At 41.9% G+C, this 129,223-nt stretch overlaps 1 protein-coding gene across 1 annotated transcript; it reads right to left on the bottom strand.

Moving 5' to 3' along the window:
- Window positions 1-16,268: 16,268 nt before the first annotated feature.
- Window positions 16,269-100,462, bottom strand: MED27 (mediator complex subunit 27). The gene is made up of 8 exons (XM_032708468.1): window positions 100,238-100,462; window positions 97,621-97,765; window positions 67,305-67,435; window positions 41,957-42,050; window positions 32,731-32,838; window positions 26,446-26,487; window positions 19,139-19,216; window positions 16,269-16,734 (listed from the first exon to the last, which is right to left on the bottom strand). Exons 1-8 carry the CDS (start codon window positions 100,441-100,443, stop codon window positions 16,600-16,602), a joined length of 939 nt encoding a protein of 312 aa, XP_032564359.1. The 5' UTR covers window positions 100,444-100,462; the 3' UTR covers window positions 16,269-16,599.
- Window positions 100,463-129,223: the final 28,761 nt, after the last annotated feature.

The following is a 129,223-nucleotide window of genomic DNA, read 5'->3' as shown; positions in this document are numbered from 1 at the left end:
TCCAACCTGAGTGACTTCTCTGTCGCTTTTCTCGCCAGCAAGACAAACCCAGGGCCTGCAGGAAGGTGCTGGGATGGCAGAGAGCGAGGCAGAAAAGCCCTTGTGTGCTTGGCATGTTGTCTAAGTACTTCTTAAACAACATGCCAAGCACACAACTTAACTTACTGTTGTTTAAGTATCTTCCTTCTCCTCTATGTAACAGCCCAAGAAATAAATAGTGAATATCACTTTACTGTCCCCAGGCACCTCCACCCACCCAGCAAAAGGTAGGGATGGAAAAACTGCTGTGGCCTTCAGGAAAAAAAAATTAAAAAAAAAAAAAAGAAAGACAAATCCCCCCAAGCTCCCTCTTTCCTTCCCTTGTCAAAATAAGCAAATGACAAAAAAAATACTGAAAATGTTTTGCCACCAAACCTTAATGCCTCACGCTGTGTAGGTGTTCTCCTTCTTTATGAAATTAGTGTTGGCCAAATTTAGTTATTTTCACATCATTTCAAAACAAAGAGTCAAGATACTCCATCTTTTAAGGATTATGAAGAAACATTTTGACACAAAACTCAAGCCCCCCATTCATCAACTCCTCATCTAATTCAGCACAAGTTCATGAATAATTTTCATCAGCCTGAAACTGCTTATGCCTGATGAGACTCAGCCTGAAGTGCCCATATCAGCGTGGAATCCTCTCCCCCCCTGGGAGCTGCAGCAGCAAGATGTCCATCAGTCCCCGGGAGCTGAGGACCCACAGGACTTGTTGGGAACAGTGACCCCAAAGTCCCTGAGGATCTTCTCCAAGGTCCAACGTGGAGCAGCTTCATCCTGTCTTCTTGCTCTACAGCAAAAAAATGAAAACCTGGATGAGTCGGGTGAAGTGGGGCAGAAGCTCCAACAGACCTTCCTCCCCTTCCAACACATTTCCTCCCCACGATGTGGCCATATCCTGATTCATGGCTTGCACCAGTTTTGCTGTTCTGGCAAACAAGAGCTGTTTGGAGCGACAAGGAAAAGCTCACCCTGGAGTGAAAGCCATGAAACAGGATTTTGTGGAGCCACCAAGAGACCAACCCCACCCCTGTCCCTTCCCGGTGCAGGGTGAGGGTCTGTCCCTGCAACCCTGGAGAAGATTTTGCTGTGTGGAGAACAAGGGGCTGAGATGGACACGTGCCCAGTCTCAGCTCTTCTCTCTCCAGGTGGTTGTAGAAGCCTCCCCAGCTCAGCCTGGCCCAGCTGCAAACCCTGGACCTCAGGAAGGGGCTTTCTGGGCTCAGACAGCACTGCTTGGGGTGTTCTGGGGGGCAGGAGGGCAAAGAACTCCTGCCTCATCTCCCTCCTGCCCTCCACGCAGGCTGATGGCAGCAGAGGTGCAGGCTGCCCTCAGGGGCTCTCAGGAGGCTTCACACATCCCTCAGCAGTGCAGGGGCTGCCTCTTACTCTCCTTTACCCAAATAAACTTCTCTTTGCAAAGATTTTTCCATGCTGATTTGTACTGGCATTAGTGGGTCCCCCCAGATGTGGCTGCAGCTGTGTGATGCCTCCCCTGCACCGCCTGCCTTCGCTGGGAACCCGGCTGGGAAACTTCTGGCTGACTTGCAACAGAATATTTTTATCATTAATTTTTCCTTAAGAAATCCTTTGAACCCTGTTTTACCTTCCTGGGATCTGGAGTGAGCCCATGGGTGTTCAGTGTGGTTTTCACACAGCCTTGCAGTGAGTGTGGATCGGGGGGTTAGGTCAAAATCTCTTCTTGTTCCCGTGTTCACATCTTTGCACAGTTGATTTTAAGCTGGTGGTAAAGATCTAGGCAGGGGTGCCAGCTAACAAATGCTACCAGGTAACCTGGAAAACTTTAAATGCCATGTAAACCACCCATCTGTTGTCACAGAGGTTTAACCCAGGGCCGGGGGCAGTTTTGGCAGCCCAGGCTGCCCTTGGAGCAGCTGTGCAGATGCTCCCATGGTTCTGCTCCCCAGCCTTTCTAGCCCTGTGCCCACACACACCCGGGGAAAGGTTCTCAACCCCTCTCCTCTCCATGCTGCCACGCACAGAGCTGCTCCCACCCTCATTTTCCCCGGGGATCCCTGTTCTGCCTGTTGGAAGCAGATTCCAGCAGAGAAGCTGTGCTGCAGCCGAGTTCCAGGGATGCTGAGGCGGGAATTGAGGTGTTATCCAACCCCGCTGAACTTCAGGGCTTGGAGCAGCACAGACTCCGTAGAGGGCAGAGGTGGATCTGAGGTGAATACCCTCGGGAAGCATCTCCCTCCAGGCAGAGGTTGTGGATCCAGAGCTGAGGTGTCAGTCAGACAGTGCCCCGGCACAGCTCAGCTGGTGGAGCCACATCCCCTCACGGTGGGATGCTGCCTCTGCCACAGCCGCCTGCTGAGAGCCTGAGGAACAAAACAGGCCCGTGTGGGGGAAAACAATGCACAAAAATATAAAGGAGGAGAAAAAGAAAAAGGAGATTAAAAATTATAAACGGCAACAGACAACAACAACAACAAAAATATGCAGCTTTCTCCTCAAACTGCTCTTTTAGTCCCAACAGCGTCTGCTGTGCAGAGCTCGCATCTCAGAATTCACAGCTGCTCAAAAAAACCCCAAAAAGCTCATGAATTATTTATCCCCGCTCAGATCAATCCTTCAGCATGCTGTCAGTGAGGAATCAAAGCCCCAACAAGGCAGGCAGGGGAGGAAGCAGCTTCCAAACTCCCCAAGTGACCAGCAGGTCCCTCAGCTTGAGTGCTGCATCTCACCTGTCTCCCTCCCCATCCTCATCCATGTCTGCATCCCCATCCCCTTCCCTGTCCCTGTCCCCACGAGCCTGTGGTGCCCATCACACACAGGCCCCCTTTCTGAGCTCCTTCCAAGACCCTGCATATTAATAATTGATGGCAAAGGCTTATTTTAAGGCATGTGAGTTACCTTCTTCCCAGGGAGGCTTCTCCTCCTCGTCCCCAAATCACAGCACTATTGTGGGCACTTTATCCCCAGCTTTGCCTTGCCCAGGGGGACTCCCTCTCCTGCCCACAGCCTCTGACACTCTTAAAATCCTGTACCTCTCCCCCACTGTCTCTTTCCCCCTCTAAACTGGCAAGGAAGTTAAAAAAGAGCAATTGAGAGCAGCTGAGGTAAGGAGCCTTCCCCATCCCTGTCCCCATCCTCTGTCCCATCTCTCTGCAGATGTTGGTCACAGAGCTACAGATGTGCAGAAGAGCAGAGGATAGGGACATGTGGAGCCTGGAAAAACATTGCTTGTCTCCCTTGTCTGGTATGGAACTGTGGTGAGGGTGGGATGGAGAGAGGGGAAACATTTCAACTTCTTTTCCTCTTTGCTTTTCAGGTGAAAAATCCAGCCATGCAAAGAAAGATGGGCAATGTCCCTGCACTCAGGGATGCTCCAGGCTTTGAATGGAGGCTGGGAGGGCTTCCAGGCTCTCCCTTTGTCACACCAATGAGAGCAGCTCCCACAGGAGGGGTGGCCCAGGGTCAGATCCCACAGGAGGGGCTGCAGGGGGAGCGGTGCAGGGGGATGCTGGTGCCAGGCAGTGGGGCAGGATGGCAGAGCCACTCACAAACCCACAGCAAAGCACCACCATGTGTTAACCCAGTGCCTATCCAGTTACTTTGGAGACAGGTGAAAGGAAAGCATCCCTCTCCACCATAATTTCTGAATTTCAGAATGTTTTACTTCATTACTGACAACGGCAAAGCATCTGCTCTCAGAACTGCTCCCTTTCCCACAAGCTCCCCTAACCAGCCCTACTTCACTTGGGGCCCTGAAACGCTGCCCCATTCCCAGGGTGAAGACCTCTCCTCCTGGAAGCACTGGGTTTGGTCTCTCTGTTTTCCCCACCTCGAGTTTTGTGCTGTCGGAGCTCTGGTTTCAACCTCCTTCCCATCTCATCTCTCCTTCTCGAGCAACTCCGTTTCCCCGGGGCTGATGCAATGCTGATTAATTAGTCCCTGCCAAGCGCTGGCTCCATCATTAACCTCCCTCCTGCTCTCAGTCCAGAGTGTGTTTTGTTGCAGTTCTGATTCTTCAAAGCCCAAGCACAGCTCAGCTGTCAGAGGGAAAGGCAGGAGCACTCACGGGACACCCAGCCCCTCTCCCTTGCCATGCCTGGGGTCCTGTCTGGGTTTGCCTTTGCTCAAACCTGCAGGTGGGCAACTTTCTGCCAAAAAACCAGAAAAACTGTGTTCCCCTCTGCCTTAACCTGCCTGCAAGGTGTGGTGGGCACACAGGGCTCAGCTCTTCTGCTGATGTTGCCCCCCACCACACTCCTTGCTGTCCCCATCCAACCCTCCGTGATGCTCCGGGAGAGCCTCCAGCGCAGCCCTGAATTCCTGCAGCACCTTCCCTGGTGCAAAGCCATTCATCACCACACCAGCAGCTCCCTGCTAAAGGCCACGCCGTGACAAAACGCCAATAGCTGTATTTACATTCAATATGTCCCGCTAATCTGGCCTTCAGGAAGCGTCTGCTGAACCTGCCTGTTCCTTCCTGGGCATCACCTCTTTAATCAGTCTCTTGTTACTGATCACAGATTGATTTCAGTTCCAGTAGCCAATAGGTTTTCCTTTTAATTTTCAGCATCATGTTTAATTAAAGCAGGGTGGATCTGACCCCATCAAATCATATCAAAGTCTGTCTAAACCCCCGGTGAGTGAAAACACCGGCATAAATTATTGATCAATCTTTGTTCAGATTAATCTATCACTGCCTCTCCCTGGGCAGTGCGAGGACAGAGCTCACGAGGTGTTTGTCTCGTGGCAGGTGTTCTGTGGCAGCTCAGGACACGGTGGTGTCCCAGCCAGGGAGATGAAAACCTGCTCCCCAAAAGCATCACATCCCTCACTCCTTCCTCCCAGCAAATCCCAGAGCAGGGACACAGCAGGTGCTGAGAGATGCTGCGAAACTTCCAGACCTTGTTATCCACTGGGAGGAGGATGCAAATCACAGTGAGAAGTAGGATTAAAAAAAATAATCCCCATTTCTGCACAAATCTCAGACTAAAGGCCCTTGGGCTGGAAGAACACGTGTTTTTCCCTAGTCTTAGTGGTCCTGGAGCTGCAGGGTTGGTGGGAGTGATGCTCAGGGTAGGGAAACCCTTCTCCCCTGCCCCGCTGCAGATTTCCAAGTGATCAATGGAAACCACCACAAAGTTCATACCTGGAGGCAGTTTTATGTCAGTGCACAGAGAAGATGAGGAGCAACAAGAAGTGGGTGTGATGGGGAGACAAAACCAAGCAGACATGATGGGAGGTGCTGCTGCTGCTCAGCCCAAGCCTTTACCCCCCGTGAGCTTCACCAGCACCAGAGCTGGGAGGGTTTTCTGCCCCTCCTGGGCTGGGCAAGAGCCTGAGCTCAGAAATGATCCAGAAATGCTGAAAACCAACAGAGCCTTGGAACACCTCAGAGGTCCTGTGGGGTTCAGCCAGAGCTGACTCCTGTGGCACTGCAGCAACCCAAACCCAGAGAGCAAACACGCCTTTGGGTTATGAATAAAGATGGGGCCGAGGCGTTCCTGCCTCTCCTGAGGCAGCAGCTCTCCTGCCTGAATACTAATCACTGCTTTGAGCTGAGGCCACTAAAAACCATGTTTGGGGCCAGGGTCTGGAAAAGACAGTGGTGTATTTGCACCATTTGGGGGTGGCTTTGCTGGATGCAGAAAACTTCTGTTCTTGGAATAAACTTTGGATGCTGCCAAAACTTGAGAGGGGTGAAGGGCTGGATGGAAATAGCTGGAGAGTGGGGAAGGATTGCCAAGAGCATCAGCTCAGCTTGTGAGTCAGCAGCATTAGCTCTCACCTCAACAAGCAATCTGCAAATTGTGCAAATCTGCTTTTCACAGTTCACCTAACCTGCGAAATGGCCTCAGATTTACTGCCCCGGTGTTCACGCTCAAAAACAACTGCGTTAATGAAGGAGCAGAGGGGAGGGGGGAATTACACAAACACAGGAGTTTGGGTTTCACTTGGAGCCATCCCACGTGAGGGTTTCTGCCACACGATGCTGGGTTTGCAGTTACATCCCCAGAAACACCTGAGGCTGGTTCCTGAGCCGGGCATCCCTTTGGCTTCCCTGTTTTTCTACCCGCTCGCTGCAGCTGCAGCCCCCGTCTGAAGCCTTCACCGTGCAGGGGGATTCTTTGATAAGTTAAAGATTTCCAATCCTTCTGGATTAAAACCCTCCCATCATCAGATGCAAAACGGACAAGGGGGTCAGACTCTGCAAGGAGAAGATGAAAGGGGCCATGTTTCCCCTCCCTTTGTAAAGTGGCGAGATCAATACCACGTTTCCACTGGGATAAAAGAGCCAGCTCGGCTGTGGGGAAATTGCTTGGGAAGGAGGAGGCAGGAGCAGAATGAATCGGTGGAATGAGCCACCCCAGGGTTTACCTTTAAAGTATTTTTAGCACGGAGCTTAGAAGAAAAGGCTGCAACCCAATAGTTCAGAGCAGGACGAGTAGAGGACATTGGCACGTGGAGGAGTTACCTTTGTGCACAAGTCCTCCAGCAGAGCTGGGAATGGAGAGGGAGCTGTGGAGAGGAGAGAAGGTTGTGACAAGTTCATCTGCTTCTCGTGTTGAGCTTCTGGAAAGCGTGTGAAAGGAGGATGGTGGCTTGGGAGCATCTCTTGGGATCTCACCTCTTGGCTTTTAGATCTTTAAAGGAAAATCCATCAGCTCTTCACGCAGGGCTCTGTGTGAGAAGGTACCTGTTAGTCCCATGTCTGTGAAATCCCAGTGTTCAAAACATCTCAGATGATGTGCTGGATAATCTCCAGCATTTCATGGAGCTGTGTCCCTTCATCCCCACCCCAGCCCCGAGGCTGAGCCACCTGAGCAAGACATAGGTGCCCACTCTTTGCTGCCAATCTGTGCACCAGGGGCTTTTCCAGGGGAACAAACAGTCACTCACCTTTTCCTGCAGAAACTGGGACTGTCAATCCCATTCCAGTCCCAACTTCAAATGGTATTTGCTCTCTTTCCAGATAATGTCATCTTAATGTTCTCCAACGGGCTGTTATTAATCTTGTGCCGCAGATGGACGGATCATTATGGATGGGGGGACTGGGGGGATCTGCAGCACAGATTGATCAAGCCCATGACAAAAAAGTGGTGTGATTTATGTCCATATTACACCACACATCTGGATATTTCCATAGGCCTTGTATTGCCTGAGCAAACATAAGTCCGTGTCCCCCCCCCAAAGGTGTTGCTCCTTTAAGAGGCTGTGTAATAAAATGTGGAGATATTTCATGGGGTGACACCAAATCCTGGTGGGAGAAACACCTTCCTACAAACCCTGCTTGGAGAAGAGGACAGGCCAGTGCTCCTCCAGCCTGTACTGGGGACCTGACACCTCCCCATCCCAGTGCTGCCCATGGGGCAATGTGAGGGACGTCAGGTCTCCCTGTGGATCACCCTGACTGTTCTTGAGGTCTGGACCCTTCTCTCTTTTTCTCCCCCAGAAAAAAGGCTTCATTTCCCCTTCCCATGCAATGCAACTGAGAAATGATCATCAAACAGTACATCCCTTCTCATCCAGCATCCCTGATCCCAGACCCCATGGACACCCCTCAGAGCACACCACCCCTCCCATGTCCCAGTGTTGCAGGTTCCAGACCCCCCTTGTCTGTGAGCCCCAGTGTCCAGCACACCCCATGCTCAGATAGAGGCCATAGGGACACCTTTGGAGGAGTTATTAAATCAACAGTGGGATCCAGGCAGTTTGCCCAGACCCATCTTCAACCTCTTACTACTTCAGGGGTTCACCTTGTGAGCTACCTGTATTTTATTCACCCAGGGATCCAACCTGTGAGCTACCTGTATTTTATTCAGCCTGATAAAGCACCTCCTCTTGTCCTCGAGCATCACCTCGTGAGGTTTAACAGCTGCTGCATCCCCTCCAGAGATCACTGCATTGCTGCACCCTGGGACCAGTCCAAGATCTGTCGAAGCCAGAGGAAAACTCCCATCGACGTCAATCAATCCAAGATTAAAAAGGGGTTGTAAAGCCTGTGATACCTCAGGGATGAAAGATATAAACATAACTATTTTTTCAAAATTTACATTTTAAAGGAAGTCAGCTTTCCATGACCAATAAAAAACCAGCATTGCCTCTTGTGATGAGAATCAAGAGATCGTTCTCCTGATTTCAGGAGACACTGAGCACAGGGGGAAAGCTGCTGAAGTCTCAGCACAAACTTGGAGGACAGAGAGGAGCACACGTGCCAAAACCCACCTCAGAACTCATGCTGAAGGATGCTACAAGTCAGGAGACTCTTCAGCCCCAAAGGCCTTTGAGTGCAGCAAAGAAAAGCCAAGAAAATCTATTTTTTGCAGCTTCCTCAAATAACAGAAGAGGACAATATCCCAAAGTTATTTCTTTGAACTAGGAGCCTAAAGAGGAGTAGCTTTATCTAAAGGTGGTAAAACAACAGAACTCAAATGGCATTCAAGCAGACCAAAAGCATGTTACTCTGTGCTAAGAGCCTTAGAGGAGAAAGCTCTGGCTGGCAGCACCAATTTAAAGTGCAGCTTAAAAACCAGCGACTTCAAGGTGGTCGGGGTTTTTTTTCTGGTTTGGTTTTTTTAAAAAATTAATTACTTTGCCTTTTGAATGCCCTTCAAAAGCTTTACTTTCTCTATCCAGCAATTCTCACACAGTGCTCGTGCAGAGCCCTGTCGGCACTAGACTTGGGAAAAAATAAAGTAAATCCACTTTTAATCTCAAGGGCTGAAGGTGTTAGGTTTTGTTTATATCACCACTATTTAACGTTGAATATTTTCAGCGCTTCTGATAACCCGGGTGAGGGTGTATCGATTTCTCCACCTCGTGCTATAAGGTGGCTTGTATTAAAAAAGAGATAACTCAGCTCTTTTCTAGCTCTGAGCCTGCCCATGTTTGACTGCTTTTTAAGTAGTGGTGAACCACCCCTCTTTCCCAAGAAAACCCTTTAAAAATGTTCATAGATGAAAATTAAATACTAACCTTTCTGCTGAGTTTTGTAACAGTCCATTAACAGCAAAACAAACAAAAGGATTATTGACAGCAGCAAGTAAACCAGTTTGGAAACTGAGATGTCAAATGTGGGACTTTACCCAGGGATTTGAGCTTTAAAGTACAGCTTTAAAGTCTCTTGAGCAAGTTTGGGAATTTCTGTCTTGCAGGGGGCACCAGCCACAGACAACCTTCAAACTCTTCATTTATCAGCTGTGATGATATCAGAGCTCACCTGATTTTCCCAGCACAATTAACACAGTTGACAGGTGAGTTTGGCAGGACTCCTCCTCCTTACTGATCCCACACTGCTGCTTTAAGGATGGCAGAATGTCCTGTCACAGCAATTTAAATGTCTCCAAGCCTGGCCTTTCCACTGTCTTACACCAGCAATTTGCAACTTTAATTTCATGGATGTCTGTAATTACAGCGAGGGGCACAGTGAAAACAAAAAGCAAATCTGAAGAGCTTATCAGCTTTGCTTCTTGGAGTGTTTTGCTGAATACTCTGGGTTTAATTTCCTCATGTTTTCCAGTAGGGGAAAAATATTTAATACACAGACTCTGATTTGACTGTAACCTTTCATGGGTGTTGCCTCAGCCCCAGGTGCAGTGGTGGAACCTGAACTGAGCAGGGGGGTGAGAGCAGGAGCACATTGTGCAGCAGCATCAGTCACTTCATCCCCAGGAACAGGGGGCACAGCCACCCAAAGCTCAGGGAATTCACCCAGTGCCTGAGCAGAGCAGACCTTGACGTGAAGGACTAGCACATTTTCTCTCCCTCCCCTTATGTGGGGGCACATCTCAGCTTTCTGTCAGAAAATCAAGGCTTGGAAAATTTAGGAAGAAGCATTTTGGAAGCACGTGAGCATTCCATCAGAGTCACCTCCTGGCTCAGGAGGAATTTATCACAAGAGCAGGATTTATAGAAGAGCTGGGTAAAACCTCAGAGAAAGAAAACAAAATGTAATTAAGTCTCCTGTTAAGGTCCTGTTTTAGAATTTTTGCTCAAATCCAGCATTTTGGGACATCACCTGCCCTTGCCTCACCCTGCCCCAGGGGCTGGGCTGCTCTGCCCTCCCCACCTTTATTCCCTCCGTGGGATGCAGCACCATCCGGTGCCTTGGCAGCACTGCCATTCTCATCTGACATTTCCATTCCCTTCAGGTCCCCCAGCAGGTTCCAGCTTCTTCAGCTCCAGGATCTGACGTCTGGCAGACTTTTTCATCCAGCAGAAAATGAGCAGTGGCCACAGGTCACCTCTTCCCGTGGCTGCTCTCCGGATTGTTCCGAACCGAGGGGAACCCACAGCCCACTGTCACCCCCGAGCCCCAGCTGGTGACACTTCAGTGCCTTTAAAGAGACACTCCTGCTTTCTTCTCAGCATTTTAAAGAGGGATTGTCAACAGTAGTGAGGCTGTGAGGAAAGACAAAGGGCTAAAAATACCTTAATAAACCCAAAATGCACGGAGGAAGTTCAGGTGGCGAGAGACAAGGGCACGGCAGCGCTGCACAAGCACAGGCTGCTTCTCCCCTCTCTCAGCTTTATTTTTATACCAAGGCTACACTGAAATTTCCTGCTCATAATTCTTCACCTGAGGATGCAGCTTGTTGTGAAAACTCAATAGCTGGAATGTTGCTACCAGGGGTTAATTGTAATTGGGTACATAAATCCCAGCCAGCGTTGCCGTCCGCGAGCGCAACTCTTATAATCACGTCCTCGGCGCAAATATTTGTTCTCATGAATTCAAAATGATCTCACTGTTAATATTTTCCACATATTTGTTGTCTTCTGGCAATATTCCTTGGGCTGATCTGCAGGAACTGCTGGAGATGTTGAAGACCAGAGCGTGGGGCACCGAGGCATCTTTCAACCAGTCTCGGCACCTGAGTAACAAAACTTCTCTGTCCTTGATCCCGGCCCTCTGGTTTTCAGAGCAACTTTTTGATCAGCACAACCCCCTCTGTTACCAACTACAAGGACTCTCATTTTAAATTAGCCTCCTTATTAACATAAAAAAGTAAATAAAATGAGAAATGCTCTGCTGTCCCCAGGTTCTCCCAACTCAACGGACAGTAAAAGCTAATTTACTTTCCTATGCCAAACTTCATTTTTTTTTAATCCTCCTTTCATTTTTACGACACAAACCCAGTAATCAGGTATTAGTGCTGCTGTTGAACTTTACAGAGGATAAAAAGCCAGATGATAAAAAACCTCAGCTGCTGCAGACACACCCCTGCCCTCCCAGAGAGTCACTGCTCTCCTCGTGTTAACAAGGGCACTTCTGGAGATGTCTCTTGTTTTGATCATTTGCTTTTAAGAGGGAAGGAAAAAGACAACCTCAAAAATTCTAAGGAGTTCATGACACACAAATGTCTTTATAGGAACTAATTATCTGATTTTGAAATCACTGTCCCTCAAAGGAAGAGAGGCAACACAAACCCCAGTGACTCGGAGCCAGCTTTGTTTTGGGGCTGCTGCTTAAAAACCAGTCAACTCCATCCATACCCCAGCTGCTTCCAGCCAGGGAATGGCCATGGGAAAAACAGCTGATACCTAATGTGAAGAAATCCAGCCAAATTGACAGTTCCCATGTTTACTTGCAGCAAATCTCCTCAGCTGAAGGACACCAAGCGAGTTTAGAGCAGAAGCCCTGCCTGGCAATGGTGCATTTGTGATAAACCAGGGGAATTGGAGACCTTGGCACAGGCTGTGGGATTCAGCCTTGATGAGGAGACAGTTCCCCTCTGGAGGGAGCCCAGGACATAGATTAAGGCCCTATTGCCTGTATGTGAACTAAATCCACCCATGGATCTGTGCTGGGCTCACACCTCTGGAGGTGTGGGCAGCAGGAAGGACATTTGAGGTTTCCCCAGTGTTGGGTAAGAGCTGGGACGGGACCTGGAGCCTCCTGCCTCACCCCTTCACTGCCAGCACCTGGAGCCACATCTCTCACCTCCAGGGGCTCAGCTCTGCGTGTCCTGTACAGAGCAAGGAGTGACTAATTCCCAGATAAATATTAGTACAAAGACCAGTCACAGGGGTGTGAAGGTGCCTGGTCCTGTCACTGCTCATATGCAAACTCTCCATGGGCAACAGCTGGTTCCTTTGGAAGGTTTTTGTACATCTTCATAATTCACACATCTGGAGACACCAGAAAAGCTCGAAATGGGGATCCTGCCACACCTACCACCCAGTGTTCATTCTCTGCCTAAAGGACCAGCACCTGAGACACGACTGCAGCACCACTGCACAGCACAGAGCTCAAGGGCTGCCAGTGAGAGACAAATATCCTCATATTTAAGCTGCATTTTTACCTTGAAAAGCAATTTGCAAACGCACGGAGCGATTCTGACAAGCCTCACTGAAACCACACGCACTGAGCTTGCAAGAAAGATGCTTTTACCCACCTGCCAGCCCTGGGCTTCGGGTTGGATGAATCTCCTTTCACTTTATCATCATCAGGGCTTAAAAGTGCTCTACAAGGCAAACTGGGTCTCAGGTTTGCAGAACTCCAGTGGGTTTCAGAGTGTGCAGGCAGCAGGGGGGTGTGTGAAACCTGTGAGCCTTCCATGGCTTTAGCCAAGGACGTCGATTTGTGATGGAAAAACCTGCAGGAGCCCAGCCAGGCACCCAGAGCCCAACTGCTGGATGGGCTTCCACTCTGCTCCGTGACATTTAAGGCAGCTGGGAAAGGCCAAAGAGAAAAGGCAGCACCCTATGAGTTCCTCAAGCCCTTCTCCAAAGGCTTGAATGAATTTGGTTTTGCAGGAATGAATTTGGTTTTGGAGTGGGACAGCACCTGGGCTTCCTGCTCTCCCTTACTGCATTTTTGGGTTAATATTTTCCTGTGGATTGTTCTCTGGGGTGCACAGCACTAATTAACCCAGGGACAAATTCAAAAAATGCATTTGTTTCCAAGGAGACATTAAAAACTTTGGAAGAAGGCAACAAATATACAAGAGAGGAAAGGAACTAAAAGGCTTCGGTTAGAAAATTAAAGTTGTTTGCCATGGCTTGATGGCTTAATCAGTCGATCAATATTGTTCACAGGGCAGGCAGGGAGGGAGCCATGAGCTGTGATGAAAAATGCATGAGGGGACAAGGGAGACCTGGGAGTAGAAAATTAAAAAGTCAGCCTGTTACATTTGTCCAATATTGGCAGAGAAATTAAAGTGGTTTGGGGAGGGGTGCGGGGAGGGAAAGGGGAGCGGCTGCAATGTGCTCTGCGAATCTGCTGCGGGTTCCCTTCACCAGAGAAACTTTCACATTAATTAAGTTGCTTTCTTAGCAAAAAGATGGATTTTGTAACCTTTAGCACTCGCAAGCACCACGAGCACAGCAGGAGGGGTTTGCACAGGGGAAAATAAAACGGGATTTCTTCCCACCAGGGATGTGATAGAGGAGCACGCTGGGCTCGGGGCAGGTGGCACCAAGGGCCAGTGCCCAGGGTGAGGGGCTGCACCTCTCCTGCAGCAGGAGGGGAGCTGGATGTATTCCTGCATGGAAAACAGCCACGCTGGGATGATGCAGCTCCACCACACACAGCCTGAGCCACTAAAGCAGCTTTTGTTTCTGCATCTGGATTAGTTTCCTCTCCTGTTAAATTTGGCCACTCCCAATTCCGCAGCAGCGCTCACCTTGCAGGAGGAATGCGGGTCTGGAAGATGCTCTGGAAGAGGTGAGAGCCAACCATTCCTTATGGATTACAGTCCTTGCTGTTTGCCTTGGAGATCAGAGCTGCTCTAAAAGCTGCAACAAACTCCAATGGTAAAAAAGAGCCAGGTCACCCATCCTGCAATTTAAATCACTTTTGGACACACACCCCTTCTAACTAAGGGTGAAAAATAACAATGCCCAGTATCCACGTGCCAAAGCTGAGGAAGAAGACTGGAATGCTGTACTGTGAGAATGGCTCTGCAAATAGAAGTAACCTCCCAGTTTCTACCCTTCACATTCCAATAGTGTAGAAGTGACCTCCTAATTTCTCTCTCCCACATTCAGAACTCAGAGCAGCTTCTGCTTGCCCTGGAAATCCACATCTCAGGGATAATCAGGCACTGCCACTGAGCTCATGGACTGCCAGGACAACAGGTGCAGACTGCATCCAAACTGCTGGAATTCCTAAGCTTTGCAAGAATTTAGACAGTTGAATTCCACTCCCCAAAAAGAAAATATTCCAACCTGTTGCCCTTAAAGGCCTAGAGGGACAGAAATCCCTGCTCCTCCCAGGGCCTCAAGAGAAGATTCCCCTCTGCTGCAGTTTCTGGGGGAAGGAACGTGATGAACAGGTTTGTGTTGCACTTCAGTAAGACAATTATTTTTGTACTGAGGTATCTACAGTGAATTGTGTGACTTTCCATCACTCCCCAATTCCAGGTTTAAAATTTCAGGCTCAATTAACACACAGACTTGGACGATCCTGTTTTCTGCAACTAATTATCTCCAAGTGCCAAGACACGATTCCACGTAAAATACTTCTGTGAACTTCAGGATTTGCTTTCTACACCATTATTTAAGCATAAACAGAGCAGAGCAGCCAGCAGTGCCTAAGGCAGGCTGGATACAGTACTATGACCTTTATATTAACAAAAAAAATTGCTTACACTATCAGAAACCCAGGCCTTCTAATTAGCACAGTAACAGGATGGAGAGAAGGGCTGTTTATTTCCAAGGCTCCGGCTCATCGAAGATGCAAAAGTCATTCTGTCTTGGGTGATCTTTGTACTGAGGGGGCTGCTTGGGTCAAGTAACAGCACAAAAAGTTTCCATTAAGTAATTCAACTGCAGCTGGATTTGAAATGGCCATTATCCCACTGCTATGGCAATTCGTGTTCCGTGATTGGGAGTATTATTATTCATAATAATAATATGGAAAAAAAAAAAAGAATTAGATCTCGTTACCAACGTCCTCAAACACACACACACTCATTCTCCACACACAGTGTTGTACCTCTGAAGTCATAAACATGTGTTTTCTTTCAATTCCTCTTTCATATGAGTCAGTCCTGCACAGATTTCTGGGCCTAGAAAGCTGAAATTCCCACTTCACACTCTGTCCCCACAGGAAGGAGCTGCTGGCTTTGGGAGCTCCATCTTTTATGTCACCAGCAAATACAGTTAATTTAGTACCACACAACTACATCGTGCTACCCCCCCAGATTTTACACTTTTTAGTTTCCACAGCTCTGAAATGGGCCGTTTCAAAATGTTGTGCATTCAAATTCATTTAAACAAGTGCTTTAAAATATCTTTCAATTGACTGCAACAAAAGGATCCCTCCCATCTCTGCCCTGGTTTTGTGTCCCCCTCATCCCCTTCTTGTTGTTAAATCTGATTCACTTCATTCAACACTCCTCACTGAAAACCAAACTCTGCAAAACCAAAGCCTGCAGGAGGGGCAGCAGAAGCTGGTCCACAGGCAGAAAGAAAATTAGTCTGCAGCACTGTACCTTTATGCCAATTAATTTAAAAATAAACACAGTGACAAAGGTTGTCCGGAGCTCCCCTTCCCAGCTCCAAAATCCAGATGATTAGTGAAGACTTTGTGGCTTGCAGAGGAAACAAGGGTGTGCTGGTGGGGATGACTGGAATTAATCAAACTTGCCTTCAGGAGAGGGCAGAGGAAACGTGGAGTCCTCAAACAATACCAGAGAAGGCACTTCATGTGATACAACCCCAGGGCTGGGACAGGACCAGGGACCTTCCCTGTCTCTGGGGGAAGGAAAAACATCCAAGGCTTGTAGGAGCAGAACTCTGACATCCATTCCAAGCAGAGCAATTGCTGGGAGGGATCCCACTCTTCTCCAGCGTGTTCCATGTACATTTTAAATCATTTAGGAAACACGCTGTATGTCTGCTCTGCAGAAACTGTGCTTTAGGGCTGAATTATTTCACTACTTTCAGTTCTAAAACACGACTGTCACTGCTCATCACACGTTTTCTAACCACTTAATACATGCAGATTTTGTTAACATTTCTCATTACAATTTTAGTAAAGGGAAACATCTGTTTCCCCCCGCCTTGGAAAGTACATTGCATCTTCCAAGCTGCCACGTGCCTTTGAAATTCCATGTTTCATCAACGCCATAACCTCTTCCACAAAAATACCCCCAGCACTCAGATAAGCAGCCATGCAACAACCACCAGCCCCCACCATTTCACCATAGTTAAATGTTTCCAGTTTTCCTAAAGAGTAGAGCAGTGCTGAAAAACCCACACCAAACCCAAGGGTTTTGTTGATCAAATGATGAAACAAACAGCACAAGTTTGGGAATACAAAATATATTTCAAGCTTATAAAAGTCTTCAACATTGCAAATGCTGTCTCAAAACACAAACTGTACATGGATATTTTCATTGGGGTGTAGATTATGATGATCAGATCTCCCCAGACAGACCATTTCACATCATACACAGATCTTCAAAACACCTCAGTCTCACATGTGCCCTGCAGACCAATGGCTTTTAAAGAGTCAAATGTATTCGTGCGACCTCAGTGCTCAGTACAGGTGAAAGGTTCAGAAATGGAACCACCTCTCAGACCACCAGTGCCCTCCCAAGAGCAGAGTGTTGACTCCTCATGGTCTCATCTGGGCTACTACTGCCTGCAAGTGTCATGAAAAGCTTCCAGTGTTCGGAAATCCCTCCATGTGGGTGGAAGGCCGTCCTGCAGAAACTTTCCGCAGCGCTGGCAGGGAGCCTGGAACAGCTTTATGTAACTTCTTAACCAGGTCTAAAAGGAAAAGAGAGAGAAATTAAAGAAAACTGGCTATGGATGTTCCCCTTTGTCATCATTCTTGTCAAACAGTAACAGCAAGGACAGAGGATGTACCTTGGCGAGGCCCCAGTGAGGTACACGGTGATTTTATAAACAGAAACACACCAAGGATTACAAGGTCAGTGTATAGCTGAATTCCCACTTTATTAATCATCTTTCGCTTTTTTAGTCACTTAAGCAAATTTGTTAATAGAAATTCCTGCCCTCTGAGTCTGCAGCTCGAGAATCACGAGGGAAGGCGGGTGTTGTAACGCGCCTCATATTTTTACTGGAATATAATTGTTCTTGATCAGTGCCTTCTGCAACCAAATATTGGTTTGTTTGTTCCTATGATCATCCCTCACTCCCCTGATGCAATCACACTGGAAAGGGCTGGACTCCTCAGAGCTGGAGACAGAAGGGCTCCCACATCCAGCTAATGAACTTCCTCTCTAATGTGATTTTAGGATCGATACTCACTGGTCATAAAAAGAATGAACCATTTTAAACCTGATTACACTGATGACTGTTATACATAAAGGCTGAACAACAGAGACTAAGTTCAGGTGTTCCCAGGTAAAGTTCCTGCCTCTAAGTGGGTTGTTCCCATTGTCATACACAGCAATGAGCGTTTACATAACCCAATTCCCAGCTCCAGGAGATACACAACTGAAAACCTCCTAGACCAGCAGATTTATACTGTGAAGGATGCACATGAATCTTGTCATTTAAAGTCCTATTGAATTACATCGATAAGAGAAAATTGCTCTCTGAAGAAGAGGTCAGCTGAGTTTATTGAAACAAATCCTTCCATCTTCATCAGAGCCTTCTCTATAGCAACCAAACCCTCGGCCGTCAATAACTCTCCTCCAAAAGAACTAGATCTTCTCTGGGTTTAGCAGTAAATACAGGGGCAAGGGCAACACAACTCTACAAGTAAATTGCTGTTATTTACTTCAGCTTGGATGGGCTTTGCTTGCGCTACAGAGAAATCGAATTTTCTGAACCATAACACAAAAATAGGTAAATGAAGTTAAATTGTGCGCTTGAGACATCTGTTGTCAGGAAAAAAAAGGATCGGGTTCTTCACTGCCATCAGAGAATTAGGGCTTCAGAACATCCTGTCATGTGGATTGCACAACTGACATGTGAAAGGCCCAACATATTGACACTTGTGCTGTGGGGCAGGTTTTGCTTTGTTAGAAGTTTTAGTGTTTTCCCCAATCAATGCAGCAGGTCCTCGGCTCACGCAGACGTGCGACTCGCTCTGTGAAACACTCATTTTCAGAAACATGTCGAACACGGATCTGACCACTAACAGTTGCTTCCACCTTTCAAAACCTATTATTTTAAGATGCTCTCCAAGAGAAAAAGGCCTTTGCAAATCTCTCATCTCAGTGGCCTTTTTATTAAATAACCAATGCAGCACAGCAGGGAGGAAAGTTGGATTGTTCTGCAATTACGCAGTGGAAATTAAGGATGTAAAAGAACCACTGCTAAACACACCTAAAGACTGTGAATGGAAAAATTAGATTGTTGTTTTCCAAAGTTTCAGTTGCACTGCTCCAAGTGAAGGAGTAACATAAGGGAAGGAAATGAAGGAAAAAGTCTGAATTGCAGAGAAAACCTCTCCCAAAAGCCTCCTGTGGAGACTGCAGCAAAAGTCTCCACTGCCAAAATTCATCTTGGTAGAAGGAATTCTGAATAATAAACTCTTCTCACCCTCTGATTAACAGGGCTGCTTATACACAAGTTTATTTCACAAATACTATTCTAAATACAAACAGAATTAAAGGTGATAAACTTAAATCCGCATGTCAAGCAGAATAGTACTGGATTCATTTTAGTCAGTAAGTAAAGACCTGAATTCTCCAGTGTTTCCTTGATTCTCCAAAACACCTGTTGCTGTGCTCGGTGAGTACATGCAATTCCTTAGGAACAGAGTTTTGGCTGGACATGGATGCAGCAAAATGGAACCTTCCCCATCCTGTTCCTGCCTCTCACCATTCCCTAAATAATGCCCATCACTTCCCATACTGGACAAGCTGCCTCAGCTGGAATACACCAACTGGGAATTTCCTCTTACCAGGGAACTTCCAGTGGAGCATTTTGTACATCCAGACCTTGACTCCTGGCACAGCAGGAACAGTGTGAAAGGGCTGGGCCATAAGGAAAGAGTTTGGTTGGGAGTTTTTCCCAACACTAACTACCCCAAGGTAATGAGAACAAGCCCTTCATCCCTGTCCTGGTATGAGAGACAAAGAATTACAGTCTCCACTGTCCAGCTTATTTAAACAGGGGGAATCACAATTCTATCAGAACTTCCTGATTTGAGCAAACTCAAATCTAGCTGGAAAAATGTCTTTTCCAACACACTCACCATGAAGGACCTGACCACCACATCTGGCATCTGAGGCAGCTGGTAGTGCAGCAGAGCAGTGGTTGCATGATCTGTCACCTGCATCAGACAAAAGCAGAAAATACTTTTATTAATTCTCTATTTCAGGCAAAGTAGTGTTAATCTGCAGGAAAATTGTATAAATTCCCTGGGGAAGCAGGATTACTCAGTTTCGTTTCCTCTGAAAGCAGGAATTTATAAACCATTATGATTATGGGTTTATAAATACTTGCAGTACTAAAACGTTTGTGATAGAAAGCTTTTCAATTTCCCAGACAGAACCATAACAAGATCACACATCCAGGAATTACAGCTAGATATATATAAAATAGGTATTATAAATATAAATACATATATATTTACAATACACAAGAATAATTACCAAAAAAATCAGGAAAACTAACCATTTCGTAAAAAAGACTTTAATTTTTAAATTATTCTGGAAGGGGCCTGTTTCTGACAGCTATGATACAATTCTCTAACAGTATTCAGCCTGGCAGCTTCCTCAGTTATCAGTACAGTCAACAGTTGCTGCTTCTTAGAAATTCTAGGCTGAATGGAAGAAATTATTAAAAAATTCCTTGGGCTGGACTATTAGAGAACTCAAACCAACAAACCACGAGAGCTCTTTCACATATTTTAACCTGTAAATCTCCTAATAGTCCTCATCAGTAATATCAAAGCATCCAACAGAATACATGATATAGAGAGTGATTAAATTGTTCTAGTTCTAACACGAAGGAGTAGTGCTCTTCTCAGGGCTTGTCTATATACTATAGCAAATTTTGAGTAAGACAAAGTGTGAACTGAAATTCCCATTGCTATTCCCAGCTAACTCCAGCTGTTCCCAACTTGTAGCTGGTCTAATTCAGCAACAGGAGTTGTGCTGGAACACTCCAACTTTCACTGGAGGAAAGAGAGGCTCGTGCTTGGAGCTATTTAGGGAGGTGACTCTGTCAGAGAGATATTTCTGAATAAATCCATCTATAGCCAGGCTCTAATTCACGCTGTACAAACTTCCTCCACAGAGCACCACATCACATCAGCCTGGCCCACGCTGACTCCAGCTCTGTGTTATCCTGCTATTTCAGAAACAGGATCTGCTCCCCGGCGTTCGCACAAACCGACTCCAAAAGCTGCTCCATTCAGCGTCAGCAAGGACATGTGATTCTGACATTTGGAAGGGAAAACTTTTGGGACTGTGCACATTCTGGTGAGTTTGAAAAAAAACTACTCACAAAATGGACCTCAGCCTGTTTTAGCCATTTATACGTTAGCGTAGAAAAAATAAATATCAGAAATAATGTGATTAGGAGTGGATTAATAGCATAGCACAACTCACACCAGCCATCTCCCTTAAACACATCTCATGTTGTATTCAGAAGCCAATCCAAGCCCTACCAGCTATCTGAATTTTCTTCTTTTAAGATGGTGTTTTTACAGGATAGTACCAGACATGTCAAAGAATAGAAAGTTCTGAAGATATTTATGAGCAGCCGCTCTCCTTCTGCTGTATTTTTACTTCTAACAAACTGTGGTTTGTTTTTGTTGGTTTGTTTTTTTTTTTCCTGAACGACAAATTGTTTTCTCTTGGCACTGAAGAAAGTTGCTTAAAAAAAAAACACACGCTATTAACAAATTTAAATTGACTGTCCACTTTGGCAAAGTTACCCATATGCTGTTCCTATTGTAATGTGGAGCTAATGAGATTCCTTGGGGAGATAAAAGCCATCCCAGCATTGCTGGAACACTAATAATGCTTCCTGAACAAAAAGAAAGCAATTTCTACCATAAGCAGCTGCTGGTATCCAAAAAAGATCAAAGTGGGTGTCAAATCTGAGGAAGAGGAGCAGGGGAATGACCCCTTCCCTCCCTCCCCCACCCAGAAAAGAGCTGGGCAATGGAGAAACTGGGAGGGCATGGGAGTGAAGAGAGAATTAACCCTCCAAGACAACAGAGATGATGAGAGAAAGTACAAACCAGCCATGATTAAAAAAAGAAGAGGAAAAAGGGAAAAAAAAGAGGAGGGGAAAAATAACCCAAAAAGATCAATATCCAGCTTTACTAATGGCAATAGGATTTCACACCAAAGCAAAGCAAAACAAACTGCATATGTGCCAGCTCACTTCAGGGACACACTTTTCTTCCAGCCAAGCTGGAATCAGAAACTAATTTATTCTGGGTGTAGGATGATATTTTGTACATTTCAGGGTTTTATTTTATTAACTTCACTTTTATGGTTCTGCCATACCCACTGCTATCTAAGTTATGGGTCACTTTCTAATTTCTCTACCTGTTTTTATAGGGGAACATATTCTGGAGAGCACACATCGATTGGGACTGAGCTGCTCCTCTGCACCCTGAAATAGATTTTCAAGAGATCTTGCAGAAAAGTTCAATATTTCACAATTCCTCTATTGAAAAGTACTTGCGTTTCTTGTCTGAGAAGAGGTAAAACAAGACAATCTCCTGCAGCACAATTCTGCTAAATAAAATAGCTACTGTTTAACTAAACACTTGGAGGCTGAGCAAAAGAGACTTCAGTTACATGGGAAAAAAAATTCTGGCAAAGAGACTCAGTTTTTCACAGAAAGGGTTATAATGCATTGGAACAGAACTGCTCTGCTGGAATATGCTTTCCAAAGGTGACACATCCAAAAAATGGCTTTATTGGGCTTTGATGACACTGGTTAGTCACACAGCATTCCCAAAGCTGGAAAATCCATTAAAAAAATACAACTGTACAATTCACAGGTGGACAAAGCTGAGCAAGTGCTTCCTGTAACTGGGATAAGCAACATAAACCCAAAGACCTAAGATACAGTTTTGCTGCACCACAGACCAGGTATGTTCCATGGATGCATTAAGCTATACCTGGCCTAAAAGCTAAACCATAAAAACACAAACATCACATGACTAAATTATAACACCTCTCTTTCTCTCCTAGTATTTTATCTCACTGCCAGGAAATATACTTTTCAAAAGTAGGTGCAAAGCTTCCTTTAAGAGTCACAACTTTCCTTGCCACTTATTACTGGTTTTTTCCCCTCAGTGGCACTGACAACTCCCTCTAATATAAAGGGATTCTCTAAATCCCCTGGAAGGTTTTTAATTTTTTTTTCTAAACCCTTGTAAGTTCGTGGCCTTAACAGCAGCCTGTAGCAATGAGATCTGGAGGCTGATCACAGCACTAAGAGAAAAAAAGAAAAAAGAGGAAGTTATTTTATTAGTGTTTAGACCTTTTACAGTGTGGAAAACTGCATGAGTGCCTTTGCTCATTTCCAAGGATTCCCATTACCTAATTTTCTCTCCAAGAACACATCTGAGTCTCTCTGGAGGAATGTGGTGCTTAGAGGTGCTGGGAAGGATGATGGATGGAACAGATGCTGATGAACCCACACAAATCCTTTACACACCCTTCCCCATTCCCAGGTCAGAAAACCACTACTAGACCTCTCTGAAACGTAGGATTTATCCTTTGTTTTCAGAGCTCAGAGAGTGTTTAAGTTATTATTTTGCTTGTTCTGCTGATTTGGACTGGGTCACAGAGGTTTTATTTCGCCCAAGGAGGTCTTTGAACAGAGCCAGGGACTGATCCTGCACGGGAACAGCCCATCTCCTCTCCTTGAACAGACAGCAGCAGCAGCCCAGAATTTCTCATGCATGCATTCATCCTGCATGTGATTTCACTCTGAGACTATTGACAAGAATACATCTTCATACATTACAATACCTATGCGCCCTTGTAGTGGTGAAAATTCCATCCCTGGGATCAAGCACGGATCACAAACAGCTGGACAGGTACAAACAGCTCCTCAAAGTTTTGGTTAAAACGTGCTTTGGGGAGAAGCACATCAAGCCAAAACAAAACCTGTTTGTGGCATGATAAAACTGGTAAGAGTATCTAGGTGAAAATAAGGGTGGGACTCTGAGATCAGAATGAAATATATGGGTTTAAAGCCTTTGCATATGACTTAAACAGCCAAATTGACCACAGGACCCAGCAACACCAGCTATGCTGCTCATAACTGAGCACCTTGATAAATGACAATTAATGTTTGACACCATCTCCCAGTTTGATCTACTCACAGCAGTTCCACTATTCAATGTTTTTCCCTCTTTTTTGAATGCAAAAGTATGAGCATTTCACCATTCTCTACAATATGTATTTTTTTAACTCTCTGCACAATGACCTGGAATTATGCAGCCCTCATATATCCTATTCTGCCCACCAACATTTAAGCCTCAAAATCATTCCTTATTTCCTGTTTCATTCCTCTTCTTCTGTTAGTGGATCAGGAGACACGAGGTGTTAAAATAAGGAGGTTTAAGATGAAAACAGTCGCCGCTCCTGCAGAGCTTAAATGCCACACCAACATGGAAGCCTGAAAAACCTTTTCTTTGCTCCTTGTGCTTCTGCCCTTTCAGCCTTCCCTCTCTTATTTCTCAGCTCCATTCTCTGAATCTAACCCTGCTGGTCTATTCAATGCCAATAAGGCTTATTCACCCCAGGACCAGCTTCAAGGAGTCTCCAGGGAACTGGGAAAATGACTGTACACTTTACCAGTAATGGGCCCTCCGGGAGCCAGCCCCCATCAGGTTATACACACTGCCTAATAAGAAGGGGAGAGAAAAGCCTTGCTGACACAGCCAATGTTTGCAAACAAAAAGTCAGGACAAATTTAGCTTCGTTTGACAGGGTTGGATTGAAGATCAGAGGTCTCTGGTCCTTAACCTAGAAAGTCGTGCTGCAACCCTGTGAGAATTTGACAGGCCTGCAGCTCCCCCAGGCAGGGATCTTGAGAGCTCCAGATGTTGTTTCTATTATCACTGAAAACAGAGCCTGAGAACTTGGTGCAGGTTTTAAAGAGAAATGGCCCTGCCCTTCAGAGGGGGGATGGATTTTACAGCAGAGTGAAAGGGCTGCCCAGCCTCCTCCTTGGGGGGGGGAAGCAGTTACTCATCCCTATTTTTCCTTCTCAGCACAGCACTTCCACATTGCCATACTGGTGAATGCCATGAGAAACACATTTCAGGAACATTCAGATGTGCTCTGACACGTTTACTGATGATTTTTTAACGGCATGAAAACATTTGTTCTGAAGATCCTGAAGTACAGATCCTACACCAGAAACAGAGTGTAATAGTTTCTGTAACACTATTTTATCTATTTCCTTCATTTTGCTACTGGTAAATCACTACTCCTGGGTATTATAAACAGACACAAGTGAAGCTTCAGCGAATAAAGAGAAAATCAAACCAAGCACAGCACCATGGAGAGAAAACTTACTATGCTGAACCACAGTACTTTTCATCACCTGGTTGAAAACCTGACATAGGTCCTGGACTTAACTTCTTCAACTATCAGCTCGACTGTACAGAATCTATTGATTAGGAAGTGCCATCCCCTTGCATTTTTATCACATTTCTCAGGCAAGAATCTGAGAGCACTGTGGAACCAATTCAGTGAGGGTTCCTGTGAAGTCAGCAAGTATTACCCCAACCCAAGGGATGCAAAACTGAGCCAAAGAGAGGTTAAGCTGTCCGAGGCAACACAGTGACAGAGCCAGGAACTAAATCTATAAAACTACTATAAAAAACCCCCACAGACAGCTGTTTAACTGGGTACAGGCCACCCTTCCCCTGAAGCCTTTCTGGATTGTGGGTTGTTGTTTTTTTTTTTTGGTAAATATTAATACATTTGGTATTGTTAATCAAGAGAGCACTGGAAAACAGGAACTTAATATTCAGGTCTTATCATATTTCAGAGAATTAGGAAGAGAACAAAGAGTCTTTTATCCACCCTGCAGCCACAGAGGCAGGAGTAAGAGGGGTATTTCATGTTTTCTCACTGACCTCTTTCACTCCTGATCTGAAGGCACCACCTGGACCTGAAGAGAAATTTCCTCTACTTATTTATGCTCCCCAAGTCCTTAATGTGGACTAAGCAAACTCTACATTTACTCTACTCTGTTACCTTGCTACAGACAATTAAAATTACATCATCCAAACCTCATGATTTATTATCAATTAGCATAAATTACAGCAATTCCATTTTACCCTTTCAAGTTGCTCTCAACAAAACATCCAGGAAGACAAACTTATGCCCAAAACGAGCATCCAACCGAATGCACACAGTGGGAAATTGAGATGATGCAAGTAATTACAGAACTTTCCACTGCAAAAATTACTTTAAAGCACACTGATAAACAAATGGTGGTTTACTTCCCACTGTATTACCCTCCTCGATGCTAAAAAAGAATATTTAATTAATTAATTAATTAATCTCTGGGGTAAAGAATCAATTGCAGCAAAGTTTTGCTTTAATGCTCCACAGAGAGGGAGAGCAACCAACCTCCCCAAAAGCTGTCCTTTGATCTCCAGCAGGTTAAAATCACAGGTCAAACACCTTCCCTCCTGACTGCAAGTGAAATCTTGGCAGGGAGACACACAAATACTGCCCATGTGCCCCATTTCTGACCCCTGTTTTTACGCCCTTTGGAGTCCCTGACTCCCATTGGTTTCACAAACCACAAACGCGGATGAAAGGAAGCTGGAGACTCCAGCTCCTTGAACTGTGGCTTGAAGGTAAGGAAACTGGAATTTAAACCAGGATCAATCTGAACTTACAGCACTTTGACAAGAGGCCTTCAAAGAGGAATCTTCTCTTCCTCAAAAATAGCGAGATATAGATCTTTCTAAAATACACTTTAACCTTCTTAGTGGTTTTATTTTTATTGCTCCCATTCTCTCATCGGTCTTTTCTTACTTTCTGTCATGGAATTTATTCCAGTAAGTCACTCTTTTTGCTTACACCATCACGGGAAGAGGAGCAGCCAAAATAACGTCACGGAAAATATTTCCAAACTCTGCTGAGTTATTAAACTCAGGCCCCGAGGAGAGGGGGGCAACTAACCCCTATGAAAACAACAAAACAAAATCCAAATAAACCTGAAACAGTCCTTCCTTCCCCACAAGGTTTAAACTAGAGAGAGAGTGCTTGAAGATTCCTCATGAAATTTTAAGGCTAATGTAGTATTATCTCCAGTTTCCTATTCCAAATCATGGACTGGAACTGCGATGGGAAATAAATCCAAATTAAACAACAGCAGAAGTGATCTTCTTTTCTACTCACAGTTTTCCATCATTGCAGATTATTGTTTGTCATTTGCAAGTTGTGATGACAGAGAACAAATTCTGAATTTTTTCACATAAGGGCCCAGATATTTAAAATAAACTCCACATATCTCCTATGTGCCTTAGGTAGAGAGAAATGATGTGAGACTTACCTTCTGAAAAACCTGATAGTTGGATTTAGACCATATGTCAAGCTATGGAAAAAAAAAAAAAGTTATATGTTACCACACATAAAGAAGCAGCTGTTCAAATTAAAAGAGCAAACAGATCAACAGAGATGTAGCTCTCAGTTCACTATTTTGACCCAAATGCCTTCACCTGCTGCAAACCAAGAAAGGGAATTAATAATGTAAGAGTTCCTTTGTATTGCAATGAGGAATGAACATGGTTCAGCACAGTTTCAATAGAAAAATTATATATACAAGACCTGTTGAATTAATGTGTTCTTTTTAAAAAGCAAAATCTTCATTTGTATGGGGTTGTGGCTGATCTATGCAAATATTCATCAGCTTCAGTCTGTTTCTGAAATGAGGGCATTTTTACTAAGTTTATGCTTGTCTTGTGTTGAATAAGTGATTCAGTTACAAACGACACAAAGAACATTTAGCTGAATTAAGCCAAAGCTCTGGTCTACTGGGGCTAAATAAAACATCCCTCAGGAAACTGCATTTACATTTGCAGACAAAAATCACACTAAAAGAGATTTAAGGTTGTAGATAACTGCACACATCCATGACTTAAATGTGTGCTCAACTATACCCAAACTAGAGGAACAAAACTGAAATATAAGTTTTATTAGCCCCCAAACCCAGAAGGTAAGGCTGGGTTAACAATCCTTGTTAAACAACCCAGTGGCTCAGTGTTAAACAATTACAACTGACCTGCCCATGGCTCGATTTGCCCTGTGCAATATCTTGTATTCTGACAAGGGAAAGCAGCAAGGAAAAACAAGAGGAATTTCCAGTCCCAGACTTGCAAATCCCAGATTTTTTCTACAGATCCCAGTATAGTCAAGAATTCTACGTGCATAAAATTTGCCACAGGAAAGGTGTTTGATACAGCATTAACCTCAGGAATCTCAGACTAGTCAGAAGAAGAAAAAATTCTGAGTGAATTTATGAAGCAGAATTTATCTAGTGCCTGATACCACGGTTGGACATGTTTTCCCAAAATGGGGGTTTATCTCCTTCACTGGTACAATTGATTACTTTATTTCTGACTTATGTACCCGTTAAGTTCTAACTGACATTACAAGTCTTTTAAAGGAGTCTGAAATCAAGGAAATCATGTAAAGTGAGTAAAACACATTATAGGGGGTGGGAGAGGGAACAGACGGGGAAGGATCTGAACCCACATGACTAATTCACAATGCTAAAAATGTTCAGAATGCTAAAAGCTCTCATTCTTTTAAGAGTAACACTATTAAGTGGCCCATGTCCATATGCTGGTACAGCTGAGACTCTTGTATCCCCAGTCCTCAGTCTGGACAGGAGGTGATGTTAAAGACTTCCCAAAAGCCTTCAGGATCGATGTTTCATGGCTCAGCGCTGCTGACCTTGCCGTGAGACAAAAGGCAGCTGAGGTCTCAATGCCTTTTCCAGGCTGGATGAAGACACAAGTACCCTGAGGCACGTCCCTTCAAACCTTTTTACATTTCTTGACTCTTGGGGTGGGATCAAGAACCTGTGTGAACACCAACACTCAGAAGATTCAGCCCAGACCTGGACCCAGCATTGATTCACATGGTATTATTTGACCTGTGCCTGCTGGGAAGGCAGCATTGCACTTCCACATTAGAAAAATCTACATTTGAAAATAAAAAATTAATGCATATTTTTAAAAAAAAAAAAGTTTTCATGTAATTTAAGGCTTTCTTTGACCACAGAGCTGCTGTAATTGGCATGTATATATGGTTTTGTTAATCTCTAGTGATCAAACCAAGTATGTGATCCTCTCTAGTTAGACTCAAAAAAAGTCCACTTCAGATGCTGCTTTAAGATGAGTCCAACAGGTTCTGAATGTTCATTAGCTGGCACGGAGATGGAAAAGCTGAAATAGTAATGAATGTCTGTCTTACAGACATGATGTTCCCCATGATAAAAAAAGGAAAGAAAGAAAAAAGAAGAAAAGAAAAAGCCACCAATCCCCCCCCTTCCAAGCATACATCCTAAATGAGTGCCTACCTTTCCCCCTGAAACTGAGGATTAAGGCAGAGGCAGATTAAAGAATGCATCGTTATGGGTCTATTATTCTTCAACTTTTCACTTTCAATCAAGACACACATTTGTAACTAAAAAAACTGCTGAAAGCACAATTTCAGGGCATCCTCTGCATGTGAATTAAACTGGGGCTTTTTTTCCCAGTGCCCCCTCTCCCCACCCACCCCCAGCAGCTGTAACAAGAGGCCACTTTCTGAAGGTCGTCTGAACGATTTCAAAGGCGATAACAAATCAGAATGTTCCTGCATCTGATATCAAACAGGTCCGGTGCCAACACTTATTAGAGAAATCGGATTCAACCCCCCCTTCACCCAAACACACACACATCCAGCTTTGAAGTGGTGAGAATGCAGGGATCAGAAATTACCCGAGAGACAGCTCTGCCTGTCTTTGAAGCTTTCCTTTGATAGGAATATTTCTTTTCCTCTCTTACGCTAGGAGGCTAAAAGCTGCCTTTTCTTATTGATATGGGGTAATTAATGAAGCCACAGCATTAACATAACCCAAGTTCCTTATCATGAGAATTCAACTGAGACACTTCTGTTTCTTTAGTTAAGTCTAAGGGATGCAAAAATGGGAATTTGGCAGCGATGTGAAGCACCCACTCCAAATATGCCCTGTCAAGGTGGTTCTTGGCCTCTACTTACAAAGACAAGCATGGAATTATTATACCCAAAATTCCCAATATGTTTTTACTTTTATTGGCAGACTAGGCCTTCTAATGGCTCAGCTGACCATCCACCTGCCCTGCAAGGGTGAGTGCATGGCTTCATTTACTCCAGAATCAGGACAACACCAGTAATGAATTGCTATCCATGGTTAAATTCCAGTGCACAATGAGTATGTCACAGTTTGAAATTAAGGGTGGCACTGTGCCATCACTAAAATCATGAGGCTAATTAAAATGCATCAGTCTGTGGTGGACATGATGGGTTAGGATGGTGAGCAAGAGACTGCAGAGCGAGCAGGTACAGCACCCAGATATGTCACACCTGCCAGTTCTCACCTATTGTTTTTGCAAAGTGTCACCAAAAATGTCAAAGTTATGCAGCTGGCAACTTGGCAAAGACATATTCTGCAGGGTCTGTGAATAATTCACGAGAGAAGTACATGAAGCACTTAAGAAATGCAATGATTCTGTCTGTATAAGCAAAGCTTGAAAATAAAACCCCAGAATGGAGTGTCTTGTTCTACTCACTGTAAGCTTGAAATTTCTATTTTTTCACCTTAATTCTGAAAGTATTTCAATCTATAAGAGGGAGGGCCCAATTTAACTAGACTTCACAGCAGAAACCACGTAAAGCTTTCCTGTAAGTACCTGTCAAACTACACAGCACAACACGTGAGGAAAGAGCAAGATAAAGCAACGTGGAAAATGCAATGTCAGCTTTCCTGGGTACCTGTGGTGTGTCCCTGTGCAGTTCCACAGCTATGAGAAACACCCATATTTGTGGACTTTTTCCCTAGATTTGCCTAGGAAAGGCAGAAGGGCCAGAAGACCATCAACACCTCCACTTTTGCATTCATCTCTTCCCTTTATCTTCCCAATAATGCAAAATTTGCTAAAACAGTGTATTTTCAGTAATAAATGATGAGTACCTTGTCAGTGAGGAGATCTTTGGCCTTTCTGTGCACAGTCCCTTTCTCTCTTATTGTCTGTGTGACCAGTGATTCCCAGTTCTTTGGTTGAGTACCACTGAATATATCCGGTTGCCCCAAACCCTGCTGTGCTTGGACAAAATCCTCCACTGAATTTCACTTTTTTTACTTAAAGGACCTTTCAACTTGTACAGTTTGGAGGGTGACTCAACAGACCTTCATCCAGGTATTTCACTTAAAAGCACAGCTACTTATCCAGTGTCACTTCTTCAACGTGGCTCACAGAAAAGACAGGCACTTCAGCATTGCCATATTGTTTGATAAGCACCTAGTTCATCTTCTCACTACTGTTTACAAATATTAAATGCTTCCTGGGAATACATAAGCTAACTCCCAAATCAACAGTAACTGTGTAAACTGCTCACTGGAAAAACCATCACCTCCTAGTGCGTTCCTGAGTGTTCTCCATATTTCTGATATTTAATAAAGATGATACTTTACTGATGTTTTTCTTACTCTTCCATGTCTCTCCTGAATGCCAGTGCATTTTTCATGCTATCAGGCTACAAACTGAGAAGTCAGACTCGTATGGTGAAACCTCACTGAAGTACTTTCCCAACAGCATCTGTTGTGACAGGGAAGGAATTGCAATGGACTGTGTTTGTAACTCACTGTAATCGCTCATTCCCAGCAGGCACAACGAGGAAAGCAAATCATTGCAAGAGCACAATCTTATTCTTATTCTCCAATTACCAGTGTAGTTAATTAGGGGAAAAAAAAAAAGGAGCTCACTGTTTGTCAATATGTGCTCCATTTGGCAAAACTAGCAAGCTACGCATTTATTTAATCTTCCAAGCCAAATTTACTCGTGATTTAAGCGGCTGCAACTCCAATTCTACCTAAGTCAAATGAAATGTTCCTATTTATACCTGAAGCACAGACCTTCAGGTTTGCAAAATCCCCAGGATGCCCGATGGAATAGCAAACTGCCACGTAAAGGTCACGGGAGGGACACTCCTGAGAGCAGCCTCACAGCCCAGGGTTGGACACAGAAAGCTAAATCTGTAGAAAACAGACTCCCCTGCAGACTGGCTTAAAGCAAGGAGATAAGCCAGGTGTTAACACTGATGCTCTGGAGGAGCTGAACTGCTCCCCACTGACAGCAGGCAAAGGTTAGTGCCCCGTGCCCAGAGCTGGCCTTGGCAGGTCCTGCTCTCCCCTCGCAGCAAACGACACCAGAGGAACAGTGTGGGGCTCTCGGGAGAGTTAACCTTGAGCTAAACAGAAGCCCAATGCCAGATGCTGAGTTTCAGAAAGGAACTCCTTACTTAGCTTTTCAGCACATATAGCATTATTGTATTTCAAGGGAGCTTCAAAGGAAACTGGATTCATCAGAGAAAACGAGAACACCCAAATGAAGTGTGACACAGGAATCCATCATGCACTGTCACTGCTCTTTTGGCAGACTATTATTTCACTTCCGTGCAGAACTTGGGGTGAAGAGGGGCTGGGGCTGTAACTCTGTATTTATATGCTAATATGTAGGGAGTATAGAGCAGCTGCTTCTGCAGCAAACTGGTATTTAAACCTGCACATTTGAATAATGCAAATCAAAACCAAGCAGGTTTTATTTTACTACATCTTAGGCCAGTTCCCCGCCCTTCGAGGGAGAATCTCTCACCTGGGAAATGCAGCTGCACTATTTCCATCAGCAGCTCAGCTCCTGGCCTTTTCCAGAGAACAGAGGCTCAGACTCAGAGCCACTGAACTCTGGGGTCAGTACACAACGTGCTTCTGTGTGCTAAAATACAGTTATCACTTCTGAAAGGAAAAGAAGTCTCACCTCATTATAACATGGCCTATGGGTGCCAAATACTCATCTTGATATAATGAACTTTTTATTTTAATAGGCTTTATAATCAGAAGGGAAAGCTCCAGAGAGACAATGTGAAACATGGAGGTATTTAGTGCTGTTACTGGCAACGGAGAGTCCCTGTAAGAGAGATCATTCCGCCCTGGAAAGAGAACCAAGAGGAGCTGAAGGGCCGTCAGGTCCCATTAACATCTCCTGATGCACTGAAGAGAACCATATGGAGCGTGTGCATGTACAAGGAATCTCAGGGTTCAAGCAGGGTGAACTGTGCACAACACAAATCACTTGTGGAAGCAGGTAACACTTGCTTTAGGAGTTGCAGTTATGCAAATTATTGGGGACTTACCTACACAAGATCCTCTCTGTTGTGTTTGTCAAGTCGAGCACAAAACCAGCCCAAGATTTCCCAGTGGCTCTCAGAAAAGAGAAAGCTGAACCTTGGGCTATTGATGTGCTGCTACACTGCAAAAAGGTTTTCTCAGCAGACACTACTAACGCAGCAACGGGGGTCTAAGGTGATAAATTAGAAATTCAAGCAAAGGCTTCGGAGCTTAGAAAGAAGTCAGAGATTTGGGTACGCAAAATTCAAGCAAAGCACGACAAATTTAAACCAGTGCATTCTGCAAACACCCACAGCCTTTGCCAGTTCTGTGTTTCCAGTGCACTTGTGAGGGGATCCCTGTTTTCTGTCACGTAAATACCAGGTACAAATGAAATGTGGTGTGGCTGGATATGCAATAACCCACCTTGCCATCTTCAGTGTAGACATTCTCGCTGTACCCTTTGACGATCGTCCGGTCAATGAAGAGGCTCCTCATCACCACTATCACTTTTAACACTTTTCCTAAGGTAACCTGTGAAGAACAGGAGAAGGACAAAAACAAGCTGAAGGCGAGTCGACGGTGTCTGAATCCATAAGACCATCAAGTTAACAGCTTAAGTTGATGCAATTTCGGTTTTCAATATTTTATAGAGAGACCAAAATAAAAGATCTAAAAGCAGTGTGTGTTATGAGGAGGAGAGAGACTATAAAGTGCAGAACAAACAAACATTCATTTGCAACTGAAAATGTATGAGTTCACAGAATTCCCTTGTGCAGACATGACACTGCCAAGCAATTCTCTCCATTTTATTAACACCACAACTCAATAACTTGTCAAAAACAATGGGCAAATGTGATTATTTTCGATGAATTTGATATTCTCCAATATAAGTCCACTTAGAGAAACACAATTGGAAAGAAGAATCGGACTCTCCTAATGCTGGCTTGTAAAAGCATGCCATGAGTTTAATGGAAAACATTTTCGGTCCAATAAAAATGTAAAATTATTTCAAAGGAAACTACAGCTTAAAGTAAAAATGTTACATTTTCAAAGGTTTAATTTTCTCCTGTCAAAGTGCTAAAGTGCAAAGAATAAAACTAGTATCATGGAAAACATATAAGGTCAGTCAGAATATAACAACAGAAATAAGCCTAAATTGTATTATTGACAAAAATGCAATAATGAAGGCATTTTAATCTAAAAATCAATTTACATTTCAAAGATGAACCTGCACTTCAATACGGTTAAGATGTGTGTCTAACAAGAATTCTGTCACTGTGTTTTGTTATGCAGAGATTATTAGAGAGTATTTCCTCACCCACAAAAGCATAAAACCGAGACAAAAAAGAAAGAATTAGTTCATTTTAATATTTCCCAACCAGCAACGGCTCATTTTCTGTCAGTGTCCCAACATTTCATCCTGTATAGATTAACACACACTAGAACAACTGTGGTTTAACTGCTGACCTCAGCAGACAAAGACATCAGTCAATATTCATCTTTAATGATCTGCTATATGTTTTTGCTTTCTAATTTCTGCAAATGTTTCCTTCCCACCACCTTGTTCCAACACAAGTAACCCCAGCCTGGTGCTGAATAACTTATAGACTAAAGGACAAACAACTCTGAAGTGCCAAGATGCTTTTCCCTCTAAGCAGGATGATGGAAAACGTGGCACAAAGGCTCCACTCAAAGTGGATGCAGGAAGTCCTGAAGGAGGGTTGGGAGGGGAAATGGGGGTAGGAATGGGGTGACCATACAGAGGTTTGCAGAAGTTACCCAAACTACTGTAAATACTGCATTTATACTCACAAAACAGCAGGGCAGAGCTACAAATCCTGATGAGAAATCTTTGGCCTGGGACGTGGAGAACTCCAGTACAGAGTCTGAACGACAGCTCGGGAACTAATCCTCAGAGTGAAGAGTGGAAGGTAACAAGCTGAAAAATGCCACGTGTGGCACTCCAGCTATTTTGTACCACTCTCACTCTGACACAGGACTCCCATAGATTTTACGCTGGCTGGGAGACAGATCAAGACTTTCAGATGATTTTGGTGAGGCTGCATCATTAGTTAAGTCTGACAGAAGCAGAAATTTTGTAAAACTAAGCGCAGCTCAGAGAAATTACAGTTCATCATTTTAACAGCACTGAAAGAATGAGGGTAGTAGTACAAAGAATGAACAACAGCCTGTCACTAGACTGGAGGATGCTGTTAAGATTTCAAAGCCAAAAGTATGTTCCACAGCTATTTTCAGGGTGAAGCCCATTCCATATTGTACACAGTAAATGCAATACCCTTTATTTTTTCCTCTAGTAATCAAGATTTGTAACTATTCTCAGGACTTGATGTTTTTGTTCAACTCAAAGATATTTTTCAAATCATGTTTTTCAGCAAACCATTTTCTTTCAATTCCTGCTCAACGTGGCTACTTGGAGTCTGTGTTCAGAACAGATCTATGTATGGAATAAAATAAAATTTACACTAGAGTCATACAACTGTGTCCCTACAGATCACCCAAAAGAAGGTAATAACAAACTAATGGCTTTGGTAAAACAGTAATTTGATAGTTCTACTCCAAGCTCCAACAGTGCAGGTTTCTCCTGGAGGTCAAGACTCATCCAGATGGTCCCTATTTAATGGGCACTGAAATGTCCCTGCATTTCCACAGGTACCAAATGAATGAAATTTCTTTGCTTACACAGAAAAGATACCTTTCAATTGTGACAAAAAGGCAACAATTTCCTTTCTAAGCCACCTTTTCCTATTAAATTTCAACTTCTCCTGTCGATATCCTGTTAAGACAGCACTTGGCTTTTTAATATTTTGCCTGAAGGATATATGCCAACTCGTCCTTGATGTAGAAAATTTTAATTCAAATCAATACATATACAAGGTCACTTTAAAATTCAATTAATATGAATGAAAAAATATGCCCCACAGTTCTGTGAGCTGAAAATGGAACAGTTGTAAGTTAAATACTTCTGTAGCTTCTGTTTTGGGCTGTGTAATAACAATGTATTTCTAACTTCCTTTTAACTAAAGTATACTAAATTCAGGCAGTTAAGTTATTCATAAATCCTCTGCTTCCTAAAATGGAAAGCTCCAGAAGAAGGTAGGACAGGCAGCTGATTGAAATCTGCAATATTATGCAGCTTTTCTGACAAAGATATATAAAATAAAAATCTTCTTGAAATATCCCAGTTTTAAAAATATTTTGTCTATCACCAAGATAAATCTCAAGGAGCATCTGACAGACACAGTATGCCAAGAAAGGGGGAAGGGGAAACAGAATAATCAGGGAGAATGACTGAGATAATTTCTTATAAGATTGCTAAAAAAAGTTCCCATTTAACACCACTTATAATCGGAAAAGAAATAAGTACCTTTCCAAGTAAGTCAGAACCAGGGTCCAAATGAGTTTACAGAATGAAAAGGATGAAAATCAATTTACTATGGCAGAATTCTGCCTGGAGGAAACAGCTTGAGCCCCCCTCTTTTAATTTTGCCTCCTCATTGAAACCAATATCAAGTGAAAAGCCCTTTCATGAACCATTTAAACAATGCATTAAGAAACGTTCGTTCTTAAAATTCATTTAAGTTTGATACCAGGAAAATGTATGCTGACAACACCAAGAGCTCCAACACTTTGCAAAAAATTCCCAAAGCTGCAGATTTTCCCTCAGCATTCCAGGGAATTTGCTGCTGATTTGAGCTGCAGATGCTCTGCAATGCAGAGCTAAAAGAAAGAAAACATTATTTTTGGTTAACATGGGCACCTCCCTGCTTCTATAAAAAGGAGCACAAGTTCGTGTGTGGTTTTTATTCACCTCAGAAATAAGGCAACATCCAACCAGAGACATAACCAAGCTACAGATTTCCAGCAAAAGGCCAGACACCTGCTCCTTGCCACAGAACCAGCCATAAGCTCATCCTCCCACTCGCAGATCTTTCTTACTAATCAGTACAATGTGTGGAAATCATATTTATACATGCTGAAAAATAAGGTTTTGTATTAAAAATAAAGTTAAAAAAAACCCCCAAACACCCAGACTTTCAACTAGTTATTTTTTCCCCTCATTTTTTATGTCTCATCTGCTGCTGGTGTGAAGGCTGAGCTTTCCCTCACATGCTCATTATTCTTTAATGATGCCTATTTGTAAATAGCAAGATAAGATGCAATTAAGCTATTAGAGTCTAAATAAACAAACATACTAATTAGGTTCTTTACAAGGACTTCTTTTTTTATGCAAGGGCTGGAATTTACCTTTCATTAGTCTAATCTAATTGCAATAGTGCCTGATAAAAAGTCAACATAAATGTAGGACTTTAAATGATTCCACCATATTAAGGATGAGCTGGTGCTCTTCTCCCTTGGTAACATTCCATATTCTCTTAATAAGGCAAAAAAACTGGCACAGGATTTTGTTCAAAGGTTCAAGGGCAGATTTTGCCAGTGGCCAGTCACACTCACCGAAGGGTCACACCAGTCCAACTGTGCTACGGGAGATGAAAAGTTTTTCCATTCTAAATTATAGCACACCAGGAATTTTACAGAGATGAAAACCATGTTTGATCTTGCACAGTGTAAATCTGTGGGAATATCAATACACACCTGTGAGGCTTTAGGCACAGTAACCCCGTGGAGGGAGCAAAGCTGAGGACACTTCTCATGGGCCTTTCTCTACTTTTTTCTACTCTTGTTCCCTTTCCCATCAAAAGGTCATTTCTCATCTTCCTCAATCTTATATTAGACAAGCAGAGAATAATTTACAATTTACTTGCCAACCCCTGCTCATGTTCTTTGTTAATTCAAGACATTCTTCCCCTGCATATTTCACCTCAAATGCTGGTTTTAATGCTTTCCAAATGCTGGTTCTCCATCTTAAGGCACAAACTGTGAAGCCACTGCAGTCCCGAGTCCCACTGTGAGCTCAGGAGTGATTCCTCCAGCTCACCCAAGAGATCCTTAAACATCCCAGGAGTTCCATCAACCATTAAAACCAAGCTAATGTCTCCAAGGCAGTAAATCCCTAAATGAATATTCATCCTAAGGGACTAAAAATTAGGTGCTTAAGCCACCAAACGTGACCATCAGATCCATATCCCTTCCATGATCCTGCCTTTTATCCAGTGCACTGGTTTCCTAATAAACCACCCCACAGGCAAGGAGAAATGCTTACACTGCAAAGAATTTGGGAGAAAAGAGATTGTTTTGGAAATAACAGCACCGAAGTGTTTCCAACCAATATTGATCTTGAATCACTTTGCAAATTCCCCCCCCTCCTCCCCAGTTCTCCAACATCTGGGTCTCTTGCACAGAAATCAGTTTGGAGCCTTTCTTAATGAGCAAATAATAAATTTCAGGATCCATTTTCCCAGCAAAAATAATGATTTTATCTAAAACACTGATAAACAAAAATGAGACACGAGGAATTACTAAGTGAACAGATGTCTGGCCTATTTACAATTAATACAACCCACTGCCATACAATGACTGCTTAAAATGCCAGGAACAAGATCTGAAAGTTGAAATGCAAATGTGTCTGATTTTATGGAGAATGAATAAAATTGTATAAAAATCTGGTTTGTATTTTTATATGAGAGATCAATTAAAAATCTAGGCAGCAGCAGCAGAAATTTCTAAAAATTAATTTAGAATCAAAAATTTTTCAGACAACCTGAGAAGAAGAAATCATGATTTCTGCCATGAGTTTGGCAGAAACAAGTCAGTTTTTCAAACTGGAAGTCACTTATACATATCATTATGCTTTAGAAACAGAAATTGCAGAAAACAATTCAGTTATCTCTGAAACTATTTACCCAGCTGGTAAATTCTGTAGGAGTTCTTTACAAATACTGGGGATACGAAGAACTGAAAGACAAAGTAATTCCCAGATGCAGATAGGAAAATAAGTTTCTACCCCTGAGCAGGAGTAGCTGGGTACATGATGTCAAGGAAGTCATATTTGTCAGCTGGAAAAGTAGGGCTAAGTTTTACTGTTTAATAAAGTATTTCTGATATTGATGAATGAATTGTAGGCAGGATTTGTTTCACACAAAAAATATTTCAATTTTGATAATGGAAATGAGGTGTGTGAAACAATCAAAATAATGTGATGGTGTGATTATTATATCAGAAAAAAATAGTATGTATCTAGGAATACAACTAATTATTTTTTAAAAAAGCAATAATCTAGGTATTTTTCATTAAAAGAAAACCAGTTAATGTTTTCTTAACATACAAGATGAGGCTTATTTATTTACAATTTTTGGCATTTGACCAACAAAATCTCGCAAAAACCTTAAGGAGTCCACAGTTCCCTCTGTTGCTGCTGGAAATTAATTTTGCATAACACAGTTATTAAAGCTGATATAATTCTATATTTAGTCTATTTTATACATACTGGGATTAAAAGATTAACTGAAAAATCACTACTGAAGATTGGGATTAAACAGCACCTTGAAAAGCCACAATAAACTGCCTTTAAAATCAGCCAAGGATTTCATGGAGCTCTGAAAGGTTTCAGTTATTTATGTGTTTGGCCTGTGTAGCACAAATCCAGACTAATGAGAAACAATTGCTGCGTGTAAATCTAAAGCATAAAAACCTCCTTATTGTCTGGAGGAACCAGCAACCTCACAGGACTGGGAGGCTGTAACTTTTCAAGACACAGCATTCGTGGTCTCAGAAATAGTTTATTTTTCTTTTTGCTTAGATTTCCCAGCGTCTGTGAGAGTCTGTGCCCTGGTCAGGAGAGCCCAGCTGAGCACAAGGGTCACCTGCCAGGAGAGCTGGACCAACAGGCTCCCACAGCTGCTAATTATTATAGAATCACAGAATTTCTGGAGTTGGAAGGGACTTCTGGAGATCATCCAGTCCAACCTCCCCTGCCAGGGCAGGGTCACCTGGAGCAGGTGACACAGGAATGCACTTTGGGATGCCTCTGGAGAGGGAGACTCCACGCCCTCCCTGGGCAGCTGTTCCAGTGCTCTGCCATCCTCAACACAAAGAAGTTCTTCCTTATGTTGAGGTGGAACTTCTCGTGTTTTAATTTATGGCCATTGCTCCTCATCCTGTTACTGGGCACCACCAAAAAGAGCCTGGCACCACCCCCTTGGATGAGGATGATTAGTGAGACCCCCTCTCAGTCTTCTCCAGACTAACCAGGCCCAGCTCCCGCAGCTTCTCCTCCTCACAGAGATGCTCCAGTTCCTTAATCATCTTTGTGGCCTTCACTGGACCCTCTCCAGCAGCTCCTTGTCTTTCTTGAAGAGAAAAGATGATTTGTTTGGCAAAGACACCAACATTTCTGAAGTTTCAAAGAGTCTCACAGGCATCCCCTTCCCCTCCTTCCCCGTCTCCTTCCAATCATTTACACATTCTTAAGATATGGACAGTGCTTACCAGTGCCTTTGAAGATGAATACATGTTCTTTTTTCTGGTAGATGGAATGATTGTGTCTGAAGATGTCATGAAAACTAGACCCTTACATCAAGGACCTTCATGAGTAACATCAGGTATGAGATGAACAGTCCAAGGATGAAAATGGCTGAGATTATACAATCAGCTAATTAACTCTGGGCAAACAGGATGGTTGTAAAATATTTTTAAATAAAATGAGCATTATTTGAACACTCTGGTATAGTGGTAAACCACCCTGCTGCAAGGGAGCAGCTCCAGATGTAACTTGGGCTAAGTTCAGAGTGAGAAATCACAAGTGGTGATGAAACCTCCCTCCTTCTGGAGGAGGTGCTCTCACACTGCCCATCCTGCAGCACCTTTCCCTGAAGGATCTGTGCCTGAAAACAGCAAAAGCTTTTGTAGCAGTCAGGGCCAGATGGAAAGTGCCATATTGGCAACGTCAACTGAGACAGATGGGGGAGAGGGAAAACCTGCCTGAAAGAAAAAATGATAAACCCATCACACAATCACATACAAAAATACTTTAAAAACAATCTTTTTGATCTCTGATCCAAGGAAAATATGCATAGCACTGGTTCAACACAGGGCTGAGATCTTGTAGCAACAAAAATGTCCTTGATTTAGGGAGCAACTGCCACATGGAATTCACTCCATTACTGCTCCTGGTAAAAGGGCCTTCCTTTACACTTACCACCTTACCTTATTCCTTAGTCACATCCAAGATAATTTACCTTATTTCCTAATTGTGCCTGAATCTTGAACAGCATCATCTATTTTCTGACCTCAAAAAGCCATCAGAAGTACAAGGTACTTTTATATGCAAAGAGGGGCTCTGAGAGAATGGAAAGGGTTTCAAAGAAGCAAACCCAGACATTTTTCTATAGCAAAATAGATGAATATAAACTCAGCTTAAGCAGAAATGCGAAAACTCCCAAGACTTATAGCTTCTTAAGGCTGCACTGATGAATTCCATTCTTTTCTGGAATATATTGTTCCACTTGGTGAATCCAACAATTGCAGATTAAATGTTTTAATGCCAGCTGTTTATTTTAACCTCTGACTCAAGCTAATCTCTTATGAATTTGAGGCTGTTCAAAGAAAGTTAATAACGAGATGTTAGACAGTTGATTAATTAAAACTAAACACAATTCAAAATAATTTAAATTTAAAATTAATCACAGCAATACTCACTACAGATAAATCAACAGAACCTTAGAAAAATACAAGCAAAAATCTAACCACAGTAGTGTTTTACAGCCAATAAACTCACAATATAAAATTTAAGGTGCAGTCCTAACATTGACTTACACTGACTCACCAGTTTTGTTTTGACAAAATATCTGACTTTCATGTTCATTATTTTTTTGGGAACGAGAAATATACTGACAGGTACAGTATGCCCAAGCCTTTTGTAACAGTCTGTGTGAGAAAGGAAAAAATAAGAGAAAGTGCCATGAGAAATTTGAAATGGAAAAGACCGAACTGGCCTCGGTTCTTCATCTGTGTGTACGGTGTATTTTCTAGTTTTATTGAAAATTTGGCAAAAGATGGGACTTCTGCCTTTCACCCTGCTTGGAGAAAAATCAACATCCACCTGCCACACTATGGACTCCACTTCCACGTTGCTGCCTTGGAGTAAGAGCTTTAAAGACTTCTCTTGTATAAGCACAACAGCTGCCTGTGGAAATGGATGTGAACAAGGGGTTCCTCTGGAATGAAATCCTGCCTGGCCAGGCAGAAATAAGTCGAATGTATTGGACTTGTTTATCTCTAAACCAGCCTTTACTGCTCATTTACTTCAAAGGCAAATTCTTAACTTCATCACAAAACAGAAACTCACTGACCCAAGAACAATGTGAACAAATTTAAATCATATTGGTTTCCTTCTTCTTTTCTTCCTCACAACACTCTCTTCCTTCTTAATTATCATGATTAAGACTCACTCATTGCCAAGTCTGCTGAAAACCACAGTGAATATTTGAATTTGTGCTCATATTTCTACAATCACATTTAACAATAAAAAAAGCAATAGATCTTTCATTGAAAGGGGTAATTAATTTTATCACTCATTTGCCTAAGAGCAAGAAAGGTGCTACACTGCTGTGACAAATAAATTACATGTTCCTGAAAAAAAAAAAAAATTATCTTTAATAACCTGCATCCTAGGGACAGTGATTCAACCTGTTATGAAATTCAGCTCAAAGGATTAAATGATCCAACTTACCAGAAGCATTGCAGAGGTTCCATTTGGCCGGGATAGCTGGATGGACATTTCAGGGAACATCCTATCAATCCGATTGATCACATCATCAACGTATCTACCAACCAAACCAAAACAGCAGCATTAACATACAGGCTCCTTCTCACAGACTATTATATATATGGGGATTATTACTCCTTTTTAACAATGTTCATGGGACTTTGCTGAATTAATTCTGCATATTCTTCAAAAACACATGCAAGTATAATTCAAGGAGTCATTGATAAGAGGAAACAAAACAAAGCCCTGTGCAAGTTGTTTTGAAAATTAATGACTCTGTCCTTAAAACCAGGCAATTTTTAGTCCAAATCTGTCAGTCTCAAATTCCTGCCACTGTATTTCTATATCTTCTCCTCGGGGGGGTCGAAGGACACATGATCAAAATTACTCTTCCATCATAGGAATTCAGAGGCTGTCACGTCCTTACTCTCTCTTTGATAAACTAAACTGATAGAGGTGTTATCAAAGTCTTCAGACTATTCTTCGGGGTGCTTTTTTTCCTGAATCTTTCCAATTTATTTCATGCACTGGTGACTCTGAAATTGCCAAGTGCATTGGAGGAGTTTCTCCGGAGTGATCAAACACAAAGGTAAAATAACATCCTTCCTGCTGGGTATAACCTCTCTGCTTCTTCAGGCCAAGGGGAGCCAGCACGCAGTTGTCTTGTTCCCTGGGATCAAATTAAGAGCTGACATCCATTACCACTGGAACCAGCCTTAAAGAGACCTTGTTTCCCAGGGCACATCACCCCATCCCATGGGCAAGTCTCACACCCTTCAGCCATTCCTCTGGGCACATTAAAATCCAAATATTTGCTCTAGTAGAGTTTACAGGACAGCTTGTGCACTCTGGTACTATTTTTGGTTCTCCTGAAGTACCCAGCAGAAGGGAGGAGCACCTGCCTTGTTATCACAGAAACACAGAATGGTTTGATTTGGAAAGGACCTTAAAGCCCATCTCGTTCCAACCCCCTGCCATAGGCAGGGACACCTTCCACTAGAGCAGGTTGCTCAACATGCATCTACAAACTCTGCAGCTTGATCAGATCCATGAATGAATTCATCAATAAAACTGTTTTCATGCTAACCCACATTTGTGCTCTAGGGGAAAAAAAAAGACGACTTTGGAAAAATTGGTTGTCTGAGTTGGATTAACAGTAAAAATAAAACATCTAATTATTTCCCTTTAATCTGCTTAAATAAAGGCAAAAAATGTTGAATTCCTGCTCTTCAATGTAATTCAGTTCCAATGTTAGTGTTAAACCGATGCTCCAATTGCTGCTTCACAAAGCAAAGGATTAAAATAATCAGAAAAAAATAAAATCCAATCAGGAAAGCTACACTTCCACAGCTGGTTAAGTCAGCTCACTTTTAAAAGTAACTAAAGAATGAAACGAGTTAGGACAATTTTGCATAAAATCCTTAACCCAAGGTGTGCACAAGAAAGTTCCTCCATTCACTGCAGTGACTCATTAACACTTGCTGCTGATAAGCAAAGCCAAGACATCCAGAAGCCAAGAACTTCCTCAGCACTGGGAAAGAGGAGGCACATAAGACACTGCTCCAGGATGAGCAAGCTACACATCAACAGCACACACCCAACGGATTTTAAATGTTACTGAACCCCAGACTTATTTTATAAAGCATGAGAGTTTATGTTGTTTTGTAAATGCAATTACTCCAGGCTCCACAAATAAACTAATCTCTTGCTTGTGGGGAGGACAGAGATGACTGGCTGTGGTACAGGCAAGGAGAGGGTCTGTGGTTCTCCATCAGCACAGCCTTGCACACCACGATGCAGATTATTGCACAGCTGAAGTTTTCCAAAGTTTTTCCAAGCTTTGGGCAATAAGAAGTTTAAGACAAACAAAATATGAAGTTGCATAAAACGAGACACTGATACAGTGCATTAAGGAAGGAAAATTCAAGTAATTTTAAATCATGTGAACAACAACTGGACTTGGGCATTTAATCTGCTTAATGTCCTTCTGAAAATCCCAGCAGACATGTACATTCATCTTTTGAAAATGGGTGGAGGTACTCAATTCTTGGAAGTCTTTCTTAGACAGGATTATTTTTAAAATGTAAAACTTGTCTTGACCATGAGGCTTAAAACCTGACCCAAACCCAACTGTCACCTTGTACTACCTGAGCAGTATAAGGCAGAGCAGGGAATTCACAGAGCTGTGAAGTCTTCCTTTTAAATGAAACCACACATACAGCAAACCAGAAATCTTCTCATTTGTATTAACCAGCTTCTGAAACCACTTACAGGTGACTTTTTGGGCTTAGAAGCCTGTTAATTTTGTACCACTTTTCCCAGATCAGCTGACAAAAAAGAAAATTAAACCCAGATGCTTCAGGAAATAGGACACTTTACTTTGGCAACTCTATCAGGACCATCCATACTGGGAGCATTTGCCTTTACTTCTCAGTCAGTGGGATGTCAGAGAAAACCCAAGACCAATAGGATAAAAGAGCATGATACACGTAGCATTGTTTTGCCTTTTTTCAAGTAGACATCAGGCTTTCCTGAGGGCTCATCAGAACAGAAAGATTCTTCAAAGATGCATATATAATTACTAAATTAGCCTAACTACATGGTGGCCTCAAATATAAAATGACAAACAACCTAATCTAAGGCAAAATTCTTCCATAGATTTGCCCTTCAGAGAGGACATCTGGTAAAACATCTTGCGAAGGGATGGATACGATAAATCAGAAGCAGCAAAGTAATGTAAAAGTGTAACTGGTGACGACTTCAGAGAAAACTGAGGAACATATGATAAAGAAAAGATAAAGTGCACTCCTGAGGCTGTCTGGGAAAAGGGTCAGAGAAAAAGCTGCTGTCTGGAACTTATTTTGCAGAACTGATTTAGTGCCAAAATAAGCAGAGTCACAACTTACACATCTCTGTCCAGTTTTAGCTCAAAAATACGATGGTTCCTATTTATGTTCCAGAACCTCTTGCCCAGTTTCAGAGAAGTGAAGCACTTGAGGATGGAGAAAAGTCTAATTTTACTTTGCCAATGAGCAAAGTTCTGACGTCCTTCCCACATCTCAGCTCTCTCCTACATACAAAAGATGCTGGTTGGAAGGAACATTTACAAACCCAGAAGGAATAACTCAAAGCAGGGAAAAGCAAATGGAAACAGATTTGCTCAAGCATTTGGCCTATTTTCATCTTAAGAAAAAGAAATTAATAGAATTCTCAGAATTAACCACAAGTTGAAATTTTATGTACTAGAATAGGCATTGTTCCACCTACAAAGGGTTGAACAGTGTCTAGACACACTCCCTCCCCATCGATCCTCTGTGATGCAAAGAATGTTCAAAAAGGTCTGAAGCCAGACTGTAAAAGATCATACCCAGTAATTCCCATGTTACAGCACAGTATTTAAACTCTTTATAGACAGAATTTCATACTATTTACTCTTCTAGGTCTCAAAAGGCAATACATTAACACCTTTTTGTTGCAACACCCAAACTTAGTTCCATTCAACTAAAAAAAGCTTCCAGTAACTTCATCAATGCCTGCATCCCAATCCAGATCCATGTGCAACTCCTAATCCACATCCATGTGCATGATAGTCAGAAAAGAACAATGGATTTGACCAACAAGTCTCCCTATCATTAAATCTTACCAAGTACTAAAGCAATAAAGTAATATTGTAATAAAGTAAAATATCTCTGCCATTTTCCCAAGAAGTGTATCCACAAATCCTCTGGTCTCTATTAGAGGAACAATGCCTGGAACAGACAGAAGATACCTTTGAAGCCAGTTAGGAAATACTGTTTAGAATGGCCTAATTATCCATGCAAAACACTCACTGAGAAGTTTCAGTGCTAAAACATCAGGTTGACAACATAGAAATAATTCAGGAACCATTTCTGTAGATAAATGGTCTTGTACCATCACTTTGATTCACATAAAGGCACCCCTAAAAGACAGCAATATAGAAAAGTAATTAATTATAAATGCCTTTCAGTTCCATACTGGACAGATGGCTTTGCTCTCTAATGTGACCTCTTTTATTTTTTTTTTTAATTTTTACTGGATTAGATCCAGCAATCCAGTGTTAGTGTGATGTTTAACAGCTTAGACAAGACTTAAATGGCATTTATCCCACAGTGTTTTACTTGCATGCTGTTCACTTTATCCACTCCACACAACAATTTCAAGATTAGAAATACAGGTATTAATAATCATTTTCCAAGGAGGTCTTTTGGAAGAAAGAAAATTTTGCTAAATGATCTTGGCAAGATCGAGAAAAAGAGAGAGGGGAGGAAAATATACATTTGTAACATGAAAGAGGGTAAACTTTCCTCTACACTCAGTGGAAAACACCACATCTGAGATAAAAAGAAACTCTACAATTTTGTTGAATCAGGATTCATGATATTCTGGAGAGCAACATTCTCTCACTTACTAGCACAGTATTTACTTGCTCACAGATTTTTATAATTTTTTTTGGCTTTCACAGTTACTATTTTCAATCCAGCTAATAATTTCTTTTCACATGTGTGATATTTCAGAAGCATGGGCTGCTGAAGGCATCAGGACACAGAGCCTGCCTGCACTCGTTCCAAGATCTATGGAACAGCAATTTTTTGCAGAACCAAAACTCAATATACATAGAACTTAAAGCTCTTAGCAGCGGCAGGATTTAAAGTATTATAGATTTTATAAAGAGACTCAATAGGTTTCAGGCAACCTGATTAGAGAAATAGTATATTTTAACACATACAAGGTAATCACAGTTCTAGTGTGATTTATTCATCACGGAATTAAAGTTTTAATTTGATTCAGCTACCTGCTAGGCAAGTCTCTGCAGGTAGCAAATTCAAGTTGATAGAAGGCTTTTCAGAGGCATCAATTAGCAACAGTTATTAAAACAGTGACCTCTGCCAGCTTTGGTGAGATGACACTTCCTGCTTGGATAGGCAATGAAGAGTGTGAAAAGAAATTCAACACCGCTCACGCTGCGAGAGAGACTTCAAGCCTCAAGACTAAATCAGACAGCTGGCACAATCCCTGACATCTGTACAACCATCCTGGAAGTCTCTGCCTCGTTCCACAAATTCCACAGGTTTTGTTAGTTTTTTTTTTTTCTTTTTATTATTGTTAATTCAGGTTCTTGCTTTTTAGTTTTGTAGAACCTCTCTAAAAATGCTCATTTTTCCCGGCTCCAGTACTAAACTTGCTTGTTTTGAGCAACTTCTCCTCCAGCTATGTTTCCTTGCCAGGCTGTTTTCTCTTACAGTTGTTAACACCGTCCTCTTGTCCTTTCTGAACAAACTGCTTCAGCAGTTTTCTCTCTCTTCTCACCCAGTTTTCAGGTTTCTCTTGGTGGAAGGCTCCAGCCAGGAGTCTGTTTCTTCCCTTCTCATCTGCACATTAACTCGGTCTCTGCTACTCCTTCAGTGCCTCTGTTGCCACTGTAAAATCTTTATTCATGACACATTAAAAAGGAAAAACGTTCTCTCTTTCAAATAACTGACTTCTAACTACCATGAGGTAAACTGAGGGCAGAAGGAGTAAATCTGAGCCTCTAGAGCTGTACACAGTTCTTCAGTCTTGGGGCTAAAACACAGAATGAGCGGAAGGAAGTTTAACCAATGTCTTGGTAATATGAATCCAGATGTGTGGAAAGAAGTAAGTCAGAATGTGTGGACTATAGGGAACTAATTTGCTAAGAAACCCTGAACAAAGGTCCTAAGGAACAAATTTGCTAAGATTCATGCCCAACTTCACTCTGCCCTGCAGAGGGAAAGCAAGACAACACACATTTGAAAGCACTGAAAGATCCAGCTCCATCCCTGACAGAAGGCACACTTCCACTGATTCTTACAAATTCACTTGCTTTCAACTTTGCTATGGATGTTATTTTGGTCATAGAGGAGTTTTGTTTTATTATTGAGTGGATGCAAAAGATTAAGTTCTGTGCCTAAATAGCCTAGCAGTGTTTACATATAAACACAGGGTGGTCTGCTGCAAAAGCATATGCACACAGAGCTGTATCAAACACTTACCATCTGCACTTCTCACTCACAAAAGGCCAAACCTGGTACAGCACTTAAAGGATGCATGTGAAATCGTTTGGACAGTTCTCTAGAAGCCAAGGCAGGGTGTTTAAGGGCTGGATTTACAAAGACATTTAGAAACCTGAGGCTGTGATTCAACAATTTTCAGCCTTCAGCACCACCAGTGCCATAAGGCACTGACACATCCCCTCCCGCACACAGCAGCGTTCAGCCCCCTCAGCTGTGCTGTGCTGGAGGAGCTGGAGCTCACAACTGAGCTGGTTTGAAAAAAAAGAAAGCACTAGTTTAAATCTAAACCAGTTCCATGACTCAACTCCCCGTGTGCCGCCACAATTCCTGGCGGGATCGCGCGTCACGGGCCAGGAGTACGGCACGCCGGGGTCTTTCTGTGACAACAGTAAAATATTGGTTTATGGTAAAAGGTGTTACTTAAACTGCATTGTTTGTACAGCAAACACAATTCTGAATTCTTCAGTGCTACCGTGAGTCCACTGCTAAGAGACATAAACCTGCAGGGAACATCCTCAAAGGTATGAGCTGACAGTGAGGGCACAAACACACACAGGCTCTCCCGCTGAATGCTCGTGGAATGCAAACCTGCTGCTGAGTCAAACAGTCTCTGGACACCTGCACACTTACATTATATATGAACACCTCTGTAACACACTCTGAAAACACATGTTGTCAGTGCATACTTTGTTTCTTGAGACACAGCAAAAAGACAGCTGCTCACAACACTGAATTCCAGTGAACCACCCTGAAAAGTGTAACTTTAATAAGGAAAACCAAGTTACAAATAGAGGCCTTGCAGCTCAATTCCCAGAGCTATTCTTTTACAGTATTGATATAGTTTTTTCTTTGTACTTATGTGGAACGCTCTTCAAAGTGCCTTTAATTCACAGCAGTAATCATGAGAGGAATATGGATATTAGAATGTGTGAAAACTGGTTAACGAAACAAGCATGAATCTACTTTACAGTCATCACCAGGATCCTGCCTGAGCCCGCACTAGTCCGTGCTTTACGGAAAACATTAACTCCTTTATACACACCTTGAGAGGAAAAACAGCCCTCCCTTAACCATGTAGCATCACTGGTAAAATAATTTCAGAACCAATACTTCACAGCACATATGTACTGTTTATATTTCCACTTCTTCACCAAACTAGATGTTGCTCCACAGCCCAACAAAAAATGCTAACAACAGCCACTTTCAGGGGCTTGGATAAGAATCAGAGTTATTACATCAGTGTTTATCTACAAGACAGTTCTTGAATTACTCCTGACTTGTTGAGCAATTTGTGCCCCACTCCTCAGCCTAAAATTGTACATGCACATAACATGTTTCCACACAGCAAATACATGTTTCCAGGTAGCAGAGCTGTGCCAAAATTCCTTAGGAGCTGTCCCCCCAGTGTTTCTGAGCTGGGTGATGCCCACCCTCTCCACCACCAGGTCACCTGAGGTTGCTGGGTCTTCACTGTGAGGTAAAACCACCTCTCCTGGGAGGTAAAACCACTCCCAGTGAGTCCTGAGTGAGGCAGAGGGGATTAAGCTGTGAATTGCTGATGACAAACGTCTCAGAATACGGCATCAAGTTCAGTCCTGCTTCTAGAAAATTTGATGGGCTAGGATGGTTTTTAGCCCACCTGTCCAGCCAGATTCCCAAACAAAGTGAATGGGGCTCTGCCATCTGGGAAAGGTCCCACTGTGTGGACCACCTGATGGGATCCTGACACTGTGCATTACTCCACACTGTCAGTCCCAAGTTCAGCCTCCTCAAGACAAAATTCAGTATTTTATAACATTATTTTCAGCTCTGCTACTGAAGAATTACTGCAAAGCCTTCTCACTTACTTTCTCTGTACTTTATTTCTCCCTTAATGCAGCAGAAATTACAGTACTCAGCTCCTTTCATGAACAGCAACAGATGATGCATGATACCTCTTATTTATTCTATACCTATGAAAAGCAGCAAGATTTTACCTTTGGGTGGAGAGACTGATGAACAGGGAATAGAGAATGTTGTGCCCAGTTAGACCTTTCTTTACACTGTGTTTGACCATATGACAGGCACTGCTGGAAGGAAGAGATCTTAGTGATCACTTCTGTTAGGTACAGCAAGTCCCAGAACTTTGTGAAGGCATCACAAATTCCAGAGGATGGGAGGGAGGATGGAAGGATTAAGGACAAAACCCCCTGGAGAACAGTTAACATATCAAAACAGGAGAGCAGAGCAAACCATTTCATACACAGGACTGAAATACACACAATTAGGAAGTAAAGACTCAAATTTTAGACCTCATCAATAGACTTCAAACAGCCACTCAAAAAGAGCATCCACTTCAAGATCTAGTGCTTTGTCAAAATTATAAATTGTGCTAAAAACAGGCAAGTCTTAATAGCACTAGTTCTAAGGGTACTTAGGATACTTGACATCAGCCTTTAAGGACCCTTAAGATTGATTTGTTATTCTCTAATTAAGAGGCAAGTAAAGGTGAAGAAAAAAGTAGAAAAGATGAGATACAAATGATCACTTGCACAGCCCAGTGCAATTTATTACACCACCTTTTACCAAATACACATTTCCACTTTTCTGATCACCTACTTTAAGTTTTCCTTCAGGGAATTTCATAATTAGTCCTGATTTCTAGCTCTTCACAATTATGCTCTGACCAAGTATTTCGATCTGCCTGTGATACTACAGAGATAAAAATCTATCTTAAAACTCAGAGGCTTATCAAAAGACTCCTTCAAGGTCATCTTCACACTCCAGTACAAAAACTGGAGATAACAAGTACAATTAGGCATTTATAAACTCAAGACTCTCTCACTACAATCAGTTAGGAGAGAGAAGCCCTTCAAAACATTATTTTCTAAAAAATACATTTTCATCACTCCTTCCTCCAACATGACAAGTTGTTTCTTAGGTTGGGAGTTTTTATAGGGCTTATGGAAATTAATTGCGTGGCTTCCACTGAAAGTCAACGTGGGGGAGGAGGGCGAATTCCCTTGAGGAAATTCTCTGAAAAATCACCTTTCTTTTTAAGTAAGAGTTGGTTAAAGGAAAGGGTTTCTCATGGTAGTTACTCCTGGGCTTGCTGAACATCACATGGCAAAGCGACTGTAGGAATTCACTGCACCTTTTTGGCCATTTTCCCACTCTTTTGGCCATTTTCCCTCTCATTTGCTATCTCCCCTCTCACAAGGATCACTGTGCAGCCACCACAGAGATCAGACAGGCTTTATGTTCACTCTGGCTTTCTAAATGCTGGAGTCTCCGTGCTCCCTGTGTTCCACCCCTGCCCTGAACAGGCAAAGCAGAGTTTAAAACCTTTCCTGGGGTGCAGGCCTGGACTAAAGCCAAGTACTACTGTAAGCAAATAGAGAAGTTCAGAAGTGTAGTTGTTTTACATTACCTGCAGAGGTTCCCTAAAAAATAAAACATCAACTAACATTCATGCCAAATATATCTAAAGCAGAATAACCCCTTTAAAACCATCCTGTCTGCTGCTATCAGGGAGAAATGTTCAACCTATTAAAAAATAATACAATTCTGTTTAAGTATACTAACAGAGAAAAGTGCCTAAGTGAAACCCAAGGAAAGAAGATTTCCTTAGGTAAATACAAACATGATTACTAGCACTGCCTAGCTTGGTTCCTAGTTATGTTTCCCTAATTCTGAGCATCCACTTCATGAATATCAAGTTCAAAACCTGTAAACAGCAAATTCCTTCAAGGTGATTATTCAAAGTAAAGAAATCCCAAACCGTCAGATAATTTCTAACAGTAAAGAGGTACAGATTCAAAAAAAAAAAAAGGAGAAAGGAAAAGAAAAGGACAGTCTTGAGTGGCATGAAATAATCCACCTGTACCTGGGACTGTACTTGGTCACCAGCCAGAACTCGGACTCTGCCAAATGACATTTCAGAAGTGCTGCTACAGACAGGCAAATAAAAGATTTCTTGCAGCCCCTGCAGACAACACCAGCCTGATGAACCTTTTCTGATCTGCAGCCGGGGTGTCTGGCCCGTCTGTCAATGCCAGTGGCTCGCAGCAGGGAGTGGTTTATTATTCCAAAAAGATGCTCCAATAAGAGGGGGTCAGCCCTGAATCACTACCGTGAAAAGATTTAATTAGATTTTTACACTCGCTAAAGACATTCCCTGCACACACACACAAAATATTAAATATGGAGATAAATGATAGTCTATTTTAAGGCAAGGTTACTTCTGTGGTCTGTTTTAAACTCACTGTTTATATTTTTCCTTGTCTTGAGAGGGCTCTTTACATTATCCAGTTACACTGTCCAAGTTTAAAGGTTTCTTGTGAAAAAGATTCAGTAATTTTTTGATTCAAAACTCTTGAGGCAAATCTGCTGAAGTATTCCACCCAATACAGAGCTCTATCTTTTCCTAGGAAAAGTTCTGATCCATCAAAACACCCCAACCATACCAAACGAAAGAGAAAAAAACCAACAAAAACATCCCAAATTTGCTTCATCAAGAGTAAAAGCTGCAGAATAGTTTGATACCAAACACATGGACAACATATATCAATGTAATATTGTACTGCAGTGTTTTAATTAAAAATATACTGGATAAAGTAGAGAATGGGACTCAGCTATATTGATACACAGAGCTGCAAACAATCTGCATTAGCAGACAGAACATTCATTAAGAGTAAAATTATATCAAAGATCTTTCTAAAAGCCACCAGAGGAAAGTTGAAGTCAACCATGAGGGCCAGGGCTATTAGAGCAGTTTCAATCGTTAGGAAACCATTATCTCAAATTCATGCTGCTACCAGGATACAGGTTCACCCAGTAACATGACAGCAAATTATGTGATTAATTAGCTCCCACACAGCTCCTCTGAGTCAACCAGTTGAAACTGATGCCCTAAAGAAACAGATAAAATATTACTAAATGGTACCTATTGCCTCAAAAGACTGTCCTGCAGTCATGCTTCCAAACATCAGTGGATTTGCAGATGTTTTAAGGGAGCTCTCCTACCACACTCACTTTGCATTCACTACTCACAGCACTGACACTGATGTGCATTTCTGTATTTGATTTTGCTTTCACCACTTATTATTTTTGCTTTTCGCCTAAAATTGCAGTCATCAAGTTTCCTGTAGACTCAAAACACAAACACAAACCACACTTGCATTCATCCAGTGTCAGATCCATTCTTAAGAGCACTTCAGAGGCATTTTTAAAAAGGAGACAAAATATTTGCTATTGATTGCATTTTGTAACTATTTGGCAAAAGACATCGGACAAACATTGCACAATACCTCTGAAAAAGAAGCATGAAGATGGGAAAGCTGAAAAATAAAGCTTGACTGAGAACAAAACAAATGTAGCTGAAGTTACATCCACCACTGAAAGCTTTACTGCTTTGACTGGTGTCCTGCACCCCATCCCCTTATAGACTGAGTCAGCTGCACCCAGTGAGAAGTCAGCAACAGTAGAAGACAAAATATGGGCAAACAAAACAAAGGGCTCATTTTGCTCTTTTCAAAGGCTTTAAAAAAACCCCAAACTCCTAAAGCATGAGCTTAAAATGCATGGGGGTACAAACATTTCCCAGCATCACAGGGCAGCATCACTGACGTGCCAGGAGAGGCTCTGTGCTCACCCAGAGCTGGACTTTTCTCAGTGTATCTTCTCCTTCACACTGAGGAGGTGGAAATGAACATTCAGGATTTGAAATGAATATGGAAATGTGGAAATGAATATTTAGGATTTGAAAGCAAAAAGGGTCAACTATGGACAGATCTTATGTGAGAGGAAAAAACCTCTTTATTGAAATTCTCTGAAACAACCAACCAGAGCAGGTTAAGAGATAAGGAAATATTTGAAACAAGCCGAAAATGAAGGACCATCCAACTCCCAGGTTCTCTATGCACCTCCTTCACACCAGCATTTTAAGATGTGCCAAGAATTTCAGCAGAGGTTATCTGAGAGACATGCAAAACACAGACCTTTAAGATCTAGTATATGCTGACACTTTAATAAAGTAATCAGTGCAAAAACAAACAGTGGCTCACTTGCATAAGAGCTTTCTGGTGGAGGATGATGCCTAAGACACAAAGAATTAAATGGCTTAAATACATACCAGCACAGAAACAGCTGATTCAATCATGGCACTGCAGAGAGGCAAAAGTACAGAGCAGGAGAGAAAGGATATTACAACACTCAGGCTTCAATATCAGAATCTCTCTGCCTGTCAATGACTTAACAAAAAACAGAGGGTAAACAGCAATTGTGGAATAAGAGAAAGAAATTAGTAGCAGCAGATAATATTTTAGTTGTACTAGCAAAAATTATAATTGATTTTCTGTCTGTGCTGTTAGAGCTGCTATCTTTGCACCAAAAATAAATTTTCATTTTGAAAGCGTAATCACACGTTAAAATAGTTCTACCTCGCAGTTTCTGTCCACAAGCTCATTTTACAAGGGGCATACAAGAGTCACCATTGCTCTGTCATGTCAAGAAATCCATTTCACTTCCTTAGGAATATCCAAGATTAGATGGCATTAGATTTGCTTATCATCTATTAGGTTGTAAAATCACGTTGCTGAAGGAGGAACCTTTTGCCTAAATGAAGAGCAACTTTCACAGTAGAAAAGATCATGGAAGTATCAACTCAATAAACTGCTTTAAGTCAGATTTTAGATTTTTTAAAAAAATCATACAACTATTATTTTAAATGCCAAGCACTCCTGCTTGTAGCATTCCTTTTAGTTAACTCATCTGCTTCTCATTGTGGTTTTTTAAGCAGGCTACTCTAACCTACATTATCACTTATTGCAGTTTCTCCAAAAATATCTGCTTGCTCTTCCATCAGCCACCTCCCTCAAACCCTCCTTCCCAAGGTTCACAAGAAGTGGGTTTTCAGTAGATCTGCATAAACAAGAAGCACTAACTGGACCTCTAGGACTACTTTGGTGACAGCTACAAGTGCAGCCTTCCATCCCTGGAGGTTTCAGGATTCAGCTGGGCAATGTCACGGCTCATCTGACTGACTTGTGACAAAAGATCACCTCTGAATGGGAGGATGGACTCAATGACCTCCCCAGGAACTTCCAACTCACTCTCCAACTAGAAATCAAAGAGGATTCAGAGCTGAGAGGCTGGAGCAGCCACTGCCACAGCACATTCTTCCATTAATTCCTATTTGGCTGGGAAATACAAAGAGCTGGAGCAGGGAGAGATTGGTGGAGGTGGCACCTGAGCAATAAACACACAGGAGAACAGCTGGAAGAATTACAACTACAGAGTCTGTTCACTATGTTCCATGAACACATCACACCTCAGTTACTGAGACACCAAACCAGTGATTATCAACCAGGAATTATTTCCTGAACTTTCAAATTCACAGGTTACTTGCTAACAAAACACCTCAGCGACAGCCACCTAATGAGCCTTACACCTTCTTAACTCAAATGTAAAATTGAACCATAACAAGAAGTTAAAAAGCAATAAATGTTTAAGCTTAGGTATTATTTGCAGTAAAGGTAAAGTACTGTTAGATATGACTATGATTCTTCAGACTGTGAGTCTGCCATGTAGCTGATTAGCCCCAAATTTAGATCCAAGTTCGATTTGTCTTTCAGTCCTTCACAAAAGGCTCTTTTTCAGACCTGTCTACAAGGCTCATACATATCTGTCATGAGCAAAAGCATCATCTCTGCTGAGCAACTGTCAAAATGCAAAAGCCAAAATGAAAGAAGGTTCTGCATGTAAAATAGGGAAGTAGAAAAGCCTGGGTTTTGGCTTCAGGGCAGCTCAGTTTTATAGTGCTATTTTGGACACAGATATTAAATTCTAACTTAAAATGCATCAAAACAGTAGGGTGTTTTTTGCCACTTCAAGAGTACATTTGATTTTAACACCAAACACTGACAACAATCAGCAAAAGAGCCCAACAGTTTAGAGACTGCAGAAGTTTAGGGAGCTCGACACAGACTGACAGGCTCCAGCCAGGTTCGGTGTGTAATTATTTCATGTGTTGGCACTTTGTCTTCCATCAGTGAAATGAACACCTAAAGGCAAGAACACAAAGGATACAGGATAATCCATCACCACTCATTTATCAGAAGGAACCTGCCAGTGGATACTGGGAGCTTCCTGTTAGGTCTTGCAAGTAGGAATTATCTGGTCATTTATTCCTCACAACACCTCACTCGCAGACTTTGGATTTTGTAAAAAATTAACTGGTTTTGAACAACTGACAATAAAAGACAAAAATCCAGACTCTTCCCCTGGATGAAAGCATCTGCCTTATGGTTAATGCCTTCTCTTATCTCTTCTCTTATCCCAGCTTTGTACCAATATTACTCGAGTCACTCTCAGCTCCCCTGCACAGTTTCCAGATGATACAACTCACACCGTTCACGTGGGGAAACTGAGGCATAAAACAACTCTAAGAAACAGTAATTTGCTCTGCAAGAACTTATTCTGGAATCTCTGTATCTTTAAGTGCTATCCCACAATCAATGTGAGGGATAGAACCAAAGTATTACAGGCAATAATGGAGCATAATGATCATACGCAGAATGCAATCGTTATTTCACTTCATTCCAGGTAAGCTCAGTAAAGGTTAAAGAAGTGATTCACTACTTTACCTCCATACCAAACTCTTACTTTCTTTTCCAAAAAGGAATTTTTAAGAACAATCTTGAGCAACACAAAAGAGTAAATTCAATTTCAATGCAAAAACTGCTGCATGGAGATGCTTTTGGTTGCTAAAATTAGAAGGGCTTACTACAGGATTCCCCTGGCCATGACTCACAGACAATAAAGAAACTGCAAGCAGCCACAGAAAAAAGTCAAAACTAAGTCTGCCAAAGTTAATAAGGTCTTCCCTGTCCAGTATTTTACTCCTTATGTTACCCATGCAAAGGTAAAAGTCAGGTAAATAAACAAATAAAGAGGCGAATGCATCCATGTCTCATTAGAAATGTGCATCACACCATTAATACACTTGTTTTCAAAGTAACACACACATTCTGCTGAGTAACATCACTAAAATGGAAAGGATGGTGCTACTCTTTAGTAGGTAAAACCTGCACAGCAAAGAGAAAATGCCTTGAAAAATTAAGCCATCAGGAATGAAAATAACAGTAGAGTAGCACCTATAAAGGGATGAAAAACGAGTCACTTCATTCACTGAAACTTCTAATGGTGCTATTTCATTTATTTTTCCCACTGGCAGTTGGGAAAACGGGACTAGCAAAATAAGTGCATCAAAATACTTCAAATCATTACAAATGAAGATTATATTTAGAGGGAGAAAACTATGAAGTCATCAGCTGGAATTTGCTACCCAAGCTTTTCTACATTTAACCCATCCATAGGGTTCCTTGTAAACACATGAATACCCAGAGAATGCCCTAAAGTGAAATTAAAAAGTAATAACAGCTATTTTTAACATCAGGTAAAGAAAGCAGAGCAAAGCAGTTCTACTCTGTATCCTTTGTAGTTAGAAAGGGCATTTAAGTGTCCCCTCAGACCCCACTGTGCAGTTCATCACTTGGAAAATGCTTCCCCTTTGTAGAGTCACTGTTGAAACTCCAGGGGACTTTAATTGCCTTTATTTCCAGGTATGACTTGCATTTTGAGATCTTTTCACTGTGACACACACCTAGAGCTTCCTCCTCCCCAGTGGCTCACATTTGAAATCACTTTTATCCCCCCTCACTGTGTAGCTGTTTAGTTCTCCTCTCAGATAACCAAAGGTCACTTGGAATCACATAGAGGTAAAGATATAAAGCCATTAATAAATACACTCAGAGTAAATTCACATCACTTTATACAATAGGATTATACAATAATGCTGGTCTGGTTAAGCCACCAAAACAAAGACCTTCTCCCTCCACCTTATTCCAGCTCTGTTCCTCCTGCTCTTCATCTCTGACAAGGGAATATACAACCAATGCAGGTGGACACACTTGCTGTAATGCATTTCGGAATTTGGCAAGCAGCAGTTTTTATTTATTCCTTTCAGACTGATTGTCTGCAGCAGCAAAGCAGCCTCAAACCCCCATCCCCCAAATAGGAAAGCTAAAAAAACAAAAAAGAGGGGAGGGGTTAAAGCAATCGTGTTATAAAATCACAGCTCTAGCAAAAGCTTTGATATCATTATTATGTTCATACAAATTTCCTCTCTTATCTAACTTGTTCTTCACTGTCTTAATTGGTTCAACCACTCATAGTTTGTGGTGGTTTTTTTTTTATTTGACACAGAAACAAGTAGTTAAACTAGTATTTGCACTCTTTAATTACACATTAAAATCTTCATCCTTAACTTTCTTTTTTACTGAAAGTACAGGGATTCCCTACAGTGCAATATTAATGTTCTACTCTAAATGCTGCAAGGGCATCTTCTAATAGTAGCGACTGTGGAACAACTTTTAATTAATTGCCACCTTTTAATGGCACAGTTTCCCACAAACATTACCTTTAAGGCAAACATACATCAAAGAAGCACAAATTTGTTCTTTTACAACAGAGCTGCAGATCCCCAGTAACACTAAACTCACTAAGGGTCTGCTCTGGATCTGTGCATGTTCTGGAAAATGAACATTCAGATCAGGCTGGTACATGGCCCAGAGTTTCCAAAAAGATTCAGCTTTTTCACTTCCCAGTTATGGAGTGTTCCAACTAATCTTCCCCAAAGTAGATGGGAATGATTTCAAATCACTTTGCTCAGTCACACAGGGCTGCACATCACACTCACAGCAATCCTATTTGGGGGATTATTTGTGGAATATGAAACCAAAATATCAGGAGTCATCAGCCCCAGGTCCCTTTTGGCTCATGTCTCCACAACAGGCTCGTGCACTGAGCCGTTCACATCAGCCCACAATGGCTCACAACCCGTAAGTGCAGCTCCACACACTGTAAAGAAATTATGAAACCTCAATTACATGCACTCGCTTTCCATAGCAGCTGGTTAGAAGAGTTGCTGAAAACTGAATAAATAAAACAGAGTTTGCCTCCATGTTAAAATCCATTGTAAAGTTTTGCATCACAACTGATATTTGCTCCCCAGAGAAGCTGCCCCATCCCTGGAAGCGTTCGAGGCCAGGTTGGAGCACCCTGGTCTAGTGGAAGGTGTGGAATGAGATGAGCTTTAAGGTGCCTTCCAACCCACACCAGCCTGTGATTCTCTAATGCATTTCAATAATTTACTGTGGAAAAAGCAACATCCAAGATCCTTGTCTTTTGTATTGTATGGATAGAAATTATTCTCCTGTTAATGAATATCATAAGGAACGTTCAGTTTTAGTCAAAGTATTTCCTTTGGACAATCTGTGTTGATCAATGCCTGCTGGTTTTTTGTAATTACTTTGTAAGAAACTATGCAGCTGTATAGTACTTAATGGAATTAAATTAAATTCAGCATATAACTACAACCAAAAAAAAAAAAAAAAGCACTGATTTGGCATAACAAAGAAGATTACTGCAGAACCCCCTGCTGTCAGATATATCAACATATTAGGAGATTAAATCAAGATTAAAATGCTGAAAAGAACTGTATTTCTAAAGATGCACAAAACAGCAAAACCTGTCTTCTGTATCTCTGGCATCCAAACAAGTTCCAAAGCACCTGTAAGGTTCCAAAATTAACACGACAGATAGTCCAAGTGAACAGCACTGAAAACAAAGCAGAGACATCAGGCAAATTAAGAGCAGCTTATTTTAAAATTTACCTTTTACACTGAAATAAAAAGTTCAACTGGATTACCCCCTTCTCTCTTTTTTGGAGCAGAGTTTAGTAAGGCATTTTTAGCTACAAACAGTAAGATGACCAATGTTATATCCCTGGTATGTCCATAAACGTTGCCATTGAGTCTAAGAGTAACTTAAATCAGAATTTCTAATACTATACTTTGTAGTAATCCAGACAGACAGACTTCTTAGTTTTCAGTGGTGGGGAAACAGTGTTAAGAGGAAAATTAAGAAACTGGGATTACAAAATTACAACTTTCCTCCTGTGCCCTATGATCCAACTTTAATACTTATTTCAGAGAACCAGAAGTACCCAAAGGTCTCAAACGAGCCTTTCTCTATAAAGGTCAGGTTTCTTTTCTGTAAAACAACTTGTCTAAAAGCAAATTGGTGTCATCTCTGCTTGGTAAGCAGCAGGGAAAAATTAAGAAAGAATCCCAAACAACCCAGACATGGTTGTATCATAAAATAACTTGAAACAATCATATTTTCAGCAGCTGCTGAAATTCACTGTGATCTGAATTTCTCAGCATTTATTTTCCTGTAATAAAGCTGTCCAAATGCTGGTTTCCTGCTTGCTCATTATTCTCTATTATATTCTACATAGTTTGAAATTTCACTTGAGGATGCTGCTGCTCTCTGCAGCAGAGCTGTAGGTGGCACTTTGGATATTCTGCAGTTTTCCTCTAAAGAAACTAAATACTACATATACACTATTTGTATTGCTGTGAAAAAATCCAGAGGAGCACAGACCACATCATTACACCAACCCCCTCCTGCACCACTGTGCTTAGAACAGAAAGGAGCAATAATCCAGCATGGATTTTAGAACTGGAACAGATTTGCCTCCAGGGAATGGTCAAAGGCTCATAAACCCACCTGCTTCAAGAGCACAACCAGTTTTATCAGAGGTTACAAAGAACTAGCACTCTACCTAACTAGACTAGCTTTGGTAGATAAAATACCAATATCTGAGAGGGGAAAGCCAATATTTTTGACCTGTGCAAAATAAGGAAGCTTAGTACAAAGCAAGACAAAGAAACCTTTAAGAAAGACTGACCACAGTACATCATCACCAAATATATGGGCAGGAAGAAAAAAGAGCAAAGAACCCATTGGTTAAGATTCTTTGAAGTAAGGGAAAGTAAGAGCTACTTAACAAGCTGATGAAGTACAATATAGAAGGTACTAAAGGTATTTTCTACTTAATTGAAATATGAGACTTGAGTATCCTGCACATAACCTCTGAGTCCACTGAACAGAATGGCAGTGAGGGATAAATGCAATGTCAGTGCATGGCAATACCCTGGAACTGCCACTGAAACAGCTCCACAAAACAGCTGGGGAACAGGTGTTCAACAATTTACTAAAAATAAAATGAAAACAGCAGAATGATGTGATCCAAACTCTGCACAAGACACCAAGTACTGAAATTAATGTTCCATCGACACGGTACATGGTTGCAAAGTAATTAAACTTATTCTTGTAAATATTATTGTCTTACAATATAAAGAACTAATTTTTAATCTTTTTTTCTTCCTATGAAAAGGGATTAATTTCTGGAGCAAAAGGGTCACATGTTTCAGCAACACGTTCTTTTACAGTTCCTGTTGCACTGCCTTGCTAAAACCAAGCTAAAGGAATTCCATGAGAAACTTAAACATGAACAGGGATATGAAATGAGCTCCCAGTATTGAAAGTTATTGGAAACTGATCTCTTCCTTATTAATACAATTCCCCATCATGTACAAAAAGATATCTCCATGTTCCAGAATGCAAACAGAGTTTTAATCTTTAATTATATTCTCAACCTCAGCTCTTCTGGTGAGAAGTATAGATGTGGGCCTGAGGATTATTGCTTTATTACATTATCATCTCCATGGTACCTAATGAATATTGATACTTAATGCAGCTTTGCCAGTACAGGGAAAGAAGAATTTCACAACTGCACAAAGAACTTCTGATGACTTTTCTCAAAAGGGAAAATACAGCCCCACACTTTGCTCTTCTACTCTTGAATACGTCAAGAAGAGGCTCAGAGCTTGGAGTCCAGCTCATGGCACTGAATTACTGCAGTAACAACACTCACATGTTAAATATAAATAATCCCACTGTCCACAGCCTGTACCTGGTGAACTGGCACATCAGATTCCTCATGGAAACCCAGAAGGTTTGGGTTGGAAGGGATCTTAAAAATCTTCTAATTCCACCCCTGCCACAGGCAGGGACACCTTCCACTAGAGCAGGTTGTTCCAAGCCCCATCCAACCCGGCCTTGGACATTTGGTTTCAAAGTGTGAATCCCCAGCTGGCATTTCAGATCTCTAACACAGCCAGGTCAGACTGGAGAAGCGTATTTTAAACGATTTCTCTTAAAAAAATACAAAACTGATGAAAATTTACTGCCTTAAGCATGCTTTGTCATTACCTTTAGAATATCCTGCCTTTCTTTCATAATGAAAATCCCAGAACCTAGGAAGCAATTAGATGCTGTTTATAAAACAAAATGCAGAAAAAACCTTTTCCTTCAAAAAAATTCTTGGCAAAGGGCTCATCAGGATTTTTCCTTAATGCAAAAATGATAAATGATACAAGCTTAAGTTCCAAATAATTTCTTCTGGCACATCTGATGACTGAGTGTATAGTTTATAAATATATATATGTGTGTGTATATATATGTTTGTATACACATACCTTTCAGTTAATTGTTAAAAATAGCAACAGAATTGACAGTGCACAATTCTATGTACACAGCATACAAACACAACAGAATCTCTCAGTGCTACTTATATGACAGAACCATTAAACTGACAGAGAATCAATGCTATGACAGAACAGCACTTTGACTATGTTGGTATTGAATCAAGCTACAATAAACACAGAGTTTGGGATATCTGCACCTTTTTTTTTCCAAATCCAGATGAACAGATACCTGCTGAGCCAGTAAACTAACGCTGTTTAAGGAGACCACTCACTAAAGAGCATCTTTAGCTGATGTAGTTCCAAAGGATGGAAAAAGTATAGACTTCTTTTGGATATATTAATCTTCTCTAGAAGAAGAATCCAAATGGATTCTGAGGTGTAGAGAGCAGATTAGAGACCTCTTCTATCTCACCCAGAACAAGTGGTAGAAACAACCTGGCTGTCCAGAGTCTCTATATCCTCAAGTACATCCTTACTAACTCCTAAAAGAAAACTTATCTTCACAGGTTTTTGTGACTCATTTATCTAGAACAATATCATGGGTAGCACTGTCTTTTTTTTTTTTTTTTTTTTAAAAAAGGAAAAGTAATTTTGCTGGTGTGCTCCCAGCAATAGAGTACAAACTCACAGATCTTTTTACTCAATCTATTACAATGTTTTCACTGTCAGGTTGTGGCATCCATCAGACCACAAGAGATTTACAAGACAAGTTGAAGAGCCTTAAAACAAAAAAATATTGGACTCTCTTTTACTCAAACCTCTCTGTTGATTGAGCCTGAAGTTGTCAAACAACAATCAGATTTCCACTTGTTTATTGTTCATAGTGTGCTTATTTCTCCAAAACCACAAAGGGACAACAAATGACCCTAAAAGGCACCACAAGGGGCGAGAGTCTCAGTACCTTTGGTCCTGATCAAGTTCTTGTTCCGGCAATTTTCTTCCAGACAGAGAAGACAGATGATTAATCTGGGAGCACTAAGAAGGCCCCACACAACAGAGCTATCGAAGTCACAGGGTTTCCAACTGAGACTCCTAAAAATTCCCATTAAAACTAACTGACCCTCTTGTGTGGGACAATGAACTTCACTGCAAAAATACAGTCAACATCCTGTGCTTCCTCTTTTCTTTTTTCTTCTTCATCTCACAGTGACTCACTGCTGTCATTTTCCAGCTGGACAGTGACATTCCAGAGTCTGTTGGGATCCCAGGAGGGTGTTCCACCAGCAGGGTGGAACCCTGGGCAACCCCTGGGAACATTCTGCTCCCTCAGGGTCATGGAGACAACTCCATAACTGGGAATTTGCTTTGGAGATGTGGTGCCAAGCAAAATAATACAAGATTAATTAACTGCATCAACCACTACATTTCAAGAGGAAAGGAAAAACCAAGCCGTCGTTTCTTATTGTCCTTATTTATGCCACCCTGGTTTTCACGAGGGCTGCACACAAACACTTCCCCAGTCACTGGGAAGGAGCTGACAGCTTTCAGCACTTCAGCAAACACTGCTTTGAGACTCCTTAACAGAAGGAAGGGACCAGCAGCCAGATGAGAAGCATGTGAGGGAACGCATCTATTAACACGTACAGGGAGATGTCTTGTTAATAGAAGACAGAAGGAGGGACAAAGCAGGCAGAGAAAGCAGCCAGCAGTTAGTCATTTCTCACACGGATCATTTGGCTAGAAATGAGACACTCATCAATCCAGCCTTCCTTTCTGCACTTTCAGAGCCAGTGAAAACCACTACTGAAAAGCAAAACCAAAAGGTCTCTCTTTGAAACTGCTCAGCACCTTGAGGAGCAAGAAAATGTAAATTTTCCTGGTAGTGATTGCACAGGACAAAGATCTTCCATATTCAAAACCACCTTTTTGATTCAAAATTGCTGCTGCTGTTTCAGGTATTGACTGGTGAAAAACTAGAGCCTCTCATCTCCAAGATACCCTGAGGCTGGTGAGGGACAAAGGGCTGGGAGCCCGCCAAGAATCAGCTTTGCCATTAATGAAACCCCCTCTCCAGCTCCTTCTGTGAGTATAAATAAAGAGATGGTAGAGCCTCCAAGACAAACCAAGAAGGTTTGGGGTTTGGTTTGTTCCTCTGTTGTTTTTGTTTTTTTTTTTTAAAGGCATTTTGGAGAAAAAGGAGGAGAAAAACAGAGCAGAGAGAGAGACTGAGGGCTCAAGTGAACAGTGAATTGACACAAAACTTGATTCTTGTGCTGCATCACCACCCTTATGAGAAGAAACATCAAGTTTGTGGAATACAACTGAAGTCTCACCACAGCAGTAAAGATCAAAGATAATTGCTCAGCTTGCATCACTGCCATAAAGAAGGTTGTGCAATAGCCAAAGTTACTCATGCAGCTTCTTCAAGAAACAGGAACATAAATAAATAAGTAGATTAGTAACGTGCTCTCTAATGTTTCCTTTAACTCAAATTAAGACATATTTACAATCAAACTATCCATGTGCAAAATCTGCATAAGATTAAAACAGGTTTTAGAAGATGCCTTGCCCAAATCATCACCTGTGATACCTCCTGAGCAAGTGTTTCCTGCATTCCTGTGCTGGCAGAAAGGAATGACTGCAGTGTTGCTGTTTGCTCCAATCTGCTCTCCTAAAATGACATTTTGGCATACAGCTGGTTTTGACTACTTATGTTTAAGAAGGGCTCCAGATAATATAGTTACTCTGAACAACATTTAATAAACACTTGACTCATTGTTACTCAGCTCAAAGACTTGTCACTGAACTTGATTTTAATAGCACACATCAAAGCCAAAACAGACCAAGAAATAGTTACCCCTTTCTTGATGAATTAATAAAGCTAAAAAAACGCACTCAGTCCTTGAATTGCCATGGGAATATTAGTATTCAGGATGCCCTTTCAAGGAGATCTGTAGTTTTGCACCTGGATGTTTTCTTCTTTTGCATTTTATAGGGAATGAAGGGGGGGGAAAATATCACAGTATGATTCATCACTATTTGCATGAAACTACAGCAAAATCAAGATATTAAAATCCATTTGTCACACTTCTATTTTTTTAAAATACTTTTCATAAGCCCATTTTCATAAGTCTTTTCATAATCTGCTTCTGTCCTGTGTTGGAGACAAGATATTGAGCTCAACAGGTATTTGATTTGACTTAATATAACTATTATTCTCTTAAGACACATCAAGATAGCAAATGAGAACAAATATGGAAAGGGCAAAGAAAAGCCAAAGAGGAGGAAACCAGTGACAGATAAAGGGCCAGCTCAGCAGAAACACATTTTCCCTGTAAATAATGCTGGAAGTGGTAATAAGATACTGAAACATAATTCAGCTACTGGTTGAAGTTGAGCAACCACACTAAAATTTCATTCTATCTGCAAATCCTAGGTAAATGCACCAAGAAAGGAAAAATCACTTGCAGATAAAAAGACACACAATACTTCTAAAAATGTATATTATGTATCTCACATTAAGATTTATACAGCTGCAGCTGTTGAAGAACAGATTTTTCTGTACAAAAACAGAAGCCAGCTCTTTCTCTATATATATTTCTAGTGACTAGAGAAGCCATGATTAAAAAAAAAAAACAACAAACAAAACACTAAAATATTTTACAGACTTTCTGAAAAAACTGTGGCAACTGATATCACAATACTCCAGTTTATAGACTTCTTGGAGAAGTCCATTTGAAGCTCCAGATACCCAAACAGAGGAAGAAAACTGATTGGCCAGTTTTGTCACAATATCCCCACTGTTCTTTCACACCTATCAGAGAAACAACATCTGGTTTTCAAACTTCTGCTAAGCCACCCTTCTAACTCTCCTTTGTCTGATGTATTGGCAAAACAATATAACATTTTATGGATTCTTGAATTACCAGCACTTTAAAGTTAATATACAAGGGGAAAGCTCTACTGACTCTGATTTTTTTCCTCATTTCCTTTAAGAAAAAACCACTAAACACAGGCCTGTGGGCTCTGGTGACAACGGGGACTTTTCTTATTGCAACTATGAGGTTTTTGGTAGCACAGTGTTTATACATCAGTGACTCTTGTTTCATGAAAAAAAGGAGGCAGTTTCCACAAACTACAATGAACAATTGCTTAGCACTTCATTTTCTACATAATAATCATTTTCTTACATGTAACTAAATAATTTAGGCAGTTTATTAATTTATAAGCTTAGCTGTGGACATCTCTGTGTTTTTGGCATCAGTACACAGGCTGCCTAAAGTGTTGATACTCTCTGTCCTCAAATAGTTTCTAAGTGTCCTCATAATTGCTTGTCACCTGTAAAAGAGGTTCAGATCCAACGCAAAATTAACATATGGTGAACAGATGGACTCAGAACAGACGTTTGCCGAGAAAGTACTCACACCAAAGACTTTCTGGCTTCATCTCTCAGGACCTTCAGAAAAGTCCTGCTTGAAGCTCCAAGTCATACTAATCAGGGGAACATCGTTCCTCAATGACAACCTCGTGCTGCAGGAACTTTTCATGACCTGCTGCAAAGAATCCTCGCAAGTTTTCTGTTGTGATGGTGCCTCCGTGAACAGAAGAGACAAAATATTGGTTCCAGAAGGTACCCACCCCTCCAACAAGAATGATCTATACTGTATGAAACAAGAATACAACAAGCACAAGGGTGCTATGATGGTGATTAAAGAAAAACACAATAAAAAGTTCAAAATAAATCCGTGTCCCCCGCCACCAGGGACATTCTTCCAGATATTCCATTACTTACTGAGGAGGTAAGACAAGAATCACAATAAAAAGTTTAAAAGAAATAATCTGGCCCCCCACCATGGACATTCTTCCAGATATTCCATTACTTACTGAGGAGGCAAGACAAGAGTTGTTGGCTGGGCTTTTGGTCTGCGCTTTGCAGAGACTCCCATCTGGTTGGCCGAACGTTTCAGGGACTGCTGATTCAAAAGGCCAGATGCCAGCCCAGCATGGTACTGCAGCTGGAGGAGAAAAAAAAAACCATGAGTATATTAAAATACACACCACTGCAGTACTCTGTCTATGTCAGTCCTCTACTACCTGTTCCACCTGACTCAAATTACAGCCCGTCAGTCAGTTAATATACGGGATTTCAGATACACTGCTTGGATGGAAGATTACAGGAATAAAAGCACATGGAAAAAGTCTGCTGTGAAATAGGCATTAGGAGGAAGTTATGCATTAGGGCAAGTAAGAGGATGAATCAAAGACTTCCTCTCAAGCCTAACTCTCCTGAAACCTGGGCTTGCTTTTAAATGTTAAGACTGTTTCTCCTCCCAAGGGACCAAGCATTCTTACTTTTAGGAAGATGATAAGAGGAAGACAGAGGCAACCCTTTCACTGTATAAACCAGCTTTTTAGAAATAACACTCATCTTTTTCTCCTTAAATATAAAACCACAAAACATTCACAAAGAAGTTTCTACCACTATAAATAAAAATCTCGCCTTTAAAATACCTGCTCACGCATCTCCACAGCACTGCAGAAAGATTCACATTCAGTAGCTTTCCCCTCCAAACTTTTCTTTTCTTTGCCAACAAAAGACAAATTTATGAAGGACACAACATGAATCTGCAAGATTTTGAGTGCCCTCCCACAGCTTTCAGATTTAAGAACAGCTACAGAGCTGTGCTTGCCCTGGAACCAGCTCCAAGTGCAACAAGTCACAAGTTCCCCTCTGAAAACTTTCAATTACATTCTTAGTTTCCCATTTTTAAAGCAGAAGATTCAGTGTGGGACATATATAATTTCCTTCATCATTCCAATGCCTTCCTCCATGTGTTCATTAAATTGTCTGAAGATTTGTCCTGCAAGAGGTGAACCATTTCACACGTTAACACCTCTAATCCCAAGGTCTGCAGCTAAAAAAAAAGGTTATGGTTAGAAAACTATGACTTAAAAATGTTTAGAAAATAAAGTGGTCTTAGGCCAAGCTGTTCTGCAGGAACTGACTGAAAAGGAGGGAAATAAAGCTTGGAAGTGATCCACTTGAAAATGGCTATGAAAATGAGGGAAGGGATCCCATGAGCCAATCTGCCTCACATGTCAGTGCTCAAGCACATCCAGAAGGATTTCTAACAGGCTCCTGATTTATTTGGCTGCTTTGCAGCTGTGGCACAAGCGAAGACACACGGAATTTCTAATGGGAAGAGAACTGTGCTCTGCCAGGGATGGGCAGGGGGGGTGTTGTACTGCCCCAACCAATGAATTTTGCTCACATTTGTTTCTCTCTGACAGTTTTCTGAAATGAAAAAAAAATCAATTGGAGGGACAGAGGATCCATGTTTGAAAGGTGATGTTTCAGTGTCAGGGGCTTAGTTTTCAATCTTCACTACCTGGATTTGCAGGGAATTAAAGGGAAAGACAGTTCTGGCAGAAGACCCCTCAGACTCCAGGAATATGTTTTTCCCTTTTCCTCTTGCAGTCCTCCCTCACCACTTTGTGCTGGTGACACCATTCACTGATGTTGCCTGTGCAGGTATTTCAGGTAAATCACACCAACCTTTTTAAAAATATTTCATAACCTCCCAGTCTGACATTCAGTGGTCAGGCATTAAAAAAACCAACAGAAGGAATTAAAAAGAAATATATTCCAAAAAAACAATTCTATCCTTCAAAGTTGACTCCCAGTGATTAAGGTATTATTTCTTCATAATCTACCTTTGCTCCTAGGAAAGCAGATCCAACTGTCAAAATCTATAAGGGCGATTAAATATTTACCAAACCATCTTTATATTGGGAGAAAAGGTCAAAGTTAATAAAACTGATGGGCAGCTTCTGTCCAACTTGATTTATGCATTATTAAAGTATCACATCCTGCACTTGCACAGGATGCACTCTTTTTTGGGGATGAGGGGTGTTAAACTGAAGGGATTGGGAAAATTTCTTAATCATTTGTTTTGAGGAGCAGAAACAAGACTGAAAATAGTGCCAAAGCTGGACCACAAGCATCAGAACTACAGTCAGGATGGATGGATAAAACACTTGCCATTCAGTTCCTTTCTCCTCTTGCAAAATAAACACCTTTGCCTGCCAGCATCGGCCAGGAGAGAAAATCTCAGCTAAAAACAAGCCAATCCCCCCCCGATTTTTGCTTACTAATAAGAGAACATCTCTAAACATACTCTCTCCACTTTAGGGAATGCAGGTGAAATGTCATGTCAGAGGATGCTGGAAGGCTCATGCAGGGGAGCTCATGGGACACTTGGAGGGTTAACAGAATAGCAAACAGCCACAGCTTTATCCATAAAATATGGTAAATACTCCCTGAAATGAGTATTGGTGCAGCACAAGTAGTGCTGCAAATCATTCCTTTATCAGCTGCAGAGGAACTCCCTGTCATACAGAGGCTTTATTACAGTAAGCATCCATGTCTTTCAGCTTTGGGGAATTCCAACTGGTTCATGTGTCTTTACTGCCTAATGAAATGTTCCTCCACACAATTTCAATAACATGGATCTTTTTCCCCCCCCAATACGTGCAGATGAAACAGAAAATCTATTTCGGAAAACCAAGAAATCAAAGACAACGACAACAAAAATCAATTTACAACATTTAGCAGCCAGGATTTACCCCAGTGCCAACTTGCAGAGTTTCATGATGAGTCTCATGATAGCTGGTATTTTTCTAAAAAGTGCAGTTCCAAGTTGATGTGTGAATTCTACATTTTAAAATCAAAAGCGACTCTAGTTCTCAAGGATGTATGAAAAGTACTGAAAATAACACTTCAATATATACAGAAGCTTTACAGGAAGGTAAATAAAAACAGAACTTGGATTATTTGTAAAATTTTTTTAACATTCATTATTTTTCTATGTTAATGGCCACATGGCCTATGTTTTTTAGAAGAAAATATTATCACTAATGTTTTCCAGGTGTCATAATTCACATTTTCAGTGTTCCTGAGCATATGAAAACTACATTAATATATTAACAGCTGTCAGTCTTCCTCATTAAGGGAAATACATCACAACAGAGAAAGCACTTGGGAGTCACTTTTCTCATGGTTGTAACTGTAAGGAGGGCAACTTCTTCAATCACATAAGATTTCTTTGGCTTTCACATGAACCTTAAACAGAAAAGGTGTATTAGAGAATCACAGATTTGATTTAGCTCTGAAAGCATTAATATTTTTTAAGATGTTAATCACATAATATCTTTTATTTCTTCTACCCCGCTGACTCTTCTTACCAGAAATAAGGTAACGCATCTCCTCAAACAATCAAAACAACAAAAAAGAACCCCTCCACCTGCCCAAAAATCCCACTGTGTTCTGCAGAGGGTCTTTAAGGTCTGGAGCAGACAGAAAACTCCTGCTGCAGCCAAAGGGCTCCAAGCAGAACCTGCAGAAAGGCCCCTTCATTTAACAGAAGTGCACTGAGCAGCTTGTGACAGGTTTGCATCTTGGCCTATAGGGTTACCCTGCAGTGCCTGTTATGAAACTACAGACATGGACATTTGAAACTTTAAAAATTAAAGCCCCACCATTAGAAAGACTCTGGGTCTGGAGGTCTTCAGTTTACATAATTCATGGGCTGGAGGTTTTGCATGTGCTGAGTGCTGACCAAACAAGGCAGTGCACTGCACTTACTGACAAGGCCATCCCAAGTCGCAAAATTGGTTGAAAGAAGGTAAGAATCAGGGAAAAGAAACCCTCCCCTCAAAAAAAAAGAGAAAAAGAAACAATCAACCCCTTGGAGCCTTTACAGCTGATCACATCAGCTCACAGTTGCACGTTACATTTACATATTGCCATTATTTAAAGCTTTTTAAGCACCAACAGGTTTCCTTTTAAAAGTGAAATCAGAAGAATGATGTTCTTTACAATCACACTACCCTGTTTCTTCTGTTCTTATGTACTTACTGACCGCAAAGATAAACAGAAAAGCATTTTTCTCAGCTATAGGTAATAAAAAAAAAAAACGTTTATTTCCATTCCTCTAAGGAATGGAGTTTCAGAGAGACACTTACCCCTGCCAGACACTTACCCCTGTGGTATTTTCCCAGTTCACTGCAATCCTGGGGATGCACATTTGCCCCCTTTAAGACACCCAGTGCTCTGCCCCTCATCATTAAACTATTTCTCCCCCCTTCCAGCTAACAAGGGATTTGTGCATTATGATAAAACTCCACTTATTCTTTTGAAAAGAGCAACGAGCAAGCGAGCAGGACACTCCCACAGTTTCATCTCTGCACACTAAAGCAGGCAAGAGAAAAATTACACCACCTTAATTGATATTTTTTAGCTTCTCTCAGATAATGAGGCCGGTTTGGAAATTCTCTTTCTTTCCAAACAACGTTTGATCATTTTAGCATAGCTGAATTCTTGACTTGACCAAAACAGCATCAATAAACCAAAAGAACTGTCTCTGATTTCTTCACTCATTGGTTTTCCTGTTCTGGAACTGGGTTGCAGGCTTTTCAATTAACAGGAAAGCTAGACATTTTGTCTTTATTCTAGTTTACAGTTTAATTAAGACACTTTTTCCAATTTTTAAAAAGCATTTATGCCCCCCAAACAAGACCATTTAAGCAACAAATACCTATCCATGACAGGAACAAAGGCTGCCCCTCATTCATTTTTTTTTAAAAAATCCCTCTATAAAAGTTACTGCACATTTCCCTAAACATCCTGATCTGACTAAACTGGGAAAGTAATGAGCTCACACTTCTCTTAAAATCCTCTGCCATGCCCCAGCTGATACTTGCATTGCATCAAAATGCACAGAGCCATGGCCTCATCCTGGTCAATAAACCAGGACAGGGAGCAGCCCGAGAACATCAGCCTGCATGGGCAATCTTGTTTTTCCCTTAGGTCTCTCCTGCCTCCCTCCCTCCCTCAGCTTGGGAGTTCAGAACCAAGTTTAGACATTAATATATATACATATAATAGCACAGTAGTAGGAGATGCACTGATACATATCCCTGTTTCTTTTAACACCCTGTCTTTGCTACAGTTTTTATTCCATTGTCTTTGAATTCATATTTTTGCTGAGGGTGCTGTTTTAATTACTGTCAGATTTCAGCCTTAAAGTGTGTTCTCCCCATACTTTTCTTTCGAAAACATTGAAGTTCTGCTGATGAATGACTGCTGCTGAATGTTCCCTCACTCCAATACTGCTTGCAAGTCTTTGGCTTTTTACCATGCAGAGATAGCAAATTTGGCAGCATTTTCTGCAAGGAATTGGTCAAAACTTCAGCATCTGCATCCTTGCTGCCAATAAAATGACCTGCACTGTTCAAAGTCTCTCCAAAAGCCACTTCTCCTCCTCCACATTTTTTTCTCTTAAAGTATTCTGCAATCCATTTAATAGTTACAGCAGTGACATATTCTTGATTTTTGGATAATGTCAACACAAAGGGACACTACACAGCCAACAGGCTCTGAGTTTTAAAGAGATCTAGTCTTCGAAATGGATAAAGAGGCAGAGTAATCACAATCTGGGGTTACACACTACTTTATTTACTTCTTCAGAAGGATAACTACTTCATGCTTGAGATGTTTATACCTCCAGGTGTTCTGAAGGGCTTGAACACACATACTTCCTGAATGATAACTCAATGAACTGGCATTTATTTTATTGTATAGGCAGCTACAACCCAGACATGACAGAATCACAAAAAGCAAAGTAAAATTATTACATTATGTTCTGCATTTAAATGACAGAATAAAACCACGTGCAGTGACAAACCACAGCATTTTCAAGTAACACTGAACTCAAGGCAGGGAGTTGCTACAGGCAAATGGTCTTTAGTGTTGCTCTGTGTGGTATATTTACATTTGTGTGTTCACTTAAAATCTAGATTTTATTAAAATCTAAAAACCCAAGAAGTGCACGTGATCAGTATCTGACAGAAAACCCTAACTCTTTTTTGACAGAAGTATTATCTTTGTACAGGACAAATAATCTGTAGTAGGGGAAAGGCATCATTAGAACTCAAGACTGAATAAGGACACAACCAGCACCTTCCTCCAGTGCTGCCGTGCTCCCCTGAACTGCCCCCCAGAACCCAGAACATGTGGCTCTCACACTAAAATTAGTATTTTCTAAAGCCTCAGACTAAATCTTTGGTGTCAGGGGCTCAGGTGGCAGTGATGTCAATATAAAGAATGACCTGCAGTCCCCATGAAAGGGGATGCTCAGGTACTTAGGTAAGAAATGTGAAGATACTTTAAGCTCGAGTGGTGGAATAAAGGGCTGCAATCAGGGACAGAAACACTCCTCATACTGTCCAGCAGCATTGCCACCATTTGCAGCTGTGTGCTTGGGCTTCACTACAACAAAGTACTTTTCAGACAAATAAAGAAATGAACACTGTTCTTCAATAAAATGTCTACAAGGTGCAGCTTATGTAAATCCAACCAGCCCAGGGGCACAGTCAGACAGGGGGAGACTGACGGTCAAAGGACAGATGAGGGAAATCCATTAGTGGGTAAGAATGGAACAGTAATGACACCAGCCAGTACTTGTGCTGCTAATTTATTTTTTCCCTTAACTCATTAAATTTAATTGTTTCAACTTCTGTTAACTGCCTTTGGCCGCTTGCACAGTAATTAAATGCACAATATATTTAGAGTAGCAGACACCCAGCCTGAGTGGCAGACAACAGCCCAGCCCAGGGTCTTTCTGTCAGCACATGGAAACCTGGCTTTCCTCAGACTTCCATGGCCTTGCTGAAGGGGAAATTGTCCTGGAAGGTCAGTACCCCAGCACACAGTTCATCCCGAGGCAGGGATGCCATGGGTAGATGGATACACCCTGACAAAGCTACACCAGACATCACCACTCTCTTCTACTAGAGATGACCACCCTGCTCTGCCACCAGAAAGGATTGCAGGAATACTGTTTAAACTGGAGATACTTCTTCCTTAAATAGTTACTTTTGCTAATCTCTTTCTTTACATCCATCAGGCATCCTGAAGCAAGGCTGCTGGGAATGCAAAATTCCAGCCCGCTGGTGACAACCAATTAAAGTCTGAAGCTGGAGAGTGAATTTTGGAACAGATGCATGTGGTCCATCTCCCTATAAGAACATTCCTACTGCAGCTTCAGAATGTTCACGATCACATTAATTTATCCTTCTTTTCAAGACAGTACAAAGTAACCCACAGAAAACATTCCTACACAAATAAGAGCAAATCTTAAATTAAAGGCCACAGTTATAATTGGTTGGAGTAGGAGGTTTAAACTCTCACCCTCACATGTAACACCACAGAAAAAACCTGGAAACACCACTGGTGGTTGAAGTTTGACATGAGCTGCATTCTGGAGGATGAGTGTCAAAAAGAAACAACCATAGAATACCTGTGGGAAAGGACCATACCCATTGTGCTGCAACCAGAACACTGAAATGCAACGGTCAACAAAACCTGGAACTATTTTTTCCCCCCACAAGGCAATTAAAAAAAGAACTTTTCTGCCCTTACTCAGGTTTTCTGCAATGAGAAAATAATGACAGATATCCTGCCTTCAATCTCACACTGACTTCTGGCAGGCAGAGCAATCCAGCTGCAGCAAAGTGAGCTTTCCCTTCTCTGAGAAGTCTCACTGACAATTTTCTCCAGTTAAAACAATACTATGCATTAACCAAGAACTCCAGATTCAGCTATCTTTTTTTAAACCTTTCAAAAGAGCCATTTATGGCTTGCAATTTGAACTTTGAGGAATTTTACCTGATACACAACCAGACATAAGAAAAAAATCAGCAATATATGGCCAAACTTTTTAAAAAATAAATTCCCTACCCTCAGTGATTTTTGACTGTCTGCTTTTAGATGACCAAGCTGCAATGCATGAAAAGCCAAGTTTTGAAAAATCAGGTTAAAGGTTCAAGTTAGACATCCCCAAAATAAGTAGACATTTATAAAATTCTTAGTCAAATTATCTCTTCAGGTTTTAAAGAGTTAAGTTATGAATGTTCTTAGGAATGAAAAAAGAATCTATCAGGTTTGATTGATAAAAGTGTAGCTTTTAACTAAGACTGAAAAAAACGTAAGACTGGCAACATTATTTTCCAGAATAATATGCTTCCTCTGCTTTTTTTCAGCACAGAGCACATAAATCAAAGAAATGTTAAAGAGGCCCATACATCACAAGCTGGCATTTCTAAACTATTTACAAAATCTGTAATAGTCAAGAGGATGGAAAATACAAAAGTGTGACCAGCAAAGTTCCTGAAAGGAAAAAAAAAAAGCAGTTCTACCATCCCAGCAGGGCTAAGGTTGGAAACAATTCTTGATTGTAGACTTTAAGAAAACACTAAACCAAACCAATCCTGATAACAGAGGGTTACAAAGAGCAAACAGGACAGTGCATCAGCCAAATCAGAGGGAAGGTAGATTGGAGCACAATGCTTGTTCCACGGTTCTGAAGACATTACAATCACAGAATCATTAAGGCTGGAAAAGACCTCTGAGAGTCCAACCTGTGACCCATCACCACCTTGTCACCCCGCCCAGAGCTCTGAGTGCCACATCCAGTCATTCCCTGAATACTTGCAGGGACGGTGACTCCACCCCCTCCCTGGGCAGCCCCTTCCAAAGCCCGACCACCCCAACAGTGAAGAAATTCTTGTGATGTCCAACCTGAACCTCCCTGGCAAATGCTCTAATAATGCCTGAAGTACATACAAAAGCAGGGCTGACCTTGCACTTGCAAACAGACAGTCCCAAAAATATCAGCAACTCCAGCGCTGAGCTGTGTATCCATCAAATTTTCACATCCCTACATCTAAGCCCACAACAGACAGATTAGGTTTTCCTCAACAACTTTTACAAATGAGAATCTCATCTCCTCTTCTGAAACGAAAGGCATGGATTATGGAAAGTTTATCTGTCCATCTGTTGGAGATGTCACACTCTGACTAGAGAGTGCAAAAAGCAGAGAGATGTTTTACAACCAAATCCCAAACTCGCTGCAGTCTGAGGGAGTGGAAGAGCCATATGCTTTGCAAAAACACCTCTTTTGCTACACATTTTTTTTTTTTTTACCACAGCACAAAGAGTAACAGTTCGAAAGCTGCTGTAATCTTTATTGCTGAAAATAGATCACATATTCTTACTCTCATCTGCCACGCTCGGGTAAGGGAACTGATGGGAAACAGGAAAAACAAGGAAATACTACTGTGGGCAAGGAAAGCTGAAAAAGACACACTGCACTGCAAGGAGTTACCTGCAATTCCAGGGAAAAGGGCCTGGGAGAGCCTGGGACCAGAATGATGCACAACAGGAGGTCCGGTGCAGTGTCACATGAAATGCTTTTACAGTTTTCTCTGTCAGCCCTGAACATTTGCAGTAGGAGTATTTGAGCTGAAGCCGGGGGACCTCAGAAATATCTTCAGGAGCAAAACAAATGGAATACACTTCATCCTATTTTCATGGGAGCTTGTAATGATATTATAATTAACTCAATTACACCACAAGATTAATAGCCTTTAAAACGCTCCCAGTCATTCATTACAGGCCTAATTAAAACTCTCTTTTGGTGCTGAGCCAGCAAGAAATATGAAACAACTTGCTAAGTAACCACATAGAAGTATATAAGGTACTATCTTTATTGTGCTGTTTGTTTCCATGGTCACAATTCAGTGAGAAGTTTGGGTTGCCTTTTTAATTTTTTTTTTTTAAATCTCGAAAACAACAGGAAAGAAGGACAAGATGCCACTTCAGAGGCTTCAACACCTGCAACAGCAAATCAGCTCACCACAGCCAACCAGCTTGTTTCTAGTTTTGCTGCAACAGTTAAGGGCTTCTACAATAGCAGATGCCTTTCCTCCCACACATCAATTAATTTGCAAATGCACTCAGGTTGTAGAAATAATGAAGTGCTGAATGCTTCTCTATTGACAAGTTTTGCTGTCAGGAGGTGGATGCTGTGGGCGAGGTGCTAAAATCCGCTGCCTCTCCGTGCACGCCAAAGGAAAGACACGCCACACGAAACCTGGTCGACAGCTAACAGGGCACATCAATTATTTTATTTACTCCTCTCTCACTGGCACCAGAAGGAAGAAATCCTCCCCAAAAGCTTTTTTATTGTATTTATCTAGGTATCTGTAACACACCGTTCACAGGGAGATGTGAGGTTCTGTGAAACGCTGCGTTATTTGAGGAGAAAAGGAGCGCTTTTCAAGTATTTTTATACGTGCTAAAAAAGTGACATTAAAATTAAGGTTACAAATGAAGAATTCCGTAACTAGGAAATGCTTCATGTTGCCTATCCAATCTAAATCAGGCTGTCTGTGCTAAGGATTCAGACTTTCATTATGTGCTTCTTTCCAGACCTCAAATTACCACAGTCTGCAGGATCACATGGATGAAGAGGCAGTTACTCAGCACCATTTTCATGCACAGAATGTTATTTGCAGGATCTCACACAATGCCCACACTTCTCCTCTCAGATGTCTTCCATCATATTTTCCTGCTTTATCTTGCTTCTTTACAAATACTGTTAAATTTACCTTCACAATTCTTATTCCACTCATGCTGGGTGTGGATCCGAGGAATCTCCGACTTTTAAGAACACTAAATGTTTTTACTACTTACTATGTTTGTAGTAGAGTTTCTACAGATAATAATTGCAGTCAGGTGCTTAGGAAGTCTTTGAAGCAGCCAGAAAAGGCTTTAAGCCAGGTCATGATGAGGTTGGAATCTCTACCCCCTCTTCTATCACTTGAAATAAAGGATTAGTCAGTGGCAGTTCACTGGAACTTTCTATCTTGACCAGCCACTAACTGGAAGTAAAGCACATCCTTGCCAGCTGTTCTCTGAAAACAAGTTAAAAATGGAGATCCTGAACTTCCAAATGAAGTTCTAAGCTCTAGAGGACAGCATGTTTTCATGGATACAGACCCTTCTCCTTTTGGAGTCCTCAAATTAGAGGGCACAGAGTTAGTGAGCACAGAACAGAGTAAAAAACAAAAGAAAAAAAGAGTTGTTACATTTAAGTGCCTGGACAGCTGCACTTGATCCTTTCCACAAGCTTCCTAGGAAATATTAAGTCAACTTAAAATAAATTTTGTGAATATTTAGTCTTGTCTCTTACCTAATTGAAGTTACCTCCGTGTTTATAATTTAGCAAATGCAGTTAGAAAAAACAGAATATACACATACTTTCAAGAGTCTTCCAAGGAAGGCAAGTGCCATACATTCCTCTCCAACTCCTCCAGTGCTTAACTACCATGAGTGTTTAAACCATCCACCTCAGCATTAGCCCAAATTAGTTAAACTTCTATTTTCAATTACTCTTTTTAACTTTGTTTGCTATAATGAAAAACCCTCTTACCCACTTTCCCCCCACCAATAAAAATGTTGATGCAAAGTGAGCCATCCATTGCAAAGTGAGCCATCCATTACCTTTTCTTTTCTGAGGGAAATAGATTGAACTTGTTTGATCACAGAGAAGGAGCACAGGAACCCAAATGCTTCTGCCCACTTCTCACATCTCTCAACTAGAAAACCCTAAATTAATGGGGCACCTGAATGGTAACTAAGTGGTTTTACAATTAGAATTATGCTTAAAACCATTTTCAAGTGTTAATAACTGAAAATGTTATTAGTAGAGAGGTACTAACAGGTAAGGAAATTTGCTGTAAAAAATAGATGATCTTCTGCTTTTTAAAATATGCAATTTTCAGGCTGACCTTGTCCCTTTTAAATTTTTATAGCATCTTCAGTTCCAATTTGAGATTTTCATATGGGGTAGGCAAACCTTCTGATGTTCTGTATTAAATGCAAGACACCTCCCTGGCATGATCTGCAATATTAATAATATAACAGTACCAATTTCAGGAGCAGCACTGTAGCATCAACACATGCATACCTACAGGAACCAAAATTTAACCATGTACAGCGTGGAAATCTTTAATATATCACCAGAAGAAAGCAGTTCTGAGGCAGCTCAAACGTTGTTTGAGATTTCCTCTTTTGCCATTCCAACACATGACCTTGTCACGCCTCACAAGGTAACACCAATGTAGCTGATGCAAGAAAACATATGCTTCTCTTTACTGGGCCCAAAATAGGAACAGAGGGGAAGGAGAACGATACTCAGGGCCAAAGCCAGGCTTCTGAAGGCCAGACTTGCAGCTGTCACTGTATTCAGCAGAAAACATCCCCACCCGCACGAGCCCTCCCGTGCTCCCACAGCTGACTGCCACAACACAACTGGGAAAGTCCTGCCTGGAAATTATAAACACCAGAGAGTCATTATTTAGCCAGGAATTTGCACTGCTGTTGTCAGAGAGTTTTAAGACTTTGAGACGGTTACACTTGCTGTGGGGCACAGTTAAAGCCATAGGAAAACATAAATTATTGGGTTTTATGGATTTCAAAGGAGACTGACACACATTTGACTTTCCATGCACTGGCTGTCTTGCAGGCACTCTTCAATAACCCAACTACCACTTAAATGTCTCCCATCTAACCACACACATTTCAGATCCTCATCTAAATCTGGACTTAATTATTTCTACCTCTTGATAATCACTAGGAAATCCTACCAGCTCAAAACCCAGCAGTTTATCAGGACCCCAGTTCAAGGCACAAAGTAAACAGACATTCCTCTCACTGCTTTGTGGACTTCATTATTAATGAAGTAAAATTTGCAGACATCAACCTATTGCTTCAGGTGGCCACCATCAGAAAAATAAACAGAAATGTGACTGGTCAAAGTAACTCCTCCTCCTCCAGCAGGTCTGAGTTGGCCAGAAGCAAACTCCCTGTGGAGCACGGTGCTCATCCTGCAGTACCATGGGTGCAGAATATCAGAGAACTACTGCAAAGGACTAGTTTAGCCTGAATGGTGACTTGAGAATGCAAAAACATATTATACATATAAAGAAAAAAACAATCCCAACCTGTATATTTTTGGTCTTGAAGACAGACAAGGAAATAATATCCAAAAACCCGACCCTGTTGTTACGTTACAGTGGGAATTTTACATTACAAATACAACTTTGAAACAAACACAAGCTGATCAACGTTAAGTTTTCCAAAAGTATCCTTAAAACCTTCAGCAGTGCTTGTACTGACAGACCCAAAAAGGATCATTCTGTATGAGCTCATCCTGCCAGCAGTATGACAAACTGGTGTTGCATTTAAGGAAACTGGGGCGGGGGGGGAAGCAAAATACTGCTTTTTGCAAAGCATGATTTTTTAACTTGTTTCTATCGCTTCTCCAGCTACAAAATCCTTTTGTAAAATGAGGACACTACCTACCTCCCAAAGTTCATTTTATCAAGCCAATAATTCAGCAACTCGAAGGACTGACAATTCACCCAACTATAGTTTCTGCCTGAGGCGTTAACAAAAAAATAAAAGAGCAAGGAAAACTTAAAAAATCCTGCTGGAGAGTTGAAGCCTTTGCTGCTGGCACACTGAACAGCCAGGAACAATTGAAAGCTATGGAGCAGTTAGTAATTTATACTACTGAGCCTAATGCCTGGACAGTAAGGAAAACAGATGGCTCTGCAATATGGAGATGGCTCCATGAAAAGCAATCGGCACAGGGATGCTGCAATGGCACAGTAGCAATAGTTTGCCTGGTTGTAACAGTCACAGCAAACTGAGCTGCACCATTTCAGAGGACAAAACAAAGGAAAAGTAAATGAGAGCAGAACAAAACAGAAGTTCTTATACAGTTGGTTGATATTCCATGACAAAGCGTGGGCTCCTTCAGAGTTTTTCCAACAGTCCTGCTCAGTTCCGTGCAAATAAACGAGCTCAATCCAGAGGGCAGGAGCAGCTTCCTGGCCCGGCCCCCTCCCAGGAATTCTGCATCACACCAAACGTCTCTGAACGTCAGCTCTTTAGTTCTACTTTTAGCTCTGCTTTAAATAAAAGTGTGTGGAGTGAAGGCTGCATAATGAAGGCTCAACACCATGGAGATGGCACAGACTGCACTGGGCAGCATCACCAAGCTGAGGGGGTTTAGTTTTGGGGTTTGTTTCTGGCAGAATTATTTCATTTGTGGAACAAAACCAAAATTGGCGAAAGGAAGTTCCCAACTACGTGTTGGAGCAGTCAAGCAGCTTGTTTAGAATGGAAGGCCTGTTTCAACCCTGAGGACATGCCCAGAGGCAATGGCAGAGCACACATGAAGAGCAGGTGAAGGACTTCCTGACAAACACATAAAGACCTCAGAACAATTTTCTGGAAGTGTTACAGTTCAAGACCATTGTGACTAAGCAATATACCTGTCATTCAAAGACTATAATCTGAAAATCTAACCTGAAAACTTTTCAGAAAGGCCAAAACATTATAAACCCTTTGACCACAGGAACCTCTTAAAATAAATATATACTCACTGTGGAATCAGAGCACAGGTGAAAATCTCAGTTTAAAGCCAAGCATAAGATTCTTCTTCCTCTGCAAGTTTCCTGTGATAAACCAGGTTGCTTAAAGGGAAAGCTCAGTAGAAGAAGTTAACAGAGGAAATATTGCCCTGCACACCCTGACAGGTGATGTTACTCAGCTATAGATTATGCTGACACATTCCTGTTTTACTTACAAGATTATTTTAATTTCAAAAAAAAAAAATCCATTAAAACAAGTGTTTTACTGTAGAATATGTCCATTATTTTTCTTACATCAAAACTCACTGACACAATTGCTGATGCTGGTAAAAGGCACTGGAAACCAAAACCCTCAGCAGAGTCTGACAATATGGTTTAGAGCCAGGGAATTTTCAGCAAAGCATCACCCCCCCACCATGCTTCTGTCAAGTATTTTTCACATCCAAAACTTCCATAGTTCAGGAATTTGAGTAAAGCAATCTCCAGGTATTGTTTACTCAATGACATTACCTATCAGTGTTTCCTGAAATCTAAATGTTTCCTTAGGAGGTTGCAACAACTTCTGGGATGCAAATTTCAACAGAAATCCCACTGAAGGTGAGATTTGTAGTGAGGAAAGACATCAACACACACACACATGTTGTTACAGATTACAACTGGTGACAACTGGAGTTGAAAAAAAACCCAAACAACAGAATAAATTGGACTGAAGCAGCTCCAAAGCGCAGGGCCAGTGCACTGTCTGAACACTGACGGAGGTGGAAGCTCTGTATTCCTCTTTAAAGTAATTATCAAGTAGGAAATTAAAGCAAGGTCTTTTTAAGGAAGATGACTTCAGATACATTCCTCTTTTTCCAGACTTAAGACTGAGACACTGTGCAACAAGAATTAGAACAGAAGCTGCATGTACAGTCCCAAGCATCCTCCTGCCAGGACTGCTGCTCCTGGCATTGCTCTTCAAGAAAGCAAACTATTAAGACTGATTAAACACCTACTTTATTTAAATACTCCTGATAATAAAGGGATTTTTCTTCCCTTTTTCTAATGGTTATTTTATACTGGCAACTGATGGATCCTGTATTCAAGTGTTTTAACTCCAAACAGCAATCTGCTGCATCAATTACCAAAGTGAAGAAAGAAGGGATACAGAGCCCTGGGCTTTGCAGAGAAAACAAGAGGGGAAAAGAAGTACACAGCTTGCATGACACTAACAATCCTACTGACAGGTTTTTCTGACTTTGCAAACTTCCTTTCACTCAAAAGCATTCTTTTATAACCTGACAATTCCCTGTAGCCTGGAAACTTCATGAACATGTCATGTATTCTTGTTTTCAACCTCTTTGAAGTCCGTGCAAGAATCTTTCTAACCTACTGATCAGGATGACATGCAACCACAGACAGGAGATGAATAACTGCATTTGCAGTACCCTGCTCAAACTACTTCTGCCCTTTCCAAGATTCATTGTTTCCCTACAAACCCTTTTAAAGAAGACAAACAAACATCAACAAAGGTTAAAACAATAAACAGATTTAATGACTTGCAAGAAAAGAAACACCAAATCATTCACTCAAGGCACTGTTTAACTTCATCAGCCACTTGGAAAACCACAAAGGGTGTGCTGCTACTCCTGCTTGATCATGCAAGTCTCTGAAAACTTTCCCTGGTCCATTATTTATTTTAAAAAAATTTCTTTCCATATTTACCATAAGAGTAGTGAACAGGAGACATTAGTTTTCCAGACTTCACACAGTGGCTGACAAAGCAAAACAAAGACTGAATTTAGGCAGCCATCAGAGCAAGAATCTCTGAAAAAGGCCACCCTAAATAAATGCACAGTAAATGCCTCCTCAGCCCACTGAAGCAGAGCCTTCAGCCACTGCTCTGTGTCCGTGTCTACTTTAAAAGCAGGTCATGGATGCTTAAAGAAAAGCCACAGACTCTGATTTCCATCCATCTGGGAATTGCTACATTTTGCAAGTTAGCACATATGAAAATGCACTAAGGACAGTACTCTCTGAGTTAATTTAGACTCAGGGAGTTCTACTACAAATAACCTTTGTAAAACACTTAACGTGCCCTACAACAGATATTTTGGGGCAAAGTGACTCTAAAGAGAATAATCTCTCCACATACTGCTAACGCAACAAACCCCTTACCATAGCCTGATCATCAGCAAATATGCATTTACTAGCCACAAAAGATCAGAGTTACTTTGAAATTTGTTTGAAGATCAGCTAAAAGCATTTGCAATGCTGTATTCTCTGATTCAGGAACAGTTCTCATGCCATTAAGTCTATTCCATTTTAAATGCTTTTTCTCCTGTTATTCTACGGAAGATCCACACAGAAGGACAAGTTTATCAGTACAGGAAAAGGGCAAAACTTTGTGAACAAAGTTCTGTCAAATGAATACAGCAATAACATGGTTCACAAGGGAACAAACTTGGATAATGTGTTTTGTTTTATTACCTTAAATTAAATCTTTTCCCCCACATCCACCTCTTTTTCATTTCAGGACTCTTTTACTTTGCAGGGAAAATTGACTGTATCTGAGCAGGTCAATGCTCTATGTCCCTGCTGCTTTTAATTCATGCAACCTGCTATGGCAAAGCAGTTCTTTCTGCTTAACACGAAATTTCTTCCCCTCTCTATGCAGATAGTGTTGCCTATTACATGGAAATATGACTTTGAAACAGCACGTTTACAAACAGATCATTCCAAAGCTGCCTGTTCTCTATGGACATCTGTGTAATACCAAGATGGAGCAGAAAACATGTCTAGTGAGATGTTCTTTTGAAGGTCTGCCCCCACGAAGGGGGTTATGCTGACTGTCTCTTCCACTTGTGCTCACTTTGAACGGACCAAATCATCCCTTGGATGCATCAACTCACGCAACTGAGTGGATCACCTAACAAGACAGCCAGGCTGCAGCTTTCCTCACAGCTTTTCCCTGGAAGAGATATTAGTTCCTTCCATATCTGTAGGGTGTAGTGGATGACTCCTCTCTGCTTTAGCTCTTCCAGAGGGAAAGTATTGGCCTGGAGGAAATAACAACTAACCGGCTCCCTCATCGACAGCAGAAAGCGAGCGCATTGACTTGTGCCCTTTATGTATTGATGCTCTGGCTGAGTAAATTAAGATGTACAAGGGAAAAGCAAAGAGCACCAGAAGCAGGTACACGACCCAGAAAAGCACAGTAGCAATTTTATATCTTCTTCCATCTTCCTGCAATGTGATTATAGTTGACCTTTAAATCTAGTGGATCAACCAATCGATTCTGCTGGAACGACCCTGTAGATGTGATCTAAGAGAATGCCCACACTTAAAAACCTTCCCGGGGTTGCCTGGCATAGTCATTTTATTTTGTTGTAAAAGTTACCAAGATTTGTCTGAATTGATTTTACTTGCAAGAAAAACACACCAGCAGAACTGCAGCATCAGCAGACACTAAAGGTCTTCGACTCTTGCAGGATGAATGCAATATCAATAGTTATTAGGATGTATTCATACAAGGCACACAAGAGGAATGAAAAGAAGATGGTAGTAATCTCACTTAATCCTAATGCAGCCCCAAGTTAGGTTCTTTAGACTGTGGGAAAAAAAACAAATACAAGGAAAACTAGAAACACTCCAAGGTATTTGCCAGGCAAAACACTGAATTTGGAATGGGAAACATATTTAACAGCTCTTTAGGAAGTAAAGCTTTCGTGTGGTGTTGGACGTTAGTTCTACCTCAGCTGATAAATTGTGCTTTAACAAATAACCCAAGAGACTTGAGGATGATAATTGTCCATAGTGGGCTTGGAAGTGAGGATCAGCAAACACCAGTGACCCTACTCGTGTGCAGCATCTCTCTGATTTCTCAGAGAGCACAACCCTTATTTTATAATTACTATATATTTTATAGATGGAAAATAAAGACATACACAACAAAGCGACTTGGGAAACCTCATCCAGCAAGCTAAGGGCAGAGGAAAGAAGAGGATGTACAACTCCAGAGTCCCTCCAGTCCCATTACAAACTTGGCATCACTGCCTGAAACCTTCATCCTACCCATCAGAAGTGTTTTGAGCAGTCCACATCATACACTTGTGTTCAGAGTCATCTGGATAGCAAGTTCTTTTAATCAGAAAGTCATTAACTTCCCTCTATATTACATGCCAGGGTGCCCAAAAGAACCAGAAAATTGGAGATGAAAGGTCAGATTTTGTTTTAAGTTCTCTTGTGCCCGATACAGACTCGATCAGCTCTGTGATCTATGAAATTTCTACAAACAGCTTTGGAAAAGGCACCAAGACAGTGCAGTCAACTCAAAAAAAAAAAAAAAAAAAAAGAGATGTCACTGAGCAAACTGAAAATGCTACACTGAAAATTCTGAAAATACCAGATTTGACTCCAGTGTAAAACCAAAGCATAAGGCAAAGCAGAGAACTTGTTAAGTCTGAGTGCAGAGACAACTGCAGAGAAGACTCTAAATAGAACCCAACTGAAAGCAGATGGGTAGGGCAGGGAACATTAGAATCAAAATGTAACTAATGGTAAAACACACAGGGATGTTTTTTCTTAAAAGAGAAACACATATCCACCCTCACTGAGGGATAACCTCAGAGGGAGGAGGAGCCATTATCCTTTTAACTGCAGCTTATTTGATATCTGAATGAAGAATTGTTTTTCCATAAAGAAAAGCCAACATCTGAGACGAGGTAGAGCCCAGTAACACTGCAGTAGTTGAGAAATGTCATGATTTCCATCAAAAAACTGTTTTGCAGAGATCAGGAACAGCTGTTTCAAACCGAATTAGACTAAAACTGGAAACAAGCTGTCAAAACCCCAAAAAATATATTTTATACATAAAGGAATGTATTTGATTCAGCTGTTTTACCACAGTGGTCAGCCAAAAGAGAGAAATAAAGTAACATTCTGAGATCCAGACGTTGTCACAGAGACTCTCTCATTTTAACACTCTTCATGTAGATTTATTCCTTTGAGCATTTGGAATAGGAAAAATGTCAAACAGCTCATATAACAGATTCTTGAATATTTTCAAACCATGGGCAGCTTAAAACAGTTTAAAGATACCTGAGGACTCTTTCTGTTCCAGTCCACATTCTCTGCATCTTCTGTAGCAGTAACACGCTGGTGCAATAAGCAAAATACACTCAATTGTTGTTGACATGAAGAGATTAAAATAATTCACTTTAATCCACCACTTGTGGGTAACAGCACATGCATCCAGCTCCTTTTGTGCATGCTTGCAGATCCTGGGAGCCTTTTAGTGGGTATTTTCAATATTGATTTCCACGGGAATTGCAGTTTCATATAATGAGAAGTAAATACATGCATTTAAGAATACACTGTAAAATGTCACCTCTAGATACAACTCCTTTGTGTCTAATGGCCCAGGTAGCACACAAAGCACCTCTAATATTGTGCCACTGTCACTTAGAGAAGCTTAGAAAATCCAGATACAACAGCCAAATGAATCAAGACTGGTGCTGGTTTTGAACAGAACTATTTGTTCCAAAGCACAACTCTGAACATCAAAGACCCCTCTGATTTTATTACATGTAAGATGTAGCCATCAGACCCTACTTTCCAACCAAGTCTGAAGTAATCTTGAAAATATCCTTAGCATTTCAACATGGTCATTACTTCTCATAACCATGATATGTATTAACTCAAACTAATAAGGATATTAGTTATTACTGTCAGCTTGTCAGTACATGGGCTTTGGAAGAAGAGGTGTCTGGGAACAAGCCAATTAATGGGTTTATTAAAAAAAATGTACACTCCAAGAAATGCATTTTTAACTCACTAAAACACCAGGCAAGTGTGTAACTGCAGCCATGGGCAATTCAACTTTCAGATTACTCACACAGTCTGGTTTTAGGCATTTAACTTGAGCTCTCAGCACACTCAGTGGAGCTCCAAAGCCTGACTGAATGCTTCCCACTAAGCCAAGAACCTTACAAAGAGCACAACAAGGATACAGAAACTTTTGATCTTTCTCTGTAAAGATCAAAAATGTGAAAGATTAGCACCTGGTAGAATCAATCAGCTTTCATTAAATCTGCTTTTACTAATTCAGAGGACATCTTTTTCTAGGTATACTGTAACCGAACAAATGTCAGTAGCCAAGAGATTTTATTCATGGTTTTTGTTTCCTGTGCAAGTGGCAGCTTTACATTCAGGCATTTAAAATTAGATTAAATGAACTGTTATACATTTCTGGGCTAATCTTGTATCAGCAAAGGAAGTGATAACATGTACTGGTACGTCGTCTTTATTTCCAGAACTACAGGATTTTACAACTCTAGCAAATTTAAATGCTAGCTCATACCAAGAGATATACCAGTTAGGAGTTAGTAGTCAAGTAGCTCTGAGTGCAATGTTCATACTCTGATCTCTCTTTTAGTGTCAACCCCCAAACCTGCCCAACCATGGCACTACTCACATTCCAGGAGAGCCAAGACATGTTTCTGAAACTACCAAGAAGCCTGACAGTCACACGTAGAGTTACCAGGCTCAGTCCAGTAATGGTCCTGATGTCCTGATCTATAATTTCTTACTCAAATTCTTCAACTGTCACAGCATCAGAGCCACAAAACACCACCACTCCTCCAGGGCAGGATTATTCTTCCCTTCTAGGAAAATAAAAATCGGTTTTCAACGACCCCCAAGAGGGAAGAGATTTCAAGGATCACCACAGACCCTCTGGGTTACCCACCTTCAACATCAGAAACTCAGTATTAACTGCTGAGTATAAAACTGCTGCCACATTTTTCCCAAATGTACACTTCCATTAAGCAGCAGCCAAACCAGTGGGTAGAACCACACTTTTGATTACAAACAGTTCCTTACACAGACTACTCTCAATTTTACTTCTTTTAGGCCATCTCCGTGTTTTGCAGCCCAATTACCAACAGCATCTGATTAAGAGACAACGGGGGAAGAACTGAGTATTGCTTATATACAATTCAAACAATTAAATCACTCTGTGAACTGTCTGAGGGGGGCAACTTCAATAACTTCAAAAGAGAACTCCGAAGAAGAATAGAGATGAGCACAGCTCTGCATTAAAGAAAAAAAAACAAACCACAAATAACAGTCACACAAAAAGACCTGACAACAACAAAAGTAGAGAGCAACAGGGTGACATCATTAAATTTTCCATTTTATTTGATTTCCTCTAGAAGCTGCAAAAACATCTTTTCCATATAAAGAATATCAGTGGGATGCTTATCACCTGCATCCGTTATTTTATATTAGCGTTCGTATTCTCTGAATGCCCTTCACATGAAGGTTACTGAATGCTTTACAAACATCTTTAATTTGCCTCAAAGAAAGCGAGACAGAACTTTTGAGTCTCTGAGAAAACACTCCTTTGTGCTTTCAGGGTGGCCACCATCCAAGAGATGGTGAGGCTTTCATCAGCAGCAGAGTCAGTCTGAGGCACCCGGAGCTGGGGTAGCAGCAAACTGCAAATTCAAAGCAATGCTGGGTCCGAGGGCTTCTCACAACTCTCTCGTTCTGCAGTCCTACATATTCATCAATTAATCCTCAGAAAACATGGATTTCCAGCTGTACTTTGTTGTATTCCTCAGCTTCTAAAAGTAAAGCCTCTCCTGCTGATCTAATGGCTGTACCAGGAGTTACTCACCTACAGCCCACGTTTCTGGGTCTGTGCCTGGCTTAGCTTGACTCAAAATCCATTAAAACAAAGCAATGCAGTTTTAACCAATTTGGCTTGATGATCACATCATACAGTGATCACTGTCACACAAATTACAGAATTGAGCCATCCAGCATGACCTGTGTGAAGAGTCCTTGCAGAGGGAAAAAAAGAGTTAGCGGAGGAAGAAGCAGGAGTTGGGCAGAAGTGTTTTGGTTAAAACAGAGCCACATCAATCATTTCCATCCTGAAATAGGCTAACAGCTAGAACATTAATACCTATCAAAGAAACAGGGAAAAAAACCCCACTCATTAGCAAATAAAGGTGTTGCAAAGCATTAAGTAATTTCTACTAGCTGACAAGGGGGCTGTGATTTATAATAGTGTGTATTGATAGATCACTTCCCATAATTAGGAAAAGTGAGACTGGTACTGCTTACAGCATTATTTTGATCAGAGCCTTGAAAAATACTGCTGAATAATAACAAACACCAGGCACAACAACAGAAAATCACCATATCACGGTCTCAGACTGCTTCACATTTGAAACAAAACTCAGTAAGAATGGCAAATTCTGTTTGGACACATAGAACCTTACTTTACAATAGCAGCCTGGTGTGAATTATTACTATAACTCTGGGAAGATCACAGACATAAAACATTCAAACCATGTAGCAGACAAGTCAGAATCAAAGGCTAATTACTTCTAATTTTTTTATGCAACAAGTTACTCATCCTCACTCTTCTCTTCCTGAAGTAACAAACTAACCTCAGTCTACTAAAATATCGAAGAAATTCAACTCATCTCTCTACTGGCACAAGGCAGAACGTGGCAAATTCTCCCCTGCCATAGCATCTTTCTGCAGTGCACAGAAAAAAAGACACTGGTCATTTTAACTCCCTTTCATTCAGATTATTAGATGGCAAAACCACTTTTACAGTTAGACAGGATAGCAACAAAATAGTTGTAATAGCACTGGGTTGGACTTTTGTTCAAAACCAACAGATGAATCAAAGGCAAAAAAACACAAGAGTCCAAGAACTGAAGATTCCAGGGATTCACAGCTGAGGAGGGAAGATGCATCCTCCAAAAAGAAGATGGACATAATTAATGTTATCCATCCCTAATGCCACTCAGAAAAATTTCATGTCCCACACCTTCTTCCTTCTCCAGTAAAGTAAATGTAGAGTACTGGAATTCCTGACTCTCCCCGCTATGTTCTGGTACAAACACTTTCTTTCTCACCACTGTAATATCAAGGATAATTTGCACACCACCTGAATTTGCCATCCCTGCCATTGCTGGTCACTAAAATCATCCCTGCAATAATAAAAGTCAGTATTCTCCAGGCACACAACTGAGCAGTAATTAATAACTGCAGCAGTTGGAAGCAGAGAGGTAACCACCTGTTTCCTAGTCATATTAAGGAAAAGAAAAAAAGAAAAAAAAGAACATTAATGTAATTCTGAACAGCAAGGGCATTTCACCAAAACATTTGCCTAAAATCACACAGAATTAAGAGCCCATAAAGGGCATTTTTCCAAACTGCCAGGCAAACAACATTAGTCACTGGCTATATAACACTTGGCATCCACAAGGCATTTCTGTCCAAAGAACCCAATGCACTTGAGACACATTTAGACTAGAAGAAATAGGTTAAGTATTATTATCCTATTTTATCTGTAAGAAAAACGAGGCACAGAAAAAATCGTGCATCCTGTTCAAGGTTACAACAGCAATTAATAAGAAAAGCAGGAATAGAATCCAAGTGGCCCAGCTCCTATTTTGTGCCCAGTGTACAAGAAAACACCAGTTTGTGTATCATGCATTTCTCCAGTGACAGGAAGACAAACTCCCATGGTTTATCTGCACAGGAAAGGAGTCCACAGCTGGTAATCCCTACGAGCCTTTCCAATGCAGGTCCCTCTAGGAAGCACCAATTCTGCTCTTACAAAGCAGATTAAAATGTGCTTTTCAGTGTCCACCAGAGAAACCTTTGTAAGGACCTGTCACAGAAGGGAACAAATGAAAACATAAAACAGGATTTGAATTGAAACAAAGTGACCAAACCAAGGGATTTCGGTCAAACCCTTTCTTGAAGTAACTTCTTTAGAGCTCACTGAGAATACCAGTGGCACCAGTAACCTTCCCATTCCTATCCTGGCAAACACAGGTGATCCCCAAAAGCCACCTGCAGAAGCACTGAGCAGAGAGATCCAGTTGCCATGGCCCAGTTCTCCTCAGTGCCACACATCCATCACATGGAAGGAACATCCTTCCCAATTTGGGTGGATGAAAATCTCAACAGAACGAGCTGGGTCTCCATGCAACAGGATGTCACGAAATCATAACACTGCATTTTTGGAGAAAAAAGTCCTGAAAAGGACAAAATCTTGGCCATCTGCCTGAAATTCCAAAGCACTGCCACCACAGTAATTCAGTTACATTGTCCATGCTACTGTAAAACTACATTAAATTCAAAATGTTTGAGCACATCCGAAATTTAAAATTAATGTTCCCTGGAATGAACACTTCCTTTTACAATCAAGATGAAGTAATTTTTTTTTCCTGTTCAACAGTGTTTCTCTACTATCATGGTTAACATTTAATGTCATTTATTGTCATTAAACTCAATATTTGTGTCTAATCAATACTAAGCTACCAAGGGCAGTCATAACAAGTCTGGACTTTCTCTACACACTCTATTGATTTCTTTTTTTTGAGTCCTACAACAAACACAATTTATACAAATAATTTATCAGGGAACACATCAAAATAATTTAATAAACAAAACCTATATATACCTTTTCTCTTCAGTCATGTGACAGAAAATCATTTTAACTCATTAATGGTAATCTTAACAGTTCGATTTTAAATTTATGTAGGAACAAGAGGAAGCTATGAAGCAACAAATTTAAATCCAAATATTTTTAGTGTATTTCCACATGCAGAGCAACAGTCATTTTTATTTCATTTTGTATTTGCCAGGATATTACTTTTAAATACATTTATGACAGCTTCTGTTCAGCCTATTCCCTTGGAAAATTTATAATGCACAGATACTGTAAAGTTTATGCAAGTTGCCAAAGTCATCTTCTCACAGATGAGTAAATTAAATAAGGTGATTTAAATCCTACTCCCCCAGAAAGTCATAAAGTTAGAAAAGTTGATTTTTTGCTTTCTGCTCAAAGCAGAAAACAGCCTTCCCAAACACACAGTTGTCACGCTCTGTAAGTACCATCTCATGAAGATAAAATGAGACCACCACCACTCACAGACATCTACACACACAGGTTCAAGAAGGGTTGGAATTGGAGTAAAGCACATGGACAAATGCAACTCTGAAAACAGCAGGGAACACAACACTGCACTTCAGTGAAGCTAAAAATTGAGGAAAAAAAATTAAAATAACATCACCTGGTCAAGACCACAAATGCTGTAACTTCTCCCCACTTCTACTGCTGTTAATAATATTATTAGAAAGTCTGGAAACAAATCCCTTCCTGCAAAGAGGAGGAGGAAAGGAAACACAACTTGCAGAAGATCATTTTCACTTGGGCAAGTGAACTCTGCTAATGCTGCAACTCAGGGAAGACTAAGTTTGCTGCTTTCCAACAAACACAGTGTTTCTGCAGTCTGGTAGAAAGGGTAATTCTAGAGCACTGGCTTGGGAGTTGATCCATTTTGTACATACTCCTTAACTAAACAAATAAAAGCAAAAGACCTCTACAGTGATTACAGCTCAAATGCTGGCCATGAACTGCTTGAGAGCAGCTCATCAAGAGAGTGGAAACCTTCCCATAAAAGCATTTGCCCTGCTCAGTGGACATACAACAGACTACCTTGTGTTCCACTGGAGCCAGTGGAAACACCTGAGCAGACACTGCCTCGGGCACCCACCGGGAGAGGGCACGAAAGGCTTTGCCAAGGGCAGAGAGGTTGCACCAGTGCAGACTGTGGGCAACAAATAACCTCACCAAGGCTGCAGATGAAAAACCACAGAGCTTAAACCACTCAGAGAATGAGTTCACACTCCTGCATTCCAAAAATCTGCACCTCCTCTGAACAGCAGCATTACTGCAGATGGACCAAGCAACCACAACAGCACAAGCCTCGTTGAATATTTTATATATGGAGAAGCATCTAATGTTGGTTTAAAGTACTTTTTCCCCCAGAAAACCTCCTTGTCACCAAGCACTGAGAACAAATATCAACAAACACGCAGTTGCTTATTAAATGATGCTCTTATTCATGAGCTGATGGTCTCATCAGGCATAAAATAAACGGCACCAGGAGCGGGCACTTGTCACAAAAATGTCCTGAAGAGCAAGAGAAGAGAGTTCTTCCAATGTCTGTCACAAATCTGAGGTCACATATCTTTTTCTTTTTTTTTAAAAAAAAAAAAAGCCAAATCTTAATCAGTATTTCAGTCCAGTAAGTGACTTTTAAAATATCCTTTAATCTAAACTTAGAGCTGAAGCCTTTTCCCTGTGGTGATTTCCCTTGAATTCCAAGATAATGCAAGAAGCAGGCACCTGGTAATGAGGGATAAAGCAGTAGCACTGCAGAGCCAGTCCTGACTGTTCCAGGCAGCATCAGGCCACGCACACAAAACCCAGAAAGCCTTCTGACTGTCACTGTCAGCTCAGATTTCACCTGCCCAGATACAACAGTATATTACCAAGAAAAAAACCCAACAGTAGAGATGTACATAACTACTAAAACCACAATTCAAGTACAATGGACTAAACAGAGACAGTCCACAGAAAAACACCTACTGCTATCTACAAACTCCCTGTCTTACCCATAATACTCTCTGCATTACCCTTGAAGAATGATAGCTCATTTTTATCTTATCTAATATTGTATCTTCAGCATTACATTAGAGAGCACATACAGATCCTTCTGGGAAACAGCACTTCAATCGTAATAAAGATAACCTCTTTTCTTAAATAAAATTGAAGAGAAAGGGAAAAGAAATGTATCAAGTAGAGCTAAATACTGTTCCATGGCTACTGCATGTCTCCATGCACCCCACAGTCAGCCAAGTAATTCACTTCTATGATTTCTACTGGTACATAAAAGAAGTTCAAGCAAAGAAGAAAAACCATTTAGCTGCTGCTTGCAATAAAATAAACTTCCTGTGTTTTCAGCTATAGTTTGGTGAGTGCTATTAAACACCTGGAAAAGGAAAGTTCCTTTACAGCTGCATGTGTATGTAATTAATGCATTTGACAAGCTGTTGTGTTCCCAAACAGCTGCTTCCATTATACTGACAACTTTACCATCTGCAAAACTATTGGGTAAACTACAGAAAGTAAATATCAGGAGAGCAGGTGCTAATAAATAACAAGCACTGCCAAGAAAACACACTTCTGGAAGGGAAGTTTTCATTTTCCCCACTGTACTTTTCCACACTCCTGGAGCAGGTAAACTTAAGATACTCAGAATTGGAGGAACCAGTGCTGTGACTAACAGGAGCAGTAAAATAATGTTGAGGGCAAGCATCTGTGAAATCACAATTACATGCAGCCCCTCTCTACTGCACTTAGCCAAAGAGGTCAGTAAATTTGCACCTAAAAGTGGGTCTTCTCACAAGACATACCCAAGCACAGCTACAGGTAATAATTGTGGTAAATAAAACAAGTTGATTAGTGTCAGGTCAGTCTAATCTCCTGTATTAACAGTCACATCTTAAACACATATTTTCCATTTATGTCTGTGACATCTTCATTACACTTAACACCCAGCATTGCTCTTTAACCCAAAAACTTGCCAATGTATCTAAGATCAGAACAAAACTGGACATTTGCTGGACCCAATATCAGAACAAAGCTGCAAATATAAAGAAACAACTATTCTAACATCCAGTATCTCGTGAACCACAAGGAACAATTAGTAAAGCCTCAGCCTAAATTTAAGAAAACAAAACTAAAGAAGATATTATTGTATGACCAATAAAAGTAAGGCTCATATAGGTAGATATGATCCACCTCCAGATTTACAAAACTGCTTAAGTTTTAGGTTCATTCATACACTTAAAAAAAAGAGCCAATTTGGTAGCACTGTGCTTTAAAGAGGTTTATGTGGTTTATGGTATTGGGAAGGTTACTGTCACTATATTCTCCAAAAACTGGCTGAGACTCATTTCAAAAGCAGAAATACCGAGATAAGTGGCCCAGCTAAAAATCTCAGCTTTTAAACAGACTATAAAATAACTTCTGAAGTGCTAGGGGTATTTTGTTTGGTGTTTTGGTATTTGGGTAGGGTTTCTTTAACCATTTCAGGCCTCTGATTATCCTTTCAATGTTAGACAAAAATAATGCAGCAAAGTGGAGGGTTTTTTAAATCTACAGTTCTATGAATAGTGCTTGCATATATTGTTCTCATGAGAGAACCCAGTTATTACCAACCTTATTTATTATTGTTTTAAAAGTCACTTCTAACAGTCTCTTTATGTCTTAAACAGAATGCACTGAAACGTAACACAAAGTCCATGTATTCATTTTCCCTGTGTTTCCTGAGTGTCCTTCTGGAATTGCAGCACAGCCCCAGAACTCTCCTCCACCTCTCCTCCCCTGGCAGCCATGGGGCCACTCCTGCCATCAGTAATGCATGAACAATCAAAGGGAGAGCAAAATGCCCTTATCTCAGCTCATCAAAAATACAAGCAGGCGAGCCACAAAGGGGTCACAAATTAAAAATTAAATGCAGGCAGACCTAAAGTGCATTGACACACCAGCACTTCTAAACCCTCCCTGCAAAGCAACTGAAAACAAGGCACGTAACAAGAACAGAAGGAGGCCAAAAGGAGTCACGAAATAACACTTATTCAAGGAGTGTCTTCAGCAATGAGGAACAGAGCAGCAGTAAACAGGAGCATCACCAGAGTCTGTGCTGCTGATGGCAGACCCAGCAGCTCACACCCTGCCACAGGCAACACATCACCTGCAACTGAAACCTTCCCTTTAGCTGTCAAACAGGAATCAGAGACAACAAGGATAAAAGAAAGAAAAAAAACCCAACTGGTTTTCTCCTGCAACATTTCACTGCGTATATGAGTGCACAGGATACTGAAACTTCCTGCTTTCTGAAATCAGAATCCAGGATTACAAAAAATTCCTCTTCAAAGCTCCATAACACCCTAAGTTAATAAAAAACGACATCAGAACAGCTCTGTCAAAGCTATTTCATTACCAACCGAGTTTACTCTGATAATGACCTAGAGAAGTAATTAAATCCCTGAAGACTTAACTGCATTACAAGTTAGAAGTTTTCATACTTTTGTTTTTGCTGAAAGTACCATATGAATTCTTTTTTTCTTCAGTGCCAATAATCTGCTGCTAACAGCAAGAATCACAAGCACACATGAATTATTTTCTCAAGTTATAAATCCCTACTTAACAATCTTTCCTATCCTCCATTTTCCAATCATACCAAATTCCTATAAATGCCAAATTCTGCTGATTTTAGAAGACACTAACATATATCTGTATTCTGAAACATGACTATACAAATATTATTGTGGCATTCATACAAACTTTACTGCAGTATTCTATTTTAAATCTGAACAATGTTACATTGGTTGACTCAAGTTATAACAAGAATTTGCCTATGAAGTATTTGTGTACTTTCAAAGTCTTCCTGGCTCACACATCCTGATAAATAATTTAAAGTGGAACTGTTTCTTTTAATGCTCTAAATATTTTCAGATTTATTACTCCTGCTGTCTTGCACAAGGGTATTAAAGGCTTCAAGATTTCTGATGATGAAGACTTCCCTGCATGATTCTTTCCTAGATTTTTTCTAGGAAAATTCTAAAAGGATTCCTAGATCCAAAACACCTAGGTTAGGGGCAACATAAACTGTTGATTCACTGCTCTAAAATCCCACTGCCCTCTGCTACAGTGTTTACTGCCAGATGCAAGGACACAACATACTTTTATATTATATCTATGTAAGATGCTAAACATGGAAAGCATTGTCTTTTTAAGTATTGTTCTGCTTGGAAGTTTGAAAAACAAGGTCTCCTCTCAATTAAAACACCATGTTATCCTTGAAAGTATATTTAGGTAGATATTATGCTTCTCAGCTTCATAAAAACTCAGCAAGTTTGCCACAGTCTGCTGTGTCGCAAATCAAACATTCTGTGGGAACACACAACTAAATTATATCAATGTTACCTTATTGGACCATTTGTAGGCTTGAAGAAGTTGGCTGTAAAGAGGGGTTTTGTCCTGCACAGGGTCAAGGCTCAGGAGCCCACTGTTGTGCAGGGGGTGGTTCTCGGAGGGTTTCCCAACCAGGTTGCTCAGACGCTCCAGTTCACTGCAAGAAAACAGAAGGGCATTTCTGAAGGTCAGATCTGGGAATCTGAGCTGTACAATCCTCCTGCAGGGGCAGCCATCAAGCACCAACTCCATTTTAGTATCTAAGTGATACTAAATACCTCCCCAATTTGATTAAGAACACAATCACTCTTATTACCCAAACAATTTGAAGTTGTCTGTTAGTTGTGAATGAGCTTTTCTTCTAGGAGAGAAAGTACAAGTGAAGACTCTTTGAAGACAACCTAGAAAGAGTCAGACTATGGCAGGTCCTGTTTATAACCCAGGGCATCTTCTGAGCAATGCAGCCTCTCAGAAACCACACAATTCTGACTTTAGCACTGCCTGCTGTAATTTTTTAACCATCAAGCAGGCTGATGGCTCATCATCTCATTAGAGAACTCCAGATTAACACTGTCCTCATATAAATATACACAAGACCTGGTATCAGTCCTAAGCCTGGTGATGGTCCTGCAAAGTTTGTGATTACTCCAAGCACTTATCTGCATTCCAAGATTCCTTCTCTTCTGAGGAAGAATCTTCTGATTCCCATAAGCAAGTTGTACATTTTCAGGTGTCCATAAAATACTCAACTGCAGCATAATAAGCACCATTTTCCCATGAAGAAACCTCACTGTGAAATGATCTATCATTGTTTCATATCTCATTTGTCAAACACAACATTTAATCATAACAGAAGTTAAGCAATTTTTAAAACTTGCATTAATCATCTGAAGAAGGAAGACTGGCCACTCTGCACAGATATAAAATGCAGTTTTTCAAGTGGCATGACTAATCAGGTGCCTTTCTTTTTGACTTCCAAATGTTACATCCTAGTCTGAACTTCAGAACTTCCACTAAATTAAAAGCAGGACTTGAGCACTTCAAAGGGCAACTTCTGAAAATCTCCGTAAAGAAAAATCCCAAATACCTCCATTTGCATTTAATGAAGGCTACAAAAACAAACTCTAAAAATAAGGGAACTGACAGTAGAGACTTCCCTACTTTACTACCACAAAATTCCTCTTTATTAATCATCATTCCTACAAGTTTCCATGGCCTACTTTCTTTCTAAGCCTCTGGTTCTGTGAACACTCACAAATCTACTTAAAACTTCTTGTCAAAAGAACACACTAAGTAAATGGGAATAGACATAATAACTGAGAATCTGCTGAATAGGGATCACAAATACTTTTATGGTATAAAGGTCCACTGGTAGAATTGACTTCAGTGCACCTTGGAGTATTCCCTTACTAATTCACAGAATATCCTGAGCTGGAAGGGACCCAAAAGGATCAAAGTCCAACACCTGAATTGTTTGGAAACAAGATTTTGGGGGTTTAATAGATAATTCTTCAAAAAGCCCCAGTGTAAGACGAAGGATAACGAAAGGAACAGCTCAGCTTCCATGGAAGGAACCATGAAACCTCAACTTGGAAACTAAAAACCAAAGGGATAAACACAAGTTTCTAGAGCTGGGTACAACATCATTCGTGAGAATGGACATCTACCACCTTTCCCAAGAGAAAGGATGAGTGGGTAACGAATTATATCACCACAATCAGAACTAAAAATCAGCAAGGCCTACCAGCCAGCAAGAAACACATTCTTGTACACAAACTCCTGAACACTGGAGGTCAAAAAGATGTTCTGGGAAAGTGCTTGCCCTGCCCTCGGACACCTCCCTGGACAGTGCTGGTGGCTCCCAGGGGGATCCAGCCCAACCCAGCAGCCCAGTGACAGGATCCACATGGACCATCACAGAATCCACCAGGTTGGAAAAGACCTTTATGATCACTGAATCCAAACCTAAACCTCACACTGCCAAGTCCGCTACTAAACCACGTCCCTAAACGTACATTTAGTACTCAGTTCCTGTCTTCAAAGGGAATTTCGTTTAAAATGAACAATATTCCTGAATGAAACTGTGAACCAGCCTCTCTCTTCCGCCCATAACTTTCCCCCGTGTCTTCAGCCTCAGCAGTTTCTCTCTACTTAACACAAAAAACACCTGCTGGCACTGAACAACTACACTTACCTGGGCTAACTTACCAACCTGACAAGTTTTGGTAGTAAAATGGTCACTCTTGAACCTCTTGGTTGCTACTGAATAAAGTGTTTGAATTTTTGACAAAAAACGTCAAAAAAAAACAGAGAAAAATCTCCCTGCAACCGAACACCTCCACCTTGCCACCGCAACCCCACCGACAGCTCCCTCCTTAAAACGAGAATAAGAAACAGGTGAAGACCACGAGGAATACTATGAGCATATTCAGCCCTTTGGGGACTCTGGAATGGAACACCACGAAGGGGCGACGCGCGCGGTGTTGGGGGGAATAAACCGGAGCGTTTTCGCGTTTATTTGCCTACAAGCTTCCCCCGGGGAGTGTAAACGGCCCCGCCGAGCGCTGCGAGGGGCCGGGGCACCCCCAGGCCCCCCTTCCCTGCCCACCGGGGGGAACCCGGTGCTCACCCCAGGTCGCGGCTGACGGAGTGCAGGCTCTCCTGGAAGGCGGCCATGAAGCCCTTCTCGCGGCCCTCCAGGGTCTCCTTGTTGCGCATCCCATCCTTGAGGCAGTCGAAGACCCTGGTGACGCTGGAGCGCAGCGCCTGGATGGCGGCGATGGCCTGGGAAAACGCCTCCAGGTTCACGCCGGGGCTCAGCGCCCCGTCCGCCATCTTGGCAACGGCCCCCGGCCGCGCCGGCGCGAGGGCGCGGGGCACGCTGGGAAATGTAGTCCGGGCGTGGCCGGGGCGGGGGCTCTCGGTGGCCAAAAGTCGCTTCTTTTAGAGACTTTTATGCTCTTTTTCCAGCCTCAGGGGGTTCTCCGCCGCTGTGTCCAATTCTGGCCCGCCACGTCAAGAATCACAGAGTTGTCAAGGTTGGAAGAGACATTTAAGATCGTCAAGTCCAACCGTAACCCCTAAATCACATCGCCCAGTGCCAAATCCAGACACCCCAAAACATAGAATAGTAGCATCATAGAATAGTAGCATCGTAGAGTTATAGAGCCACAGAATCATAGAATCAAACACTATCCTGAATTGGAAGGGACACACAAGGATCATTGAGTACAGCTCCTGGCCCTGCACAAGATCCCCCAACAATCCCACCCTGTTCCTGAGAGCGTTGTCCAAACCCTCCTGGAGCTCTGGCAGCCTTGGGGCTGTGCCCACTGCCCTGGGGAGCCTGGGCAGTGCCCAACCACCCTCTGGGGGATGAACCTTTTCCTGGAATCCAACCTAAACCTCCCCTCCCACAGCCTCATGCCATTCCCTGGGTCCAACGCTGGTCACCAGAGATCAGAGAACGTGATGAAGCTGCAGACCATGATGAAGAATATATAAGGCATATTCCATCCTCTGGATGTTCTGTGGATCTGTAGGGCATTTCTCAGGCACAGAACCAGAAACAAAACCATTTAGAATGGCAAGCAAGGTCTCTGCTCCTGCTGCAATGACTGCGCTGAGCTTGAAGCAGGTGAGAGCAGTTCCATCGTCATTATGCTCCTGGGAAGACTGAAGATGTGAAAGTCGGGCCCCCTGTTACAGTTCCATTCTCAGAACTGGGGCTTGGAGCAACCTGGTCTAGGGAAGATGCCCCTGCCCATGGCAGGGTTTGGAATGAGATAATCTCTAAGGTTCTTTCCAATCTGTGATTCTGTCATTCTGTGTTTCTATATTTCAGTCATGATCACTTATGAATCCAACAGGATCTAGACCAGGCCTTCATCACCCAACCTTTACGAAGCACTGTGAAGTTTGAGTGCTATCACATCACTAAACAGTTTGATTTTGTAGGAGCTGCTTGTGTTTCCGATGCCGCCGACAGCTCTTTTCACCCTCAGAGCACAGCTAAAATAAATAGAGCTAAAGTAAATGAAGCGCTGCACAGGCCAACAGTCACTACACCCAGAGTAAACTGCAGCACAAGGATAGGCTTTTTGTTTTCTCAGCTTCTAAAGTAAATAACAACATCTTTCATAAAGGTATTAATTAAACTCAGTAAGCAAAATCCACACAGATCCTTTAGTCAGAGGTGACTTTTTTTTTAGATGTAAAATGGAAATGAGTACGGTAAGGAGCAGCTGAGATGTCAGTGGCCAAGTGAAGCGAGGCTTTGCCCTCCACTCAGTGACACTTTTCTGTCTGTCAAGCGACGGATTCTGAAAATTGCATCCAATCAATTAAATGTTCTCAGACAACATGAGAGGTTATTGATAAGTGAAACCCTATTACTTAGCATGAAGAATGAGAAAATGAAAGGGCTGCGGTTCTTCTTCTCCTGAGCTTAGTGATGCTGTTGTATCTGAGCACTGAGGCAAAGCAAACCTGGAAGCAATACATAAACAGTGAAATATATAGCAATGTACTTCAAAGGATCAGCAGTGGACTGAGCACACTTAGTAAGGCAAATAGGAACAAGACAGGAATATTTCTTTATGTAAAAAAGCACTGAATCAAAGAATAGCAGCCAGAGCCAGAAAAGACAGGACTATCTCAGCCAGACTGGCAACCTAAGCTGGTTATGGATCTATAATATTAGTTGTTTTAAACATAAAATACCTTTCTTTGGACTATAATAGATTGGTCAAGAAAGTACTGTCTTATAAGGGAATACTTGCAGGTTGAGAGATCCTTCCTGCATTGCATTATTCTTTTTTCCTCTCAGTACAAGGTTTGGACTCTGGGTGCACATTGCAGATGTCTGTAACTTATTTTATATGTTATCACTTGGAAATGGGTGATTCTTTTCCATTTGAGATTTACTATTTTTAAACATTTATTTTCAGCTGTCAATATTTAATTTATTTTAATTATCTCCAAGATCCCTGTCATTGAGGTACCCAGATGAAGGAGTTCTGATTTTACGTCCTACCTGGAAGGGTGAAAGGGTTTGACAGTTCTTTTACTATTTTTAAACTAACGACAAAACAGTGGCCTGAAAACAAATCCATAAATGTATAAGGAACCATTTGGAACTTGCCCCTGTGGAACAAAGAGCACAGCACAGCTTTGCCTTAAAAACTCAAAGGAGGGCATTCACATTTTTTGCTTCAGGGATCTGCTTTTTCTTGCATAAATGAGGAGCCAAGTTCCCCTAAACAGACAACAAGCAATTCAGAGCACTAAGAGCCCCATTGGCTCCGTGAAGAGTTAAGGCAGACTCTGCTTCAACACCTCAAGATAATGGCTGGAGAAGAGAGCAGGAGTTCCCACTCCTCTTCTTATTTCTCCTCCTGTTTTGCCACATCTGGAAGGAAAAGACTGCATAATTTGGTGTGCTCATTTGTAGGGCATTGCCATGCCTATGTTTCTCTCTTTTAGGCAATATTCCCTAACTGGCAGCCTGCCCAAACCAAGGCAGTATGCTGATTTAATTTCATTATAGGTGCATTGGAAGTGGGCATTATGGATATAAAATATGTGGAACCAGGATATCTCCAAGGTACTGATAAAAATCTTCTTGCCTTAAAATCATTAATAAAACATAGAAGCAAGAATCCAGCTGATGTTCAAAACATCCAAAAATCTTATTATGACAGCTGTTGAGTTTGGGCTCCTGCAAAATTATTGGAGTGGCTCAATATGGGCATGAATCCACGCCTGAGCAAGCACCAGAACTGGTATCTTTCATCCTCTCCACCAGAATTTCAAGGACCTAGTGATCTCTCTCCAAAAAAAATCACATTTAAAACATGGGGGGTATATCCACATTGCACAACTCGGGTGTTGTGTAGAGAGATGCAAACAGCAGCCCGGGAAGCAGCCTGCTGTTAGTTCAGCACCCTGACCAGGCTAATAAACCTGCCTCTCAGCCTTGCTAATTAGCTCTGGCAGACCCCTGTGCTAACACAGTGATGCTACAGTTACCCCCATCACTGCTGCTCAGTGCTGAGTAGATAGACTGAGATGGGAGAGGGGAGGCTGCACTGAACTGCCAGTTCTGGGTCTGTTCTGTGGCTAAAGGGAGAATTTCATTTTGGGCGCTGTCAGTCTCCTAATGTACAGAAGCTCTGAGCTCACTTGGAGAGAAAGAGGGGGAAAAAAGTAACAACCCAACCTGGCAGCACATGCAGCAAGAGAAGTTCAGTTCCCTCCTCGAGCAGAAGCTTGGCTGGGGAGCGTGTAATTAAGATGAACCTTTCACAGCAAAGTATGTTATGGCAATTTTACTCAAATTGCAGCTCCTAAGAACCACGTGGGCTGTAATTAATCAGCAACATCAAAGCAGAGGGATGACTTCAGAATGCTTGCAGAGGTACTGTAAACAATTTGTTAGGGAAGAAAGTGCCCAATTAGAAATGCATTCTCATTTGAGAGAAATTAATTTTGTTGTCAGGAGAGACAATTAATGGTGACTATTGGGTTTCATAGCAAGTGCAGATAATCTCTCACGCCGTGTCTGAACAGGGCTCAATATTTGAAATAACTCACATCATAAGAAATTATCTTTATCTTCCTATGACATAGATAAATGCTGATATTTTTTCTATGGCAAGCTGGACTGATATTCATCACCAGAGCCTCTTCATTTCTTTATACTTCATTGCTACATTTTCGACAGCACTTCAGATAAATACAGGAAACTGATTTTGTTGTTGTTGTTCAAATAATTGTAATGCAATTGGTAAGATATTCTTGCTATTTTTACATTCCTATTAATTTCTTTCAGGTTTTCAGTCTTCAGTTAGCCACAGAGTTTACTACACCGTGCATTATTGAAGCAGAAGAGCAGCTGAGGGGTTATCGACTCATGTTTGGGGCTTCTGCCAAGAGAAGGGAATTTGTCCTGCCTCCTTTTAGAGAAGGTTGGAATGGCAAGACATTTTCTGATGTGGGGGAGACTTGCTCTTCAGTGCTATTTCTTTCCTATTGTTCCCTGAATGAGAATCCCCCACTATATCCAACAATAGTGAGCAAAAACCTTATCTGAACACTCCTGCCAGAAGAACCAGTGCAACAATGAGCTGAGCTGACAATGATGTAGTTATCATCAGCTTTCCTGGGGGATGAATAGAGTCAGCTTCCTATTGTTTCATGCTCTCAGGCAACCAGGCTCACATTGGAAAAGGATCTTCCCCCACATCGTGGTGTGTGGAAAACAGACCTGGAGGCCTCCCAGTCCCCTTAGGGGATCTCTGTAACTGTAGAAACTACAATTTTCGGGCGGCTATTTGGTAATCCAGAGTGTTCTCTTTCAGTTTATGGTTATAAAGTGTCCCCATCACAGAGAGAAAATCCAGCACATAACAGATTTGTCTGCAGAACCACTACAGACTGGATGGATTATGACTCTTCGATTCCCTCTTGCCTGATGAAACTGGCACTCTTGATATGAGTTTCAAGATAATTCAAAGAGATCTGCTGTTGGTTTGTGATGCTTCTGGAACTTCAGTCCCTGGAGATGTCAACTTAACACCTTATCCCAGCACCGAATTTACATGAGAAGTGTAAAGCAAAATACAAAAAGTAAACCCTACCCAGCAAAACTCATGGTGCTATTTTATGCATGCAGACTTCTGTCCCAAAATATGTCAAATTTTACTTGCAAAAATAAAAGGCTGCTGTTTTATTCTGTATGTGTGCAATCTGCAGAGAACTCAGCCACTTCTTTTCTTTAAACATTCAGTGATCAAGTGGGGAATCTGATGTAAAACCAAACGGGAAGAAAGTACCATTATTTAAAGGCTACAGAGCTGCTTAAAATTAGAGCTGTGAAGGCATCAAAAAATACCAGAAATCACAGATGGTTTGCAGATAAATTCACATTGCATTTAGTCCACTCGGCATCTAAAAAAAACCCCTATGCTTTTGCCTTGCTTTTCAGTCTATCTGTTGATGGCTGCTCAAAACATACTTTCTTTAAATTGGGCTTTGAGTCGTGTTCTGTTGCCCTACACATTCAGATCCCAAAATCTGCACAAATATGTATTTTTAAATGAGGCAGTTAAAATTTAATATATTTTGCATATTTCCAAGAAGACAACTATCCTGAGCAGGTTAAATAAGACATTGGCAGAGATGAAATAGTAGGAAGAACAGACAAGCAGCTCTGCAATATGCAAGTAACTGAGACAGAATGACCCAGTTGTTTCTTCTTGACTACACTGATGATTCTGCAGTATTAAGAGACAGTTAAACATTGTTTTCCCAATCCACAGACTGCAGGATCAGGCTTTTACATAATTCTAGGATATTTGTGTATTCTCTAATTTAACTAGTTAACGTCTATCTGCCTTTTTTAATGCCTGGGCTGTGTTTTCAAGTGTTCTGTCTTGTCCCCTGGGTTTTCTCTCTGATACTGGCTTGCTCTGGGGAAAATTCCGCTTCCATTATCACGAAAGATCAGGATTTGGCACAATCATTCCAGCCTCACTGCCTAGCAGCAGTCAGCAGAATTTGTTGAATACATAATGCTCGATTCTCCTCCTTACCAGTCCCTTGCAGAGGTAGGATTTTGCAGCAGGCAAGGGGAAGCTTGAAGCACGATGGTTATTCCATACCTGGTTGAGCACATCCACTAGGTATTGCTCTCCATTGAACAGGCACAGGGAAGTTTTAGATGGCAGTGTATCCACTGCTATGACAGTAAATATGATGGAGTTCAGGGTACAATATATGGTATTTCTTCTTGCCAGGAGCAAAGTCTCACCTGCAGCTTGGAACAGCAGAGGCAGCTTTTCCCCCGGCTCATTAAAAAACCCCACACAGTAACAATCTCTAAAACAAGTTCAAAGAGTTCTCAAGTCCCTGATTAGCAAATGTTACTCGTGAAAAGTGTAATCTCAGGACAATAAGGCCTGACGTGAACCAGATTCAGGCATGGTTTTGGCAATCTTCAGCTTTATTCCTTCTAAATACAAATGCAGCATGCCAAGCAACCATCCTGCTAACTCCTGAGCTTAGCATTCCCCGTTCCACCAGACACTTGCCAAGAGTCATTTGCTCCAGTACTTCTCACAAAAGCCAAGCTACTTCTCATAACTCTCCATCCTAATTAAGCTACTTGCTGGCTTTTATAATCACCTCTCCATACATCCATCAATCTCTGCAGGATATTTAACAGACGAAACTGGGCTGATTTCCCCTTAAAGCACCAGCCATTCTGAAACAAGGTCGTTTCCTTTACTCTTTGCTGCTTTTCTTGCAGGCCCTTTTTCTTTTCCAGCTGTCAAAAGGAGAGGCTAACAACAAAAATAAACCTAGTCAAATATGCTTAAGGCTGAATGAGGGCATGGAAACCTGCAGTTTTCCAGACAAGTCAAGCATTTCTAGGAACTGCATAGATCAGTATTTTCTTTCAAACTGTTTCACACTCACTATTGTTCGTCAATCCATCAAAGAGGACAGACAGCCATACTTTTTAACAGACACCCAGACAAAACAAGGAGAATAAAGCAAAGTTCTGGGACATTCAAAACTTCAGCATTTCAGAAATTCAGTACTTCATCTTGACCTTTATTCAGGAAAGAGGCTGAACTAAACTTGGAGTACATACAAAGGGAGTTTTCAATCGATAAGCCTTTCTACACCACTGCTGCCTTCTTCAAGACCCTGCTTTGGAATCTGCAGGGCAGCTAAACAGAACTAAGCTCACAGAGCCCAAGAACAAGAGAACATTTTCACTGGAGAGGGCTCCATGTGGAAGACATGTGTCCAAAAACTGTACAGAGCATCCTAGAGTCACCACAGCACTCTCTGCACGGCATCAGGACCCGACTGGCATTGCCCAAAGTGCCACTGGACTGGGTTCACCCAGAAGCTTCTAATCCCTCAGACATTGTTATGGAAAACATCCTGCATGAGGGGCAGGGAAGTTAACCAATTTGTTGTCAGAGGCAGCAGCGTGTTTGTTGCTGTCTCATAAAGGAGATAAAAGGGACATTGACACTTGGAGATAGTGGAGGCGCCAGATGACGTGGAAATAAATTGGCTTCAAATAAAAGCCCAGCTTGGTTTTGTCAGGACAGAACCCGGAGCACGTGCACACACAGTGGGGCCACAGACTCACCAGCACCCCCAGCCAGGGTCAGCCCGTCGGGGTCTTGCTCCACCAAGAGCTGCAGCCCCAAAAGCAACACGGAGGGGCGTGAGCTGGAGGTGCCAGCCTGATGCCACCCTGGTGTGCCAGCTCACAGTGCCCACGGGATCGGGATGTGTGGCGTGGGCAGCGGAGACGGAACTGATTGGATTTTTTCCAAAGGCTATTATCTGAAAAAGACTTTGCTTTATACTCAGGCCAATATGGTAAACTGCATCCAGTTAGCTCAGGGAAAGGTCAGACATATTTTAGAGCAAAGAAAGGCCATCTCTGGCAGGTGTATCCAATTCAGAGAGATATATTATCCCCAAAGGAACATGAGAAAAAAAAAATCCTTATTTACTTTATTTATGCATATTCCACTTACAGTTACGCTGGTGCATTCGTGATATGGAACTGAGGAATGTTTTCAAACAGAATCCAGCCAGACTTTCCTAAAATGAGACATAGTTTGTCTAAACAGACAATCACTTCCTGGAATTTGCAGTTCTAATTCCATACTTCAGTATTTAAGGTCTCCAAAAAAGTGGTATCCATCTTCCCTCCTAACAAAAAGGAAAAAAAAAAAAGATTTTCCTTCTATCTAGAGATTATTTAGTGCTCTGTTATTGACACTGCTTCTATTGAAAGATTTATAGATAAAAATGCAGTGTATTCAAGTAGTGATCATTTTTCATCGTCACTTAGTGACAGAACAGCCTGTAGTCAATTCCAGCAGATTTATCTTCTCTATATTGATCATTTGTGGGGCTGAGCCGTGTGCAGGGACCTGGCTTGTGTCGCTTCTGAGCTGCACCAAGAAATGCAAAAGGAGTGGACAAGAGAGGTGCCAAGCAATTTTGTTTTCATTCTAAAGCTGTTTAATTAGTTCCCTCTAAGTGGTGAGACAAGCTGCTGGAAGATAACTTGTTTATAGACACCAGGCTTTTCCTGATGGACAAAGGGAACAGCACATAAATGTCATTTGCCTGTGTAGTTCAGCCTACAAGTTGTCCCAGAGCTGGCTTTGAGATGTTGGATGCAAATGAAAACTTCAGATACCGGAGGGAGAGATGTTTTGTGAAAAGTAGGAACTGCCAGTCAGGTTCCTCAAGGAAACCTCCCATGACCTCCTGTGGAGAAGATGCTCTCTTGTGCTCTCATGAGGATTCCCATCACATCATGGAAAGATTCTTTCAGCTTTTTGAAGCCCAGAGAGAATAGAAAGTATTATCCTGAGGGCTTGGAGCACTCCAGCCTCTAAAGTTCTATGAGGAATTTTTCTACCTAAGACACAGGGATTAATTCTGGTCACCTTCAGAGTGAAGCTGAAGGGGGGAAAAAAACAGCAAAACATTTAGATGCAAGGTAGAACCTGCTTAGTCTCAAGCAATACAATACTGGATCCCAGACTCTTGCCTCAGACACATCTACTATTTTAAACAGAGCCAGTCTTCTATACATGCCCTTCTTAAGCCAAATCCGTCGGTAAATGCTGATACAGGGGCTGTGAATTTGATGGCTGAATAATGTTTGCAGGAATCCTTCAGAGACCAAGAAAGCTTTCTGCAGAAGCTGTCATGCACCTCCCTGATGGATCACCGCTCATAAACCATAAATGCACTTAATGTTGGGAGCAGGCAAGACCAGATCTCCGCCTTCCTACAGCACCTGCTCTGTCAGGGAGCTAAAAGGTGCATGTGTGCTTGTTTGTCTTACCAGGTACTGGCTGAGATGTCACCCAGACACCTTTAAAGGTCCTATATATCAGGTGTAAGTTTTAAATATAAGCTGGAAAGGAGGCATACAAAGAACCTGAGTGCATGAACAGACCAAGGCGCCTCAGTGCTATTTGCAGCTTTCTCGTCCAAGTGATCCCATTTATCCACAGTCCCCATTGTGTTTTGGGTCCATTTTTAAATATTACCCACATGGATTCGAAAAGGGAAAGGCAAGCACTGGCCATTGCCTGGATAAGGAGACCTGTTCTATTCCTTATGGCTGGGGAGACCCAGCAGATTAATTCATATAACAGCAAAAAGCCCCAAATTGTGATTTCAGGAACTACATCAAGATGAAAATCACATTCTTTATTCTACAGGCAGTGACTTAACCAAAACCAAGCAAACTATAAATATAAAATACATATATACAGGTTCACCTGAAGTATGAACTTGATGTTCTAGCCCTTCCTGTTAAGCATGTGCTTCTGATGTTCATTTTCTAATCACTTCCATGATTAGAAGCCTTCTCCTACAGACACCTAATCTTGCGCTCCTCTGCAGCTACCTCCGAATCCCTCATCATTTCCTGATCCAAACCCCTGTGATTAATCATCTCTGAACAGGTTTATCAATCTGTTCCTGCACACAGGAACATACATGTTCAGCAGATATTTCCTCTATAACTTTCCCTGCTACACTATTCTGGAGAACTGCTCCAAACTGTGCCAGCTGACTCTTGCTATTTGCAGACATGGGAGATGGGATTCTAAACCATGAGGATTTGCCAAGGTAGCTATATGAGTATACTAGCAAAAGGATATTTCTCCTACTGTCAAATAAACTGTACTAGTAGAAGGACTTCTGCCTCAGCAGAAGGGTTTTGTTGATAGATAATTTCACCTCTTTCACTGCAAACCAATACAGCAGTGATAATGCAGCTTTTGACCAGGGTGAGTTGTTTTCTCCTCAATATTCACAGCTGCCAGGAAAAGGAATATGATCACTGTCTTAAGGTATAACAAGTGGCTCAATTTTGTCCCCAAAAATAACGTGCACTTTTGATCCATTCTGAATTCTTTCTCTCGGAAGGCTTTCCTGCACAGAGAACAACATTAAACAAATTAGCAAATTACTCTCTCTGCAAGAGCCAGGTCATATTTCACCATTAGAGAAGGAGTGTGATTGTGGTTGGGTGAAAATAAATCCACAGTAACACTATTTGCTATCATTCATGTCTCAACATTCCCTCTCAAAAATAGTTTCATTTTGTTATATTTAATGCTGAAGCATTACATCTTAAAATAATGCCAATAATTGCAAATCTCACTGTTTTATTTTAGGCACTGTTCTCCCGGAGTGACAGAAGCACACAGATTGAAAATGTCACTGAGAGGATTGCTGGAAGAGAGGAAAAACACATCTAAGTTGTGCCTAAGTGGTAAAAAGGAAAGAAATGCTCTTTGGACACAGCAGCAAGGAGATGAAAAAGTTTCTAATTTTTGTCATTTGCTTAAAGGCTGAACAGGATTCTGGGACAGTAAATGAAAGCACTGCAGTGTCGTGGGTTCGTGGTGTGATATTTTGGCCCTTGTGGGATGTTACACTGCAATATTGAAATGAAGGATCATCCTCTGAAGTCTGCAATCTGGTGCCCCTCTCTGGCTGTCAGACCCAATTCTAGGCAGAAGAAACCCAATAAAGCACATTGATCGAACTGTCTGATGTGTCAGTTAAAAAATAGCTCTTCATATGTAAACAAAAAACTATGCAGACCAAAAAAAAAATAAAAAAAATCTTCAAAAACCTCCTTTTCTTCAGGTTATTAAAGCTCTTTCTGTTGCTATACAATGAGAATCTTTGTATAAGTTTTATGAGCTCTATCACTGATCTATTCATTTTCTAATGCCTGAAAAATCACAGATCTTCTCTCGCCCATTGAATGAAAAAGCAAAGCCCTTTACAAGCCTATTAGGAAAACAATATTTACAACAAAGCACCAAGGAAAATATTCCCATTAACTTTTACAGCAATTTCCTTGGAAGAGTCCTTTCCACTGAGAACAGCTGGACTTAATTGTAGATGAGCTGACTGAAGGAAGTACATCTGATTGCAGATGTAATAAAATTCATGCTTGACACCTTAATTTTTTTAATATATATTGGCCACCATCAAATCACTGCATTTGCTGGTTTGCAGGCTAAATCTATCAAAGTTCTGGCAGGAGAATAGACAGGGAATGGAAAAGCTTGTAGAGTCCTTCAAAGCTTGGTGCTTAAGACACAGCTTTTTAATGCTATTGATTCCTAACAATCAATACTTTTTTCAATAAGAAGGTCTCATATTACCCCTTTTCCCAACCACCCTTCACAATGAACTTAGTTAGGATGAAAAAGCACTTAATGGTTTTCTTTTGAGGTTTTTTTTTTCATGTTCATTGCAGTTTCTTCTTCCTCATAAAGTTCACCTTCCTCAGCCCTGCTGGTTGATACTGCATGGTTGTGGAGTTGGTTGACCAGATGTTTTGCAGTGTAACAACCTGCCACCAGCTTATAATTTGACCCAGAGGAGGTAATTTCTTTCAAATTAATGGCATTGTAACTACATCAACCTCTTGCCTTTAAGGTTATTTGCTTAGAATCTACCATAAAAGCATGTGCTACCATGTGCTTCTTCCTCATTCCTCTTGTATTTCTGTGGATAACTTAATTCTCAATGAGTTTCACGAACAAGATTTTTAAGTTTAATGCAATTAAATTTGAATAAAAGCGGTAATTTCTTTTGGGAGTCTTATACAGTGACTTTTCAAAAAGTAGGGCTCTTCATCTCCTGTTGGCAGGTGCATCATGAGGGTATGAAACTTGCTTAAAGAGAGAACTGTGCTCCCTTTGACCTGAGATTGCCCAGGAACTGAGTTGCATTGCTGATTAATTGCAGGCAAATTGCTTCTGCTGGAATCTATTGAATGAACAACAGCAACACTGCTTGCCTGTAGAGCAGAAAGTTTAATAAGGATGGAATAAACACTAAATGCTACCTGAATCCTGCTGCAGTGGGAGTGTATAATCCCCTTCCCTCTTCAGCCCGTGATAGGGGAGCGGGGGATCATCATCCCACTCGCCACGTTGTTCCATTTTCTGCTGAAGAAAATGTTGGGACACTCTTCCAATTCTCTCTTATCTCCTGACCTAACAGGGTAGAAGCACACAATCCTGTGAAAGGAAAATAGTTCTCTGAAGCTACTGATCAGGGCTCATTACAAATGGAGGCTGCTCTTCCTTCCTATTTTGGTTTTTTTTGCAGACTCACACTGTGTGTGCCACCCCAGCACTTCAAAACCAACCTGCTGCTCCTCAGGTTCTGAGCATGGCACTAATAAGACCTTCACATAAGGGATGCTGCAGAATCTATAACAAAAAGCTCCACTTTTTAAAAGAAGGAACATTCACTGCTTGTTTCTGTAAGTGGCTGCTTAACCAGGCCTGCCAAACATTGCAGATATACACACAGCTGCATTTTAATCAACCACAAAATCACTCTGTAGCATAAGTAGTTACCCAGCTATGCCCACAAGAGCACAGGTAAGTGGGCTAGTAAATATTTAAACACCATTGTTGCACGGGATACTAAACATTAATATTTAGTATAATATTTATTTACATTTATAGCCTACGTTTAGAATAATATTATGTTTAAAGACAAGTATACATTCAAATGTTTGGTCTGGTAATACTACTCATAGACACCTGCTTAGCTAAGATACTTAAAACAGTGTCATGATGCAGGCAAGAAAAGGAAAGGATTAGTTTTTAAGATATATCCACATAACTATATGCATACTTATTTTATTTGTAAAGTAATTGCACTGTAAGAAAAAAATACAATGTACATATCAGAATCTCTTTGCAAGGTGCTAAATGTTGGGGTTTTAACATCAGACCTGTCACCTGGTAGGGAATGACCTTGGGGGGTTGCATATGAAAATGTTGGACTGGCACGAGGGCAGATTTCCAATGAACACAGCATGAAGTGCAAATATCACTCCCCCAAGGCACAGCCCCAAGCACAGCCAGATTCCATGCCTTTCTTATAGAGTAAAATGGAGGGGTTGGTGATTCTTTAGAGAAATGCAGGATGCAATCACTGCAGAGATAAAAATTCCTTACCAAAAGCCCTGGGAATGCACCAGCTCCCTGGCAGGGCTGCGACTCATCCTCCAAAGTGCTGGCTTCTGCCTCCATCTTGAAATAGAGGTGGCATACAGTTTGACACATTAATATTTATTGCATCTTGCAGTGCAGCAATAGCCCTACATCAGAGCTGAGTCTATTATGGAAAAGACCTGCATTATAGCAAGAGGTGGCCCTTTACAGGGATTTGGGTTTTCTGCCTGATAACACATTTTGGACTACAGAGTCTCTACACACATTGAAAATTTCCTCTTACCTTGCATATATGATGACACATCCTTTCTCTCCAGTTGAGGGCCTTCTAAAAGTGTTCCTTGAGTTCTGATTTTTTTTTTCAATGAATTAAGATTTCTTGCAAAATATGTATCCATATGTGGAGATGTGGGTGCTAGTTAGTGCCTTTTATATTGGACCCCTGACCAAAGCCACATTATCAGCTATACCAGAATATTTTGTGCTGAAGTACAGCAGTCATCTTAGGACCAGTAAAGCACTAAAAAGCATTTAATCTCTATTTCATGGGCTTCAGATGGCCCATGTTTTTCAGGACTGGTTTCACAATGGCTCCACGATGACCTCAGGGAGATGTGGCGTGGCAGAGGGTCTGGTCTTAGGGGATACAAGTTGTCTGTTGTACAAACAACATTGTCACTGCTGATATCTCTGCCAGAAGGACCTCTGTGCAGCATTGGGGTTTGTTGCTTTTTTCCTTAGCATGCACTGCCTTTTTAGCAATATGCCTGCTGAATATTAACCACCCTAACGATCCCAGCGCAGCTCCACAGCACTGCTGCTGCCTTTGGTTCTGGCTGAAGTGATTTTCTGCTTTTGTAGCAGTTTCAGTAGAGGGGCCAAGGACTGGCAGAACTACAGCAGCTGAGCAACCTTCCTCTTCTTCACAGGCAGCTCACAGCCAGGCACCAGTGCTGACGCACAGGGCAAAGGGATGCTCAGTCCTCTCGGGTTTTTTTTGACAAGGGCATGTAGTGGTAGGACAAGGGGGAATGGCTTTAAGTTGGAAAAGGGTAAGTTTAGATTAGCTATTAAGAAGAAATTCTTTTCTGTGAGGGTGGGGAGGCCCTGGCACAGGTTTCCCAGAGAAGCTGTGGCTGCCCCATCCCTGGAAGTGTCCAAGGCCAGGTTGGATGGGGCTTGGAGCAACCTGGGATAGTAGAAGGTGCCCCTGCCCATGGCAGGGGATTGGAATGAGATGGTCTTTAAGGTCCCTTCCAACCCAAACCATTCTGTGACTCTGTGGTTCTGTGACTTACAAGACCTCTGGGAGCAGCTGGACTGCCTGACGTGGTGCCTGTGTTTGGATGCTCGTTCCTGCACGAAGACACTGCTCTTCCTTCTGCCTTCCAGCTTGGCTGGACTGCAGGGGATGAGGGAAGGATGTTCTGGGTCACAGAACCAGCATTTTTCTAGCAGGGCTGGGGCGGGGTGAGAGGCAGGGGGTGGTGAGGAGTGGGGGGATTGCCCCCAGCTGGAGTGTGAGAGAGAGAGGGAGTGCAATACACAGCAGGGAGGATTCACGGCATGGTGGGCAGGAGCAGGATAGAAAATGAGTGAGTAGGAGGCATCTCAAAGAGCACTAGGTGGTTTCTCAAATACTCATGGAGGATTCCCCCGTGGGGATATACTGAGAAGTCAGATAAAAGGTGCAAAGACAGGTAGGAAAACACTTTTACCAGCAGCTTCTGTAAGAGCATGGGAAGACATGGCTTGTGTCAGACGTGGCCAAGAGGAAGGATGATGTTATCAGCACACAGCAGTAGAAACCACAGGATTGATTCTAGACCTGAATTTCATTTCTGTGGACGGATATGAGAGGCTGTATTTCAGAGATGCTACACAGAAAAAAAGCTGCACAATCTAAACTGGAGGTGAGGACAGGGTGAGAGAGGCAGGACAGATGGGGCACCATGGCAGGCATGAGAGAAGGATTGGCATGGCTCTGATGAAGGAAAGCCTGCAGTGTTTGTGTTTTGGGAACACCAGAGGAACTTTCAGTGACATGAAAGGGAACAGAAAATGTACCAGAGAGTTTGATATAGAGCAAGAAGGGGCTAGGAAAGTTGTCTAGGAATTTTGGAAGCCAAACAAAAAAAAAAATAGTCAAAATAACAGAAGATCATCTGAAGTGTCTTTTTCATGACTGGGAAATACTGAATTCATAACTGCCCTTGTGGAGATGAGCAGTTAGAAGGAACCACTGATAGTTTCCTGGAAGAATTAGTTATTCCCAGGTAGGGGGTGAAACCACAGTACCTTTGTCTCCAGAAGTGAGCAGATCTGGGAGTGGAAGAGGAAAGCTGAGCACAGAGGCATTGACACACAGACTGTAATCCTGCTGCTCAGATCCTTAAACTGCACCTGGAAGAGTTCAGGAAAAGCAGAGGCAGGAGGAACTAACCGAACTGATCCCTCCCACGTGCTGTCTGCATTTTACCACTTCAGGCACTGCTGTTCCTGCCACCTCACCCAGCTGCAGCCAGGACACGCTGCACCATCCAGGGGAACCAACCCACCTGAGTCCCTCCCAAAACAGGGTCTGCTTTCTCCCTGACCCGCCCCAGGCCTCCCCCTCCAGCACACTTCATTTTTCATTGACTGACTGGTAACATTGTGCCTGACTTCATTGAGAGGCTTTTAAAATCTTCATCTTTGCTGTTAGTATTGATTAGCTTTGTCCTCTGAACAGGCTGGGGTTTTTTTGTCTCCTGGCTTGTTGCATCATCAGGTTCTATATTATTCTTCAGGGTCCTTTCAATGGATTCATAAATGTGAATACAGTAGGGGACCAACCCTTGGAAGAGATGCCAATCTTCTGAACAACCCCCCCCAAGCCATCTTTCAGTGTTCAGGAGACCACTCACAACGAGAAAGAGGATGAACAATCTGCATTCTTCTGGGGAAAAAGATTAAAAAAATTAAAAGAAAAAGAGAGAGGATAAGTTGCTCTTCTCCAGGGAGAGAATGAGTATTCAGTGACTTAGTGAGCCAATGCACCAACATCATCCCTGCAGCCAGGGGTTCTGAGCTTAAAAGTACAGGAGTAGTAATTAATAGTTTGCACTTATATAGCATTTTTGCAGATTAACCTCTCCACCAAAATTTCACCTAAATCTAAATGCAGCCATTTCTGGAGTGGAGAATAGTGGGGTGTTTAATAATGCATAGCAACACCATGCAAGAACTCAAGTCAGGAATATTATACAGAAATAAAAATGCAGGGGCAACGTTCATAGCGAGAGAACTCGGCTACTCAGGCTGGAATTGCTTCGCGCTGTCCTGCTAATAACCTGCCTTACAAAGTTGTTGCTGAATTGTTAAAATATTACAAGAAGGTATTACAAGTACACTTCAGTTCCATATCTCATCTTACAGCCAGCATCTCCCAGAGCATGGTGCCTCCAATCTAATACCCCCGCATTAATCTGATATTGATTCTGAGGAAACAGAGCTTCTGAACCACCCAAACAATGTTTTGCAGCACAGAAGGTTTCCATTGAGCTCTGTCCTCCAGCCACTGACCCAGCACTCCTGGTGGCTGTGAGAGCAGCAAATATCACATTGCAAGATGATGCGGGTGCAGCCCATTGATTTGATGGACTCATCCTCGTCCTCTGGGAATGCATCCATTGCACAATTCAGCCTGGATGTCAGAGACGTACTGCAGGCAAGAGAGCTGCCTCAGAAACTGAGGAGAGTTATTCTGGTTTTCCTATCGCTAGAAAATGCTATCCGCCACCTCTGTTCCTCATTCAGTCCTCAGCAGTGTTTGGCATCAGTTGGTTGCTATGGGATGGGGGTCAGGTGTCATTTTTAGCCTCTTCCTTGGGTGCTTTTGCCTTGTTTTTGATGTTCAGTTGCCTCCTCCCCATCAGCTCAGTGCCTGTTACTGCAGGTCATGAGCTCTTCAGCAGCACAAGCCTTGGTCCTTTTGCCATAGTGGAGATGTCCTGTGACATCTGGAACTGGAGATGTTGCTCATGTACAGCGAGTTCTGCTCATGGAAGAGGGAGAATATACTGTTGAGGGGGTGTTCGCTCATTAGCTGACCTCAGGTATTCCTTAATTGGACTCTGCTTCCCTCAAAATTCTCTCTTGAGAGTTGAGCTCTAATCAAATTAATTTGTCTCTTGGCCAGTGAGGAATAACAGTAAATCTGAAGTCCCTGAAGGCTTATGGAAATTGGCCCACACGAACGATATAATTTTTAAACATGAAGGAGAAAACGGATTTGCAAGGGAAGTTTCTCTGGCAAAACAAGCTATAGCAGAGAGCACAGCAAAAGGGGGAAAATAGTCTGGAGAATACTGCAACACAGCTGGAATACAAGGGTTTTGTCTGAAAAAAAGCATTCTCTTGTATTTTACCAGAAAGGCATTTCACTCTGAAAATGAAATCCAGACAGGATGTTACTGATGGTCCACATCTTGTTTTCAATAAATGATGAACCTTCATGTCCCATGAAATATGAAAGTAGAAAGCTGCATTTCTATTATATTCAGCAAAGGTGTGGATTTTTTTTTTCCCCTTTTGTTTAAGTATATTCATTATCAAAGGTATAGTGCCCTTGAGAAGCTGAGGCTGTTGCTTGTATTGCTGTGCAAGGAATTTGAGATACTTACTAAAGTTTTTACGAACAATGATGCAGAGACGTGTAACGTGTCTTTCAAGACCCCAGATCCATCTATCCAGAGCTGACACTTAAGCTGTAGAGAGACATCCTTGTCAAACTACTTACATATTGCATATACAATGAGATAGCTCTTCATTTCTAGCACACTAGTTGCAGGAGGTAGAATTTAAAGCAGAAGGGCTTCAGACCTCTTATTTCAGACTCTTGTGGCTCCAAGTGAGGAAATCACATTGGTAATAATGAAAGTTCAGCATTTACATTGAATGCACAGTACGTGAGAGGGCATGAAAATGTTTTGATGTAAAAGGACCTGGCTAAACGTTCTGTGCTTCAGAAATTGTCAGTGTGCTACGAGTCTGGGGGGGTGTGAAGGGACAGTACCTGTCTGGGGTGCAGGTTCTCCCTGTACATCCTTTGTTATTTGTCCTGCTGTTAGGAATGACACCAAGGAAAATAAATCCATTTGCATGTACTACACAGCTCTACACTGCGAAAGAGAGAGAGAAAACCATCTTAAAGTAAGAAAAATAAGATTCAGTTCAGCCCTTAGATACATACCAATGGTTTCACCTTATGATTCCTCTTTACCTTTTACACCTCCTACTTTTACTATTATTTTATTTTACTAACACTTTTTCTGCCTTCTCCCTGTCCTTTAGATACACTGGTTACTATTCCATATGATATTTTCATTTTTAATATGTGTGATAACCTCACATATAGTTTAAAAGTAGGAAAAGTTATTTATCTTCTCAAAAAGTAGCAATGGTTGCTATTAACCAGATTTTGGTGTCTGCAGTGCCATCAGGAAAAGGTGGCTCAAGTGTCTTCAGTAGCTTATAACCCAGGAATTGAAGCAACTAAAAGTCAATACCGAAGTTGACAGGAAGCTTTGTCCTATGGCTGTGTATTTCCAAGGAAAGTGCAGGCACAGTCATGCTGGATACTAAAGGAGATCCACCTTTATGCCAATTTTTGTCCACGACAATCTCATAGAAAATGATGTGAAAAATCTGAATATTAACAATTCATTTCCTAAATTTGCTTAGCTAATGCAAACTTAGTAATTTCCACGTACCACCAGCTTGATTGTGCCTGCTGGAGTTCACTAGTTGAGTAGTTCTCCCTGTAAGGAAAACGTTCCATGGGCATCATCTGGACCAGCTCATTCACTGCCAGGAGCTGGTCTGATTTCTTAGAATAACAACTATCTAGGCAGCTTTTTTACAAATCACTCTAGGTTCAACCCCTGTGGAAAAGATTTTCTGAGGAAGAATTCCTGGGCAAGGCACATTTGGAGGCAAGCAGGAGTTTAAGTTCCCTGTGCCTCCATGGGAACGGTGCCTTTCCCACAGCACCGCTCAAAGCAGCAGGAATGCTGCACAACATCAGCTCAGTCTTACCCTGGCAGCCTCCAAAGGCTTGGGTGCCACATCCTACTCCACCAAGGAATTTTCCTGCATCTGCTCCACAGAGAAATCAGTGTGAGGCTGAAGGTCACAGCTCTGAGAAGTCCTTGTGCTAAGTGACCTCAGCTGGCTGGGATGTGGTCCCGGGTAATGTCTGATGGGTTTCATATGACTCAGGTTTTTCTCCTTTGTCCTTCCCTCTCCTTCACCAGTGAGCATCTTGCTAGTTAGTGGTTATGCAGCAACAGCTGCAAAGTACCATTTTAAGGCAAATTATTCTTAAGATCACTCTGCCAAATTGCCACAAACTATTGAAAAAGGAACCACAGAGTGGTTTGGCTTCGGAGGGACCTCAAAGATCATCTTGTTCCACGGGCAGGGACACCTCCTTCCAAGCATCATTCTTCCAGGCAGCCTGCTCGCTGCAACCCCCTAAGCAGAGCATGCATTTCTATTTTCACGTGCTTTTTTATCCTAAAAAAGGGCTAAAAGGCAGGACCTTGCCTGGCTGCAGCACTGCTGAGCACAGCCCCGGCCAGCCCCGCTCCCCAGGGCTCTCCCAGCGCTGCGGTTCCGCTGCCAAAGCTCCGAAGGAAAAATCTGCGGTAGTGAGCGATGCTCTGCGATGTGGCAGGGAGGCGGCAGGGAAAGCTAATGCTCCGGTGCGATACTAGAGGGCACTGTAAACCTGGCAGTTTTGGCTCCGGAATGGGACCAAGCAAAAACCGAAGTGTTTGCTATCTGCGGTCATTAAAGCTCTCCTGGTATTTAGTGCAAAATTAGCGCTAACCCCTGGGTCCGGAACAAATTAATTTGTGGAATTACATTCTGCTGTCGTAGATCCCCCCCTCACACTCACAGTCCAGGATCCTCATTCACTGCCAGGTCCTGAGCTGCTGCATCCCACTGCCAGAGGGGCTCCTCTCCCAGTAAATGGTCAGACTTGGAGGAAAAGGGAGCAAGAACCATTATGAGAACTCAGCAACTTTTTTTTTTTTAAAGCTATCACTTAACAGTAATGTGTTCATTAATTGGCAGCCAGACCACTGCCTGACTTCATTTAAAAACCCTGATGGTTTCCTTTCATTGTGGTAGCAAAAGGTTTCATCCTGCATCTTTTGTATATGCCAACATCAATTTTTTCCATGTGCGTGCTTGAGGATACACATCTATCAGAGAGGAGGAGAGTTCCTGCACTGCAATAAAACAAAGTTGTTTATAAAAGAGTCTTTTAAAACATATTTAAAATTAGGAACAGGCTACTCCAAATTAAATGCTCCAATCAATGGGATCGATGGATTAATAGTTTTCAGTACCTGTCTCCTCAGACATTCCTCATACGCCCATCACTGTAATTTATAATTCAGTGTTCAACTTAAATTAGTAAAATTTAAACTGAAACAACAATGGACTGACAAGTAAACAAGACTTTCCAATTTAAATGTGAAATGTTTACCCTATATGCACAATCAAAGCTCTCTGCTCTCGCAGTATCATCACCACACAGAGCAAACAAAGCCACAGGGAATAAGAGGAAAAGGCATCTTGAGAGGTCACCTAGTCCATCTCCTTCCCCCAGGGTAGGATCAACCCCGCCCAAATCAATCCTGACAGGAGTTGCTCTAACCTGTTCATCCCTAGAGGTTTTTAAGGAGATTCCACAAGCTCCCCAGATGGTCTATTCTGGGTGTCAGCTATTCTTATAGATGGAACACTTTCCCCATATTCTAACCCAAATTGCATTTGCTGCAGTTTAATCCCACTACTTCTGTCTGTGAGCACGAGTTCATTACTTTTGTAGCATCTTTTACATTTGGGGAGATCATTACTGTATTTTCATCAGCCTTAGGTAATAGACCACAGTTCCTTCCTTCTTTCCTTCTTGGAAGGTTTATTTTCTAGAACTCCAACTGTTCTTTCCATTTTCTTTATTTCTCTGGCAGTCTGATGACCTAAACTGCTCCTCCCCAACACTCAGTAGAGATGGGAGCAGCGTACCACACCACACTCTCTTTACACACAGAGGTGTCAGCTTTGCTTTGCTCACACCAAGGCACCACAGTTGGCTCAGGATTAATTTCTTGCCCATGATATTACCCCTTTCCCTTAGAAATGCTGCCTATGCAGCCATTTCCAGATGCACATTTCAATAGTTCTCATACATTCAGCTTTGCTCTTGTCCTTTTAGAACACCAACCTCTTCCTTCCAGCCTGTTTCTTCAGTTTGTTAAGATTTTTGAATCTTTCTCCTGTTCTCTGAGAGCACTTACAGCCCCTCTCAGCTTGACACCGTCAGCAGATGCAATAAGTCTATTCCATATTCCATTACCCAAGCCACTAATGAAAATATTGAGTAATACCAGACCCTGCACAGACCCCTGCAGCGTCAGGCTCAAGCCATCCTTCCACTTCGACAGCAAACAGCCAACAGCTTTTCAGTGTGTTTGCCCAGCTGGTTTGGTACCTCACAGCATTTCTCCTCGACCACATTCCCCCACCTTGCTCCTGGGAACACCATATGAGTGAGTGTCAAAAGCCTCGCTGCAGTCAAGATGTATCACACCTCCAGTCTCCCCTCTCTCAGAGACCTGCTGCCCTGTCACAGGAAAATTAGATTGGTTTGACATGATTTATTCCTGACAGAACCACGGCTTGTGGGGCTACTGCAGCCCTCATGCCCATGCCATGCCTTTGGATCTAGTGAGCAAAATTCTGTCCCTGCTGAAGTAAGGGACAAAAACTCCCAGCATCCAAGGACTTTACCTTGTCCAGATTCCACCCAGCCTGCACAAGTGGTGGAAATACCATCACATTAGTGCTCCTGGGGGTAAGCAGGGGTTTATTTTCACTGAGAGCTGCAGAGGCAGGATGTAGTCCAGGGATCTCACATGTGGGTTTGAGTTTTGTACCCCCAGAGAACCATCACGTCACGGGCACACAGTCCCTCTCCAAAACTGGTGCTATAGCATTTCATTGGTATCCTCAGTACACTGGGTCAGTTCAACAGGGGTGGGAGAGGGCATAATTTACACACTGAAGGGAGCTGGAAGGAGGTGTAAACTACTCAAGCACAAGCTACCTAAGATTCACTTAAAATTCACTCTGAATTTGGCACCAGATATGTAGGAGATAATCAAGTTTTCCTTTTCGAGATCCTGTGTATTTAAAACCTGCTGTGTTTAATTTTTGCAGTCACAACAATGCTCATTCATAAATATTTCCTAATGTTTGATCCTATTAGTATGTACAGCACAGTGTTTGATTAATGGACTGGAACAATGCGATCAAATATATTTTGGGCTCCAGAATAGCACTTTGTAATGCCTAATATTTGATGAGATATTACAGATAGGCTTGCCTTCTGACTAGGTGCGATTGCACTTGAATTCTGAGAAACCCAGATACAGATCTTGGATAAGATCTGAATTTCAAGCGAGTCCTAATTACACAGCACGCTGGACCAAAGCTCGAGGTCTGCATATTTCCAGCACTGGGTTCCTCACAGCTCAGATGCAAATGCTGTTTCTTAGCCCTCTCTCTCAGGAATCATAACATATTCATCAACTTGTAGTACCTAAGAGCCCTGTCCGACTGTATTTGGAAGACCTTAATTTGACTCCGGTAGGAGTTTAACAATATTAATAACTAATATTAAAGTGGATTCCTAGCGGGGATGCTGGGACAATACTCTTTGATCACTGCATTAATCTGGTTCAATTGTGTTTATATCAGCCTTGTGTGCTCGGTGCCATGTTGGCATGAATATGAAATATGCAAATCTGGGGGATACACTTTAATAGTGGGTCCATCTGCTTGGATCTTTTATTAAAGGGAAGCGTGAATGCAGTTGCCATGCAATACACTCTTACACACAAAGACCACGAGTTACGAAAACAAGAGAAAACACCTCATGCTTTGGCCTTATTGGCACTTCACATCCGTCCCTTCTGCAGCCCATTTTCATTTTAATTTAGAAATTTTCCCAAAAAACTAAAAAGCCCAACAGTCAGCAGTGACTGTGTGTATACACGCACGCACGCACCTTCCTCTCTAGTGACAGACAGGATATTACTTTTCCACTGCATATGAAATTAATACCAGAAGCACAAGAAAAAAAAACACATGTAAATGCCAACCCTTAAAGCCTGATCTGGATCTCACTTCTACTGCTTAAGTAAGCTATAATCTGGAGGAAAACTAGCTGTTCAAGTGAAAAAGAAGGTAATCCAGAGTTGGCTTGGGAGAGCCAAGTCCAAACTTGAGCTCAGCCTCGGCTATGGAGTCATAGCCCAGTGCCTCCATTGGATATGGATGAACTGCTCTCTGCTGCTATTTCACTTTTTCTGTGATAAACAACTCTCTCAACTCTATCCAAAAAGAAAAGGCTCCTATGGCTCATTGTTCTTGTGCAGCGCCGTGTCCTTAGCTCGTCTCTCCCGTGGATGTGTGCTGTTCCATGCTAATGGTTTGGGGGCAGTATGCTGTGATTTATTTAACAGTTGGCAGGTCAAGCCTCCCTGCCCTAGATATGCAAGTGCTGATTCGGATGTGGAGTGGGGAAGGTGTCCTGATGACATAAAGTCAAAGTACCCACCTTGATGAGCATTTTTAATCCAGGAACTGCCTCTCGTCCACCAGCCTGCAAATATGGAGAGCTCCTGTCACTGTAGTTAGTTCTGAGTCTCACACTCACCCCAGAAGGGTGGCTTGAGCAATCATTTTATTCAAGGGCACTAAGATCTGAAGTACAAAGAGGGTCCATATTCTCCTCCTTGATTCACAGAGATTTGAGTAGGCAGCAGAGTAAGCAAGAAGAGAGGTTTTTTCCATATATTCAATATGCAAATAGAATTAGTGAGCTCAGCTCTCTATTCATTGCTTCCAACATACATGACACAGATGATGCTGTTCCCATTGTCACACTAAAACTGGGGGCTTGATGACAAGAAATTCACTCAGTTTCCATCTGCATAAACCTGAGATGATGGTTGGATAGGGAAAGACACTGCACTGGAATATGTCAGCTCCACTGTCTACATCCACAGTTTATTAGCTGTGCTTGGGATCTGAAAAGCCAGTTAGAATGTGAGTTATTCCTGCATGATCAGCTCTTGGTGCTACTTGGTGTGGCCTCATTTGTCACCACCCAGGGACTGGCACCTTTCTCCCTAGAACAGGCACAGGGACTGTGTCTGGGCTGAAGCCAGTGAACGACTGAAGGGAGTGTTCAACCAGCATGTGATTCAAGAAGAAGTTAGGTGCTGAGATTTATTATATATGTATTTACTAATAGCACAGTAGCATAACTGGGTCAATTATTTGGTGATGGGCACATGTGTGCCTGGGAGGGGAGCATGTGCACAGGTCTCCTGGTTCTGTGCTGCTGAACACATCACCTGCTTGGAAGAGGGTAAGTGTTTATCCCAGTGCAAGAGAGAAAAAAGAACAAGTCAACCTTCCACAGTGAGCTGATTATGCATTTTCCACATCAAATTGTCAGCATTTATTCAATTACTTCACTCACTACAAGTGTGTTCTTCAACCACTACCCCAAAAACCCTCCCTGTTGCTGTCAGCTCCATTAGAAGTGACACACTCCTTCCTCAGGTTAAAAAGCGTCTGTGGAAGGCATCTCCTCCCAGCACAGGGCTGGGGAGACACAGCCCTGCCCTGGGAAGGGAGTTCCTCTCCCATCCATGCCCTCCCTGATCAGGGCTGGGTGGGAAACGCTGGGGCTTCCCATGGGAATCCATCCAGGCGTTGAGGTGAGCCCTCTGTGGGGCGACAGGAGTTGATTTGAAAGCACAGACACACTCCAAGGCAGGGATTAGAGGAATTCACAGGGCTCTGTCAAATATACAGAGGAGATCCCCAGAGCCAAAACTGTATATTCTCCAAACACTTCCATTTTAATAGTAAGTTAAAAGGAAAGTTCCCCTTCTGAGGGGTTGTTAATTATAGATCCCTCCTTTAAACAGTCCTCCTGTTTTTATCCATGCTTACACCCCCACGGCTGGTAAAGATGAGGAAAGCTCTACCTTCCCAAAAAATCAAATACATCCTAAATGCTTCCTTGAGCTGATTCACTTGGCTAAGCTCTGAATTGATATATGAAACAAAAGACAAGGCAACAGAAAGCAACATATTTTTGCAGTGTCAAGGTGAAGCACTTCCCATCACCCAGCCCATCTCTGCTGGGGTTAATGTGCATCAATAATATTTAAATGATCAAAGTTTTTCAGCAGAGACAGTGATGGGGTTTTTTTCTGACTTGTCATGCTTGTTTTCCTTAAAGAGGCAATGACCTGCTGTAGTCAAGGCTTGCAGTTTGGCACGCAGGAGCGTTTTGAGAAGCGTTATCTCCCGAACAGAACAGCAGCCTCATGTTTCCCTGCACAACAACCTTTCTTAGCCTAAAATGCTTTGCATCCCATTTCCTTGATCTGGCTAAGTGCTTGCATGCTGAAAATCCCACCCTCCCTCCAGCTGTCCTTCTGGCAGGGAAGAGACAGCATCTCCTCTCTGGAGAGTACAGTCACTGCTCCTTTGGTTATCTAATCAGGGAGGGCAACATTCACTCAGGGCCCTGCGAAACCGGCTGAGCTGCACAAAATGCATCCGAGGTCTTGTGCAGGAGGAGGGAGCTGGGGAAGCCTCCCCTCCCAGAGCAGATGCTCTCTGCCATTTCCCCAGTAGCTTTCACAAAGGAAGAAAAATGTGGAATACTCCAGGGACTGAAGCATTCGGCTCTTCCCTCTCCTGCTCGCCAGGTCTGCGTGCGCAGGGCACGGGCAGCGCCTGCGAGTCTGGCCCCGAGGCCAGAGCAGAGTGTGAAGGGAGGGTAAGAAAATAAATGTCCCCCACCCACTCTCCTGGCCTGTGTGAGCCAGACCTGGCTGTGGCTCAGTTTCTCAAGGCTTTGTGTGGGTTTTCCAGCGTTTCTCCTAACTACAAAATATTTTGCCTCTCTGTCTTTGCACCAAGCACAAGGAACTGGGAAGCACAAACCTTCCCGTCCTGGTCAAGCTGGGAGTTTTTCTAATGTTCAGCTTGCTAAGAACAAAAGGGCAGTACAAAGGTGGTGAGACGAGACAAATCCCCCTGATAAGCACAGGGTTCAAGCAGCCTTCACCTCTGCCATCCGTAACATCCCAAACAAAACCACCTACAAGTAATTTCCTCCCTTTTCCTGGAAAACTTTTCCCCGGAGGTCCTGGCGGGCTGCAGAGAGTCACTACTGGAAGAGGAGGTTGGACTGAGCTGTGCTTGGCAAGTATCACCCGAGACCCTCCCTCGCAAAGGGGTCTCTCTCCTGCTCCTGGGCTCGGAGCACAATTCCAGGCCGTGTGTTTCCACCTAATAAAATGCTTACTCACTTGCAGGAGGCACTTTGACATCCTTGGCCGCACATTGCTAGATAAGGACCATAAAAAGAATGTATTGCTATTATAGGTGATACAGCAGTATGTATCCCCAAATGAAAGATCCTTTATAAGCCTGGTTATTATTCTGGCAGTAATCTCAGATCACTCTCCACGGGCTCAACTCAGCTCAAGTGTTAGCGAGCGTCTCGCCACCGTGAACAGGGACTGCGAGGTGCCACGTTTCCCTTCTGTTGTCTCAGTATATTCTCTATCATCCCAAGTCGGGAACACACTTCCCTCTTTTCTTCCGCGCATGTCAAAAGCACCATTTGCCATTTAGATTTAGGGAGCCAAATATAGCCCCGGTATAAACAGGTGCGAGCCCGCATATGTCAATAGAATTACACCTGCTTATAATGGCTTTACATTTGGCCCTTGAGCCCTGGGGATCCCTTTGAGAGCAGAGGCTGTATTAAATATTAAGGGCCTTATTCTCCACCCCTGCCTACGCTGGAGTAATTAAATCTCGGTGCAGACCCATTGATTTCCAACCGCGCGCTCTCCCCGTGCGAGGAGGGAGCGCTCGGCGCGAGGGAGGGGGCAGAGCTGTCCCCTCAAGGAAAATCACATCTGTTCTGCTCCTCGCAGAAATTTCATCCAGAAGAAAACTACACCCAGCATCAAGTATTTGCAAAATCCGTCGGGGTAAAAGAATGCAAATGGTCTAAAATTAAACATTTGCTGCAACTCTTCCCCATTCCCTCCTGCCTGTGGCAGCAGCACTGCCGGCAGCTGCTTGTTTTGGGCTCCCGTGCCTGTGCGTGCCACAGAGCATCTCTTTCCTTCCCACCATCAGGACCCTCGGAGCCAGACTTGTCTGTTTAAGCCAGGAGGTGGGTGATTTCCCATCCTCCAAGCCTGCTCCTGGATCTCCTGAATCGCTGTGTAACCTTGGACAAGCCCCACAGCTGCCGCCAGCCTCCCCAGGGTGTTAACGCTCATTAGTTAATTCTGGTGCTTTGCCTGGAGCTAGCGCCTTTTACCTGTGTCTATACAAGTATTATTGCCAGCTTCTGATCTTTTGAGCTCGCAGGGCTGAGAAAAACGACTTTGGTTTTTCCTTAAATGCCATGGAGTTTAGAAGTGTGACGACTCACACTGTGCTGTTATTCTTTCCAATTGAAACCTAATGATGCGTGCATATCACTTAACTCTGATGTCAATAATCAGCACACCACTTGGTCTTTGCCGTGGCTATTAGAGGGAATGAAAATGAAATACCAACTCCTTTTTATCCTGTTACGGTACCATAATAACTAATAAAGAAGTAATAAGTGAGACGTGGGGAATTTCCAGGGGAGTCATTACTACCGAGCAGACCTAAAGGCACAAAGTGAAATCCAGGAATATTAGCCAGCCCTGGATTCCCAGCCAGTGCTTCTCACTTAAGTTATACTGCTGCTGTAAAGTGAGTGTTTACAGAAGTTAGTATGTGGAAAGTATCAGACTGTGTCCTCACCAGAGGAGTGGAAAATCGAGCCAGAATCAAAGACATTCTTGCAAAGACCACCCTGTGCATCAGCGTTACATTTAGGCTGGGCCACAGTCAAGACACAATGCCAGCATTTCATAAATCTCACTTATGCTCCAGAATATGGGAAACGTTTCCCAGAAGAGCTCTAAATCACCTCTGTCTTGTCAAAGGATGGATTGTGCGTTTTCCAGGGACTCTTAGATGGGAGAAGCCACATAGAGACCTCAGAGCAATGGGCCAAAGGAAATCATGTAACAAAATACTGAGTCAATGAGGTTCAAACCACATACAAGCTGGACAATGCATTTTCTGTCTTAGGAATTATTGAATTCTTGGTTAGGAGGGAGCAGTTATTTTTTTTTGGTGGTCATGTACATAGGAGGCAGTGGGGATTCTTTGGTTTTCCTCCCCATAAATGAACTGATATTTATCCATTTCATCCAGAACAACACTACACAGAGCATTAATTATTTGCAAAATGCGCCAGGGTAAAAGAATGCAAATGTCTAAAATTAAACATTTGCTGCAACTCTTCCCCATTCCCTCCTACCTGTGGCAGACAAAAACCT

Source organism: Chiroxiphia lanceolata, chromosome 21 (assembly GCF_009829145.1).
Source record: "Chiroxiphia lanceolata isolate bChiLan1 chromosome 21, bChiLan1.pri, whole genome shotgun sequence".
NCBI classification, from domain to species: Eukaryota; Metazoa; Chordata; class Aves; order Passeriformes; family Pipridae; genus Chiroxiphia; species Chiroxiphia lanceolata.
The sequence above is the reverse complement of the archived record's forward strand: the minus strand, read 5'-3'. Positions and strand labels throughout refer to the sequence as shown.

Coding starts and splice junctions, on each gene's coding strand:
- MED27 (XM_032708468.1), bottom strand. CDS start 100,443: ATGGCGGACGGGGCGCTGAGCCCCGGCGTGAACCTGGAGGCGTTTTCC. Junction 97,766..100,237: donor TCCGTCAGCCGCGACCTGGG/GTGAGCACCGGG, acceptor GTTTTCTTGCAG/TGAACTGGAGCGTCTGAGCA. Junction 19,217..26,445: donor ACTATCAGGTTTTTCAGAAG/GTAAGTCTCACA, acceptor TGTCTGATGCAG/GTGACAGATCATGCAACCAC.